Below are 143,112 nucleotides of genomic sequence, written 5' to 3'. Positions count from 1 at the left end.
CTTTCATCAGGCTCTCTATTCCTGGTTTGGATAAATTTGCCTTTTGTACACACTTCACAGTCTTGGTAATGTTTAGCTTTACCTTTTATTTTCATACCCTCGGTAATGTCCTCTAGTTTAACCAAGTCTTCATAGTTGCAATGGCCGAGGATTTTGTGCCAAGTTTCTACATCATGACAGCCATTGCATTCGTCGTTGTCAACATAATGATCAGATGTAACACTGTTCAAATAGTATAGGCGTTCATATTCACTTATCTTAAACCTTGTCCCGTCCTTATGGATAAGCTGGTTGCAGCCCTTCTTGAAGGTTACTGAGGCTCCTTTGGCCGTTGCCGCCTGAACCGAGAAGATATCTTGCGGGTAAGAGGGAATGTAAAGTGCTCCCTCCAGTGTCGCCTTCACCTTTCGTCCCTCGCTGTCTTGTAGATAGACCTCCACATCTCCCCTCTTCAGTGCGACCCCACTCGTCCTCGTTCCGTCAGCTAATTCCATGAAGTGTCTTCCAGGTGTGAATGTCTCATCAAAACTCTTAAATCTCTGAATGTCCGTAATAATGTGAGAAGTGGCCCCTGTATCAACCATTAGGCCTCTCTGTTTCAGCCCTTGATTTCCACAGTCTTTGGCTTTGAACGCGAAACTATGATCTTCTGCATCAGTTACGTGTTTAGCAGTAATCTTCTTTCGTCGGCGACAGTCGCTGTCCTTATGCGTTGAGCTTTTACAGTAACCGCACCACTGCTTCACTTTTTGTTCTTTCCTTTCGGTCTTTGTGTAACACTCACGTGCTATATGACCCTCTTTTCCACAGTTGTAACATATTATTTCTGCATTGTCTCTCTCTTTCTTCCAGTTATTTGCCTTCATCACATTGTCTTCAGAACATGTGGCCTTTTCGGTGCTCTCGTAGCTTCTTAATTTAGCTTTGAATTCACTAAATGTCATTGCTTTGTCACTGTGGGTTACATGTATGGCAAACGGCTTGAAAGATTCAGGCAACCCTTTTAGCACCATTGCAATAAGCAGTCCATCACTTAATGTCTCTTCTGCATTCCTCAGAGCTGTAATGGCAGTCTCAGCCCTTATCATATAGTCTGTGACGCTCTCACTGGGAGTTTTCTGTAGCGACGTTAGCTCCGTGTACAGGCTAATCACACGTGGTGTCCCCTTACCGGCGTAGTGCTCTCTCAGAATCTCCAACGCTTTTCGTCCGTCATCCTTGGCATCTCTCATCACGAGTGAAAGACTTCTATCATCCAATACTTGGATTAGCTCTGCATAAGCTACTTCATTCTTTTCATCCAAGTCCTTGTCTTCTTCCTCCGACTCGCCGGGCTCGTTCAGAATGGCAGCCTTTAGCCCAAGTAGCCGCAGGTATCCCAGGAACTTTGTTTCCCACAGTTCATAGTTTCTCTCGTCTCCGTCGAAGCATAGACGGTTCCACCGGCTTCCCACATCCCTTCTGGGCCCATAACCTGTTGGAGGTTCCATTTTTTAGGGCAGAAATACCGGGGTTACTCGCATATCTCACGGAGGAATAAACCATACACACGTTGTTTAGAGTTTTACATCAGAGGGACACACCTTCCTCTGCGCCATCATTTATTGCACACACACTTCCGTATTTATACCTTTCAGGTTAAGAGCACATACATATATGATAGGGCAATTTTTCTTAGCTTACCAGCGGGAGAGGCACATGGAGTGATAGGGAGAGGGGGAAACTCTTCTTCCATCCGTGAATACTGAAGCGGTTCGGAAACTGCCTCCAAATAGTCGTGCATGGAGTCGATGAGAGTATTTTTAGTGTCGGCGGCCATCTCAGTAGCGAGAGAAGACTGAGCAGCTTGGCTAACATTAGCAAGCTTGCTAACGGAGCCGCTGTTAGCATGCAACTTCTTAGAATCGGTCTTTCTCTTCTCGGGTTTGCTCATTTTTGTTCACAAATAGATACCAAAATGAGAAGTAAAGGATGACTATTGCGTAGGCGTAAATAAAGTCTCTGTTCACTGTGTGTAATATATATTTAAAAATATATATTACACACAGTGTGTAATATATATTTAAAAAAAGGCCAGGTTCGCAGAGCTCAGCGATACGTGACTGCTCAGAGCGCCATCTTGGGGGTCTCCGGTCTGCAGCCTTAAAGTACGCATTTCAAGGCCGATTACGTCACAGCGGCGCGCCGAAGGCTGTCCCAATTCAAAGGCTGCTCGAAATGCGGCCCTGAAATGCGTCCTTCATTTCCCTGAATTTTAAGGCTGTGGCAGTGTAGACTTCGTGGTCCCATATATCCCACAATTCATAGCGCGGCAGTCGGTGCCACAGACGGCAGAAGCGGAGCGGCCGAAGAGTAAACTGTGAAAAGTAAGTACTGAATATTATGTCACTTATTTATGTGCAAATGTTTAATAACGAAGAACATTAAAACATTACTGTTGGCCACATATCGGCAAAGTTATGTGACATTAGTGACGTTTGTACTAACTTGGTTTTAAAGCCTTTACTTTAAAATATACGCCGTTCAATAGCTGAGCTTAATCTTACAGAGAATGATCAAAGCTCATGTAGAAACAAACAAACAAATGAACAAAAGATTTTCTCCTTCATTTCTGTCAAACAAAGCTGTATGACATGTTTCCAGTGGTTAGTATCATGGTTGCTAGGCAACCTGGGCAGCGCAACGGAGGCTTTTTTTTTTTTTAACTTTATTGACAAACAACAGTATCAGCGCAACGGAGGCTCCCATTACACAAGCCTCGCAATTCCGGCCTTAGCGGTCTTTGAGTACGCGGCCCTTGAGGATTGTTGAGGCTGCGTACTTTAAGGCTGCAGACCCTGAATTGGGAGACTTTTTTTTTTCCAAATTATTAAACTTTATTAATAAACAGTATACAGAACATGTATACAATCAGAACAAAATTAACATATGCCAGGGGTGTAATACAAAGAATTACAAACATTCAAATAATTTGTAATTACTACAAATAGTAATAGTTTTCATAGCCTTTTTGTTAAGTGATCCACTAATCAATTTTATGTAACATAAAGCATCATTATAGTAATGTTTAAAATTAGGTTTTTTGTTACTGTATTTGCATTTGTGAAAATAAAATTTAGCTAAGATAACTAACAAGTTTATTATAAAGTAAACATCTTCTTTTTTTGCCTTTGAAAGAAACAAAATACAACATTTTCCCATTTCACAGTAAAGTTTTTATAGAGATGTCCAGCAATGAATCTACTGAAGTCTTTCCAAAATGTTCTAGCGTATGAACAGATCCAGAAGAGGTGTTGCACAGTCTCAGGATGGCTTCCACAAAATCCACAGTTCACATTTATGTCCCTTTTGAACTTCGTCATGTAATGATTAGCAGTAGGGCTGGGCGATATATCGAGTTTTTTAAAAATATCGATATATTTTCATACGAGATATAAGATGTGACAATATCGTTTATATCGATATAGTCTATGTTACGTTATAATTATACTTGTGGAGCCGCAGGTTTGCCTCTCTTTCGTCCACTTCCGTCTCTACGCAACGTTACTCGGCCTCGCCTCTCCTTCACTGAACACAACTCCCCCTCCCCCATAACTTCACCTGCAGGCAATGACAAGATGAAAGCGGAAAATCTCCGTTAGCGAGTTACCGTGCGTGGGGCTGGACGGTGTCAACGTGTTAGCGAGCTAACCGCGCTAACGACATGCAGCCAGGAGGGGCTGCACGGCCTAAAATCCTTTCATTTTCTCAAAACTCGACAGTGCGCCTTATGTATGAATTCTGGTTGTGCTTACTGACCGCGAACCGATTTTATGTGGTACACAGCGTTCAGCAATCTGTCAAAAAATGTTTTAATATGACTTTGCTAAGCTACGGAGCTGCACCGCTTGATGGATTGTCTTGGAGGATTAGGGCTACCGGGGAGGAGCCTCGCGGAGTGATACGTACTGTGCTTCAACGTAATATTACCGTACTGTGTGTGTATAAGGACCACAAACGGCACCTGTTCAGAGACGTGGTGCAGCTGTGAAATCTGTCTCTTTGTTACTATGCTCAGCGTCTATTAGTTTACATTTTGACTGCACAATTGTGAGCTTTTTGTTATGCACAAAAAAACATTTCTTTTATTTATGGACCATGATTATTTAATAAATGCTGATAATTTATTTTTGAATAATTTCTTCATGTACATCTACGCTGTATGTAAATAAAAGCGCCCACATCTGGGACACAGTGTGACTAGAACTCTCTTTTTGTTCTTAACTTATGGCTTTAAAAAAAAAAAAATCGAGATATATATCTTATATCGCCATCCAGCTATAAAATATCGAGATATGAATTCTTGGTCATATCGCCCAGCCCTAATTAGCAGGATAAAATTTATGCAGTATTTTAAATGAGACTTCCTTCACTTTATTCGTTACCAGATACTTGTTAGGAATTGTCCATACTCTTTTCCAGTTAATGTCACTGACAAAGAAATTCCAATAAGAGACCACATGTGGGATAGTTAGAGATTCTGTCTGGAACAAAGCACGGATATTCTTATTACTTTTACTGTGGTTTGTTAGACAGATTCTTCCTATGTGTGAATCTAAAGGGTTGGGGAGAGAAACAGATGATATGCAAGGTTGAATACCTTTAAAAAGCATTATTGTCACGGTCCGGGGCAGCGGCCGTGTGGAAAGTGGAAGGAGGACTCAAAACGCAGCACTTATTCAGGTGTGAGGGTGATTTATTGATAATATCAAATATAAAGTGGGGATGGTAAAACAGAACTAAGGATGAACTAACTGGGAGAAACTACACAAAGAAATAGCAAACCTGAGCATGAAGGGAGAACAGCAGGGAGAGCACGCAGGGGATTACACCAGGTATGAACACAGAGGATGAACACAGACGACGCGACGAGGAGCAGAGGAAATCACACACTATAAGTACACAAAGAGACACTGGGAAGTCACACACAGGTGGGGGAAACAGTAACACCAGGGACCAACAGAGGGAGCACAAACCCAGAACCCAGTATCTAAAATCCCAAAACACAAACCATCCCAAAACAGCCCATGAATAATGAAGAGAATAATAACAATAAGGGACACAAACACAAAGTCACTCAGTCATGGCCGCAGGACCATGACAATTATAATACCCGTAGGTATTGCATCAAATAATATGGCATATTCTTTGGGCATGGCTGTAAATTTATAGGTGTTTAAGAATTCTGAATAGGACATAAGCTGCCCATTAGGATTAAACAGCTGATTCACTAAAACAATCCGTTTCTCAACCCACCTAGAAAAAAATAATGATTTATTTTTATACACTATGTTCCTATTATTCCAAATTGAATACGTATGGGGTGTAAAGTTGTGTTTATATATAAGGGACCAAGCTAATAGAACTTGTTTGTGAAACATCGAGAGCTTTTCTGGAAGCTTATCTATATTATAATCACAACCTAAAATAAAACTTAGACCACCAAACTTAGAGAAAATGTAGTGAGGAATAAAATTCCAAATGGATACCGGATTTTTAAGAAAATGTTTAGCCCAATTAATCTTAAATGTATTGTTTAGAGTAGTAAAATCCAAAACATTGAGACCACCGTGTTCATAGTCATTCATCAATACACTTTTTCTGATGTAATGTGTCCGGTTTTTCCAAAGGAAGTTGAAGAGCATTCGGTCGATATCCTTACAAGTTTTGCCGTCCACATGCAGAGAAATTGCTGCATAAGTCAGTCGAGACAGACCTTCTGCTTTTGAGAGCAATACCCTTCCTCTTAAACTTAAATCTCTCTGCAACCATTGATTTAATTTGGTTTGAGATTTTTTAATAATTGGGGGAAAATTTAGTAAAATTCTGTCTTTTGTATCTTTGCAGATAATCAGACCTAAATATGTTGCTTCATTTTTAACTGTTATATTACAAATACTCTGAACATTACACTCTTTGACAGGTAATAACTGACATTTATTTAAGTTTAGGACCAATCCAGACCCTTTTGAGAAATCCTCTATTACACGTAAAGCAATTGGCACTTGGCTGGCATTTTTAAGAAAAATTGTGGTATCATCTGCCAATTGACTGATGACAATCTCTCTGTCTGCTATGTTTATACCCTTCACAGGGCTATTCGAAATATGAGAGGCAAGAATTTGGGTGCAAAGTAAAAAAAGATAAGGGCTAATCGGGCAACCTTGGCGTACACCTCGATTAAGACTAAAACGAGAAGTGGTGCCATTTGTCATTCTAATAGAACCATTAGCATTGGAATACAGAGTTTTGATAGCTCTGCAGAAGATATCACCAAAACCAAATTTCTGAAGTGTAAGAAATATAAATTCATGCTCAATTGAGTCAAAGGCTTTATAGAAGTCCAGGAGAAGGATAAATGAGTCATCAGATATTAATGCTGAGTAGTCCAGAATATCCAAGACGAGTCTAATATTATTGGAGATGTGTCTGTTTGTCATAAAACCAGACTGTGTCTCGTCTACAATATCGTCCAAAATATATTTAATTCTTCTAGCTAGCAATAGAGCTAATATTTTATAATCATTATTTAGGAGGCTTATTGGTCTCCAGTTGTCTATAAAAAGTAGGTCCTTCTTAGGTTTGGGAATTAAAGTAATAAGTCCTTGAGTAAGGCTGGGAGGAAGAGTGCCCCTTTCAATACTTTCATTATAAACCTGCAACAAAAAGGGTGCAAGCTGACAAGAAAATGATTTATAGAATTCAGCCACCAGCCCATCTGTGCCTGGAGATTTGTTGTTTTTAAGAAATTCAATAGATGTCAATATCTCTTTTTCAGTAATTGGACTGTCACAAAAAAGCCTATCAGCACTTTTAATCATTTCAACATTGTTTACAGAGTCAATAAATTGGGTAGCGACCTTTGCGTTATAATTGGATTCATACAACTTTGAGTAGAAATTACAACAAAATTGAGAGATAATTTTTGCATCATCACTGACCGTACCATTTATATTCAATTTATGAATAGTATTGGTTTTAGATCTATGTTTTTCTAAGCGGAAAAAATAAGCAGAATTCTGCTCTCCCTCCTCTATCCATCTTTTTCTTGAACGAACGAAAGCTCCTTCAGCTTTCTGGCGGTAAATCTCATCCAGTTTAGATTGAAAGGACCTAAGATGTAATCTATCCTCCTTCGAGACCTCGTCTGGTGGGAGTTGATATATTGCGGAAATTTGAACAATTAGATTTTCTTCTTCTGCTGCCCTTGACTTAGCTATTTTTGCCCCATACTGTCTCAACATTTTACTTGTCTCAAATTTAAAAATTTCCCAGTTTGTGCTATAGGAATTCTCAATATTAGCCTTGTGTATAAAGTGTTTTAACAGTCGTGTAATTTCAGATTTTACAATTGTATGGCTCAGAAGCGAGCTATTTAATTTCCAATAGGAGGATCTATTAATTGCAATAGTAGGAAAGAGTTGCAGATTAATATATATTGCTCTATGATCCGTAAGTGGAGTTGTAAGGATATTGACCGTGACACTGTCCTTTGATAGACTACTTGATATTAACCAGAAATCAATACGCGATTTCCTTGAACCACAACGGTTACTCCAGGTAAAAGATATATCATCAGGAAATTTGTCTCTCCAAATATCAGTTACATTAAATTTATCCATAAATGTTTCCAATCTCAAATTATTCCTAAAATGTTGTGCTGGTGGCCATCTGTCTATAGTGTCATTTAGTGAAACATTAAAATCTCCTCCAATTATTAAGTTTGAACTGGGATATTTAGAGAGCCAAAAACTAATCCTTGTATCTAAAGAGTCAATTAAATTATCATTTTCAGGTTTGGTATTATAGCCATATAAATTGACAATTATGAAAATGGAGTGATTGTATTCTACTACCAGACAAATATAATGACCCAAAGAGTCACAATCTGAATGTAGAACAATACCTTCGAAGCTACCTTTGAGAGTTGTGACCCCAGCTGACCTCTCTGTGCCGTGCGAATACCAAACATCGTTACCCCACTGAGACTTTCAGAAGTTCACATCAGCAGATACAGAATGGCTTTCTTGGAAAAAACAAAAATGACTTTTATATTTCTTAGCAAACAAAAATAAGGCTTTACGTTTACAGATCTGTCTCAACCCCCTGGCATTTAGGGAAACAATAGAAAATGACAATTAAGAAAACCAAAAATAAACAGCTAGAAATTTAAAGAACCAATATTATGTGCTTAACAAAAAAATAAACCTCACTAAGGGACCGAGCATTGCAAGGATGAAAATAACTCGGCAGAAATACACGAAATATTTTTTTGGATACAACTCAGGTGCTGAAACTTAAAGTGTCCTCACACTATAAATGAGGCATAGACTTAATGATCCAAAATGCCAGAAGGATCAATGAAAAACAGCCAACCAAGTCCAAGCAACTGTGCAACATTGTAGGGTCTTTTCTATTCCTTAGCTTCCCCCATATTCACCTCTCATTCTGAAGACGGGAAAACTTCTGTCCCATTAACAAAACCCCGGCATCCGACGTAATAGGCCTTTTTATTTTCTCTGCGAGCCTTCTCGATAATGGGCCACAACTTGCTCCGGCGCTCCCTCTCTTCTCTGGAAAGGTCCTCAGCAAACTTCAAGTCCCGGTTTTCCTTTAAGAATGGAGATGTCTTAGCTGCTTTCCACAGGCTATCTCTGGTTCTGCGGGAGATGAACTGGATGATAATAGGTCTGGGACTGGTGTTGTTTGGGCGTTTGGAGCCGACCCAATGTACGGTGTCAATGGTGTCATAAAGTTGGTTTTTACATTCAGGCAACGTAGCCTGACAAATCTCAACAGCAACTTTCCATGTATCCTCCTGTTGTTCTTCTTTGACACCAAACAGCCTGAGGTTCCACCGTCTGGAATATCGCTCGAGATCTGTGATTCTTTGCTGGTTTTTATCCATACGCTCTTCCTCTTTGGAGATTTTCTGCTCCAATGTGCCCACTCTGCATTTGACATCTTTTATCTCTTCACATGCAAAGTCCACAGTTTTTCTGATCCCGTCAATCTGTAGTGCAAGGTTATCCATTCTTTTGTTTATTAGCTTTGATAGAGTTTCAACAATATCCACGCTATCTCCCTTTGAATGCATCGCTTTCTTTGGCGCCGGAGACTGGCTGGGTGAGACGGGTAGAGGTGGAAACTCGTCCATTACGTCCTCAGTTATTGGGAGAGGTAGTGAAAGAGCCGTATAGTCATGGCAGTTGTCAAGCAGTGGGTTCACTGACCCGGTTGTTTGGCTAGCATTAGCCTTTAGCAGTAGCTTCGTCTTGGAGCTAGACGAGGGTCTTTTATTGTCACGCTGTGACATTTTATCTCTTAATTGATCAAAATCAGTCCTTTTCTGGCTTAAATACCATAAAAGCTTCTACGGTCTGAGTTGACACAGTGTTGCTACCGTATTATAAGGTTACATTTGCTAAGCTCGGCAGTAAGCGTGTACTTACTCGGCCATCTTGGAACGCCCCCCCCCCCCCCCCCTGAATTGGGAGACAGCCAGTGATTTGTCTATGCTATGATTCAGCACAGGAAGGGAGGGGGTAAGTGAGTCAGTGATTCGTTCAACTCGTTTGAGCTGTGAGCCAGGAGCATAGCTGGACTGGCCATCAGGCAATGCCCGGTATGCCTGATGGTGATTTTTTGTTTTTATGGGCCGATGGTTTTTTTTTCTTCGTTTTTTTCCGTAACGGTATAACCACTGAAAGGTGGTGTATTGGCCAGATGAAGGGAGATGTGTAAAAATAACTCAATTGTTTGGTGGTGGCTATTGCGGAGCTTCTACAGATTCAGTAACATTAGCAAGTGGTGGAGGCCAGCAGATGCAACACGCTGGCAGGTGGATGACGGAAAGGCAGGAGGAGCAGAGACCCGAGGCGGTGAACTGAACTTCAGGTAAGAAGTTATGACCTGCAGTCTCTCTGGGTCAGATATAAACCAAGTTTAGGTGGAGTTTATTTTCGTTACGCTGATTTTTTACAGTCAGTTACAATAACTCGTTTCTATACTGCTGGGCGGGTGCTTTGATATTATTGATGTTGAACTTGTTTTATCTTATTTATAAGGTTAGTTATTAGAGTTTCCAACCATCCCGTAGAAAACGGAATCGTCTCGTATACAGAGAAAATATTACGCGTTTCGTGTTGAGGTATAAAGGAACACAGTTTGTCCCGGACTTCAGCTACAATGAAAAAGACACAAAGCTGGAGTTATTCTGTGTTTACGCTGCACAGCTGCCTCTTCTTCTCTCATTCTCTCCCCTCCCTCTCCTGTTTCTACTTCAATCATGAAACTGATCAGTGATCAGCTGATCGGCTTTTCTCTCTTGTTTGTTTATTGCTCTGAATCTTACAACAAACGTTTTTATCTGATGTAAAATGTATAGAAATCCATTATTGTACATAGTATTTTTTTAGGGTCCCATCATAATTTCTTCAGAAGTAGCTAAGTACTGTTTATGATGCCAGCATTTTCCCACATTTTCTAGATTCTGTACCAGTACTGTGTGTAAAATGCCATCAAAAAGTCAATTAAGTTTTTCTTTCTCATCTGTCTTTCTGTCTCCTTTCACTTATTAAAGGTTGCCATGTTAGAAAAAATATTTTGCCCTGCCATGCTGTTTATTGATGTGGCAAATGAATGGTTTATGAAAATATATCTAAATCTGTCATCAGTAATCAGTAATGATCATGTCTCACCTCTAGTCTTCTCTGTCTTAATTTCAGGTTTTCACCATGTGTTGTAGATAGTTCAGGAGGTTAACTCGACCAACAGTCTACTTTTGGGTACTGTTTAGGATGGTGTAGGTTTAAGTTTATTAGACTGATACATATATACCAACAAGACAGTGTACATTAGGGCTGGGTATCGTCACTGATTTCTAGAATCGATTCAATTCCGATTCACAAGGTCCCGAATCGATTCGATCCACGATTCAATTTAATTCGATTTAATTAGATTCGATTCGATTTAAATCTGGGAAATTTTGACAGTCAGAAATATTATAATTCAGATCAGTACATTTACATATTTTTGTGTTTAAAAAAAGGAAGCTGACACACGCAAGACTTTATCAAAGGTGTGAGCATCACAGTAGAGGCCTTTGTGTCAAAGTAGCTGAAGATAAAACACAGAAAAACATGAAGGTGATTTTCCTGGCCTGGGATTTTATAAAAATATTCTGCAGTACATCAAAAACGAAAGAAAACCATTAATCAACACATGAACATTACCTCTGAAGTTACAGCGGTTTTATTAGAGACACGGTTAAGCGTTTTGCATTTTGAATAATTTTAAAAAGTTTACATTTGTTCAGTATTGAACAGCAGAAATGAGGTTTTCTTTTCGGAAGAATGTAAAAGGGAAAAAAACAGCGGCTGACAGCGCTGTAAACAACAGTAGACTTGTGCGTAACAAGCAAGCGAATAATGAAGAACTGTTCTTGAAGTACAGAGAGAGGGAAAGAGAGAGAGAGAGCTGTGCATCGCGGTGGAAGCAAAACAGTAAAAGTCAGAGTGAATTCATGACGATGTTTATGTGAAGCGTTTGGATCTTCTTTTGCTGCTGGTTCGGTCAATATTGTTTGGAGAGAGATCAAACTAACAGCTTTAGAATCGGCTCATAAAGGGCGTGAACACAAAGCGCGGACCCGCCGACAGATCAGAATCAGCGAGCTGTCGGCTTTCAGCCCCGACCGTGTCCGTGCGGTCGGGTGAGAAAGGCGACATCTCACTGATTCTGATCCGCGGGGCCGCGCTGTGTGTTTACGTCTTTGTGCAGAATCCGTGTACCTGCTCTCATTTACTGTCTTAACTGTTTGGTGGTTCTTGAAATTTTGTGAGATGTCACCAGAGATTCTGGCATTTCGGGCAAAATAAATTTATATTAAAAAAATCGATTCAGGATTTTAATGAATCGATTTTACGTTATCCAAGCCAGAATCGATTTTAATCGATGAATCGATTATAAAAACCCACCCCTAGTGTACATCACTGTGACAACAGCGTTTGTTTTCATTCAAAGGCTTTATGGTTTTTCCTATAATACCTGGTGGGCTGGTCTCTAGTCAAAATGCCCGGGCCGATTTTTTGTCCCAGTCCAGCCCTGGCCAGGAGGGAGGGGGTTAGTGAGTCCTGAGTGATTCGCTACGATTCAGCACAGCAAGGGCGGGGGTGAGTAACTCAAATGTGCTGTTACCATGTTAGCTGAGCGATGCTACTGTGAACTGAGGAGCTATTGTCTTGATGTGAGCTTCTACTCAGGGCTTTTTCTTCCAGTTCAGAGCAGAAATGTTTTTGTTAAGAAACTGGATGTTGTGTTTTTCTCCACAATTTTAATTATAAGCTAGATATATTTCTACTAATGGAATTAGTTTGCTAACAGCAACAGGGATGAGTCAGTGAGTCAGTTGCGCTTGTGAATCATGATTCATGGGTCAGTAAAGTGATTCTCGAGTATTGAACGATTCGTTCACGAATGGAACATCACTAGAGTGCGCTGTTGGAGAAACGGAGCCAGGCAGACAGAGGAGAACTGAAGTTCGACCAGGTAATGTAAATATGACGGTGTATCACGAAAGATTGATATCAAACTGATCACTTGACCCATATTACATTACTTGCTCTTCGAGTGAATCAACAAATGGCGAAATGAAAAGCCGAACAACAACAATGCTGTTTCTTTAGAGCAGGGGTAGGCAACTCCAGGCCTCGAGTGCCGGTGTCCTGCAGGTTTTAGATGTGTCCTTGATCAAACACAGCTGATTTAAATAGCTAAATTACCTCCTCAACATGTCTTGAAGTTCTCCAGGGGGCTGGTAATGAACTAATCATTTGATTCAGGTGTGTTGACCCAGGGTGAGATCTAAAACCTGCAGGACACCGGCACTCGAGGCCTGGAGTTGCCTACCCCTGCTTTAGAGAGTCATATTTTCAGTTGTTACCCTCCACGGCTAAATAAATCGGTTTCAGTAATGCACTGATATACAAGGATGGACATAAGGGGCTTCTTTCAAAGAAAAAACTCAGGTAGATGTTATTTTATTTATTATGCTTTGTATGTTGTTCAGTATATTTCTATGCAAAACAAGAGGAATTTCAATACACAGCAGTATATTCACAGCTGAAACCAGATATTTACATACACTTTATGGAAAACACAAGAACATTTTTTTTACTGTACAACATCAATTTAGAGTAAACTTGTTTTGTTTTGGATAAATAAATATTGAAATACCTTTTGAATTAGTTAAATGTCAGAATAAAGAGAGACAGAGCTTCTATTTTAATCACTTTCATCAAATTTAGGAGCACATGTACACTAAGTTTATTGTTAATTAATAAGAAAACTCCAGACGATTCCATTCTGAGCTGAAGAAGCTTCTGATAGGTTAGTAGAGTCCATGTAAGTAAACTGGTGGCACAGCTGTGGATGCATATAAGGCAAAACACAGAGCCTGTTTCTGTGACATGGGAAAATCAAGAGATGTCAACCATAAGTGTGGCTCAGTTTGAATACAATTTGGTGCCATTTGCAATTAAGAAATACAGATAGTTTCTCTCTTTACTCTTAAAGTTAACAAATATGTTTTTTATATTTATCAATCTAAAAAAATAAACATTTAGTCTGATTTGATGTTACAATTAAAAAAGTGTTTGTGTTTTGATCTGAAGAGTTTGTAAATATCTGGTTTCAACTGTATATTTGATGATTGTCAGCACAAAGAGGGAGAGAGAGGAGCAGAGAGGGAGAGAGAGAGGAGCAGAGAGGGAGAGAGAGGGAGAGGAACAGAGAGGGAGAGAGAGGGAGAGAGAGGACAGAACAGAGATGAACAAGAGCAGGTGAGACACACATGTTAGTCAAATGGTTGTTTACCAAAAGTATCACCGTATCATAGGTCCTCATGTATCTCGTACCTAGTGTTTCGTTTTAGGTTTGATATTTTTCAAACTCTATATTTATTAAGTTATGCAGGCTTGTTTGCACAAAAAGGCTAAATAATTATATAAACTTTTCTCAATCTAAATATTGTACTTTGGTAGAATTAAAAAATAAGTGTAGTGCAGGTCTATGATGATTTTTAGTGCTACTATCATCTAGTTCTGATTGTGGTTCTGTCTTGGTTAAGTCCTCAGTAGTCCTGATTTTAAATTGTTGTAGTCCTGTTTTAATTCCGGATCAGTTCTGGGTCTGGTTGAATTGGGGTTTAGTCCTCGTGTTTTGATACAGCCCCGACTTTGTTCTGCCTTGCTGCTTAATTAAAAACTAGTTTAAGGTGTCCTGCATATGTGATATATATTTTTCCCTATATGAAGTCATTCTATTTTTCAACAAAACTCAAAACAGGCCCAATTAATCTTTCAGTCATTTCGGCACCCCCCCCCCCCCCCCCCCCTCAAAAAAAAAAAATCCCACATGCATACTGCCCTTTAGGGCTAAGCCCTGGGTGTTTCAAATGTCTGGCTCCGCCTCTGGGCCTGGGTAGGCTCTGATTGGCCGCTGAGCTAGGTGCCCTCACGTGGAGTGAACTGAGAGGTGCATTCAATGGTCATAGGAAATATGACGCTCTGTTGATGTGGGCAGCAGGGCTGGCCCGTGGCATAGGCCGTATAGGCAAATGCTAAGGGCGCCGTCCATCAGGGGGCGCCACGCCAGTGCCACAAATGTTGAAAAAAAAAAAAGTTGGTACTATTATTTCTAAATACACTACATGTTTTTATTATTAGACTTTAATACTCACTGGTGTCACATACTCCTCTCTTCAGATGCACTGTTGAAGTTTCTAAATCCCACCCCTGGGCCATCTACCACATCTACCGCTGCTGCCTCCACTTCAGCAGCACAACCCACCAGTGATGCAGCATCAGCAGCACAACCCAGCCATGATGCAGCAGCATCAAGCGGTCTTCCTGTTGCCTTATTTATATTGTATTTTTAATTTATTTTATCCAACTTGTTGACACGTTTTATTGTGTTTATGTATGTAAAATTTATTGTATTTCATATATTCATTTTTTATTTTTTGTATTCATTTATTTTTTCATATATTTTTTTATCTTGTTAATTATTCTGATTGTGAATTTGCTTTCTTTAAGTAAAAAAAAAGGTCAAAGACAAAGCTATTCGGTTTCTTGTGAGTACATACACTGCACTGCCGATGTAGGGGGGCGCCACCTAAAATCTTGCCTAGGGCGCCAGATTGGTTAGGGCCGGGCCTGGTGGGCAGTTAAAATAAAGAGAATAAATACTCTCTTTCTTTATCATTGGTGTAAATGTGTTGTTTTTTTCATCTGGGCTACAATTTGTAATTTATTTTGTGCGTAATTTTATATTGTTGCTGATAATAAATTAAAGCAACAAAAACAACCTGAAGAGCCGCTTGGGAGCTGAAAGAGCCGGTTCCCTAAAAAGAGCTGGAATTCCCATCACTATTCTGCAGATGGCTCACTGAACTCCTTTGTGTGATAATTAAACGTGGACTTCACAGCCTATATTATCACACCCAAATCTCGCGATAATAGCGGCGCAACAAAAACTTGTTGTTTTTGACAAGATAAAATGTCTCATACACAAGATAAAACACACCCACAGAAATGTACAAGCAAGAACATTTTAACTGCTGGAACCAACTATTAACCTTCTTTATACATAAGCGCGTGTGTGTGTGTGTGTGTGTGTGTGTGTGTGCGTGTGCGTGTGCGCGCTCCTCGGGCTGCGCGCGCACACACACACACACTTCAGCAGCACAACCCACACACACACACACACACAAAAATATGAATGAAAAGGTTGAGAAATCAGTTTTACCCCGGTTCTTTTATTCGTCGAAACTTCCAGAGACGGCACCGGAACTCAGTAGTCATTTCACAAAACCTTTATTCATCTTTATTCATCTTCATTTAAGCATGCACTTCTAGAAGGGAAGACGCCTCGTCTTCCCTTCTCTCCAAATCTTCACCCCTTTGTTCGTTACAGCCAGCTTTATAGAGGCGTCCCCATCATAAAACCCCCTACGGTGTGCTGCAAATTCTGTCTGTGTCTATGTGCACGAGCACATGAATGCCTACATGTGCGTGTTCCCACGTGTCTACGTGAGTGCTCGTGTGTGACTGTGTACGCATACCTGTGTGTATGTGTGTGCACATGAGTGAGTGTGCGTGTGGATGTGTGTGCGTGACAGTTAAAACACTGTGGGTGTAGGTGACTCCCTAGGTCATAAAACCCATCTCCCTTCCAGACCACAGTTATCCAGTTACAAATGTTGAGACCCCCACCCAAACATCCTCTGGGAAATTTCACTCAGCATTAACTCCTCTCTGTTTTACTTTCACAGTTCAAGTGGGGGAGGGGTCTCCTACAATCTACTCCTAAGTTCACAACACAGTGAGGCCTTTATTATATTAAGGGCAGTATCAATGTCTCTACAATAGTTCTACATTCTATGTTAACACATTTCTAAACTCTAAAATAAGCTAAACACTCCTACAAATACGATAGAGAATTACATGCAATTCCACTTTGAAATGGGTGGTTATTTCCAGCATTCCCACTTCACGAGTGGCTTAGTAGTTGAGTTTCTGGTCTAACAGCATACCTACACTGACATGGGTTAGTTCAAGTATGCCTATTTGTTTGTTCCACCTACACTTGGCTCTTTCTCTGTTGTATTACTGTAGGGTCTACCTTACAATATGAAGCTGTCATGGGCTGTATCCCAATTCAGGGTCTGCAGCCTTAAAGGCTGCATTTTAAGGCCGATTACGTCACAGTGGCGCGCCAAAGGCTGTCCCAATTCAAAGGCTGCTCGAAATGCGGTCCTCAAATGCGTCCTTCATTTCCCTGAAGTTTAAGGCTGTGGCGGTGTAGACTTCGTGGCCCAACATATCCCACAATTCATAGCGCAGCAGTCAGTGTGGATAATTTTGCCACAGAAGGCAGAAGCGGAGCGGCCGAAGAGTAAACTGATAAAAGTAAAACAAATACAAATTGGAAAATAGAGATTTCTTTAGATATTTGCAAGTTAGGGACTACTGCGCAAAACAAATAAAATCTGACTGGCTTGGGAAACCACTGGGGGTTGTCGGAAAAGTAAAAGATTGCTATGAACATAAACAATTTAAAACTATTTCCACCTTCTATAGGTCATTAGAAGAAAATAGACAAGATTCAACACTCTATATTAAAAAGAAATGGGAAGTTGAACTGACCATAAAAATAACAGAGAAAGAATGGCTCAATATGTGTGAATTGCAACACAGTACAACTAATTCGCCGTTGTGGAGGGAATTTTGTTGGAAAAATTTGACACGTTTTTTCATTACACCCAAAATAAAAAGCAAACTGACCTCAAGTTTACAAAATTGTTGGAGATTGTGTGGAGAAATAGAAGCGGATCATTCTCATGTATTCTGGAAGTGCATTAAAATTTAAAAGTATTGGGAAGACTTGGATCAGTATTGTAGAGGATATCTCAGAGATGGAAAAAATAACACTCAACATTAGACTGATGGGAGGTAAATACGACAGACTATGGAGGAAGTGGAAAACATTCAGAAGTGACACAAATGAAATAACATAATAGGTTTTCTTTTTTTTCTGCAACGTGATAAATGGAAAAAGATATGTAAACTCCAGACTCTGTTTGTTTATATGTATGTTTGTTTGTTATTTTCTTTATTGTATGTCCACAATGTTAACATAACCTAATAAAAATCAAAGTAAAAAATAAAAAAAAAAACTGATAAAAGTAAGTTCTGAATATGACGTCACTTATTTATGTGCAAATGTTTAATAATGAGGAACATTAAAACATTACTGTTGGCCACATGTCGGCAAAGTTATGTGACATTAGCGATGTTTGTACTTTCAGCGTTAACTTGGTTTTAAAGCCTTTAAAATATAATAATACAATAGTCGACCTTAATCTTACAGAGAATGTGATGATTTTGTGGATAATTAAAGTCAGTCATATATCCACAAACACAACAAGCTGAAAGTCAGTGATGCTGCTCGGTTTGCAGTCCTGAATATCACGGCACAAGCAGGATTCACTGCACTGTTAATGTTAGCTATGTTATATTGCTGCCTCTGTTCGGTGGTGTCGAGCCAAACGGACTTTAACGTGTGTTTGAACGAGCTGACGGTTCACTCGTTAAGCTGAAAGAAAGATGCTTTAATCACAGGAGTCACACATGTGTCCACTGCACCATCTGGGAACTCTTCTTGTTTCGTAATAACACAAACACTAAATCCTCCTTCTCTGGTGCTGTTGTGTAGCAGTGTGTACACCTGAGACTGTCACCTGTCTGTCTGTCCTGCACTCTCTCTGTTTCTTTCTCTCTGATTGTGGAATAAAAGTATGAACATGTGTTTATAAGTCACACTTGTGTTTGAATCCTGCAGCTTATCACACATTTGATTTCCATGTGTGACGACTGCAAGTGTCCAGAGTGAGGACAGACTGAGGGACCTGCTGCTGCTCATCATCTGTGAGGCTTTGCACCCCTGATGATCCACCAGGACAAACTCAGCAGTGTGTGAGGAAGAGGAGGAGGAAGAGCCAGCAGCAGCTGACAGATGGAGAGCATAGACAGACTGTTCCCTGTTTGTGAAGGACTGCTAGGAAAGTTTAGAATAACTAATTGTCTGTCCTGAATCAGTCTTATTAGGTAATGTTCAAATAATTTGATCATTCCAGTGTTTTCAGTGTGGGAGAAAGTACTCAGGGCCTTCAAGTTACACACTATGAAAGGCAGCAACAAGTTTAATGTTCAGAAACCTAAAGTATGTATCAGCAGCAGAATGGAGCTAAAAATAAATGTTTGTTTCAGTTCTATGAAGCTTTGAGTATTTTGGATTAGTAGCACTGCTGTGTGTGTTGCATCATATTGCTGTAATTGTTTATATGCTTTATATATTCTGAGCTAAGTTGATCTATAGTGTTACATCATATTCTGTAAGGATGTTATGTGTTTGTAGACTTTCTGCCCAGTTTGACCCATTTAGCAGAAGCCAGCCTGTTTAAGGCTCTGATATCTATTCTGTATGACTTAAAGCAGTTATGACATGGTCTGATTTTCTCACCCAATTAAGGAATATTCAATATATCAGTCTACTCTTCATTCTATCAGACACAGTTATCACAGCTCGTACATTTCCTTTTTACACATGTATGTAAGCATTGAGCCAAATTCAGTAATGCCAGCATACTGAAGGAACGACATTTGTCTCTTATATATATAATACATCTATAGATACACTGTCAAAGATACTTGAGTGTCTTTGAAGATTTAAGATGACAGGAAATATAAATAACTGCAACTTGAATCTTTACTGAAGCTCAGTATTTGGCACAGAGTTCACTCACATGTGCTGTACCAGTGCACCTGCACATGTGATGTGACGATAGAAGTGATTTGATTTGAGAGTTCAGACTCACTGCTGTAATAACTAATAATGATTAGTATAATAACTATAATAATGGCCATCTCATATTTACACTGACTTTAGTCTCATGAACAACAATAACTAATTGTTATTTACTAGCTAATCTTAGTTCAGTACAGAAATGAAGCCCAACAATCATGTTTCACAGTCCTGTGGTCTCAGCCTCAGATACTTATTAAATCACACAAAGCTCATGTAGAAACAAACGAACAAAATGTGTTCTCGTTCATTTCTGCCAACCACACGTTTCCAGCTATCATGGTTGCTAGGCAACCTGGGCAGCGCGACGGAGGCTAGACCGTCCCATTTCACAAGCCTCGCACTTCCGGCCTCAGCGGTCTTTGAGTACGCGGCCCTTGTGGACCGTTAAGTCTGCATACTTTAAGGCTGCAGACCCTGAATTGGGATACAGCCATGGTCTCCGTGCCTGCCCAGCCGGCCCCACAGGGCTACATGTGCGGCTTCGGTTCTCTCTCTCTCTCTCTCCCTCTCTGCCTGGGCGGAGCACACTGTGGGCTCCCGCCCTTGGCCCACACACCTGACAACAATCACCTGTCATCACCGGGAGCACTATTTGAGGCTGGAACACAGATCCTCTCGTCGCTGGATGACTGTACTACTGACGTTAGTGTTTCTCACAGCTCTTGCAAACTTGTGCTTAGTATTCGTGATTAGTTTGTGATTTCCCTTCTCTTCTGCTTCAGACCTTCCTCCCCGGACCTGTGAACGTGTGTGAGTGTGGGCAAGAAGACGTGAGAGAGCTACCCTGTGATTCCCTGGAGTTTTGGATTCCCTTCACTAGGGATGGGTATTGAAAACCGGTTCTTGTTGAGAACCGGTTCCCACTGTTTCAATTCCTTGGAATTGTTTGCCATTTTTGCAAACCATTCCCTTAACGATTCCAGTCACCCCGAATGACGTCACCACGTTGCGGAGCGTCATTTACCTGGTAGGGAACACGGTGCTTAAGCAGCACAAATGCTCAAAAGTTTGATCATACTTTACGAGAACAGATGACAACAGGGCAGCTTGCAATACTTGCAAAGTAGATATTTAATTTAAGAGAGGAAACACTACGAATATCCAAAAGCATTTCCTCACAAAACACGCGATGACCTTAAATGAATGTCGTGTTTTTAATTCCGCTCCAGACTCGTGAATCTGAACCCAGCAGCAGCGGTAACATTTGCACGTCCTCTCCCGTTAATGCGGCAGGTAAATAATCAACTAACAGTGCATATTATGTTCGCGCGATCTGCCTTATTACAAAACCTGCCATTACTGTGCATTTAGGTGACCATGATGAGAGAGACAGACAGAGTCTGGCTCAGATGCTGGCAGTTGTCGCTGCAGTCTACCGGTAGCATCTCCTTTCAGGCCAGGATAGACGAATGTCACCGAGCAGTGACTAAGTTTGTGGTAAAAGGGTGCAAGCCTTTTACCACATCAGATGCCCCCGATTTTCAGTAAGTTCAGTTCAGTTCATTTTTATTTCAAACATTTCAAACATGTGCCTTCACAATCATTACAAAATGTCATTCCATTATTTGTTTGAAAAGGAGTAGGCTGAAGTATTTACTTATTTGTCCCTACCCCCTCAAGCTTTACCTCTCATTCATTTAAATTTTTTTTGTCTTAAATTAAACAAACAACATATGAAACATATGAAGTAAAACAAAACATAACATACATAAATCAAAAACAAGAAATTAGCAAGCCCCACCACAGTATAGTTTCTTTCGTATGAAAAATACAGAATGTGTATATTTGCAGATACACAAGTTATGGAAAAACAACAAACCAAAACAAAAAAACAAAAAAGAACAACAACACCATTACCAGCAACATTACCGTCCTGGGTTAACCCCGTTTTCTTCATTCTTATACTTATTTAAAATTAGGTTTTTATATTTTACTTTAAACTGTTTTATGTTTTTACTTTTATTTCTTCTGTTAGACTGTTCCATAATTTAACTCCTGCAATTGAGATTGATATAGTTCTTAAAGTTGTTCTAGCACTTTGTATTTTTAAATTCCACTTCCCTCTTAAGTTATACCCACCGTCTCTTTCTATGAACAATTTACAGATTTCTTTGGGAAGCAATTTATTTCTTACTTTATACATTATTTGCGCTGTTTTAAGCTTCACCAAGTCTTGGAATTTAATAGCTTGCATTTTGACAAAGAGTGCATTTGTATGGTCCCTGTACCCACATTATTATTAATCTAATGGCCTTTTTCTGTATTATAGTTATTGTTTGTGTGTTACTTTTGTATGTGTTTCCCCAGACCTCTACACAGTAGCTCATATATGGCAGTAGTAAAGCACAGTATAAAATGTGCAGTGCTTTCTGATCCAACATATGCTTTGCTTTTCCCAGGACGGCAATGCCCCGTGCCAATTTCCCCCGAACATAAGTAATGTGTGGCTTCCAACAGAGCTTGTGGTCAATGATCACCCCAAGAAATTTTATTTCATTTACTCTTTCTAAACATACATTGTCAACACATATTTCTACTTCGATGTTTTTCTTTTGGTTTCCAAACAACATAAATTTGGTTTTATCTAGATTCAATGATAATTTATTTATATCAAACCACTTCTTTAATATCGTTAATTCCTGTGTGATCATTTCCAAAACCTGTGGCAATTCCCTACCTGAACACAGTATATTTGTGTCATCTGCAAATATTACAAACTTTAAAATCTCCGATACTCTGCAGATATCATTTAAGTACATAATAAACATTTTTGGACCCAGTACTGAACCTTGAGGTACTCCACAAGCTATATCCATCAAATTAGATTTTTATTCATTTATTTGTACATATTGTTGCCTATTCCCTACATAACTTTTTAACCATTCCAAAACCACTCCCCTAAACCCGTACTTTTCCAGTTTTTTTAATAGAATTTCATGATTAACAGTATCAAACGCCTTCTTTAGATCTAAGAAAACGCCGAGCGCATACCTCTTATTATCCATACATTCCGTTATCTTTTCCATTAAATCTATCAGTGCCAAAGCTGTTGATCTGTTGTTTCTGAACCCATACTGACTATCTGTCATTAATTCATATTTTTCCACAAAACTGTCAAATCTTTTTATGAAGAGTTTTTCCAGTATCTTAGAGAACTGGGAGAGTATTGACACTGGTCTATAGTTTGTAAAATGATGTCTTTCACTGGTTTTGTAAATGGGAATAACTTTAGCAACTTTCATTTTTTGTGGAAAAACTCCTTTTTGAAACGACAAGTTGAATATATATTTTAATGGTTTTACGATACCATCAATAACTGTCTTTACCGTTACCATATCAATATCATTCCAGTCTGTACTGGTTTTGTTCTTAAGTCCTCTAACTATGTCATAAATCTCCTTCTCTTCCACTGCTCTTAAAAACATTGAGCTACTATTCCTTTCAATATTTTCACCAGTGTCCCTTTCTATTCCATCAACCTTTATTTCTTCTGCCAGTTTTGGCCCTATGTTTACGAAGAATTCATTAAAGCCATTTACTATCTCTTCCATGTTATTAATACTTCTTGTCCCTTCTATAAAGTACCCAGGGTAATCATTATTCCTTGATTCATTTTTGATCACTGGCGTGCACAGATAGAGACGAGGTGGTGCTGAAGCACTTGCCCTTTTGCCCTCAGTCCAAAAAAGTGCCCTTTTGAAAGACGTGATTTTTTTTTTTTTTAAAGCTGCGCGATTTAAAAAGGTGTGAAAATAATGGCTTGATTTGTGCCCCTTCTTCAAAGACACCCGAACCCTGTCGCTTTTTCACTGTCACCGTGTCACGTGAACACGCTTGCAGTTCATTTGTTGTGAGGCGTGTAGCAGCGGCATGACATAGGACTACTTGGAGTAGGCATAGTAGGCTAACTATAGCGACTGGGAGCCACGGCGGACAACACGGCAGCTCTTTCCTTTCCCAACCAGTCAGGTAACCCATGAATCGAGTGAAATTATTCTGTTTGCCCTCTAAGACCAACCTGCAATTGTTTTGTTGTGAAGTAGCCTGTCAGAAACTGCACATGACAAACTTTGCCAGCTTGCCCCCTCCATCCATCCATATGGATAAACAAAAAAACGACACATTTAAAATGTAACCTAAACCATTTAGGCAACCCCACTCTCCATCAATTCCGACCTTTTTGCATACACTATTGAAAATATCACGTTATGCTATAGGCTACATGCCGTTAGGCAGAGGGCTCTCTTGAGCCCATTTTTCGTTACAAATTTTAGGATGATCTCACGGAAATCTGTGAATAAATACAAAGTTTTCAAACTGAAGTCAGTGACGGGAAGACATCACACTTTTTAGAGATGGAACTGCAGAAAAACCTAAAACCTTGACATGATTATGAATAATAGAATTATGGACGTTTCTCCGTTTTTGTGGATTAGCCTTTCCATAACTAACGTCAACTACTGTCCTACTTTGGTAAGATTGAAATTAATGTCTTTGACTGTCTTTAGTAGGTGTCTCCTGTGAGAAAGTTAGAACACCGTCCAACTGTCTAAAGATGCAGTCTTTAGCCTAACTGGTTGTTACTGACTCAGCGATGCTCGCAGACATTTACGCACTGTGTTGTGACCTGATTGTGACAGAACAGTGACGTTGTTATTGGTAGTTTGAAGGGTACGGTGTTGGGGGTGGTGCATGTTAAAAGTTTTGAGAAGCACTGGTTAGACATGTTAATTTTTTTTGGTGTAACATATTGGCAACATTAACACATTAATTTGCTAAAGGAAAAATAGGCAGTTCCCAATTGCCTGTGAAAACGACCATTCTGCCCTGTTCTTGTAATGACCACAGTCAGTCTTATTCGTTCTCATACATTTTGGTCTATTTATTTACTAATTTCAGCAAGCATAATGCCTAGGAAAGAGAGGCTGAGAAAGGAGAAAGAAAGGGATCTACAACAGGCAGCCCAGGGAAGCAGTTCTCTGCTCTCCTGGATGAAAGCAAAGGAAAATGAAGATGAAAGGTCAGAGTCAAGGGCAGAGTCAGGTTCTATTTTAATGTTTTAATGTAACCTGCTCCTTGCAGTTAATTCTATTGGAAAATCTTAAAAGCTGTTCACACTTAGTTTTTAATGAACTTAATCAGCAGGCATTGAGCTAACTATTATTTTGTACCTATGAAAGTTATTTCTATGTTACAAGACTTGCAGCATGGGTTATTATTAAAACTATCTGTTTAAGCTTATTATTATGATAAATAATAATAATACTATTATTATTATTGTTCCATTGTAGTCAGTCACAGCAGGGAAGCAGCTCTATGCCATCTACCAGCATAGCAGAAGAGGGAGATATAGAAACAGATGAAGCCGCGACCAATGCAGCAACAGGTTCAGTTAGGCCTACAGACACTGATGTAGTGCTCTCTGAAGACCACAATGAGGAAGAACAGATCGATCACATAATGTCAAAGTTAGCAGCTTTACAATACCCAACAGATCCAACACACATCCATACATTTAAAATAAAGCGCAATGACGGATACGTTTCAATGTGCTGCAATGTGGGCCCATGTCAGCCTGATATACCTTACCCAAAAACTGAGGGGAGATCATTCCAGAAACTGTGGTTTTCTGCTAATGTGTGGCTGGTTTTCCACATATGCAAAAAGTGCCCTTTTTCCCCCCTGGAGCACTTGCCCCCCAAAATGTCTGTGCACGCCACTGTTTTTGATTATTCTGTTTAATACATTCCATATATCTCTTGTGTTATCTTTGTGTTCTAACCTTTTAATGTAATACTCTCTTTCACAGGATCTCATTATATTAGTTAATTTATTTTTGTAAGTTTTATACTTCATTGTTCTCTTTTTTATGAATTCTCGATATAGGGTATTCTTTTTTTTTGCTGGCATTTTGTAGTCCTTTTGTCATCCATGGTCTTCCTGCATAGTTGTGTTTCCTAATGATTTCAATTACTGGGCAGTTTTTATCAAGTAATGTGTTAAATGTTCTTAAAAATCCTTCGTAAGCTTTATTAACTTCTGTTTGTTCATATACAATATTCCAATCTTGCTTTAAAAGTTCATTTCTAAGACAATTTAAGGTCTTCTCTGTTCTTATTCTTTTGTAAATAATCTTATGTCCATCGTTGTTCACTTTATAATGGCAATTATAAGATGCAAAGACTGGTAAATGGTCATTTATATCATTGATTAACAGCCCACTTTTTATCTTTCCTTCTATTATATTTGTAAATATATTATCTAATAGAGTTGCACAATGAGATGTTATTCTGGTCGGTCTTGTTATCAGTGGAAATAAACCTATGCTGTACATGGAATCAATAAATTCTTCTGTACTCTTATTATGATTTGGATTCAATAAGTCAATATTAAAGTCCCCACAAATAAACATTCTTTTCTGATTTATATTTGTAAATAAGTCCTCCATATTATCCTTAAATATCTCAATCTTAGATCCTGGTGTTCTATATATACAACTGACAATTAGGTTTTTCCTTTTTTCTATAATTATTTCCACTGATAAACATTCCATCACTCCATCAATAACAGTTGTCATTCTTCCCATTCTTTTGGACTTTAGGTTTTTATCAATGTAAAGTGCCACCCCACCTCCTTTCTTGTTGATCCTGTCTACATGAAGGAATTCATATCCATTTATTTTAAAGTCTTCTTCTTTTCCAGGAGTTATCCAGGTCTCCGATATGGCTATCACCTTGAATGGCTGTTCAAACTGTGTTATGTAGTCTTTGATGGATTGAAAATTTTGCATATAAGCTTCGACTATTAAAGTGAACCATTGTTATACCCTGTTCTACCTTGAATTCCTTTTTAAGTTGCTCATTTGTATAATAATTGCATTCATTTGTCTTATTGTTAAAGAAATTACAATCAGGATCTATGTTGCTGTCATACATCAATGTCTTATTTTCAATATCTATATGAGTTGTTTGTTGAAAATTGTCAGACATCTGCGTTGGTTGTGCACTTGGACGGTCACATCATATTTAGCACTGCTTTGCATTTATCAGTTATATTTTTCTAGTTCAGTCATCTCTTTGATGACTAGAACCTTAGCCTGCTCTGGTGTTCCATTTAACTTAATGAATATTTTACAGTCTGACGTCCAAGTTGACTGTATTTTCTTCTGTTTTCTTAATATTCTTGCTTGTCTTGCAATGTCTGCATTTTTCTTGATTAGGTGTTCATTTAAATAAACATTTGTACCTTTTAGCTTTCTTCCTTGCTTGAGCAGTTCTTTTTTCTGTTTTCTATTAACAAAACGAATGATAATGGCAGGTATTTGATTTTTTCTCGGAAGAGGATGGCATCCCTCAATATTTTTACTGTCCATTTCTATACCTTTGCTCTTCCAAAGAGCGTAGCTCTTGCTCGGGTGGCTCCCCTCTCTCTGATGCTGCTACCCGTGCGTATGTCTGATGCTTGGTTTCCAGTCCTGTCACTATCACATCATTTACTCTTGAATATTGTTCCAGATCTGACACCCGTCCTTCCAGCATAGCAATCTTCTTGTCCTTTTCCTCGCTCTGCCTTCTTAAGTGTGAATGTGTTTAATTGTAGGCAGGGACATTACTGGATATTCTTGTGTGATTGCTACAGAATAATTTATGTTATACTTTGTTATTGCTACAGAAGAATATTTATTTTATTATTTTATATTTACAATTTTTTTTCTCCGGGGACCTTGTGACACCCCATGGAAGAGCCATAGGCTGGATCTCTTAAAGATCTCTTAAGATCTCACTGTTGGGTTTGTAAGGCCATGTTACTCCTAAATTTCTATCTTGTTCAAAGAGAAGATATAAAACAAAGTTCTAAGCAAATCGACCTTTTAAAATAAAAAGAATCGATAAAGAATCGAATCGTTAAACAGAATCGAAAATGGAATCGGAATCGTGAAAATCTTATCAATACCCATCCCTACCCTTCACTGTATAAACTGTGCACTGGTGCTGTAAATAAACTGTTTTTGGAGACGTCTAACCGCTCTGCGCCTGAGTCCCTACAACCAGATCGTGACAGAAGCGCTTTGACACAATTGTTGTTGTGATTTGGCGCTGTATAAATAAAAATGAATGAAAGAAAAAACGTAGCACGTTTACACTTTCCATATCGAGTGAAAAAACCTGTTTTCATTCTACACAAACAAGCTCTTCATCTACAGCGTCTCATAGTCCAAGTCCACAATTAGCAACAATCCCGCTGAAATTTCTCCAGGAGTTACAAATTTGAATTTATTCTAATATTGCACCTATCTTACCATTTGTAGTTTTATTTGCATTTGATCAACCAGTTCACCACTTTTTGTTTATTTATTCTATTTTTGATTTCTTCCCTGTTTTATCACATTCTTATCTCACTATTTTATTTACTTCACCACTGTATTTACGATTTATTTATCCACCATGCTGAGATGTCCACAGTTTCCTCTGATTTTCATGGAATACGATGAAAAGTGAAACTGACCTCAGAGTTTTTATAATCTCACATTTATGTTAGTTTGTTATTTTTGTGTTTAGCACGAAGCTCTGACAGTCAATCAGTAATCAATGTATCAGGACAGAGACAGTGATGACATCACAGATCTATCATCATCTGTAGTCTTCATTTCAGTGACTCTGTGGACAGTGACGCTGTCAGTTTCCTACATTGCAAACGTTTACTGTGTTACACTCTAATCACCGATCGATCATTTTTCATAGTCACCGCTGGAGAATATCTGAGTGAAGATGAGCTCAGATGACTTTTAGACTCTTAAACTGAGACCGTGACGTTTCAAAGCTTCTGCAGACAGTCTGATTGTAATCTGATTACATTTCGTGTTCACAGACTAAGCTTCAGTCAGGAGTTTTGGTTTTCCCTGCTCTGTGTTTTTGTGTTTTGCCTCGGGACCTTGGGTGGACTCATCGCATGACCCAACCTTGATTGCGCACACCTGGTGAGGTCCCGCCTGTTCCTGATCACCTGACTTATGAGACTTATTTAAGGTTGTGGTGCAGCTTTCTGTCTATGCTGGATTGTTGAACTGCAAACTGTTAGTGAAAAACTGGTTATTGCGTCTTCATGCTTGAGTGTTGAGATCTTGTTTGTCGTTGTAGATTACCTGATCTCCCTGTTCCCCTGTGCACAGGTTTTGAACCCTTCTTGTGGTGTGGTAAGGTAGGGTTTTTTTCACCAACTTATATCAATTATAACTGTGTGTGAATGTGTGTGTGAATGGGTGAATGACTGAATGTAGTATAAAGCGCTTTGGGGTCCATAGGGACTAAGTAAAGCACTATACAAATACAGGCCATTTACCCTAATTTAAATAACGTGATATCGATTGATTAAATGCTGAATCAATTTTTAAATATTAATGTATTTTGACAGAATCTCATCTTAAAGCTCACAGAACGATTTCAACAACCACCAAACAGGTAAAACCACAAATGAGAGCAGGTACACAGGTGTTACTACTCTCCAGCCAAAACTGACTTAACCAGCAGCAAAAGAAGATCCATACTACGTTTCAGGTTTGATAAACATTGTCATTAATCCCCTCTGACTATTACAAACAGTCTCATTTTTGTGTTGTCAGCCACTTTTTTCCCCTTTTCCCAAAAATGACCTCTGACAAGAAAGCCTCATTTCTGCTGTTTAATACAGAAGAAATTTCAACTTTTATGAATTATGCCACATTGCAAAACTGTTAGCTACACTGTAAGATCTCATTAATTCCCACAACTCAAAAAAACTGAGTAAAGCTTACTTAAGTTGACTGTTAGGACAACTTATTCATTGCAAGTATGCAGTACTAAGAATAACTTGATATTTCTGACTGTGCAATACTAATTGTTCACCCACAGACAAATATTTCAAGTTCCTGTCATGGCTGTGTGCAGGCAGGCACATATAATGAGAGAGGACCAAAAATGCAGGACTCACAAACGCAGAGACAAAAATGTGAACCTTTATATCTCTCCTGATATGGTGTCTTGAAGTATCTAATAATATTCTTCCAGCCATGTTCCCTCCAGCTCATAGAACTGGATGTGGACCACTGGCAGGACCAAACACTTTCCCACTTCTCCACAGAGATAGCAATCCCTGATTCCCTTTGCCATTTGTCTTTGGTGTATGAAGTGTTGTCTCGCTGGCACTATAGAGCTTTGTATAGAGATGGATTTAGTATGGGTCATGTTTGTTGCATTTTTCAGGATATGGAAAAAAATGCGACTCAGCATCTGTAAAGTCAGACAATTTGCACTGATGATCAATATATGATCTCAGCTGTAGGTATCTGTGAAAGTCCTATTGTGTCAGGTTGTGTTTTTCTTACAAGGTCTCAAAGCTGAGCACAATGTTTCTATGAGTAAGAGAGAGGAATGTCGTAAGGCCATAAGATATCCACGATTTAAAGTTAGAGTCGTGTCTGTTTGGAAAAAAATCTGAGTCGAAAACAAACCACCTGAAAATTCTTAACATTTTGTGTATCCCGCAAATGTCGATTACTTTCTGCCAAACTTGCAGGGTGTGGGTTAACCAAGGGTTCCCCAACTTTTCCAGCTGACACATTAGACCCATACTGGACACTGTTCTACTGAACAACAAACAATTATACTGCCATCATCTTAAAGTCTCAGATTGTATTGTTCTAAAACTAAATTTGGGCGTCCCACACATTTTTATTGCAGTTACATTACTTATATAATCAAAACAAAATGTATTCATTGTTCAGTCACAAGTGCAATCTCGAGTTTAAATAATACATTAGTTTAGCATTCAAACACAGAAGCTGGTATGTGTACCACATAACAATCACAGCAATACCAACAATCTGAGCTGAAATTTCTCCAGCTTTGCTCAACATATTCCAGATAGACCTGTTTGGGCCATGAACACGTGAACTGATCCGTGTGAGGGAGAAGGAACGCAGTGACAATATCGTTTTTTTTCTTCCGCTGAAGGGAGACTGCCTTTTGTCTGTTTATTTGCAAAATGATTTGATTATGAGATAAAAACAAAATAAAATGACAATTTCAACTATTTTTAACCACAGAAAGGCGACATTTCCAGCTTACTAAGTTTTTCTAATTTAAGACAAATCAAATAAACTGAGTTGATTAGCTTTTTGAATGAATAGTACTTGTAGTGGCAATTCCTTTTGTTTGACAAACCAAACATCCCACAATTAAAAGTCAACAAGCCCCTGCTGCACTGAGATCATATTTCGTACGCAGGCGAAAGAAGTCCACTGTCCGAACTTGAAAGTTGCGTCTTTATGGTTTATTCATCCAGTTTGGCAATAACAAGATCAATTTTGTGTTACTTCCTGCTGCTTCTCCTGCTCTGGTAAAAAAAACAAAACCCATAGGACCCCCCCCCCCCCCCGCAGTGCATGCTGGTCCTATACCAGTCTCTTTATTTATAGAAAAAATGGCCCTACAGCTCCTACTGACTGACTTAGCAAGGTAAACACCAAACAAACCGAACATTGAAACAAATATTAAAATACAAATAAAACTTGTAAATAAACCCCAAAATATAAGTAAACTAACAACAAACTTTTACAAATTTCAAAATAATAAAAATAAAGAACAAATAGCTCCAACAGTACTGGTAACTTAAGCTAGGTGTTAATAAGAAGTTGATAAAAACTGAGTTCAGTCGTCTTCATATTTTTAATTAAGCACAATATTAGGTTTTACAGTGTAGTTCTCTAATATAACCTCTGCTTCACTTCAACAGCATCAAATTTTAAATTAAATTTTAATCAAATCAGAGCTGCAGCTCTGTGTGCACTGCGAACAGCAACTGTGTGTGTGCTAATAAAGAATGCTGCAAAGCATGTTAATGTCACCGGGTCTGCTGTGGTCATTTACACTGAGCAATGCCCAACAATTAAATGACAGTAAGAATTAACAGTAAGATTAACAGGTTTACACATTACAACAAAAATTTACAGATTTAACTTAGAAATTTACGTAAGAAATTATGAATAAAAAGAAATTATAAATTATAATAAGTGTGCAAAAAAAACAGAGTGCATGTGGTGATGTGATGTGTGTGGGAGTCCAGTCCTACACCTGGTTCAGGGCCCGAATAGCCTGGGGGAAGAAGCTCCTCTTCATTCTCTCTGTTTTGGCCTTAAGGGAGCGGAAGCGCTTCCCAGACCTCAACAGTGAGAAGAGTCCATTGTTGGGATGGGAGAGGTCCATCATGGTCTTCCTGGCTTTGGTCTTGCACCGCTTGGTGTAGATGGACAGCAGGTCAGGGAGCTCTGATTGAATGATGCGTTCTGCCGAGCGCACCACCCTTTGCAGATCTTGTCTGTCCTGCTTGGTGCTGTTCCCAAACCAGGTGCAGATGTTTCCCATCAGGACACTCTCGATGGTGCAGGAGTAAAAGTTAAGCACCTTCAGTGGCAGATGGAAGTCTCTGAGTCTTCTGAGGAAGAAGAGATGCTGGCGGGCCTGCTTGACCAGGGTGTTGATGTGACAGGACCATGACAGGTCCTGAGTGATGTAGACACCCAGGAAACTGTCCACTCTCTCCACTGGTGTGCCACTGATGATTAGGGCCTCATAATTCCTCGCCAGCTTTGTAGTGAAGTCCACGATCAGCTCCTTAGTCTTGTTGATGTTTAGGAGGAGGTTGTTCTCCTGGCACCAGACTGTAGTTCTATGTAGCTACACAGTCATGAGTTCACAGTGAGTACAGCAGGGGGCCTAAAACACAGCCCTGAGGCACTCCAGTGCTGAGTGAGATGGAGGGGGAGACTTGTTTTCCCACCCTCACTGTTGGGGTCTGTCTGTGAGGAAGTTGAGGATCCACTGACACAGTGATGAGCTGAGTCCTAGATCCGTCAACTTGGTGAAAAGCTTAGAGGGAATTATTGTGTTGAATGCTGAACTGTAGTCTGGTAAGCAAACTGAAGTGAGTCGATGGTGGCAGGAAGTGAAGAAGTGATGTGATCTCTCATCAGTCTTTCAAAACACTTCATCACAGATGAAGTCAGTGCTACTGGACGGTAGTCATTGTGGCAAGCGGGCTGTTGTTTCTTTGGGACAGGGACAATGATGGACTGTTTGAAGCACGTGAGAACCACTGCTTGGGCCGTGTCTTCACCGGTGCACTCCGTGCGCTCGCAGCCGTTTGTTGTTTTAATTGCTGCAGCGTCGAAGCGAGCATAAAACGCGTTCAGCTCATCAGCCAGTGAAGTGTCGGCATTCACCATTGGAGAAGCTGGTTGTTTATAGTCCGTTATTGTCCACAGTCGCTCCCACAGGCTCCTAGAGTCGCACTGTTAAAGCTGTGACTCTAGTTTTTCCCTGTAGCTCTACTTTGCCTGTCTGACCGCGCTGCGCACGTTGAAAATGCAGCCTTGTATTGGTCCATATTACCGGAGACGAGCCCTTCACTGTAGGCAGCAGTGCGTGATCTCAGAGCGTCGCAGAAACTAATTTTTTAAAAGAGTATTTTAGCCTTGTTGTTTCTTACTGTATCTGTTATGTATGTGGGGGCTCTGAATCGGTATCTTTTCCATCTAGAAACTTGTTTTCCAATATTTTAAGGGGCTTGCATTTTTTGAAGTTTCTGAGATAAAATATGCAGCCTTTGTATTTGTTATTACAACAGTGCATTTATTGCAGCGCTCCCTAAACAGTTTGCAGTCTGAGATAGGTTTCTCCTGGCTTTGGACTAAAAAAATTGTCCTTCAGCATTCTTATGCAATAATAATTAGGGCAGACCAGGCCTGGATGTCACACTAGAGGGCGGAGTTGGGCAGTCTGTGCAGTCTGAAGAGGTCAGTCTGTGGAAAACATGCCAGACTCTATGGAGAGCCAGGAGTGACAAAAATGAATTACATATGCCCTTAAACAATTCAAATTTTCAGTGTTCAATTAAAAATATTAATTACTTATTTAACTAATTAAATGCCAGTTAATTTTGCCAGTTAAGGTGTAAGTGAAGCACTTGGTTCACAGTTTAGTCCCAGTTCAGTTTCCTGCAGTTCACTGGTTTCTTTCTTCTGTTGCAGTTTCAAGACAAACAAAGCAGTGAAGGTGAGAACGTTTGAGAAAAATTTAATAAATATTAAAATGAAGTTTTAATTAAAGGTTAACTGCTGACTATAATACTAATCATATTTAATTGTGTCTAAAATGTGTCTTTTTTGATTAAACTGCAGATGGACGTGCTGCCCTGCATGATGCTCGTCTTCCTGCTGTCAGTTGGAGCCTCTCTGGCCCAGGTGGATCTGACTCGTATCGTAAGAAAAATCAGAGGACAGTGAGTAAACACACTTATTAAGAGTTTCTATCAGAGCTTTAATCTGCAGGATGCTGAGCAGCAGCAGTTCATGGTGCTACAAACACTCTTCATTTAAACTGGGATCTGTTTTTAATGTTACACACCCAGCCAACATTTCTGTGGTCTTCTGCTCACTAAGTATGTGTTGTTGTTTTATAGTAATCTGATATGAAACCACAGAATACTGAGATGTGTGTTCTGTGCCTTTTCCTGTAACAGATACAGCATAGATGGACAGTTCTGTCTGGCTGCAGTCATCCCGGTAGATCTGAACCTAAACACTCTTAACCAGGTTTTTGAGGGTGATCCCTTTCAGGCTGTTCTGGGAAAGATTGGGGAAAGAACCTCAGACAATAACAATCGTGGAGTGTATGTAGGCCAGAGGGTGATTGTGGCCAGACCAACATCACCTGAAGGCGGACGAAGTGGACAACATGCAGAAAGTCGTGTTCTGCAAACCCTGAGAGAGCGGCTGGAAACTGAGAACCTGAACAGATTCCCAAACAGCCAGGACAACTTCCTGCTCATCTACTCTTTTGCCTCTGCATGTGATACATGCACCAGCCGCTACCATTCATCGAGCATCATTGAGGACCTTGAACTTATCGCTGAAACCTACTATTCTGTATTTGTGTTTAAAAAAATCTTTCAGCCCAACAATCAGCCTCCCATTCCTGAAAACATTTTGGCTAATTCCCTTCGTTCTCTTGGTGATGCCATCGGTGGGCTGACTAACATCTTTCGTTGTGACCCAGATTGTTACAGCTGCTTTGGAGGGGAAACAAACGCAATTTCACAATATTGTATTATTAACAATGCTTAGTGTTGGGTCTAACACTTAAACCCCGCTGACTCAGAGACCAATCACCTGTGTACAAAGGAAGATCACACAGAACTCAGTCAGTTTTTACTTGCTGCGCAAAGGGAGTCCAAGCTCTTCTCCTGATCTCAGTTAACTCTAAACTCCAGCCTCCCCTCTCAGTTCTTCTATTAACCTCAAATTCAAATTCAAATTTTATTTGTCACACACACACAACCATACACAGTATGACATGGGGGTGAAATGCTTGTAGCTGTACAATGCCAGACCATTAAATGACAGAAGAAAAGTTTTACAATATTTACAATTTACTACAAAAATTTACAAATTAACTTAGGAATTTACAGTAAAGAATGTGCAAATAGCAGAAGAGATTATAAAGATAAGGATTATAAATTATAGGAATTATAGGATTATAGGAAATGTGTGGTGACGTGTGTGAGAGTCCAGTCTTATAGTGACGTGTTTGGGAGAGTCCAGTCCTACACCTGGTTCAGGGCCCGAATAGCCTGGGGGAAGAAGCTCCTCTTCATTCTCTCTGTTTTGGCCTTAAGGGAGCGGAAGCGCTTCCCAGACCTCAACAGTGAGAAGAGTCCATTGTTGGGATGGGAGAGGTCCATCATAATCTTCCTAGCTTTGGACTTGCACCGCTTGGTGTAGATGGACAGCAGGTCAGGGAGCTCTGATTGAATGATGCGTTCTGCCGAGCGCACCACCCTTTGCAGATCTCGTCTGTCCTGCTTGGTGCTGTTCCCAAACCAGGTGCAGATGTTTGACGTCAGGACGCTCTCGATGGTGCAGGAGTAGAAGTTCTTGAGCACCTTCTGGAAGTCTCCAAGTCTTCTGAGGAAGAAGAGACGCTGACGGGCTTTCTTAACCAGGGTGTTGATGTAACAGGACCATGACAGGTCCTGAGTGATGTGGACACCCAGGTATCGGAAACTGTCCACTCTCTCCACTGGCGTGCCACTGATGATGAGGGGTTTGTAATTCCTCGCCTGCTTTGTAGTGAAGTCCACGATCAGCTCCTTAGTCTTGCTGACGTTTAGGAGGAGGTTATTCTCCTGGCACCAGGTCTCCAGGTTCCTAATCTCCTCCAGGTAGGCCGTCTCGATGTTGTCGGAGATCAGGCCCACAACAGCAGTGTCGTCAGCAAACTTGACAATGGAGGTGGTGTCGGATGTGGCTACACAGTCATAAGTGTACAGTGAGTACAGCAGGGGGCTTAAAACACAGCCCTGAGGCACTCCAGTGCTGAGTGAGATGGAGGGGGAGACTTGTTTCCCCACCCTCACTGATTGGGGTCTGTCTGTGAGGAAGTTGAGGATCCACTGACACAGTGATGAGCTGAGTCCTAGATCCGTCAACTTGGTGAAAAGCTTAGAGGGAATTATTGTGTTGAATGCTGAACTGTAGTCCACGAACAGCATCCTAACATAATTCCCTCTGCCAGTGTCCAGGTGACTCAGGGATGTGTGGAGCAGGTGAGATATGGCATCGTCTGTGGAACGATTAGTCCGGTAAGCAAACTGAAGTGAGTCGATGGTGGGAGGAAGTGAAGAAGTGATGTGATCTCTCATCAACCTCAGTAGTTACACAAACATCTCATTAATCATGTGACAGCTAAGACACTCACATGTGAAGTGTGTGAGAGCATTGTCTGCCATGAATCATGTGACTGCCTGCCTGTGAGGTGTTTGACCCCTCTGTGTTCTTTCAATAAAGCTCAGCATCCAGCCTGCTGCACGTGTCTTTTATTCTGAAGGAGAGTTTCACATGTTCAGCTTCCTCTTTATGAAGCCCAGTGACTCTGAGCTTTTATTCTCTAAATCAGTGTTACCCAACCACTGTGCTGTGGAAGATTATATGGTTCTCTAAGTGATTGGCGTGAGTAACTGGTGGAACAATTATATTCTCTTCCACTAGAGGGCAGTACCACTACATGCTCTAATTAAATGGGTTGCCAACTGCCAGGAAAACAGAAGAAGATGAAATTGCATAATAGTCATGCTGTGAGACTACGCAACACGTAATAGCAACAGATAAATATTTATAAGAAAAAGACCTGGTCCTGGAGAAAATTCTGACCCAGATGACACCCCTAACATGAGTAGTGGTCAGAAGAAAGCAAAAAAGGTAAACAGGGGACAAACCTAGCCGAGTGTACGGGGAAAAATGATCAATATAGTTTTTGTGACATTTTTGTTTTATTTTAATCTAAAGTGAAAATGTGCAGTGGCTCCAAAAGGTTGGGAAAGACGGCACTAAATCACTGAGCAGAATATGTGAGTGATGCTTTTAAAGGACCCTGGTTTATGGAAATAAATCGCTCCAACACACAAGATTATATTCAAATGTTTAAATAGATGAAACGTTTTTAGGGCTTTTTTCTTCTTCTTGTCCATTATTAAGAAAATATCAAACACTGATGACTGGAGATCTTGGACTGTTAAGATCAACACTTCACCGAGTTCTTTTGATTTCTCAGAGGCATCCGATGGAAGACAAAACACTGCTCAGTAGACCATTTAACACTTTCTCTTTCACAATACTTCTAGAAGGGAGATGCGTCCTGCATGACACATTTCTGCGAAACCCAAAATGGTGGTGTGTCCCTAACAGTTTTATTACAGAAGCTCTCTCATTCTAGTCTAAACAACAGTGTCTCAGTAACTTACAGCAGGATGATTATGTTAGTTTAAATGAATCAACACCCCCGAGTCATTGTAACTACCAGAAACCTCGAAGCACAGGCCGAGGGGGCGGTGTAGCAGCAATTTTTCACACCAGCCTATTAATCAACCAAAGACCCAGAAAGACTTTAATTCATTTGAAAGCCTGATGCTTAGCCTCGTCCACCCCAGCTGTAAAACTCAGAAACCAGTCTTACTTGTTATCATCTATCGTCCACCTGGGCCTTACACAGAGTTTCTGTCTGATTTCTCAGACTTTTTATCTGATTTAGTTCTGAGCTCAGATAAAATAATTATTGTGGGTGATTTTAACATCCATGTAGATGCTAAAAATGACAGCCTCAACATGGCATTTAATCTGTTATTAGACTCAATTGGTTTCTCTCAAAATGTAAAAGAACCCACCCACCACTTTAATCACACTCTAGCTCTTGTTTTAACATATGACATAGAAACTGAACATTTAACAGTGTTTCCTGAAAACCCTCTCCTGTCTGATCATTTCCTGATAACATTTACATTTACAATAATTGATTACACAGCAGTGGAGAGTAGACTTTATCACAGTAGATGTCTTTCTGAAAGTGCTGTAACTAAGTTTAATAATATAATCCACCCACTGTTATCATCTTCAATGCCCTGTACCAACATAGAGCAGAGCACCTATCTGAATGCTACTCCAACAGAGGTCGATCATCTTGTTAATAATTTCACCTCCTCACTCCGTACGACTCTGGATACTGTAGCTCCTGAGAAAACTAAGGTCTCTAATCAGAAGTACCTGACTCCGTGGTATAATTCTCAAACACGTAGCCTAAAGCAGATGACTCGTAATCTGGAGAGGAAATGGCGTGTCACAAATTTAGAGGATCATCATTTAGCCTGGAGAAATAGTTTGTTGCTATTAAATCTGGTTCTTGTCATTCTTTTACTGAATAGAGAGAACACGACTGAGTTGGTCAAAACATTTATAATTATTTATTTAATCATCTTCCAGAAGAGAGAGGTGTTATTTTGGTCCTTTACACGTCACACATAGTTTTGATAAAAACTTCTGTGTTACTAGTTCCACTTTTTCTGTCTGGTTTCCTGTTTTCTATTGATATGCCTCTGCAGCTCTGCACTAAACTTCCTGTTTTTTAAACTTCCACTAACTTAAGCCTCTGTTGCTAAGGCGACCTGTCCCCCTCTGACCTAGTTCTCTCTCACAGCTTGCCTTGCTTTATAAAGGCCTTTATTATTGACAGGGGATTTAGCCGCAATTACTTCGTGAAACACGTGAAATAGGTTGAGTTCGCCGAAAGGAACTACGTTTAGGCTGGGTTTAGAGGTAGCCGCAATTACTTCGTGACAAATTGGCGCGCAAATGTCTATCTGTGTGTATGTATTAGGGGTGCAACAATACTCGTATCGATATTGAACCGTTCGATACAGTGCTTTCGGTTCGGTACGCATATGTATCGAACAATACAAAAATTTTAATTTATTTTATCAACTTTTCTTCTGACGATGCTGTCTGTGTTGAGCGCTCAGTGGATCTGCGTTTGACTACTCCGCCTAGGCTGCACTGTCGAGCGCAGATCCACTGAGTAGTTTTAAACAAGTAGTTTAAAGTAGTTTAAAAAGGTTGGAAACAGAGCCCACCAAAAAGATATAAATATAAGAAGTACAAAATAAAATAAACAAAAGGCAAAATTACATTAGAACTTATCTTTAATGTATTGAAACTAATAATAGCAAGGATAACAACCTGTATACTGGTGTTAACAATGAAACATAGTTGGAATGACGACCATGTACAGAATGTATGGAATGAATGAAAGCAAATAATTCACACGAAAACCTTTTAAATAAAATAGAGAGATGCATAAGGTACATGAAGGCTGCGTCATTGTTCAGCCAAGGAAAGTGTGTGAAAAGGTAAATGTCTCCAGCTTGGGAAATGGTGAAACTGCAGATCACCCGAAGCCCTTGATGGATACAAAATAAAATATAAATAAAATATTATAATAAACTGCCTGGTTCGCCATGCAACAGAGAGAACGAATGTGACCGAAGGTTGGATCTGATATGAGGCAAACAGAAGACCGGTCTAAAAAGGTAGGCACAAACCTGTTCAGAGAAAAAGCAAATCTGTGCAGATTGGATGAATTCTAAATTATCTGTTTGCTGAGTACGATGATCCTAACTATCAAATTGGCTCAGTAATAAAGTATTGTAATATACTATTGCTGTTATATAAAAAAAAGATAATAACATTAATAATGACATAATATTAATATGAAGAGGCACCTCAGTCAGTTATGATGTGGGGTGGATAATTGTTAAGAAGTAGTCTGCATCAAGCTTAAGGTTGCTCAAACTCAGCAGAACGACATATGAGATGAAGATAACGAAGAAAATAAGTAAACTAATGAAGTGCATAGAGGCACTTGACCCGGTTGGAAACCTGTCATCCTAGATGAGACATTGCTGAGATATAGAGCAAACCTATAATAACAACCAATAAGCCAAACCCTGTAGACACCAGCTAAAGCTACGGGATTGAGAAGTTGAATTAAATATGTAGACTAACAAGTTAATGAGCAAGTTACACATTTTTATTTTTATTTTTTTAGAGCAGAGGCTGCATGATATTAAAAGCTCACACATGCAGCTGTCTGTGAACTCAGTTTTGTCCTCACACTTCTGATTTGTTTCTGGCAGCATTTTTTTCTTTTCCTTTTTGTGTCCTGACTAATGTGTGTAAAACGTTCATGCCATCAGCAATTTGTTTTTGTTTGATTATTTTGTTTGTTTGGAAACAAATTTGTGACCATACTTGTGGATCACAGTGACACATAGTGATTAGGCATATGATTTACAAATGCCTAGCTTTAGAGCTGTGAGCTATGAGCAATGCAAAGTTGTTGTTTTTTTAAAAATCCTAACTTAAAAGTTTGAAATATGTAGGATGTGTGAGATGTGTGAATTCTTTGGAAAAAATAGAAATTATCTAAAATGCCTTGAGTGAAAATGTAGTGTTGCATCTATAGAGAAGAAAAGAAGAAGAAGCATTCAGTAACTTAAAAATAGGCATTACAGACAAATACAGTTTTAGCATTGCCTGACTATGATAAGCCTTTCTACTTACATGTAGATGGAGGAGCAGGTTATATGAAAGCAGTGTTAACACAGGCATTTGGAGAAAAACAACGCCCGCTCGCATTTTACTCGTGCAAATTACACTCTGTTGCGTCAGGCCTGCCTGCATGTGCAAGCCTGTGCAGCTGCAGCAGAGGCAGTAAAAAAAATAAATAAATAAAAAAGTCAGCTGACATTGTTTTAGGGCACACTCTGATCATCAGAGTACCCCACGCAGTGACTTCAATTTTACTCCAAGCCAATCTGTCTTACCTGACGCATGCAAGACAACTATCATATGTTGGAATCTTACTATCGCAATCACACATTACCATCCAGAAGTGTGGTCAATTGAACCCAAGCACACTTTTGGCCTCACCTGAAGAAGGTCATCCACACTCCACTCAAGAGTGCAGAACTCAAAGCAGTCATACGTGCATGTGAATTGCTCGCAGGCCAAGATATAAATATATACACAGACAGCCAGTATGTTTTTTCAGCAGTTCACCACTTTGCAAAAATTTGGCAGAATAGAGGAGTGATTACATCTACTGGACACCCAGTACAACATGGAAGTCTTCTGAAAACACTATTAGATGTAATAATATTGCCAAAACAGTTAGCATTATAAAAATGTGCTTTTTATTGATCACTAAGCAATCTACATGTCTACGTGACTTTTCACCTAATAACTTTTGTGATGAACTTATTCAGCTACTAACCACTTCCTGTTTTCAGAGAACAGTTAGATGTAGAAAAGGGAAAAACCCGTTGCTCTGAATGACAGTGGTGGCCCACACAAACCAGGTCTGGGCCACCAAAGGGCCAGAACGGTTTCAGCTCTAGCCCCAGATGTCAGCCTAATGTGTACCTTAATCAAGCCATGTAATAACAACATGTGCCAGAACATGCAAAACAGTGCAAAAGTAACATGCCGAAACTCTGTTCAGACAGTGAATGGACTGATTTTTATATAGCACTTTTCTACTCTCCCAGATTACTCAAACTGCTCTATACAACATGCCACTTTCGCTTAACTGAGTGCTTCCTAACTACATTCATACACATTCACACTCTTGACATGCAGACTGGAGGAGCCAGGGATCGAACCGCTAAACTTCCGACCAGTTTGTAACCTGCTCTACCACCTGAGATATGGCACGCCATCACATAAACAGTGGCGTCATTGCCAGACCTGTCACACATCTGGTTGACATACACTCTGCCAAAACACCAGTCAGTCAGAAGTGCCAGCTTGATGCCAGATCTGGGCCAGACCTATTTTCTGTAGGCCTGGGCCACATAAGCCAAACCACAATCAAGCCAGATATGGCATGCCATCACATAGACAGTGCCATCTATGCCAGGCCTGATGACATACATCTTATCATGCCAGAAGTCGGCCAGCAGTGCCGACTTGATACCAGATCCTGGCCAGACCTGCTTGCTATGTGGGCACTAGCACACACAGCTACTTTACCAACTGACCCCTGAGCTCCTAAGTGTCCCGCAAACCTCATTCAGGGATCCACTCCTCTACTTCAATGTCACTCCCTGAAAGCTCATTGTCCTCACTTTCTGAGGACAGAAAGTGCACATTCCCTTGGTTTTCTTCCATAAAAGGTATTTACAGCCATGTCCTGTAATTATGAGTAGATTGTAAAGTATGACTATGATCATATAAATGCACACAAACACATCTCTAGTGTCACGATCTGGTACAGGGATTCAAACGCAGAGCGGTAAGGTATCTCCAAGGTGTAGTTTATTTACAGTGCCAGTGCAATATATGTACAGTGAAGGGATCCAAAACTCCGGGGGAATCACAGGGTAACTCGCTCACGTCTTCTTCGCTCACACTCACACACGTTCCCGCAGCAGGGAGGTCGCAGGTCCGGGGGGGGGAAGATCTGAGGCAGACGAGAAGGCAGGTCACCAACTAATCACAAATCACAAATATGAAGCACAAGAGCTGTGAGAACACTAACGTTAGGGGGTACAATCATCCAGCGACGAGAGGATCTGTGTTCCAGCCTCAAATAGTGCTCCCGGTGATGATGGGTGAGTGTTGTCAGGTGTGTGTGTGGGCCAAGGGCAGGAGCCCACAGTGAGCTCCGCCCAGGCAGAGAGGGAGAGAACAGAAACAGCAATTGTAGCCTTGTGGGGCCGACCGGGCAGGCACGGAGACCATGACATCTAGACTCATATGCAAATGCATTATATTGCCTGAAAAAAAATTGGGCTAACTGCACAGTGTTGCCTTGAGGCAACGAATGAAAATTAACTGTTTTACTGTATAAATAAATTTAAAAAAGTAGAACAAACAATCAAATATGCTTCTTAACATATTCATGCACATACAAGTATTTTTTAATATACATTTATTTCACTATAAACACGTAAAATAGTGATCTTTATCTTGCCTCCTAATGGAGATGTCTCTCATGTAGTGCAGCTTGCAGAAATGGGTCCTCCCCCCCCAAAATGAAAGTCACACCACCTTCAACTCATCATTTTATTGGAAAGAGATGTGTCTGGTAGCATTATTTGAAGAAAAAAAAGTTGTTGTTTTTTTGAAGGGCCAGTGTAAGGCATGAAAATGTGGTTTGTTGCCTCAGGGCAACGCTATGCTGTAGAGGGTTTTAACGACTGATTGTGGCTGAAGCTTGTAAAAAGCTGTCGCACTCACAGAGTTCATCATATTTGCTGACTGTGGCCACAGATGGAGAGGATGTGATGATGCTCTGATAAGATGCTCTTCTTCTCGTTTCTGTCTTCCTCATTTTTAGGCTGCTGTGCCCCTCTGCTCGTATAAAAACCTCCTGAACGACTGCAGATAGAACCACTCCTTACAGCTAACTGAAGGTCACAGACCTTCCACCTGAGCAGGTATGTGAAGCTCTTGGTTCAGTTTAGTCCCAGTTCAGTTTCCTGCATTTCACTGGTTTCTTTCTTCTGTTGCAGTTTCAGGACAAACAAAGCAGTGAAGGTGAGAACGTTTGAGATTTTTAAAAGACTTTTTAAAGGTAAGATATTTTTAGGAGTTTTGACTTAACAGTTTACTGTAATGGTTAACTGTTTACTGCATTAAAACTCATCATAAACGTGTTGTTTTAAACGGTGCAGATGAAGTTGCTGCCCTGCCTCATGCTGTATGTCCTGCTGGCAGCTGGAACCAGTCTGGCTGTGGATGTGAATTGGTTAACTCGTATTATAAAAGCCATAAGGACAGAGTAAGTGAACTTTATTATGTCATTCATCAGTAATCTTCCTGTTTTGTCTTTTTATTGCTTATTTGTGAGGGACTGTGCATAAAACCACTGACCTCAGATGACAAATTTCTTCTGGGGCACAACATTAAATAAGCTGGATATCAGCTGATGAGGCTTTTTCAGGGGCTCACACTGATATCAGTGATTATTAATAATAAAGAACAACAAAAACTAATATTATAAAAAAAATAGAAGAAAACAAAATTTTGAGTGAAGTATTTTATATTAAAATCATCTTTCCAAAGGAAACTGTCGCTCATTTCTAATCTGAGAGCTGTTGCAGTCTGGAGTCACATGTGTGTTTGTACATTTTTATTATTGTGTTTTTTTAAAACACTAAACTTTTGCTATTATTCTACTTTTTGTGCTCGCGTGCTTCCACGTTCATCTTCATGGTATTGTTCGATAAATAAGAACTGCAGATGAAAATCTGTGACTACATCGAGCACTTCTACACATCACAGTCTCAGAGCAGACTAGAAAATTTTGCATTTCCTGCGAAAATGCTGTGTGGATGCCTTAACGGTGAAGATGTCTGCTGAAAAAAGCTGAAAAGGTTGAAGGAAGAAAAAAAAAAACCAAAAAAAAAAAAAAAACCATTGCCCTGAGCAGGATTCAAACCTGGCCCTTCAGGTCTCAAGGTAGCTATTCATCTCACTGCACCAAACTCTTTCTCCCAAAGAAGTGGTGGAGAGACTGACAATTGTGCTGAAATGAGCAGAAGCGGCTGAGAATTGTGCTGATAAGAGGTGAAAAGGCTGAAAACTTTGCAGAAAAGAGGTGAATCAGCAGAATTTCTGCTGAAAATAGTTTTTTTCTGAAAACAGCAGAAAAAACTGAAAATTTTGCTGAAAAGGGGTGAAAAAGCTGAAATTTGTGTTGAAAAGATTTAAAAAAAAGTTTAAGTGTTAACTGAAAGAAATGTTGCCATAAGTGGGATTTGAACCCTGGCCTCCCAGTCTGAGAACGGATGCTTATCTCACTGAGCTAAAACACAGGTCAACCTGGCAAGGAAAAATCAGTGAGGCCACTGATAATATGGCAGAAATGGGCAAAAAATATTGCAAAAAAAATTCAATATCTCAAAAAGTATAGAAGTTATGAGCACCAAAAGTCATTGCACGCATTAGCAGAAAGAGCAGAATTTTTTAAGATTTGAACGGTGCAAATAGCACAAAAACTGTGGGAGTAGTTAAGCGCCAAAAAGTGTACGGAAGCAACTAGAATAAAATAGTGGAATAAAGAACTAGAAAGCGAAAATTTCAGAAGAAATTTTAAGTGTGCCTATGCCGCCGCTAATCAGTATAGTTTGCCATTCAAATGGCTACAGAGAGCAAAACTCAGCAGAGCAGCCATTCCCCACCATGAACTATGGTAAAACCAAACACCGCTCGCGCCTCACAGATGACAGCTTACAGTTTTGTGTAAAGATGAGGTGACTTCGTACAGCCCCGATTTGTAGACGCTGTGCGCAGAGGTTCATAAGCAGACCCGACAATGTTTGCATGAACACGCTTTGAAGCATTACGTTATGGACCACTTTTCACACATAGTTGCTGTACCCACACAGCCGGCTGTAGCTTTTCATCTCACAGCCCGACACATACAAAAAAAAAAAAAAAAAAAAAAGCAGAGAGAGCACAGACTTTACACCTGAGAGCCGTGATTGCAGATGCCGCTGAGGTGGGTCCACCTCCCCTGCAGCGGCACAGCAGACCACGCCCTGCCACACACATCAAACACGTAAAATAAATATTTATGCACTTTTGCATTCACTTTTTGTTTTTTGTTATTTTTACACAGTGTTCTGAATGATTAACAATGGTCTACAGCCAATCTTGTGTATTATTATACAAACTTTGGTTGTAAGATTCAGATAACTATTTAATAAAAGCTAAATAGTTTATATGAGAGTAAGAAAGAAAAGTATATCTTTGTGTCCCCCTCTCCCTGTTAATGCCCTACCTGGCCCCCTGGCAAAAGCTGTGCTAGATCCGCCCCTGCACAGTTACCAGCTGTCAGCTACACAAAAAAAAAAAGGAGCTTGGTGTTAGTTGTCTCTCAGAAACAGTTCATAACTTCCCTTCAACTCATTCATGTCACCTAAAAGGTAAACCTGTTTCTCCATCACCAGTTCAGCCCTGATGATTCAGTAAGGACATCTCCTGGTTTCGACCAGCCCTTTTTTTACAGCTGTGGCTCCAGCAAACATCAGCTGATACTAGAAATTAAAATCAAATGAATTCTAACAACAGCTGATCAAGCTTAAACTGCTGCTGTTGTTTAGCGCAATAAACAAACGAGAGAAAAGCCGATCATTGATCAGTTTCACGATTGAAGTTGCAACAGGCGAGAGAATGACAGGGGAGGCTGAGTAACGACAGAATAAATCCAGCTTTGTGTCTTCTTCCATTCTACCTGAAGTACGGGACAAACTGTGTTCCTTTTCAGCTCAATAAGAAACGCGTAATATTTTCTCTGAATGCGGGACGATTCCGTTTGCACGGGGCAGTTGGCAACCCAATAATTAACCTTATGAATACAATAAAGTTCACCATTAGTAACACAGCACCCACCCAGCTGTACGACTTATTGTAACTGATTGTAAAAAGTCAGCACAACGGAAATATATGTAACCCAACCCGTGCAGGGGCCTCCCTACACCCCGGACTCTGCGTTGTGTAAGTTTGTGTTGGATTGGGGTGCACAGTAGAGAGACCAGTCGGACACAGGCGTTCAATTTGTGGCTCGGACCGTGCCGTTTATTCAGATGCTGGGGCAAACACCACTCCAACTCTGCTGCTGGCCCTTTGCACATCACAGTAAACACTGTGTGATTATCAACGTAGTAAAATACAACAACATATATATAAAAAAACACATTAAGCAAAAATAATCATGTTTTTACAAAATTCCACGGTCTCAGGAATGAGTATGACACAAAACTAACATAGCAGGATTACCAGCAAACTGCAGCTGAAAAGCTAATGCTTCATCTTGCATTACTTTGCCCGAATGGGTGCTCTGCTAACTAGCGGGAATGTAGCCCGAAATTGCGGCAGATATTAGCAAATGAAACATGCACACAAACTGCTCATACTCTCATCAGACAATACATGAACCTCTCAATAAACAAAATATATGCTCGGCTTAAATGACAAACCGCTATTTTACACAGTGGAACACTTATTTTTAAACAAAACCAATGCAGTTCGCCACTGACAGTGCTTACCTTTGCACATCACAGTAAACACTGAACCAAGATGGAGCCCGCGCGAACGAGAAATCTGAACTACAGTGTCCTGCACAGGACAAATGGTCAAAATTGCTAAAATTTACAACATATATGCAGCTCAACAGCGACACCTTGTGACTTATTCCAGTCACTACCTTACATATACATAACGTCTTACCTGACATTCAGTTCACCGGACACTCGTACCGAATCACCAGCCCATATAAATGAAAAATAAGTCCAGCAGCCAACCAACAGTCATCACGAAAGACTAGGGGTGACACGAGAGCGTGAGCGGGCCTGGGTGTCAGCCAGCCCGGCCTGGGTGTCAGCCAAGCCGCGCTAGCCAGCTAGCTGCCATGCGGCGCTAGCAGTAACATCGTGAGAGATATGGGACTTCTTGATAAAATATGGGACTTCTTGAAAAAACAAGCAGATATTTGAAGTTTACACACCTACATTCTCGCCTGAAAATAGGGGAGGCTGTCATAAAGTTCAGGCGGAAGATGGAGAATAATAATAAGAATAAGAATAATAAATCCGAGCAATAGTAATAAGTGTGCCTTTTGGCATAGGCACACTTAATAAAGAGAAATAGGAACTCAATAGTTATGAAATAGGTGCGACCTCTGACCTATGATTGTTTCTGCACACGCATATGTACTGATTCATGTAGATGAATGAAAAACGTCCACCTGTGCAGGTTGGAGGGTGGTGGAGCACATGAGAAGCAGAAGCTGAAGCCATGCATGCTGCAGTCTTCACACATTGTTTTTATTTGTAGATGCAGTCATTTGAATGTATTAATTAAAAATTGTACTTTCATTAAAACCTGCTGGGCGAGGTTTAGTAAAAAGCTCATAGTGTCATGGTGCTGGGTCGGTGGCCCAGGGTTTTGTGTTTATCATTATGGTTATTATTATTATCTGATTTGAGTGTTTGATTTCTTCATGGTTGTCTGTATTCGTATGTAGGTTTCATTTTCAGGGTTTGCAGTTCTTAGGTTTTCGTCCTGTGTCCTCCCCCCAGTGCTCTTTTCGTGTCCCTGAGTTTGTGCTCGTGAATTTCCTGTTTTACTTTGAAGATCTGTCTCTCGTGTTTTCCTCCTGTGTGCCATTTCCTCGTTACCTTGTGTGTGTATTTATATTGTGTGCTTGCCTGTGTTCATTGTTGGTTTGTCTGTGTTACCTGGTGTGTCACTGCTCTACATTCTCCGTGCCGTCTCTCTGCATTTTATGATTTCAGGTTGTTACTAGTTTTTCCCAGTTCAGGTTATGTTTTAATTCTGTCCTTGCCATCCTCGCTTTTGTGGTTTTTCACCTCCTGTAATAAAAGCTCACTCGCATCACAGCCAGTGCCTGCATTTTGGGTCCTTATTCACAAACACCTCATGGCTTGCCCCGCAAACCGTGACACATGGTTTGGGTTGCCTCTTCCTTTTAAGCTCTGCTTTCTTAGTTTTAGCAACACAAATACACTTCCTACTGAAATACATTCCTTCCAGATTTTTGCTTACTGACACAACAAAGGACAAACGTGAACTGGAACACACAGATGCAGTGTGAAATGACCTGCGATCTTTGTTTCTTTTTCTAACAGGTACAGACTAACAGGTCAATTCTGTCTGGCTGCAACCATCCCAGATCAACAGGACCCAAACACCCTTATCAGTGAAGTCCTTCATAACGACCGCTTTAATGAGCACATGGAAGACTCAGTTAAAGGGGGTGAGGTATATGCTAGCAGCAGGCTGGTTTTAGCTGTTCCCACAGGACCTGTACATGCAGAACGCGCAGTTCTGGAAAGCTTGGACAAACTAAAGAAACAGGGAAAGAACGACTTCCTCCTCATCTACTCTTACCTCTCCCCATGTAGCAAGTGCACAGACAGTAACAAAAAATTCAACATCCTTAACATGATTAAAAATCAGGTTGACAGATGGCATGATGGGGCCTTTGTGTTTACAAAAGTTTTCAGCCATCCAAACGATGGTTCCAGTGTAACCAGAGATGTTTTAGAAACGTCACTGACTGAGCTTTCTTATTCGATGGGTGGTCTCCACTACATATTTCGCTGTGATGTACAGCAGAATCCTGAGTTAGTGTGTCACAGCTGCTCTGTAAATCACAGAGTTTCAGAGTTTTGTATTGATAACAACGCTGAGAGAGAGCGCAGCATCAGCAGGGAAAGAAGCAGGAGCTTCAGTGGAAGCAGTGGAGGGGGCAGTAGCAGGAAGAGAGAGATATACAGGAGTAGAGAAGCTGGAAAACATGCAGGTGGAGGCAGGAGCAGCAGGAAGAGAAGCAAGTACAGAAGCAGCAGCAGCAGCAGGAGCGTCAGCAGGAACAGAGGTGGAGGGCGTAGGAGCAGCAGCTAGAGGTTAGAGAAGTTCAAACAAACCAACATCGTCCCTGAAGACAAACTTTCTTTATGTCCTTAAAATTTCTTTTCAAACATGATTTCAATTCTGTTCAAACTAAAATGATAAATAAATGTTTTTCTGAGAAAGCTTCAAACCTGCTCCATGTGTCTCAGTTACAAGAACATTTCTGATTAAACTCAGTTTACTCGCGTCAGTCCCACACCTGCCTCATCTACCATCACAGCCTGAAACCTCACAAACACAGAGCGATAAAACATCCTCAACTGTGCAGATGAAATGTGGAGTATTAACCCTCTGGGAACCCTCTCGACATAGGAACAAGATGCAGCCACCCTCCGTTTGTGTTGAAAGTGTGGATTTCAAACTACAGACCGGTTTTTAGATTGTGTTGATAGGCCGCATAAAACCAGAGTCATGATCAAAAACATACGCAGTGGTTTTTCCTGAATCCTGTCGTCACGTTTACTGCGGGAAGAAACGGTGCTAGCAAGCACTCTCCGCTGGTGACCAAAAACCACCCACCACTTTCCTATTGGTGGAAAAATGCACCATGCCGACCAATCAAAAAAATCATATGGCAACATGTGACATTTGGTTGTTTGGAGGGAGACTTTTGGGGACAAGAGGGATTTGTGATGTGTAGTGTGTTTGGAGTGTGTAGTTATTGTGTAGTCGATAGTTTTGTTGTGTGTGTCAGAACAATGAGGGGACTGCTGAATGTCACAGTTGTGTCAAAAAGCCACCAGAGGCAGACTGAAGTGTAAACGCCGTTGTTATGACCCAATACTGTCCACACAATCCTCAATTCTTGGGAGAGGATGTGAGTCAGCACAGTCACAGAGTTCACCTTCCGAAAGTCTGTAATTAAATGGGGCGAGCCATCTGGCTTAGACTCCACTATACAAGGTGAGCTCCAGGGGCTTTGAATGGGCTTCGCTAAGCCATGTTGCAGCAAATAGTCAGCCTCCTGTCTCAAGAGCAAGCGTTTATGGGGGCTGGCTCGATAAGGATGCTGCTTAATAGGTTTAGCTCCCTGGACATCAATATCATGCTCTAGCACTGTAGTGCGAGTTGGCACATCCCCAAATAAACAGGTGCATTCATTAATCAAGACAGTTATGTCTTCTTGCTGCTCTGAAGACAGATGCTCAAGCAAACTCGGCAATGATTTCAGCAATTCTGAGTTAGACAGACGGGGTCTAGAACAGGTGGGATAACTTGGATTACTGGAGGCGTATCCTCATTGACCAAATCCCCTCCTCCTCCTCCTCCACCAGTAAGATGGGCCAGAACGGGGGCGCTATGGAGCCGCGGACCAAGATGGCAGCTTAAAGTGGTTGCTCCGTGTAACCTGCATTAAAAACCCAGAACAACCCAAAACTAGAAACTTAACTGCTATTGGAAAATGTCAAAAACGACTAATCTCAAGGACTGATATTTTCACCCGAAAACGCGGTTCCCAAAAACCAGATAAACCGATATTTTGGTAACGCCTGAAAACAGCGAGGGAGCTGCTAGCACTAGTAGCATGGGTGACCTTAGCACGGTGTTAGCTGTACTTCGGCCATTGCGCTCCGAGTTTAGTGTATTCGGAACTAAACTGGACAGCATAGATAACCGTATGGGCGAAACGACGAAGTCAGTTGCTGCTTTGGAGACAAACATGACGGAGGTAAAGCAAAATGTTGCTGCAAATGCTACACGACTGGAGGAAGCTGAAAATAGAATAATGTCGGCAGAGGAGCTCCTGGGAAAGAGCGTGGCCGATCTCAGCAATGCCATGACGCGTATATCCTACCTGGAGGCAAAAACCGACGACCTGGAGAACCGGGGCCGAAGGAAGAACCTGCGGCTATTTGCCCTCCGGGAGGGTGCCAAGGGTCAGCGGCCACTGCTGGAGTTTTTACGGGAGATGTTACAGCGCTGGCTTGAGACTGACGGAGGTGCTAGGGTGCGGTGAGCCCTCTCAATAAGCCCTCTAAAGCCAAACCAACACAGAGCTGTCCATATCCGATTCCTGAACTTCCAAGATCGGGAGTTTGTTTTCCGCTCTACAAAACACAGTAACATCGAGCACGACGGAAACAAACTCTTTTTTTGCCCAAGATTTCTCAGCTGAGACCGTCCGGCTTAAACAGAGTTCAACGCGATCAGAAAAGTGTTTGCCGACGAAGGAGTGTTCCGCGGTTTTCAATATAATCCATGCAAGATGAGGATCCAATTGAAATCAAAAATAGTTTTTCTTCAAGAAACACATCTGACAGACTGTGAACTAAAGTCTGTGAGGAACAGATGGCCTGACCAGGTGATCAACGCATCATACAATAACTATGTGAGAGGTGTAATTATTTTGATTCATAGAAGCATACCATCCCAAATGACGAAAATAATAAAAGACCCTGCTGGTAGGTACGTAATCACTCAGGGTACCATCCTTTCTATTACTTTAAACTTGGTGAGTCTCTATGGCCCAAATTAAAATAAGCCCAAATTTTTTGAAGATCTGTTTCTTACTGTATCTGCTTTGCAAGGACTGTATATAATTGGAGGAAACTTTAACTGTACTCTCAATCCGAGTATGGATCGCTCAACAGGTTCAGATACATATAAAGCACAAACTAGACGACTAATAAATCGATTTATATCAGATATCAACTTGGTAGAAGTGTGGAGAGAACAAATCCTGATAAAATAGAATTCTCCTGTCATTCAAGTATACATAAATCCCGCTCACGTATAGATTTTCTTGTCTCAAGAGAACTTTTATCAAGGATCAAACAGTGTCAGTATGATAGCATAGTGATCAGTGATCATGCAGCTATCTCACTGAGTATCCATCGAGGAAAGTTTATCCATAACCCCCCTCACTGGCGGCTTCAAACAAAATGGCTGCAGAATCCTGAATTTGTTAAATTTATAGAGGAGAAAATAGAAAATTACTTTGAGTTAAACACAGATCAAACTTGTGCCTCGGTGAGATGGGAAGGATTCAAAGCATATATTAGAGGTGAAATTCTTAGCTTTACGAGTACAAAGAATAAACAGCAAAGAAAGTGAATGGAAACCCTGGATAAACAGATTAAATCTTTGGAATTAGACTTAAATGTTAGCGACGACTCAACAAAACAAAGTGAGTTGCTATGTCTGAGAACTGAATATAATAAATTATCACCTGATGCAGCAGCAAAAAGCCTAATGTGGCTGAAGCAATCTTATTATGACCAAGGAGAGAAAGCAGGCAGACTTTTGGCATGGAGAATTAAGAAAATGCAGAGTGAAAGAGCAATTAATATTATAAAGACCTCTTCAGGGAATGTAACAGTAGATCCAGTGGAAATTAATGACAGCTTTAGAGAATTTTATGAAAAACTGTATAAATCAGAATGTGCTCAAACCTCAGAAGAATAGGGCGTATTCTTAGATCAACTTCAGTTTCAGACGCTAACAAAAAACACAAAGCAGGAATTAGACAGACGTCTAACTACTGAAGAGATATCACAGGCTATTAAAAGCATTAACAGTGGTAAAGCACCTGGGCCAGATGGCTTTCTGATTGAATTTTATAAAACTTTCCAAGACAAATTATTAATTCCACTTTTTAACATGTATGAAGAAGTGTATCAAAATGAAGCTCTCCCACCCACTCTGAGACAGGCAATGATTACTTTGATACTGAAACCTGGCAAACCCCCTGCCCCTGTTCATCATTTAGACCAATAAGTCTGATGGGGGTTGACACTAAAATACTTTGTAAAGTTTTAGCAAGGAGATTAGACCTCTATATATCACATTTAGTTCATAATGATCAAAATGGCTTTGTGCCAAAACGTCAAGGGTTTCACAATATAAGAACGGTTCTAAATATATTCACGAGAAATTTGATGCTAAAGATACAGCTTTATTATCACTTGACGTTCGTCAAGCTTTTGACAGGATAGAGTGGTCATATTTATTTACTGTTCTCCCAAGATATGGATTTGGAAACAATTTTCTCAAATGGGTTAAACTTTTGTATAAAAATCCCAAAGCTAGTGTTTTAACAAATAACATAGTTTCTAACCCTATTACATTGGAGCGTTCCACTCGCCAGGGGTGTCCATTATCTCCAATGCTATTTATCTTAGCTATAGAACCCCTGGCGATGACAATTAGAATGAGAACTGACATATTTGGTGTCCAGTTAGGAGATCAGGAGTAGGGATGGGTACCGGTATCTGGTGCCATGATGGCACGCAGTGCTTTAAGTGGCCCAAAAGAGGTGCCGGTACTCTATTTTTTTTTCCGCCTCCCCTGAGGTAACAACAACTATATTGAATGGGTTTTATATACAACAGTCAACAGACAACCTTATACAAAATAATAAATCATTTTATTAGTTTGTGGATTTGCTTGAGCTAGAAAGAGCTACTGAACATAAATAAAATGTGCACAAGGTTATTGAAAAAATACCCTTAGAAAGAGCTACTGAACATAAATAATCCAAGTACCGCATCAAATGCAAGCGTTTGTAGCACCGCAAAACGTTCATTCTCCGGTTCCAATACCTTCTTGTTTTTTCTTTGCCGCACAAAAAAGGAATGTACAAAACAAAAGGAGAACAATGCCGGTCCGTAAAAAGACAGACTCGACGAAAAGACAAAGAAAAGATACGAGGAAAAAATCAAAGGAGTGAAAGGGTTAGACCCTTACGAGCGCACAGAGGGACAAAAGACGTCAGCGTGCTGCCCAACTTTCACCACGCCCAGATTTATAATTATACGCTTCTTGGAGTGAGTGCATACACTCATGAAGTTTAGTAACTTCAGGTCACTGCAACAAGTCCAGGTACAGTTTACCGACGGATGGGTGCAGGACCTTGAAATGCACCGTGTAGAACGAAAGACGAACAAAGGTAAGTTTACCAGTATCACAAATCGTCGTCATAAATACACATTCGTTAACCGTTTATTAATATAACCTTTGAGCTCAACGGTAATTAATTAGTAGTGGAAATAATTTCTGGTAGCATTACAGAAATGTAGCAGTGACAATAATATTGTATGCTGTAATCGTACTGGACAATTAGTGATACAAAACAACTGTTTTACCCTGTGAATAAAAGTATATGTTTTTGTCAATGTACCATGGTAATAACAGAAGCAAAACGCAATATTGTGTCAGGACAATTCACTATTTATGCACAATAAACAAGGGAGCATAGCGCGACAATTTCTGTTCAGCGCCAGACTTGCTTGTAACCTATAACCTATAAGAAAAATGACGCATTAACTACTACAAAACTCTGACCTTTGTGGGAATGCTTGGAGCAGACTAACATGTGAGCTGGAGTGTTCTGAGACGTTATATTTGGTATATCCAGACCATCCGTCGGCTCTTACTTCGGAAACATGGCTTAAAAATTTCTCTTCAACGACGTAATCCGATTAAAAAAAGCGATCTCTCTACCCGTCGGCTTCCCGTGGCTGTCATGCGACCGGCTATTGAAGTTAATAATACAACAGCTTCTTGCCATTTTTTGGGTTTCTTTTTATCGCTGTGTAACTGAGTTCAATTGAAAGCCTGCGTGCGCTAGTACCTCTTGCCACAAGTTCCCAGAATCCTTTACGGTTTTACCCCTGAATGACATCACATTTTCAATCTTTATCCTGGTGGGCCGGTCTGTAGTCAAAATGCCCGGGCCGATTTTTTGTCCCAGTCCAGCCCTGGCCTTGTCCCTTCCAAAAGACGAGATTAAGCACCCACTCCACTCCTGCGACACTCTCTGCCCTTGCTGCATGTCCACGCGAGCACAAACTTGACTACACACACTACAACCCAACTTTTGATTTCTGCTGATCACCCACTAGTAATTTGTGGAGAAATACCGGACTTGTGCTTGGGACCAACATTCTGGCCACTCATGCTCGCTAACGCGGCTGTTGTCATCGGTAGAAATGGTGTCATTCTCGTCCTCGTCGTCGCCAAAAGTGCCGTCGTCCGCGGCTGCGGCACTAGTGCAGCGATATCATTCTGGCTTGGTGGGGTGTCAGCCAGCGAGTCCTCTGATTCTGACCTTGTTCTTTTACTACTCAGAGTCTGAAGCCAGGAGAGCATATTAAGTGTTCATTGTTTTTGTATTTTAACCGAGCAGCTGTTTGCGCGTTTTACACACGGCAAAAGCGACGCATGCGCTTTTCACTTGTAAAACACATTGGTGTATGGGTAATGTAGTCTCTGCTCTCGGTGGGACGGATTAGGAAGCATGCTTGTGAAGGGCGCTCTGAAAAGCGGCAGCGCAGCCAAGCGATTATAACAGATGTGCAAATGGGAGTACCGGTACGCTAAAAGCACGTTCTGGGCGCATGGAGAGGTGGCGGTACTCTCAAGAGCTATATTTAGAAGTGGCGGTACTGAGTACCGGCGCGTACCGGCCCACTTAAAGCACTGATGGCACGGTTCTGACATAAACGGTAGTAACCAGACCGAAAAGCAGCGCACATTTCGGTGCTTTATTTCGGTGCTTTTTTTTCCTGAGCTGTGATACACTTTAGATTCTAGCCAATCATTTTACGTTTCCGAGGATAGTAGGCGGGGCCAGGTATGTACGTTCTTTTAGAGCAGAGCTACAGATTTAAAATGCCCAAGGTGAAGCGGTCAAAAGTCTGGCTGTACTTCACAGCAAAATATGCAAACTCAGCAGCCTGCAACAAGTGCTTTAAGCTGATACTGTGATACTGTCAAAGGAGGTAACACCTCAATCCGATGAAACACCTGGCGACGCATAGCGTCGCCCAGAAATGCGCCGTATGGTAGCTTGCTGCGAGACCTCACATCTACTGCGGGTGGGTTGCCTGTTATCGGAGCCGGAGTTAGCAACATCCCCAAAAACACGAAGAGGAGAGTCCTGGCCCCTAGCCCTGCCAGTGTAGCAGAAATGATGACGGATGATGATGGCAGCAGCAGCCGTTCTTCTCTGTGTGAGTAGCGTAATGTTGTTCGTGTATAATTTACGTTGAGTAGGCTAACCACGTTATTACATTAATGCATGTAAGGTGAACTAGCAAACATCATCATAGCTACATGCGGCTGTCTTCTTGTTTGATGGCAGATACTCCCTTCACCCTGGCCAAAAAGGCTAAAATGACCAAAGAATAAGTGGAAAACAGTTAAACATGAGAGGATTTTGGACAAAGTTTGTGTTTTTTTCCATTGTTTAAGCACTGCTTCCAGCCAAGAGTAATGCCATAAATCCCCTATAGCTGCAAAAAAGGCTAACATTGTTATCTTTTTACAAAAACCCCCCCCCAAAAAACCAAAAAACAGCTGACCATGAGAGGTTTTTGGACCAATTTTGTGTTCTCCATTCTTTAAGCACCGTTTAAGCACCGGCACCGTTTCAAAAGTACCGGTTTGGCACCGGTATCGGATAAAACCTAAACGATACCCATCCCTAATCAGGAGCATAGATTGGCTCTGTATGCTGATGACCTGATAGTGTTTTTCTGACTAGGCTGTCCATTAGTATACCAAAATTAATGCAACAAATGGAGTTATTCAGACAATTCTCTGGCTATAATATAAATGATTCAAAATCCTCAATCCTATTTCTGAACAAGGATTAAAGGCTAAATCAAATCCTATTATACAAACCCCGTTTATTAATGCAAAAGAAGGATTTGTGTATCTTGAAGTTAAAATCACCCCAGACATTGATACCATTGTAGCAACAAACTATGATCCTCTGATTAGTGAAGTGGAGGAATCTCTAAATAAAGGGCCCATATCAGTGATTGGCCGTATAAACATGATTAAAATGAACATATTGCCCAGATTTTTATATCTCTTCCAGTCACTTCCTCTGCCTCTTCCAAAAGAATTCTTTGATAAACTAAACTGTATCTTTAATAGATTTATTTGGAATAATAAAAAACCTAGACTAAGACTTCGCTTGTTGTACCTATCATATGAAAGAGGGGGGTTACAACTCCCTAATCTTAGACTGTATTACTGGTCTGCACAACTGCGCTCAGCCATGTTCTACTTTTCCACTGAGACACTGGTTACAAATTGAACAAACATCAGTAACAAATCTTCAGTTAAATCTGTATTTATATTCTGCAAGTCCGAGCAATTTAAAAAAAAAAAAAGACAAATAACCCTTTTTTTAAAAACACAATAGATGTTTGGTATAGGGCCCATCAGTATATGGGAGTCTTCTATCTCTCGTTTTTCACCTATTTGGGGCAACACATGTTTTAAAGCAGGAAGAGCTGATTGGGGTTTCAAAATCTGGGCAGATAAAGATGTACAGAAGGTGGCAGATCTTTATAAGGATGGCAACCTTCTTACATTTGATCAGCTATGCCAAATATACAGCATCCCCAAAAAACATTTTTTTAAATATCTACAAGTTAAACATTTCATTATGTCAAAATATAAACAGATTGTATCTGAGCCACCATTATCACACTTGGAGAATGTCATACTTCAAAAGCCAGTGGGCAGAGGTCATATCTCTTCAGTTTATACGGCTCTGTTAACACATGATGGGGAATCTGCCACTGACAAGTTGGATGCATGGGCTGACATCCAAGAGGAGATACAGGAGGTGGACTGGGAAACTGCATGTTTAAAAGCCCAAAGACAATCAATTAATACAAGGATGAAACTCCTCCAATATAAGTGGTTGATGAGAACTTGCATAACCCCAGTCAAACTGAATCGCTGGTCGCCTGTCATCCCAGATAGCTGCAGTAAATGTTTAGACGAGAAGGGCACTCTGCTCCACTGTGTATGGAGCTGTCCAAAATTACAGCAGTACTGGAAATTAATCACGCAAACTTTATCGAAGATTGTTGGAGTAAATATACCGGTTGAAGAAAAAATGTGTGTGTTGGGTATATATCCAAAGAACTGTGACTTTAGCACCAGACAGCTAAATTAACTGACTTTGGCCTCCTGCAAGCTAGGCGCTTAATATCTTTGTATTGGAAGAAAGTGGATGTACCCTCAAGTCATATGTGGGTGAAGGAGATGGCATCATGTATTGTATTGGAACGACTTACTTATATTGTCAGAGGAAAGGGAGTAGATTTTAAAGAAATATGGTTACCTTTAACTGAGTTTCTGAGACATTATGAAGGGAATTAATTTAGAAAATGATACTTAATGAGTTGCTTGCTGAGTTTTGTTGTGGGGTTTTGTGTGTGTGTGTTGGGGAGTGGGGTTGTTTTTTTTATCCGTTTGTTTTTGTTGTTTTTATTTTTCGTTTGCATTTTGCTTTGTTGGCTTTACCCATGCTATGAATGGGTTTTGTTTTATTTTATTATTATTGTTTCTTTTAATTTATATTTGCTTATTTTGGGGGCTATGTTCTTTAATATAAATCTCATGTTAACTGTACTATTATTCTTTGCTTGTTCTGTAATATAAAACTCAAACATGCTGTTTAGAACAAAAAAAAAAAAAAAAGGATGGTCCAGAACGAAGAGCATGGTCATTTCTTCCACCAATTATGGTCTCCGGACTTCAGTTTTAACAATCTACAGGGGGGAGGACGAGAGAGGAACCAGGCAAATACAGCTGGACAGCCAAGATTTTTTTTCCTCTCCTCACCTTTGAAGAAAATGCATCTTCATTTTATTTTTTTAACATTAAAAATTGATATGAAACTACATAAAATAAAAAGTTGATATGAAAAAAAAAAGAGATGAATACCAGAGTGTTAGTGAGAAGAGGTTTTACCTTAAAATGGAATACCAGGTTGGCTAAAATGGCTGGTGCCACCAAGGCAAAGACTAGTGAGCTCCCCAGGAAACTTGCCTCAGGTATGCTTTTATCCACACCTGACTAGGTGTGGCCAATTAGCACCAGCTGAAAACATTGAGGAGATTAGGGGCGGCAGAGGGACGTAACACCTCCTCCCTCGGAAGGGTTCCTCTAGGACCCCTAAATTTATTAAAAGTCCCTCTGAAGCCTTGATCCCTCAAAAAGCACAAACTTGAGTACTTTATTACCAGCTCTCCTAACTACGAAATACTCACATTTCTTTAGTTGGCATCTTAAACAGGGATGCCCCTGCATCAGGATTTGAAGTTGCCACACTGAACACACAAAAAGTAACATGTGAGCAACACAAAGGAGCACAACAGTCACAAACCCAGAATGATTATTCAACCTGCTATGGTAAATGGCCTGTATTTATATAGCGCTTTACTAGTCCCTAAGGACCCCAAAGCGCTTTACATATCCAGTCATCCACCCATTCACACACTGGTGATGGCAAGCTACATTGTAGCCACAGCCACCCTGGGGCGCACTGACAGAGGCGAGGCTGCCGGACACTGGCGCCACCAGTAGGCAACGGGTGAAGTGTCTTGCCCAAGGACACAACAACTGAGACTGTCCAAGCCGGGGCTCGAACCGGCAACCTTCCGATTACAAGGCGAACTCCCAACTCTTGAGCTACGATCGCTATAACACAAAATGAGAGCAGCCACGAATAATCACACAAGTGATCTGTTGTCTTCACCACACAAATGGTCACATACAAGTGGCCCTATACCACAACAAGTTACTTTAATCCAAAAAGTTCAGTAAAGCAAGCACACTAGTGACCAACCACAAAATGGAGCGCTATAGCCGCACAATGATCACATCAAGGGTGGCTCTGCACCCCTCAGCGTTATTGCCATCACCTGGCCAACAACACTCACAAGTGATCCAACAAAAGTAGCCATATTCTCCACAACACTAAAGGTCACAGCACAAAACACTCACCTCACAAGGATCTCATTAGCATCCATCAACACTGACATATGCACACACACGGTGTACACACTTCGCCAACTTAAAAACGGCCTACCCGCCAACTCCCAGCCTAAAACGCTAAAAACAATAAAACTACCTGTCTAGTCTTCAGTGGTGTACCGGGCTCGAGGCAACTTTAAACGCAAACTCAAGGGTAGGCAGCAGAGCAGGGATATAATCTCCTACCAAACTCTGAAGCGTACCCCCACCCAGGATAACCACCAAACACAATAAACTAAAACAACAAACAAGTAGTGATGTGACGTTTATGGGCTCAAAATGTGGTCATAAATATTTTGTACTTGTAAAAAAGATTTGTATGTGGAAAAAGAATTTGTGTGTGCGTATAAAAGATTTGTATGTGTAAAAAAGATTTGTGTGTGGACTTAGAAAAAAACCCCTGCAAGTTACAAGTACGGATTTTGACCCTATTTTTCTTCCTTTCATCTGATTGGTCAATGTCATGTCAATCACAAATGTAACAATCCAATCAGAGAACAGATGGGTTTGGCTGTCGGAGGGGCGCTTTTTTGAACTGCAGGTCCTTGAAGGGTGATACAGTTTGAAGCTGGAGGATCTCTATATAAATATCCGATAGCAGCTAGGTCCCCTAACTTTCAGTAGCTGTTGAAAGGAAAAAGTTGTGGTATATCAGTGGTTAGAAATACCATTATTACTTTAGGATTAGTTTAACACAAAGTCAGGGCTGACCCAGGACCATTGCTGTGAGTCACAGTGTGCAGCATAAAAGTCCTTTCACATCGGACGCAGGATGTGCTGCTAATGCTAACTGCTAACTAAAAGCAAAGGATCCAGAATTTGTTACGCTGGCTGCTGAGCTCTGTGGGTTTTTTGCAGCAGCTCTACCTGCAGTGGCGTGCACAGACATTTTGGGGGGCAAGTGCTCCAGGGGGAAAAAAGGGCACTTTTTGCATATGTGGAAAACCAGCCACACATTAGCAGAAAACCACAGTTTCTGGAATGATCTCCCCTCAGTTTTTGGGTAAGGTATATCAGGCTGACATGGGCCCACATTGCAGCACATTGAAACGTATCCGTCATTGCGCTTTATTTTAAATGTATGGATGTGTGTTGGATCTGTTGGGTATTGTAAAGCTGCTAACTTTGACATTATGTGATCGATCTGTTCTTCCTCATTGTGGTCTTCAGAGAGCACTACATCAGTGTCTGTAGGCCTAACTGAACCTGTTGCTGCATTGGTCGCGGCTTCATCTGTTTCTATATCTCCCTCTTCTGCTATGCTGGTAGATGGCATAGAGCTGCTTCCCTGCTGTGACTGACTACAATGGAACAATAATAATAATAATAGTATTATTATTTATCATAATAATAAGCTTAAACAGATAGTTTTAATAATAACCCATGCTGCAAGTCTTGTAACATAGAAATAACTTTCATAGGTACAAAATAATAGTTAGCTCAATGCCTGCTGATTAAGTTCATTAAAAACTAAGTGTGAACAGCTTTTAAGATTTTCCAATAGAATTAACTGCAAGGAGCAGGTTACATTAAAACATTAAAATAGAACCTGACTCTGCCCTTGACTCTGACCTTTCATCTTCATTTTCCTTTGCTTTCATCCAGGAGAGCAGAGAACTGCTTCCCTGGGCTGCCTGTTGTAGATCCCTTTCTTTCTCCTTTCTCAGCCTCTCTTTCCTAGGCATTATGCTTGCTGAAATTAGTAAATAAATAGACCAAAATGTATGAGAACGAATAAGACTGACTGTGGTCATTACAAGAACAGGGCAGAATGGTCGTTTTCACAGGCAATTGGGAACTGCCTATTTTTCCTTTAGCAAATTAATGTGTTAATGTTGCCAATATGTTACACCAAAAAAAATTAACATGTCTAACCAGTGCTTCTCAAAACTTTTAACATGCACCACCCCCAACACCGTACCCTTCAAACTACCAATAACAACGTCACTGTTCTGTCACAATCAGGTCACAACACAGTGCGTAGATGTCTGCGAGCATCGCTGAGTCAGTAACAACCAGTTAGGCTAAAGACTGCATCTTTAGACAGTTGGACGGTGTTCTAACTTTCTCACAGGAGACACCTACTAAAGACAGTCAAAGACATTAATTTCAATCTTACCAAAGTAGGACAGTAGTTGACGTTAGTTATGGAAAGGCTAATCCACAAAAACGGAGAAACGTCCATAATTCTATTATTCATAATCATGTCAAGGTTTTAGGTTTTTCTGCAGTTCCATCTCTAAAAAGTGTGATGTCTTCCCGTCACTGACTTCAGTTTGAAAACTTTGTATTTATTCACAGATTTCCGTGAGATCATCCTAAAATTTGTAACGAAAAATGGGCTCAAGAGAGCCCTCTGCCTAACGGCATGTAGCCTATAGCATAACGTGATATTTTCAATAGTGTATGCAAAAAGGTCGGAATTGATGGAGAGTGGGGTTGCCTAAATGGTTTAGGTTACATTTTAAATGTGTCGTTTTTTTGTTTATCCATATGGATGGATGGAGGGGGCAAGCTGGCAAAGTTTGTCATGTGCAGTTTCTGACAGGCTACTTCACAACAAAACAATTGCAGGTTGGTCTTACGGTGTGTTCACACCGAACGCGATGGACGCGAATAAAACGCCCCAAACGCCCCTAATTTGACGCGTGTACATTCGCGTCTCAACGCGTGTCCAAGAAAAATCCATCGCGCGTCAAAATATGATATTTTGACGCGCGTGAACCGGAAATGTGGGAGGAATGTGGGAGGGAGTTGTGCCAGACCGGTATCTTTGCAAGATGGCAGCTATCGAGCTAGCGCTTGAAGAGAGAGTCTCCCTTCTCTATGTACTGTGGAGAGCAGAGCAGCAGCGTAAAAGACGTCCTCGCCGTACCTGGGTCCATCAGGTCCTCCAGAGGCATGAGCAGTTTGGTGAGTTTCACCACTTGCTCCAGGAGCTGCGCCTGGATGACGGCCGATTCCAGCGCTATCACCGTCGGCCAGTTTGAGGACCTGCTTTCCCTCGTCGGTCCCAGCATCGCCCGCCTAGACACCAACTACAGACGCTCAATCCCACCTGCAGAGCGCCTGTCCGTCTGCCTGAGGTTAGTAAAACTATTTAATACGGTAGTCCTTTATTGATATCTGTGCTAATATGCTAATCCATCCAGTTATACACTGCTAACATGGATGTGCTATGCTAACAGTGAATGCTGTCGGTGTTTACTGAAAGCAAACTGTGGTACAGAGACGACTCTTTATAATATTTCTAGTGATACTCAGAAGGTCTCATCAAGTCCCGATTTAATTCGATTTATGCTGTTATCAATGTTTGCATGATAGCATGGCTGTGGTGTCACATCAATGTATGCGCTCGGTGTTTGCTGATATCAAACTGTAGCATTAGGACCACTGAGTTAACCTTTGTAGTGATACTCACTCCTTTTTATTTAGACCTGGTTTAATTCTGGGATAGTTGAATATTTGTATATAATCCCTGCAGCTGTCAGACTCTATAGCAGGGGTCACAGCCTTTATTAAAACAGAGTTAGATAAAACTGTGAACAGGTTGGTTCATCTCTAGTTACATGGTTCTATCTTGATAAGCTGTCTTATCACAGATTAATTTTTCAAAAATATTAATGATTTAAGCAAGGAAAGGGCTACATGTCAACACACAACTCTTTATTTCTATTAATGTCTTACTTCATTCCTACCTGATTGACATGTTTAGGAATTATGAGTGATTGGCTCACTGTAGTTGTGAAAGTTGCTACCAATCAAATTATGATATGTTAAAGTTAAAACAAAACACAACTGTTTTAGATATTATCTAATATACATTTTGTAATTATCCTTATAATTACAAAAGGTTTTATGTAAGATTCATGTTTTGTGATTTAAATCTGACATCACAAAAGTATTTTGGAATTTGAATAATATATTTTGTAACTGCAGTACACATAATACTGATTTTGAACAATTTTGTCCAGGTTCCTTGTCACCGGGGACTCCTTCAGGACCATCGCGTTCAGTTTCAGAGTCGGTGTGTCCACGGTGAGCCAGATCACCCCCAGGCAGCGACGTCCATCTGGGACTGTCTAGTGGACGACTTCATGGCTGTGCCTTCACCTGGAGACTGGCGCTCCATCACAGAGGGATTCCAGGAGCGCTGGAACTTTCCTCTGTGCTGTGCAGCTCTGGATGGGAAGCACGTCCAGACAAAGGCACCCCATATATCATATAGGAGACACACACATTGATATACACTAAATATTCATTTCATTTCTTTTTTGTGGTGCCCAAATTGATGCACCTGCTTGATTTTGTTTAAACAATTATTGCACACTTTCTGTAAATCCAGTAAACTTCTTTTCACTTCTCAAATATCACTGTGTGTGTCTTCTGTATGATATTTAACTGACATTTTTTATTGTAACAACCAACGATTTATACAGGAAAATAATGTCTATTAACAAGGTTGCCCAAACTTCTGCATCCCACTGTGTCAGTATATTTTGTCATTAGTATAATATGAAATAAATTCTACATGTGTCAAGTCGTGTGCCAACATTTGCTGTGTAGTAGAACTGAGACATTAGTCATTATAAACATTTATTTGAAATAATATTAAAAGTCTCAAACAGAAAAACATTAAACATAAATATATAAAATATAAGAATTTACAGAGAGAGACAGGAATAAAAAGGACCAGCTGCTCTCCAGAGCAGGAACAAGGCTGAGGAGGAAATGCTCCATTGGAGACTGGTGTGGCCTCTTCAGGGACTCCAGGATGGCCAGCTCCACCGCCGATGGACCGTCCTGGGACCCGTCCCTCATCTGCCTCGGAGCCGTCCTCCTCTGTGGGCCTGTAAAACAGCACAAAACACAAAGAAATGAGAAGGCTGCTACTAGATTTTAATTTCAACATTGAAAAAAAAAAAAAACAATAACAGGATATAATCAGATTGGTTGTAGATATTTAGTAAAGGTGATCACAAGGGAATCCCACCGACTAAAAAGGTATCAGTGCTTGCTGTACATATCTGTGGGTGCAGCAGCAGGAGCTCAGGGACTGGGGATGCTCTGCTGCAGAATCAGTTGGTTCTATCAATACAGTATTAAATGTTAACAGGTTGAATATAATAATCGTAGAGTAGACAGTGGTCCCTCATTTATTGCAGCAGGGGTTCTCAGAATAACTAGCACCTGGCCACAGTTCTCACAATTGATTCTCAAAGTGCAAACCTTTGTAGATTGCAAAACGTAAAAGTATTATTATGCCGCGGTTTGTCTTCATCTGCCCGCCACTTTCGTGCGCCTTTTTCCCTCACGGTGCAGGTGTCTATTTCCGAATGAGGCTCATAGTTATGGGTGTTTTTGTGCTGTTTTTTCTATTGGACGCGATGGTTATCAAAACCAAACGTGATAAATTTGGCAAGCGCAGGAGATTTGTCAATCAGGCTGCAGAATGCAATGCTGTACTGTGCAATAAAAAATCAGCGAAAAAGCAAAGCAGTGACGGATGAACAGCGGGACCACTGTGTGCTGTTTATTAATAAACAATAAAATATATTCCTAAATGATAACATGCATAAAAGCAGAACGGTATTTGTACGTCAGTGGGAAAATAGCGGTGGCTTGCTAGCTTTTGTGCGGCTTCCCGGGTCAGTGAAAACTTTCAAAAGAGAAATGAATGAACTTACCAGGTTGCCCGATCTCTTCACATATCTTCCTCCAAGCTCGGTCCTTTTTATTCCTGTCTCGGTACTGAAAGCAGCTGGTGTTGTACAGCTCCGAGTTGTTTGCTACCGCATTGATTAGCCTTCCCCTCCATTGAAGTATGAAAGGCTTTGGCTGGATCTGCCCCTTTGACCTAGGTAACAGCCACGTCACCAGGCTCCTGATTGGTTGTCGCGGCGCGATTTGACGCTGGAGTTCAGATTTTTCCAACTCGAGCGGTAGACGCGAAACGCGCGTATGCACAAAATGCAACACAAAAACTCACGCGCGTGGTTTTATTCGCGAGTCAAACGCGCCAGACGCGCTACACTGACGCGCGTTTCACGCGTTTTGGCGTTTTCGCGACGCAAATCTATGGCAAGCCGTTAGAGCCATAAATCGCCACTTTCCTAACCCGTTTGGTTAAGAAATGGCGTAAAAAACGCCGTTTAATTATTCAAAACGCCGAAAAAAGCGGCGTTCTGTTCCGACAAACGCCGCTTTTTCCGCCACTCGGATGGTGCCCTGAACGCACCATCCGAGTGACGTAAAAAGCGGCGTTCAAAGACAGACGGAAACGCCGTTTTTTACGCTACTCGGCACAAAACGCCGTTTTTATGCATCTTTGAACGGCGTTTTTTACGGCGTTCTCTGCCAGCTGTAACGGCGTTTAAAACGGCGTTTTATTGAAATTATGCAGGGCACTCCCCATGGTTCCCTCATCCAATTACTTTCAACTCATTTCACCCAATCAAAGAAGAGGAAGTGCAGACCACACTAATGCATCACCGATTCACCTTGCTGCTAAGCGATTGCCTATTCAGTACCAGTGCTTGTCACAGTATTCACTTGTATTATAATCCCACTATGCATTTTGATGTGTTTAAGGCATGATCGAGCAAACAAACGACAGAATACTTTTTCTGAAACCTTAACTGTGTTACCTGTTATGGCAGCTAACAGGTAATGAGCAGAGCTAGCTCTGCTCATTTCTGAGCTTCTTTCTTATTTTCCTCTTTACTTCTCTTAACCTTTAACTTATGTTTTAGCAATCAGATCCTGCCATCTTGCATTACCGCTTCGTGCTAGTTATGTTGACTTTTCTCTTCTTTTGTCTCCACTTTTTTCACCCGTGTTTGGACACTCGGCGCATGGCTCCTTTGTTTACATTAGGGATCAGCTGTTAGCGCTGCGCCCTGCAGCTGCGCTACCGGCAGACAGACCCTACATCCCCAGTGAGGGAAGAAACGGGGGTGATGTCTCCCGAGGACACCTCACACACCATCTCTCCTTCCTGTAATCACTTTAAATGTGAGATCGCTCCCTGATATGATTGAGGAGCTAATGACGCTAACCCGGTGTTCCAGATCAACTGGCGTTTAGATCAACTGGCGTTGGTCGAACAGATGTGTGGCAGTCTTGCGTTTCAGGAGCTCCTACCGACAAACCAGCAAAAAAAACGCCAAATGTGTCATCTGTGACACTTGTGAGGTTATCTCAAACACACTCCGTCAGTCTTGATGCTGTTGAACAACAAAATGTTTAAAAATGTGGCGAGTTTACCTGGTGATATCCTCATGCGCGACGCGATCGCGAAAACAGCAAACAAGTAACACCACGCCGTTGTTGTTCACAGGACAGCAAGAGTAAACGATCGGGAGACCCTTGTCGTCGTTATCGTTCCACTCGCACGGTTTATTTCACCGAATTCAGCGTTTTTGCTCCACAACTAAAGCGAGCAGTTTGCTCTGTGCACTAACATGGACTCGAGTCAACCAGCGCCACCTCTGGCCAAGTGCCACAGCCTACAGCCAGATCAACCTGTGACACACATCTGCACCACGTTTGAATTCGTGTCATGCACATTTGTACCTTTCAATTGTGTGTTTGTGCGTCATGCAAACAAACCTTTGAAATGAATGAAATGATATCATGTATTTAATATCAGCCTACATTTGTACAAAATGCCAAATGACATACACATAAGAATCACCATCCTGATATCAATACTTTTGCCCATACGAAAAATGTCGTGAACACACTAATATTTCACCAGTGTTGTAACATCACATGTCGTTAGCGTAGTCTGTCTGTGTCTTCCCTCTGCAAACAAACATGTTAGAGTTGGTTGTGATATACAGTCTGCATAAGTGTGGTCAATCTAATAAACATTTGTAAGGAGATGGCAGTTACTGTGAATGTACAGCAGGTGATTAGTAATAAACAGCCAGACAATGACTCTGACAATCTCATTCAATCTTGCAGATTGCACCTTCTGTGGAAAGTGGTACCACACAGTGTGTGTGGACTTCCCCTGTGCAGAAGGCGACTACAAATGTTGTGGGTGCTAAATAAACAGAAAAAAGTGATCCCTGTTGTCTTTGCTTACTGATTGTTTTCAGTGTTGACAATCCACATTGCTGGCATTGCATCTTTCAACATGTTTGTGGGCAGATTTGGATGTACCAGGGGTAAGTGCAGCCACTCAGCCTCTACTCACTGTGATCATAGCAGCAGGTGCAGATGTGTCACAAGTTAATCTAGTAGTGGGCTATGGTCATGTGTTAGTGGTGGGAACAGTCATATCCACTCACTCTCACTGGCTGTTTATTACTAATCACTGTGTAACTGCTGTGGATTCACAGTAACTGCCGTCTCCTTACAAATCTTCATTAGATTAACCACACTTATACAGACTGTATATAACTCCAGCCATGTTGATGAATTGCCTATATTGGCTGGAAATATTCATTTTCAGGGAAAAGACACAGACAGACTATGCTAGCGACATGTGATGTTACAACACTAATGAAATATTGATGTGTCATATTTGTCCAAGGCGTATTTCATTGTTATGGAAAAAGAGAATATTAAAATCATGATGACCAATTGGAGTGGTGATTTCTATGACTTTGTGTATATAATTTGGAATTTTGTACAAATGTAGGCCAATAAGGAATATATGATATCATTTCATTCTTTTCAAAGGTTTATTTGCATGACGCACAAACACACAATTGAAAGGTACAAATGTGCATGACACGAATTCAAACGTGGTGCAGATGTGTGTCACAGGTTGATCTGGCTGTAGGCTGTGGCACTTGGCCAGAGGTGGCGCTGGTTGACTCGAGTCCATGTTGGTGCACAGAGCAAACTGCTCGCTTTAGTTGTGAAGCAAAAACGCTGAATTCGGTGAAATAAACCGTGCGAGTGGAACGATAACGACGACAAGGGTCTCCCGATCGTTTACTCTTGCTGTCCTGTGAACAACAACGGCGTGGTGTTACTTGTTTGCTGTTTTCGCGATCGCGTCGCGCATGAGGATATCACCAGGTAAACTCGCCACATTTTTAAACATTTTGTTGTTCAACAGCATCAAGACTGACGGAGTGTGTTTGAGATAACCTCACAAGTGTCACAGATGACACATTTGGTGTTTTTTTGCTGGTTTGTCGGTAGGAGCTCCTGAAACGCAAGACTGCCACACATCTGTTCGACCAACGCCAGTTGATCTAAACGCCAGTTGATCTGGAACACCGGTCACAGTGGCAGTATCCCGGTACTCCCTCTGTGAGTAGGCTGCCCGGCTTCCAGCTGCTGCGGGCGGACAAGACGAGAGACAGCGGTGAGAGGAAAGGAGGGGGGCTGGCAGTGTTTGTTAAAGACGGTTGTGGTATCTCTGGGCACATCGCTGTGAAAGAACAACTCTGCAACACAGACATTGCGCTATTAGCGGTTAGCATCCGTGGAGGTAGCCTGTGACTCTCTGTGGTCCGCAGACTGCAAACGCAATCTCCGAGAGCTCTTCTTCTAATATCAGGGGACTTTAATCATGTCTCGCTGGACTCCACACTGCCCACCTTCACCCAGTATGTGACCTGCCCCACCGTAGGCAATAAAACATTGTACTTAATGTATGCCAATGAAAAAGTGGCATACAGTTCATCACCTCCCCCTGCCCAGGGAAGATCCGATCGTAACCGAGTGCGTCTTGTCCCTGTGTGTGCAGCCCTTACTGTGCAGGGAGCCACTAATCACCCACGCAGTGCAGAGATGGTCCGCGGAGGGCATATAAATAAATAATAAAAGCAAGTAAATGACAGTATGCTCTTTCTGAAACAAACGGAGACCTTAACTTTTATCAAAATACCGTTTTACTCAGTTTAAAGTAATACCACTGTATAATAGCCTTCAAATTTAATAATGTTAACAGTATCTCATGAATATTTTTGCCCTTTCAACATGCATTAAAAAAATAGATATACAGTTTTGAATCAGACCTGTATGTACGTTTTCTCAAAAGTGACGTAAATAAGTAATCTCAAGAACCTGAAATAATAGTTTCCCATGTAAACTGGAGATGTCCTTGTCAATGTCATCAGAGTACTGTGGATGTCTTACACGAATTTGAAACATAAAACCAGAGTGGCACATGACAGTGTTGCACATAACATAACTAGTTTATATGACATGAAGTTATAAAAAAAAAAAAAGAATCCATGTAACTTGGTAATGGCTTCTTTCTGATAACTGTCGGCTGCAGTGTGCATTATCTTGACAAAAGTATAAGATACTGAACCCACTGATATGATGTGGTGGAGGAGCACAAATACCTGGACACCCACATATATACATTTGCTGAACTGGAAGATCAAAACAGAAGCTGTACACAAGCAGTGTATGGGCAGGCTATTTTTTGTGAGCAAGCTTGTGCAGCGCACTTTGATGTGTTCTTCTTGGATCAGGAGAGCAAGCTCTGTGATTGGCTGCCCTTCGGAAGCTGTGGTGGAGAGGAAGTGAGTGAACAAACTGCCATGCATCATGGATATTCCTCTCAATCCACCTCACCAGGTACTTCTCTAAAAGTGTGACTCAGGTCTGTTGCCCCAAAGGATACAGGAAATGTTAGATATTTTAGTATTTTGGGAGCATGTACTGAATACCTTTTTTGATGATATTATACAAAGGACCCTGTTTCTGCAATGCCCTTTGTTTGAACTTCATCTCCTCTTGCTGCGACCCCACGGGCAACTTCCTTTGGCCTGCTGGTCTGGAAAATCCAACAGTTCATCTATATGTAAAGAAGGCACTTAAACTGGAACAGGCATAGCTGCGTTGATCCTGCTGTGGTATAGTGGGACAGTGCATTCCTCGAGTGCACATCAAGTTTGCAGCCTGCTAAAGATCACACACCATTGATTATGTGCCTCTAGGTATATATGGTTAAACATTTCCTAATGCAAATAACTACATGCAGTATTCTACCATGTGCAAACTTATATCACTAAAGGATTCTAACTGTCTAGTGTTTAATGGACCTGTCAAAAGTATGTTGAGATTATAGAAGGCCCCTTTCAGAGCTAGGGGGAACTTCCTTATATGGTTGTAACTTGTAACTTGAAACTTATTGACACACGAACCCTTCTGCCTATAAAAACCCTGCACAGAAGAATAAACTTTGAGTTGATTTTGGGAAAGCAGTCTCTGTATCATTTTGTTCTCCCAGGCTACTCCCGGCGCTGTAACTAACCCGCTGAACGGCATACCTGAGCTTACTTTGAATAATTAATCTTATACAAAACTCTGCTTATCGCTGCCCACGTCTCGAAGGAAACTCGATCCACGGATGACCCGGAAGGAGAGATTTCTTTCAGGAAATGCACTGATTTCCATGACAGAATTCACAACAACACAGACACAGGTCGGTTCTTTGAAACGGGTGTTTATTACTTGGGCCTTCTCTCCTTGGCTTCACCATCACCAGTACGGGAGGACAGGGAGCGATCTCACATTTAAAGTGATTACAGGAAGGAGAGATGGTGTGTGAGGTGTCCTCGGGAGACATCACCCCCGTTTCTTCCCTCACTGGGGATGTAGGGTCTGTCTGCCGGTAGCGCAGCTGCAGGGCGCAGCGCTAACAGCTGATCCCTAATGTAAACAAAGGAGCCATGCGCCGAGTGTCCAAACACGGGTGAAAAAAGTGGAGACAAAAGAAGAGAAAAGTCAACATAACTAGCACGAAGCGGTAATGCAAGATGGCAGGATCTGATTGCTAAAACATAAGTTAAAGGTTAAGAGAAGTAAAGAGGAAAATAAGAAAGAAGCTCAGAAATGAGCAGAGCTAGCTCTGCTCATTACCTGTTAGCTGCCATAACAGGTAACACAGTTAAGGTTTCAGAAAAAGTATTCTGTCGTTTGTTTGCTCGATCATGCCTTAAACACATCAAAATGCATAGTGGGATTATAATACAAGTGAATACTGTGACAAGCACTGGTACTGAATAGGCAATCGCTTAGCAGCAAGGTGAATCGGTGATGCATTAGTGTGGTCTGCACTTCCTCTTCTTTGATTGGGTGAAATGAGTTGAAAGTAATTGGATGAGGGAACCATGGGGAGTGCCCTGCATAATTTCAATAAAACGCCGTTTTAAACGCCGTTACAGCTGGCAGAGAACGCCGTAAAAAACGCCGTTCAAAGATGCATAAAAACGGCGTTTTGTGCCGAGTAGCGTAAAAAACGGCGTTTCCGTCTGTCTTTGAACGCCGCTTTTTACGTCACTCGGATGGTGCGTTCAGGGCACCATCCGAGTGGCGGAAAAAGCGGCGTTTGTCGGAACAGAACGCCGCTTTTTTCGGCGTTTTGAATAATTAAACGGCGTTTTTTACGCCATTTCTTAACCAAACGGGTTAGGAAAGTGGCGATTTATGGCTCTAACGGCTTGCCATACAAATCTGCTTCCGAATTTTCGCGGGACCCGCAATCGCGCGTCATCGCGCCTTTCCATTGACTTTACATGTAAACCTGACGCTCTATTCGCGTCCATCGCGTTCGGTGTGAACACACCGTTAGAGGGCAAACAGAATAATTTCACTCGATTCATGGGTTACCTGACTGGTTGGGAAAGGAAAGAGCTGCCGTGTTGTCCGCCGTGGCTCCCAGTCGCTATAGTTAGCCTACTATGCCTACTCCAAGTAGTCCTATGTCATGCCGCTGCTACACGCCTCACAACAAATGAACTGCAAGCGTGTTCACGTGACACGGTGACAGTGAAAAAGCGACAGGGTTCGGGTGTCTTTGAAGAAGGGGCACAAATCAAGCCATTATTTTCACACCTTTTTAAATCGCGCAGCTTTAAAAAAAAAAAAAAAATCACGTCTTTCAAAAGGGCACTTTTTTGGACTGAGGGCAAAAGGGCAAGTGCTTCAGCACCACCTCGTCTCTATCTGTGCACGCCAGTGTCAATGGTTTTTATAATAATAAAGTTTGAATAAAGACAAACAGGTTTATTTTCTACTGATGATTATTTTATTCATTATTCGTGTCTTTGTGGTGAATATTCATACCAAAAAATTTTCTCTCAGGAAGAAGTGAGAAACAGGAAGTGGAATCAATTACATTCAGTACAGCTAGCCCCGCCCCCTCCTTTTGTTCTTACTCCTGGACCAATAGCAGGGGATGAGGGCGAGAAAGCTGCACTCCTATTGGTGCATTCTGGTCTTCATAAATCTATTTTGAATATTACAAATATATAAAAGCTCTACGGTGATGATACAGAGTCTTTACTTCAGCTCAGAGTCACACACACACACACACCTGCAGGCCGTCGGGTCAAAGGTCAAACAGAATCAGCTGATACAAAAACAATCACAAGTGCAGTAAAAGTCAGTCAGACAGGAAGTCTGCGCTCTCAGCCCGGCCGAGGAAGAGTCAGCAGCCAAAGTGTTTGAGCTTCACATTTCCTCCTGAGGAGCCTCACCTGGACAGGTGGGTGTGTTTACAACAAATAAAAAAAACATTAAAAACAAACGAAATGATGACAAGGCGGCGCCGACGGCGGCGAGGTCCAACACGAACACGACTCCAAGAAAAACACGACATCCCGAAACAGTCTGACGTCAGAGTGTGTTCATAAACTGATTCAGAGTCAGCGACAGGAAACAAACATCTGAGACTTTCAGAATAAAGCTGGAAAGACGTTCAGAATCTTTCCAAAATAAAGTTTTTAATGCAGCGACATCAGTGTCGATTTACACAATAAATATTCCAGCAAAACGTTTAAAAACGAGAAATGAGCAGAAGGTCAAAGGTCAAAAGTTTACGTTTGTGTCGTGAAAAAAAAAAAAAAAAAAAAAGAAAAAGGAAGAAAAAAGGATTTTAAACTCGCTGCTCCAAGCCTGCTCGCTCTCAGGTATCCAAGAATGCCTCAGTGGGGCGGGGCACAGAGCTCTGCATCTCCAAAAATGTGAGTGAACAACTCCGTCTGCACGTGACCACGAGCGAGGACAGAAACACGCCGAAATGTGAACCAATCGAGCGGCAGCGACACTACAGGCTGTGAAGCCTGCCCCCTGCTGGTACACCGAGGGGCTGCGGGGAGGAGGAGGAGCTTAATGCTGATGCTGAGATGGGTTTTTATTGGTCAGAGACTAGATTACTCATGTTCCCACTAAGATAACGGAAATAATTTGAGCTCGTTGTGACGTTACTCCGTCTCGTTAGTCGATTATGATTTTATTGTTTTTATTGTTGCTCAGCAGGACTCGTTCTGCCCTTAATAACAAACACGAACAGTTATGATCCAGTTTGATTCAAAATCTCAGATGATTTCTGTCCTGACGTCGACCCCGAGCTCCGTGTGTGTGTCTGTGCGCGTTCAGCGCAGCCAGGAGCAGGGCACCCACTGCGGCTCTGTGTCCAGCTTGTTGATGAGTCTCAGCAGCTCGGTGAAAGCTTTGTCCTGATCAGTGTTCACGATGATGGAGTCGAATAGGTGACCGCAGCCCTGCTCCATCTCACGCGCCTTCTCGATGATGTCACGCAGCTCCTCGGGCTACACACACACACACACACACACACACACACACACACACACACACACACACACACACACGTCAGTACTGAGACACACATGTATAAACACAGCTGATGGGCAAACGTAAACGGATGAGCACCTTGGGGTTCTTGTTTTCTTTAGCCAATAAAGCTCGAAGTCGTTCCTGGGAGGGCGGAGCTATGAAGATGATGTAAGGCTTCAAGTCTGAACTCCTCAGCACCTTCAGAGCCTGGAAACATAGACAGACACACACTCTATGTCATGTATAGAACAAGCAAACAGTGGAGAAAGCTCTTCAGCACAGGTGTTCCCAGGTATGAACACCTTCATGGCTTTCTGCAGGTGTACCCGGTCACTAGGGATGGGTATCGTTTAGGTTTTATCCGATACCGGTGCCAAACCGGTACTTTTTAAACGGTGCCGGTGCTTAAACGATGCTCGAACTGGTGCTTAATAAATGGAGAACACAAAATTGGTCCAAAAACCTCCCATATTCAGCTGGTTTTTTGTAAAAAGATAACAATGTTAGCCTTTTCTGCAGCTGTGGGGCATATATGGTATCACTCTTGGCTGGAAGCAGTGCTTGAACAATGGAAAAAACACAAACTTTGTCCTAAACCTCTCATGTTTAACTGTTTTCCACTTTTTCTTTGGTCATTTTAGCCTTTTTGGCCAGGGTGAAGGGAGCATCTGCCATCAAACAAGAAGACAGCCGGATGTAGCTACGACTGTGTTTGCTAGTTCACCTTACGTGCATTAATGTAATAACGTGGTTAGCCTACTCAACGTAAATTACACATGAACAACATTAAGCTACTCACGCAGAGAAGAACGGCTGCTGCTGCCGTCATCATCCGTCATCATTTCTGCTACACTGGCAGGGCTAGGGGCCAGGACTCTATTCTTCGTGTTTTTGGGGGATGTTGCTCTGGGTCCGATAACAGGCAACCCACCCGCAGTAGATGTGCTCGGTGTGAGTTCTCGCAGCAAGCTATCAAATACGGCGCATTTCTGGGCTTTTAAAAAAACGCTATGCGTCGCCAGGTGTTTCATCGGATTCGAGGTGTTACCTCCTTTGACAGTATCACAGTATCAGGTTAAATCACTTGTTGCTGCTGAGTTTGCATCTTTTGCTGTGAAGTACAGCCAGACTTTTGACCGCTTCACCTTGGGCATTTTTAATCTTTAGCTCTGCTCTAAAAGAACGTACGTACCTGGCCCCGCCTACTATCCTCGTAAACGTAAAATGATTGGCTAGAAGTGTATCACAGCTCAGGAAAAAAAAGCACCGAAATAAAGCACCGAAATGTGCGCTGCTTTTCGGTCTGGTTACTACCGTTTATGTCAGAACGCACCGGTACCCATCCCTACCGGTCACCTCCACAGAGCTCCCATTGGCTCGCTGGCTCAAAGCCGAGGACCTGCAGCATCTGAACAGCTCACATTCATACTTCAGTGTCTGTTTATCAGGATCACCTGCACCGCAGTGCAAACGAGGTCCGTTTGTGATGAGTGCAGCTTGTGTAACGTGGATCATCAGTGGACGTGATGATGAGCTGTTATTTGCATGGAGAGCCTCCGAGGCAGCTGTCTGACACTCTTCCTGTGTCTGTGCCTTTATCTCAATCAGCAGAGTCAGAAACGTAACCCTTGTCCTCTGAGTGCTGGAGCTGCTGCTGAGTCTTCAAAGCAGACGTGGTCCTGCTGGCTTCATCAGGAGGGAATCAGCACCTCCGAGTCTCAGCCCACTGTCCTCAGCAGGAAAGGGTGGAGTGGCTACTCTAGGTTAGGGACAAGCTGCTGACCCAGGTGGAGGAGAGGAAGTATGTCGGGGTCTCGTTCACGAGTGAGGGCAGATCGACAGGTGATCTGTTGTGGTGAGTACAGAGCCGAGCATGATGATTAAGTGGTCAATCCACGTCCCCACCCTCACCTATGGTCACGAGCTTTGAAAAGAACAACATCACAAATAGGGCTGCACGATTAATCGTTAGAAAATCGCGATCTCGATTCATACTTATGTGCGATCTCATTTCCAAATGACAACGATTTAAAAAAAAAAAAAAAAAAATAAAGACGACGACAATTGTACCGCATTTTGATCCGGGACGTAATCTGCATGAAAACAAGCGCTCACTCTTCCTGCTCAACAAATTCCCTATACACGTCGAACTCCCGCAGGCACAAAGAAATTATGGAGGCTATCACTTATCACCTGACCAAAGATATGGCTCCCATCAACACTGTGCAAAACGAGGGATTTAGGAAAATGATCAACACCCTAGACAAACGCTACACAGTGCTGTCCCGCAACTATTTTTCTATTGTTGCACTACCTGCTCTATACACGCAGCGTCGAGCAACGGTGGAGACGGAATTTCAAGCAGTACAACATTTTGCGGCAACAACAAAACGTGAGACATTTGTTGTTTTTATGTTCATTTATTGTTTTTATGTTCAGTCTCAACTGTTACGAAGTTGATGTGCAGTTAATAAGTGCAATAAATATTTATACTGGAAAAGAGAATCGTGATCTCAATTCTAAGCCAAAAAAATCGTGATTCTCATTTTATGCAAAATCGTGCAGATATAAAAAGGAAAAATCAGTTTTCTCTGGAGCGTTGCTGGTCTCTCTAAAGAAGCTCGGGGTAAGCTGAGCAGAGCTGCGACCAAGGCTGGGCCATATCACACCGTTCATGGTAATACCAGTATAATGTTACGCAATGATAAGAAAATAAGATAACCTTTATTAGTCCCATACGCGGGAAATATGGCGATAGAATATGAGTAAAACACGCATGCGCAGTGCCTTTGTTTACATACGCACATGGCGGAAAAAGCATGGCGGCGACGCAGAATGAGAAAGGCGAAAGCGGATCGTTGAATGAAACAGATGAACCAGAACTGGTTTGTAAAAATGCTGCAACTTCACTGGTGTGGAACTGGTTTAGCTTTCGTCCGTCAGATACACAACAAAGCACTATTTTTGGTAGAGCATGCTAGCGGGCCGTCGTTATTATCGAACTGATTTTATGTCGTACACGGCGCTCGAATGTCAAATGTTTCAGTATGACTTTGCAAAGCTACGAAGCCGCACCGCTTGATGGATTGTCATTACGGCTATCGTAGGCAGGAGCCTCGCGGAGTGATACGTACTGTGCTTCAACATAATGTTACCGTATTGTGTGTGTATAACCTCTTAAGTTTTGTGGATATTATACATGGTTATGCTGAGGATATGTCGGCCGGTTTCCACTGGAAATGCCTTTTGGTTAAACTGTCAGCGAGGAATTTGCATTTGCACTGTTACATTTTTATATAACTTTATTGCACATAAAAAACAGCTGCTTATTTAAGTGAAAAAAAACCCCAAAAACCCCAAAACAAAACAAAACACAGTTGTGGAGTTGTAAAGTATTTTGTCTCGCGTCAATTATATCGTCAGTTTTATTGTTATCGCAAATTTTCAAATGTATATCATGATAACTATTTTTGGCCATATCACCCTGCTCTAGCTTGAACTCCTCCACAATGACGAGTTGATGTCTCACTGGGAGGAGATGCTGGAGCAGATCCAGGACTCACGGGTGAGATTGTAGCTGAGTCCCAATACGTAGGCTGCATCCTTTGGAGAACAATTACGTCACAGCCAGGTGACGGAGGCTGTCCCAATTTGTCGACTCCTTAGAATTCACAGCGCGCCAATTCCAGTTTCCAACAATGGCGGCAGCTAGTTAGTTTTAATATTACTCTTATTATTCTTTCTGGGTCACAAAATAAACGTTTAACATATTTTCAGGCGAGAATGTAGCTGTGTAAACCTCAAATATCTGCTCAGTTTATCACGACATCACATATTTGCAAAAGCGCTCCGACGTTTTCGGAGACGTCTGTTACCCACTAGCCCGATAGCGAGCCGGGGGCAAGGCTAACTAGAGCCGTGAGAACACCGGACTCCCGGCAAATCGTTTTCAAACCCACCGCCGTCATTCGCTACTCAGGTTAAACATGATATATAAGTCACTTAGATAACTTAAAATGTTATTGTTTGGCTTTTTTCAGTATTTTATTTGTTCCTGAGTAAAACGGTTTGGCTGAGATTAAAGTTTTTACACAGCTGAATAAACGTCAAGCAGACAGCTGATTATCAGAAGTGTGAGATGCTCCAGAATTTACTCCGGTGTCCTGTTATATTTCAGACAGCAAGGAGCAGACAGCCGAGTTTATTAAACTCCACCGAGACAGCAGTGACGCTAATCAGAAGGCTCGACCGTCCAATTTCACAGCCTCGCACTTCCGGCCTTCTCTGTCTTCGAAGGACCCGGCCCACGTAGACCGTGAAGGCCGGGTCCTCAGGAGGATGCAGCCGACGTTTTGGGACACAGCTTGTATCTAACAGCAGCCCGGGGACGACTCTGTGACCCCAGGACGAGCTGGAGGAGGTGGGCGGGTGAGGCAGGTCTGGGCTTCGATGGTTACTGTTGTCACTGTGATTGGAACCCAGATAAGCAGAATGATCTTCATCATGGAAGCACAGAAGCTCAACTCTGAGCGGCATGGTGAGGTCCAACGGTGCATTCACAGGACTTCAGGTAAACTGATGCACTTTGTGCTAATTTATTACATTTGCAATGTTCTCAGGGCTCAGCTCCATCCAGGCTATCACAGAATCGTCCTTGTGTTTGGATGCGCAGACCTTTGGGATAGACTACTTTCTGAAAACACTGCTTCGAACTTTGACCTTCATATACAAGCTGAAAGAAAACATGACGCAGTCCTCTCTCAAAGGATTGTGGAAAGCATAAAACTGAACCTGGGCACATCCACCTCGTTCTGCCTCAGTACACACTCAGAGGACTTTAAAATCAAAGACGTGAATGATTCCAAGGTTTTAGTGACAGTGCCACATTAATCGTCTCTCATTTTCAGAGTTCCTCGTGTTTAGCTTCCTCTTTAAAAACGTGATTTATCGGAGCTGCAACCCTGTATGCATGAACTTGGTCAGGCTTCAGGTTGGGATGTTTCTCACAGCTGGAATCAGGAACTACTCGGCGTGGTTTGGAGGAAGCATTTGTGTCAGAGCTGCAGGTTAAAGATGTCAGAGTAAAGGCCTCATTCACTCAGTGTCCTCTGATGCACCATCCAACTCCAGTCCTTCTACTTTATCACCTGTAAAGTCCTCCCGAGAACAGTTGGAGACAGTTTGTTTTCATTTCCATGAAGAGGAGATAATGTTAATGTAACTCAGAAACATTTACATGTTATTTTGGACAGAGGAGCCGCTGAGACGCGTCAGCGCGCCCGTTATAAAACCCTCGAGCCGCCACACTGAGCCTCAGTCACCAAACAGCGACCCCACTCCACAGGTGAGACGCTTCGACTCCGGCTCATCGGGTGAGTCTGATTCTGTCCCTCAGCGTGGAGAAAACTTTAGCAGAGGTCACTGTGTGCTGAGCTGTAACACCAGTGTGACCTGTGCAGGTGTGCAGTTTACATCATGTCAGGTGTGCAGAGGTGTGTCCTGTCCTGGACCGTGCTGGCCCTGCTGCTGTCAGCTGGAACCAGTCTGGGTGAAGTTGATGTGCAGTGGCTGACTAAAACTGTAGAAATCATCAGGACAAGGTGAGTACACCAGCACCTCACGTCAGCATCAGTCACAGATTAAAGGCGTCGTGTAAAGCATGCTTTCCTGGGCAGGTATACAGAAAGGGGTCAGTTCTGTGCTGCTGTGAAGATCCCAGAGAAGCTGGTGAACCAGCAGAATCCAGACCTTGCAACGCTGCTTTCACAGGACACAGATGCAAACATGCAAGAGTATTTCAACGAACCTGAGAAATTTTACGCTGGTCTGTCTGTGGTGGCAGCAAAACCAGTAGAAGTGCCACACCAGGGCTGAATACCGTATTTTGAAACATATTGAGAGTAAGTGGATGAATGACCACACAAATAACTTCCTCCTTGTCTACACATATCTCTCTCCATGTGTACACAAATGTGCAAATCCAAGCAGCAGCAGAACCATTGTGGAATCAATCGGGAGATGGCGAGCTGGAAAGGGTATGCCCTGGTGTTTCAGAAACCTTACTCTCATCCAAAAGACTTAGCTCCCATTTCTGAAGCAGAATTAAAAACTGCTCTTTCTGAACTCGCTAAAACAATCGGTTACACAAACATATTACGTTGTTACAAGCCAGCGATCGGTGCGTTTCACTGTGTCACATGCTTCTCAGGTCCACAGAACACAGTTTTTGATGAGTGCATTGATCTACAGTCGGGGGCATCCAGCAGCAGTTAGGAATGATTTGTTTTCAAACTGTAAAGCTGATGGTTTCAGTTCTGTTAGAAATACTGAAACTGATTCTCTGATTGTGTGAATAAATACTATATTTCACACTGAAGCAGCTCAGCTTGTGTTTTTTGTTCTTCACACTGGCCTCATTTTAAGATGAGCTCAATAAGGTGCAGGTAAAATCAGGTGGAGAACTTCATCTAGTGTGTCCTGGGGCTGCAGGTGGAGGCAGAGTGACGGGGACCTCAGAGCTCTGATTCAGGTCCAGCAGTGTCTCAGCTAAGCATGTTTATTTAAAAAGGGATGATGCATAGGACTTAATGAACACTTAAATTGATCAGGTTAACATGCCAGAGTTAGCCACTGTTGGGATTAATATATTTGAAGTGGCTCAATTCAATGCTGTATATTACATAAAATGCCATATAGTGTAGTACCCCTCGTTTTGAAATACATTTACGATGCGTGGAGCAAAAAATATGAAAATAACTTTATACTTCTGTACACATCCCTGTCGCCACGTGCACACAGATGTGCAAACCCAGACAAACCTTTAGAAAACATTTTGGAATTGATTACACTGATGACAAACTGGCCACAGCATGCCCTCGTGTTTACACAACCATACACAACAGATAAAGAGGGCAATCTATTGTTTTCTGATGATGAGTTAGAAACTTCTTGCAGAAAAGATCGGTTATGCAAACATATTCAGGTGTTACAGACCAGGCAATACTTTTGAGTGTATCAGATGTTCCCCAGAACAGAACAAATTTGATGGTAACTGTATTTAAAGTGCAGCCAGCAAAAAGCAGCCTTCATCAGACCCAGGCATCGCTGCAAAGAAATGAGTCTCACAGTGAAAGCAGCACAGAGTTTAACATCAAGCTGTCTGACATCATCCCTGAAGCCACATCCTGAGTGACAGAACACAGGAAGCTTCTCCAACATGATTAGTTTCCAAACTGTTAAGCTGATGATTTCAATTCTGTTGAAATGCTGAAAACATTCATGTGTCTGATTTTCTGAATAAAGTCTGAAAGCTGCAAAGAACTTCATCTGATTAGACTCCGTTTATTTCATGCAAATGTGACTGTCTGCAGGCTCTGCACTAACCTCACACTCATTCATCACTCAGTTTTCAGCAGAAAACACACACCTGTGACATTTCACACTGAAGCAGCACAGCTCGTGTTCTTCAGACGCAGTTTGGGAGCTGGCCTCATCTTAAGATGAGATCAATAAGAATAACACAGCTGGAATCAGCTGCTCCTCATATTTAAACTCTGCTTCAGCCTCTCCAGTAAAATCAGTTTGAGACCCAGTGCAGATAAAAGCAGTGCTGCAGCTGTGCTACAGGTGGAGGCAGCATGACGTGGGCCTGAGAGCTCTGAAGTCAGCACGTGGATCAGCTGATCATCATCTTCAGACTGCAATTATTAAGATTCTGCTGAAGTCCCAGCCAACATAAAAACACAAGCAGCAGGTGGACCAATCGCAGCTCCCCACTCGCCCCTTCACTGCTGCTTTAGTAAGAACACACACAGGCCACACATCAGCGTTTCCTCCAATGAAAGCGCTCACACTGACCCCGCCTCCTGCCACATTAATCCAGCCTGATCGTCTGACAGCAAACACAAAGCATGCAGCTCTGCTTACAGTTTACACCCTGCAGGACCGTTCAATACAGCAGAAACATGTCTGTGTGCGCGCTCACATACACACCTGTGTGTGCAGACACAGCACGCAGATTTTCCCGGTGTTGATGACCTGTCTCACTGAGTCCGTACTCGTCCCGTACAGATTCTTCTCGAACTCTCCGGACTCGATCAGCTTCCCTGAAACACAAAAACAACTCATTTCACACCAACAGGAGGTTAAAGACCTCCAGACACCCTGAGCCTCACAGGCTGCAGTTTAAATAAAGCACTGACGCCACCTTGTGGTACAAACTGGTATTACACCAGAGCGCCATATTTCTGCCTCAGCATGTTTGGGACACGCTCGTCACCCTGCTCTCCTCTGATGCAGCTGCACTTTAGGACGTTTAAACACTTCTAACTTTAAATCGAGCACATTTGTACGACGTCCTCACGAATATTCTCAGATTTAAACGTCTCACCAGCCGCCAGCTCAGCCTCGAAGGTCTGCCGAGAAACAAAGTGATAGTCCCGACCGCTCTGCTCGCCCTCGCGACGGCTCCGCGTCGTGTCTACAACACACACACACACACAGAGTTAGTTTACACACACACACACGCGTGCGCACACACACACACGCGTGCGCACACACACACGCGTGCGCACACACACACACGCGTGCGCACACACACACACGCGTGCGCACACACACACACACACGCGCGCACACACACACACACACACACACATCCTTACGAGGCACAGCTCCAGCGAAGCGCTCTGGTTCACTGTTGAGCAGCCGCTGCCTGAGCTGCTCCTGCCCACAGCCGCTCGGACCAATCAGAGCAATTGGCCGCTTCCTATTGGCCGGCTGGTGGTACAGCGCCATCTCCTCATAGGTGAGAATTTCTTCATTATCGAGATCTGGAGCAAAAGACAAGAAAAAGAGACATCTGGAGTTTGAGTGAGGGTAGAGCAGGAGCTGAGGCTCCGCCTCCTCGCTGCCTGTCAGAGTTTAGGGACAGACTGACGCACCGTCGTTCCTGTGAGGGTTGTACAGCAGCTTCTTCCTCTTCCTCTTGTTCTTCTTCCCACACCAGAGCTTCCCTGCAAACAGACACCACTTCAGTGCACGAGTCACATGACCTCTAACCCCACACGGGTTTTTACAGCAATGAGGTCATAACATGGGCGAAGCAGGGACCGACCGGACTTCTCGGGCTCGTCTTCTTCTATGGTTTGCTTCATGGCTTCTCTCTGCTGCTGGAAACTCTTCCCTGTGGAGACAGAAGCAGAGAGCTGCTCAGCTGACACGAGAACAAACCGAGTTTTCCTCCAAATGTTGAACAGCTGACCTCAGGGAAAACACGATCACGCCAAACACGAGGAAATGTTTCAGTCCAACGTATGAAAACAAACAGAGGTGAGCCCACGCTCACCTCTGCGCGAGCGCAGCATTTCTCCCTTTGCAGGAGTTCTGAGCACGCTCAGATGGGGGAGACCCCAGGATCTGACATCATCTGGCCGGGATCATCCAGGAACAACTGGAAAAGCACATCAGCTGGAATTCTGCTGATGCCACGGGCAACTGGAAACAAAGGCGGAGCTTACTGACGCCCTCTGAGGGCAGCTGGACCTTAGGACTGAGGGGGGTAAGAAGGTGGCACTGAACATGAGGTGAAATGTCACTTCCTGTTTGGTGTGAAGTCAACACAGGGAAGCCACGAGTAACCGTCCCAACGGTCACGTGATCACAGAGGTCACGGAGGTCAAAGGTTGCTGCTAATCTGCTTTCTGTTATCCAAATCAAACGCTCTGAGCGCGCTCACACCGTGCAGCATTCTTCAAACCCTTAAGATAAAAAACCTCCGGCCGTCAGACCACCGTACCTGGCACCAGGCCGGCGAGCGGCTGGTTATCCTCGTCTCCGTCCCGGTACGCCTGCCACCAGTTGGGGTCGGACTGGCTGATGATGTGCAGGATATCTCCCTTCTGGAAGGACAAGCCGAGCTCTCTGCACGGCACGTAGGGGTCGTCCGAGGGGTCGTAGTCGAAATGAGCCTTCACGTGGACCTGAGGAGCGGAGCAGAGTCATGGGGTCAGAGGAAGGCTTCCACCCTCATCACTTCAGCGCGTCGGGAACGAGGCGTTCCTCTCATATCGCAGCACTCACCACACTCTCTTTGACGGGAGGAGGTTTGCTCTGATTGCTGGGAATCAGCACGAAGGTCAGGAGGCCGTGCATGTCGGCCTGTTTAGACACAAAGACACAAAATCATCTCCAACCACTGACGTGAAAGCGCCTGAGCTCACAGACGACGCTCAGCCGGAGTCCAACCTGCGCTCGTACGCGAAACACTCACCAGGATGTCAAACACCTGGTTGACGTCTTTGCCTCGGATCTCGATGCCGTTAATCTCCAGGATTTCGTCTCCTTCAGACAGAAGCCCGCTTCGTTCAGCGGCGCCGCCGCGAACGATCCGACTGATCACCACGCTGTCCATTTCATTCCGCACCGTCGCCCCCTGCAGAGCAAACCATGCATTTCATCACAGCCACGGAGTCCTGGCATCAAACACCAGGATGTTGTTGTCACTTTGAACAGAGCTCGACTGTTTCCCAGCCCTCAGATTTCACATGTAATTAAAATGGGTCAAATCTGGACTCAAACGTGTGTGTGTGTGTGTGTGTGTGTGCGTGTGTGTGTGTGTGTGTGTGTGTGTGTGTGTACCAGAGGGATGTCTCGGGCCTTCTCGATGCGAACAATCTTCACGGTCTCTCCTCCCCACTGCGTCAGCATCTCGCCCTCGGCGGGCAGCGGCTCCAGCTGCATCTCCATCTCTGCTATGCTGTCATGGGTCAGAAGCAACGACTGCGCGCGCGCGCACACACACACACACACACACACACACACACACACACACACACACACACACACACACACACACACAGAGAAATCTGTGTGTGACTGTAAATGTTTAGACATCTTTGTGGGGACATGGAAACGAGTGTAGGTGTGTGTGTACCTGCAGATGTGTGTCTGAGAGCAGGCTGTGCAGCTCCAGGCCTTCTTTATTGTGACACGCCTGCAGGAGGTTCCTGACCTGAAACAGCAGCAGACACCCCCGCTCTGATCACTTCCTGTCACATGTCCAACTGTATTTTTTACATTATTAGAAACTTTGGTCATGTTTAATGACAAAAACAGACATATTGGTGCTGCGGCTGCAGGGATGCGGGCGCTGCACCGGTCTGTCGTGGTGAAGAGAGAGCGGAGTGTAAAAGCTCTAAATTTACTGGTGGATCTACGTCCCTACCCTCACCTATGGTCACCAGCTGTGGGTGTGACCCAAAGGACGAGATCGTGGATACAGGCGGCAAAAATGAGCTTCCTCCGAAGGGTGGCCGGCCTCTCCCTTAGAGATAGGGTGAGAAGTTTGGCCATCCGGGAGGGGCTCAGAGTAGAGCAGCTGCTCCTCCACATTGAAAGGAGCCAGCTGAGGTGGTTCAGGCGTCTGACAAGGATGCCTCCTGGGTGAGGTGTTCCGGGCGTGTCCCACCGGATGGTGGCCCCGGGGCAGGGACATGACGCGCTGGAGAGATTACATTACTGGGCTGGCCTGGGAACGCCTTGGTGTTCTCCAGGACAAGCTGGAGGAGGTGGCTGGGGAGAGGGAGGTCTGGGCTGCTGCCCCCGCGACCCAGCCATAAGAAAATGGACGGACAGACAAAAACACACCCGTGTTTTCCTTCATAGAGGCCTTGCTGTGGTGCTGTTACACGTCTGCTCTGTGTGTGTACAGTAAGTACACACACAGAGCTGATTGATCAGCGTTGGGGTGACGTGAGGAAGAACAGAAGAAGAAGAGGAGGAAACTTTGGGTAAGTGCACGAGCAGTGAGTAAGGACTTTAACAGATCGGTTCTCACGCTCATATTTCTGTTGTATTAAAGATCAAAGGCAGATCTCTGACGTGAACAGCGGTGTGCTGCACTGAAGCCGTCCTCCTGCACTGCTGCAGCACGTTTCTGCTTCGTTCCTGATGAAGAAACAGCATGTTTGTGAGGACAGCGTGCACGCCAGCTCTTCTTTTCTCTTTGATTCTGGAAGCCAAACGCAGGGCGGGGGCGGAGACGCCAACATGGATGGTGTGCTGCTTTTAATGAGTTGCCTCTGAAACGAGGCCCGAGGAGCGCAAACCCCAGCACCGAGCTTAGCCTCGCTTTCGCAGCATGCAAGAAAACTCCCGAGTGACCGACGGTGTGATGAACCAGACCCCGCCCCTCAGGAAGACTGTGGGCTCAGTGGGAAAGGGAACCACACAAGTTTGATCCCAGGACAAATGTGGATGAGACACAGACATCAGGCAGAACATCGTGGAGCAGCTGGACGAGTCCGACATACAACATTTTTGTAGGTTTGGATTAGCTGAGTTTGGTTAAACTGGGTTGTTTCAGCTGAGTTTGTGTTAGTTTGGTCAAAGCAACACCTGATCGATTCACCTGCAGTGAATCGATCAGGTGTTGCTTTGACCAATCACCTGTGTGACTGCAAAGGAAAAGAAAGATCATGAACGATGTTGGTGAATTGAAAATGGTCCTGCAGGAAACAGTGTGTGACCTACTGCAGCTCTACAAACATACTACAGTGAACGTGTCCCCGCTGTGCTGCCCCTTCACAGCAGCTTTGGACAGACAACCACTAACTCAGTTTGATCTGCAGCACAAAGAGGTGAGAAATAACAAAGGATCGACTATTAAAGACCAGCTTTAAGTGTTTAGCTCACATCCAGACTGATGAAGCTAAACTTTCTGCTCCATTACCGCAGGTGTGTTACCTCCATGGCGAGTGGAAGCGCCTGCTGCGTGTTGGGGTACGGCGGAGACGGTCGGTGCATGCTGCTGGCCACGGCATTGTGGATCTTCAGCGCCGACTGGAAGTCCGACTGCAGAGAGAAAAACAAAGACGTCAGCGACTCCGAGCTGTCATTTATTCCCACTCGACGCTGCGCTGAGTCAAAAGCTGATTTAAATCCTCACAAACCGAGTTCACACTCAGCAAAAGCTCCAGTTTTATGACTGAAGTGCTGACCTCTGACTGTTAACCCACCGACAGGTCACTCAGGTGGACGGCGAGTCGAGGGCTCAGAGTCAGCATAAAGATGGCCGAGCTTCTGGAGGAAGACCTCGGTATCCTCAGAGCTCGCAACAGTCGATTTCCACATGAACTTTATCATAATAATGAGATTAATGCTGCATCACCACACATCAGCACTTTTTAAAGAGACGCTCGTTTATCGCCTGAGCTACAGGTGAGACATTTTGCACAGGTAACAACAGACGCTACAGTAAAGCTACAGGCTGCTCTGCATCAGGTCTGCTTCATGCTGGAAGTCAGTTTATGTCACCAGAAGAGAAAAGAATGATTCAGATAAAAACCTGTGAAGCAGAGACAGCGTGGCTCTGCTCATTAAACGCAGCTCAAACTGCTGCGTAGCTGCAGAGTGACGCTGTGAAAACAAACCCTCGGTTCAGCTCATGACTGTGAGGAAATATGAGTCCAATCAGAGCGCGAGTTTCCTCAAATGATCAGTACAGTTTATTTTAATGAGCTCACAGGAAGTCCTGCACTAATCCGTGTGGCAGAAATAAAACAAACCTTCAGCAGAGCAAAAACCACTCAGACGTCTCTATGTGGGCGAATGGCTTCAGGCAGCAGCGAGGCTCTGAAGCACGACTCAGGAGGGTCGACTTTGACTCCAAAGCATCGCAGGAATGCGCTCTTTCATGCATCTGACTGGCTGAAAACAGCCACATGTCTCCACACGGCTTTGTGACAAAGATTAACGCTCTGAGCGGATTTTAAAAACCTCACGTCTCCATGTTTCTGCAGCTTTAAGTGCAACAGAGCGGCAGGCAGACGGCGTCACGATGACCACTTTACAGGCCCACTGAAGGATGATTTTGGATTAAAGCTCTGTTAGAAACCAATCACACTGCAGGTGTCACCCTGCTGAGTGACAGCTTTCAAACGCCAGTGCAACCCGAGGCAGACGCTGCGACGGCGAGCCTTTTCCTTCTTCCGGTTTCGTGCACTGAAACGTGCGGTTTGCCAGGTCTGTGTTTGTTTGCTGCTCAGAAAAGCACACAAACACAGTCAGTGCACACCTGCACCATGTGAGAGCGTCTGCAGAGTCACCACCAGCCCGAGGGTCTCTCACCGCGCATCAGGACCGGACCCAGCAGCTAAAAGTTGCCCTGGGTCAGGAGAGAGCCCCGCCTCGAAGTGTCCGGGACCACAAAGCTGCAGCTCAGACAGCAGTGACGAGTCTTTGACCACAGAGTCTCACAAAGAAGCCACAATTACACAGCGGGCCGAGGCCTCGCTCGCTAATATTACCTTGTTCAGCAGAGCGAGGACCAACTCGATGTCATTGTGACTCTGCTGGTCCGACAGGCTGCCCCGGACCTGCTTCAGCGACAGCAGCAGCTCCTCCAACTCTGCAGAGACAGAGCACACATGTTCAAAGCAAGCACACACATAGCTGACCTCAGACGAACAGTGTGTCCTCCTGTGTGTGTCAGCGCTGCCGCCCAACAAACAAACTCTTAATTAAGTCGGGTGCTTCACTCCCTCCCTGAGGAATTCCCTCCCTGACTGGCGTCTGACATTCTTGTTCACTTTCCTCCTTTTTCAACGCTGTCAGCATCTCTTTAACTTCCACCTCCTCACCCTTTGACCCCTCAGATCTGCACAGTAATAACGGCTGTGTGTGTGTGTTACCCAGCAGCGCGTGTGTGTGCTGGCTGCTGAGCGCTGGCAGCTGCGGTGTGTCTTGCAGGAATGTGGGGTTGTCGATCCCGCTGTAGGGATTCTGGGAGAGGTTCCTGAGTCTGAGTGAGGCGTTCAGATCCAGCTGCCGACCCTCCTCTTCTCTACGACGCCGAAGGTCCTCCTGACACACAAACACAGAGCAGAGGAAGTTACACAGGAGGCCCTCCATATTCCTCATGCATCAGAGCACACATGGCGTCCTCTGTACCGACCTGTGCACGCTGAGCTGTGATTGGCTCTGTGCTAAAAGCCCACGTGAGTGTGTTATGTAAATGAAACCCACATCAGGTAAAACCTGACGATGCTCAGGACTGAAAAATCAGCCGGAGCAATCCCACGCCCACTCGAGGAAACTAAACCTCGTGTTGGCTGCAGCTCATTCTGAGCCAACACCTCCCCCACACGCTCAAATCAGCCTGAAAGTTTACCCACAATGCACTTAGTGAAGTTTCCTGCACTAAATTATCAGAGATGTGTTTGCAGGAACTAACCTGAGCCTCCGAGGGTTCGCTCAGGCGTGCTTTCATCCCACTGTCGTTACACAAAACCTGTCACAGTGAAACATGCACAGCCCCAAACGGAACACCTGACGATAAAGGCCCCACCCACGCAGGTGTCTCTGTGTCGTACCTGATGCTGTCGTATCCTCTCCAGCTGAGCGGAGCGTCGCAGAGGCAGCGTTCGGCTGCCCAGGTCTCCCGGACAGTCCACGGCCATTTCTCGGTGCTGCTGTCCTCCCCTCGCCTCTTCATCTCCTCCTCCCTCTCCAGCAACATGGCCATTCAGATGGGAGGTCGTCATCCCTCGCATGCACGCACGTCTTGTACTGTGTGCGTTTGATTCGATTCCTCAGACGGGCAGTTTCTACGATGGTTATGTTCCTGAGATGTTTAGGAGGGTAAGTCGGTGAAGAAGGCAGCCATGACACCGTCACCTGTGCAGGAAGCAGACACACAAGGTCACCTGGGTTGAAGGAGCAGATGAGGCAGATGAGTCTGCTTAGGGCTGTTCGATATAACGATATATATCGGATATAAAAACGTCTATCGTTTCCTATTACACTATCGTTTGTTTCATGGAGTCAGAAAATAAACTTTACAGCAATATTTTTTCATGGTTTTGATGGTAGCGGCTTTATTAAAGTTCTCTCTTTCGCTTATATTTAATATAACTACACTACGGACGGACAAGCGCCTGTTTTTACATGTTGTCGTTAGCAACAATGACGGTAAAACTATCACGTGGCTCCGCAGTCCGCTTGTTTTGTTTTCCACGTAAACCTTTCACAATAAAGCTCAAGATCCCGTTGAGACTTTTCAATATAAACTGAATCACGTGAAAGAGCATGCAGAGAGTTTACGGAGGAGAAGCAAAAAAAAAAAACCCTGATGTGCTAAAAAAAATAATAAAATAAAATAATCAACCTTGGACTCAAACTTTGAAAGACAACGGCGGCCGTTACAACTTATGTCTAAAAATGTATCGTTTCATGCATCGGTTAAAACACTCAAATCCAGGTAAAAGACGCACAGCTGGAAAAACTAAACGCAAGTCGAGCTGCCCGAGATTCACAGAATTTACAGAAAATGTTACATTTTTGTGATTTATATCGTTGTCAGAACGATAAATGTCTTATATTGGGATATGGCATTTTTGTCATATCGCACAGCCCTACATCTGCTGACAGTAGGGCTGCCACAATTAGTCGACTAGTCACGATTACGTTGACTATTAAAATCGTCGATGACTGATTTAACTGATGTCGTTTGAAGCTTTGTAAGATCCCAAAAGACGCAGGAATAAGTAGTAGGATTTAAGAGTGTAATAACGGACTGAGACAGAAGACGGCAGCACTGCATGTACAAGGATGCCAGCTGCCGTTAAACCCCGAATTCATAGCGCAGCCCAGCTCAGTTTCCAACAATGGCAGCAGCTAGTTAGTTTTAATATTACTCTTATTATTCTTTCTGGGTCATAAAATAAACGTTTAACATATTTTCAGGGAATGTAGCTGTGTAAACCTCAAATATCTGCTCAGTTTATCAAGACACCACATATTTGCAAAAGCGTTTTCGGAGACGTTTGTTACCCACTAGCTCGATAGCTAGCCGGGGGCAAGGCTCACCAGAGCCGTGAGAACACCGGACTCCCGGCTTCAAACCCACCGGCGTCTTTCGCTACTCAGGTTAAACATATATAAGTCACTTAGATAACTTAAAAATGTTATTGTTTGGCTTTTTTTTTTTTTTTTTTAAAGTGTTTTATTTGTTCCTGAGTAAATCGGTTTGGCTGAGATTAAAGTTATAGTTTTTACACAGCTGAATAAACGTCAAGCAGACAGCTGATTATCAGAAGTGTGAGATGCTCCAGAATTTACTCCGGTGTCCTGTTATATTTTAGCAAGGAGTTTATTAAACTTCACCGAAACAATCTGCAAATTAGGGCTGGGCCATATTATACCGTTCACGGTAATAGAGATTGAAAATGTGACGTCACTCAGGGGTAAAACCGCAAAGAATTCTGGGAACTCGTGGCAAGAGGTACTAGCGCACGTAGGCTTTCAATTGAAATCAGTTATACAGCGATAAAAAGAAACACAAAAAATGGTAAGAAGCTGTTGTATTATTAACTGCAATAGCCGGTCGCATGACAGCCATGGGAAGCCGACGGGTAAAGAGATCGGTTGTTATCGGATTACGTCGTTGAAGAGAAATTGTTCGAGCCATGTTTCCGAAGTAACAAAGAGTGGCCTGGATTGCAGCCATTCAAAGACAAAATATAACGTCCCAGAACACTCCAGCTCACAGGTTAATCTGCTCCAAGCATTTCCACACAGGTCAGTCTGCTGTAGTAGTTAATGCGTCATTTTTCTTAACATAATTGGTGATATAGGTTACAAGCAAGTCTGGCGCTGAACAGAAATTGTCGCGCTATGCTCCTTTGTTTATTGTGCATAAATAGTGAATTATCCTGACACAATATTGTGTTTCGCCTCTGTTATTACCATGGTACATTGACAAAAACATATACTTTTATTCACAGGATAAAACAGTTGTTTTGTATCACTAATTGCCCAGTACGATTACAGCATACAATATTATTGTCACTGCTACATTTCTGTGATGGGTACCAGAAATTATTTCCACTACTAATTAATTACCGTTGAGCTCAAAAGGTCCTATTAATAAACTGTTAGCGAATGTGTATTTATGACGACGATTTGTGAGACTGGTAAACTTATGATAGGTACGATGGTCTTTCTTTCTACACGGTGCATTTCAAGGTCCTGCACCCATCCGTCGGTAAACTGTACCTGGGCTTGTTGCAGTGACCTGAAGTTACTAAACTTCATGAGTGTATGCACTCACTCCAAGAAGCGTATAATTATAAATATGAGCGTGGTGAAAGTTGGGCAGCACGCTGACGTCTTTTGTCCCTTTGTGTGCTCGTAAGGGTCTGACCCTTTCACTGGTTTGATTTTTTTCCTCGTATCTTTTCTTTGACTTTTCATCAAGTCTGTCTTTGTACGGACCGGCATTGTTCTCCTTCGTTTTGTACATACCTTTTTGGGGGGCAAAGAAAAAGCAAGAATTTATTGGAACCGAAGAATGAACGTTTTGCGGTGCTGCAAATAGTGATGGGTCGTTCGCGAACGAAATGGCTCTTAGAGCCGACTCTTTGACGTGAACGACGCGAGCCGGCTCCTTATCGCGAGCCGTCACGTGGGTTGTATTTTTTTTTCTTCTCTCACCCTCTCTCTCGCACTTTTTTTCCGCTTCACTCTGCACGCCAGCCTTGTGCTTTACGCTGGGCAGAGGGGGGAGGGGCAGTAGTTACACTCAGTAGCACAGGATCAGAGCCAGAGAGAGAGAAAGAGAGCCAGGGACAACAACGTCACATTAGAAAGGTATAGTAATCATCCACAGCTATTTTCGGTTGCAGGTGATAAAGGATTCAGAAAGTTTATTCATGCAGGTCCATATGACAGAGAATGTGCATGTTCTTTTTGTTTTCATATTATAATTTATATTTAATTGTGTTATGTCTTGCAGTGTTTTGTGTTGTTTTCACTTTAAATTTGTAAAAGGAAAAAGCTGAAAATTTAAATAGTTAAAAGTTGAAATGTGAATAGTTGATTTTTGTATTATATGATTTATTTATTGCATTTTATGTGGAGTGAATAAATAAAAGTATATTTACGGTGGCCCCTAGAGACAAAGCACATACAAACTCCAAAACACGTACAAACTCCAAAACACGTACAAACTCCAAAACACGTAAAAACTCCAAAACACGTAAAAACTCCAAAACACGTAAAAACTCCAAAACACGTACAAATCACAACAGAAGTGCTCCAGGATGCTAGGCGCAGTGTTGAGCTTTTGTTATCTTGTGGCTACACAAGCCAGCAAGTACCAACGACCGGATTTGGTGTGTGGTAGTAACAGGTAAATGAACTTTTTTTTTTTTTAAATTATTTGAATATATATGAGTGCCTGTGTAATTTAAGTGATCTAGTAGCTCTGCTTTGGAAGTTCAGTTCATGCTAGAAATGTGTTTTGGAGTTTGTACGTGTTTTGTCTCTAGGGGCCACCGCATATATTTATATATAAACATATATAAATAAAACCACTTGTTTTTACGTTAGTAATTCCTTTTGTGCATAATTTTATATTATTGTTAATAATAAATTAATTAAAGCAACAAAACAACCCGAAGAGCCGGTTCGGAGCCGAAAGAGCCGGCTCTTTTTAGTGAGCCGAACCGAAAGAGCCGGATCTCTAAAAAGAGCCGGAAATCCCATCACTAGCTGCAAATGCTTGCGTTTGATGCGGTACTTGGATTGTTTTGTCACGAGTTCATGGCATGCAATGCGCGAAAGTCACGTGGTCTGTCAATCTCTATACCGGTATAATGTTAAGCAACGATAGGAAAATGAAATATCGCGATAGACTGGGAGTAAAACGCGCATGCGCAGTGCCTTTGTTTTCATACGCACATGGCCGATTTTTGAGTGAAACAGATGAACCAGAATTGGTTTGTAAAAATGGTGCAACTTCCGTGATGTGGAACTGGTTTGGTGTTTGTCCGTCAGATACACAACAAAGCACATTTTTTGCTGAACATGCAAGCGGCCGTCGTTATTGTCGTATTTGTCGGACTAAGATGGGAGTAATCTGGGTCCTAAACTCCGTATTCTTCAGGTCAAACGAACACTGCAGCATCACTGAGAGTTAAAAACTCTCTAAATTCTTTCATCTTTAATAAAACGATCAGCATTGCTGCTTTACCAGGTGTAACTATAAAGTTTAACTTCCAGGCATCCATGAAAACAAAAGTTATTACATTTAACGGAGTTAGAAGTTAGCAGGAAGCTAGCGGAAGTTAGCTCGCTAGTTTCGCTAGTTACCTAAGCATGATATTGCATGTTCTGACTGAGAGATTTCTGAAAAAAATCAAACGTACAGCTCTGCTATCACTTCCAACATAAATGAAGACAGGAAACTAAACAGCAGTGACGTTTGTAGGGTTACTGAAGTTGGGCTAGCTGGTATACAATGATGTGCTATGTGATCGCTAGCGACACAGCAATGTTAGCATAACATAAACAGTGAAGCTGGAGGACGAACACTAACACTTTTCCCACTTATAAAAGTTAACTTGAAGGTTCCTCATGGTTAGAGACAAATGCAATCGCATGGCAGGATGCTGTAAACGGACCAAACTTCAGTCAGGAGAACAACTGAGATGATCCATCCACAATACGAGGTTAGTCATTAATATACTGCAACAACATGGGAATAGAGCAGCTGCCAGAGAATTCAACATTAATGAATCAATGGTACAGAAGTGGAGGAAGCAAGAAGAATGAGTTTAATCAAGTTTGATTTATCTGACTGCTTTGTTTCGCTTAATGTGCCTTATAATCCCGTGCACCTTATGGTCCGAAAAATGCGTACTGCACACTGCAGTTTAATGTTGCAAAGCACCTCTTTTTAACTTCAGTGGATATTATACACGGTTATGCTCAGGATATGTCAGCCCATTTCTACTGGAAATGCCTTTGGGTTAAACTTTCAGCAAGGAATTTGCATTTGCACTGTTACATTTTTATAACGCTTTAATGTACATAAAAACCAGCTTCTTGTTTACGTGAAAATAAATGGAAGGTTGTCTTTTTGCGCTAGTAATGTTGTGGAGTTGTATTTTGTCTCGCATCAATTATATCGTCAGTTATATCGTTATCGCAAATTTTCAAATATATATCGTGATAAATATTTTTGGCCATATCGCCCTGCTCTAGTGCAAATTTCATTAAAATTTAATAAACTACCATCTTGTCTTTATTTTTAGTTAGTACCTTAAACACTTAAAGCTGTAAGCTAATGATAGTTCTATAAGAGCAGATGCTGCTGGTGCAATAAGCTGTACGTTTTACGTCCAATGGATGATGATCTGATTAGTCGACTATCAAAATAATCGTTTGTGGCAGCCCTAACTGACAAGTCACAGGAAACCGAATACATTTATGAAGGCGTGACGCCAACCAGGTAACACTCAGCAGCTTTTCATCAGGGTGGAGCTAAGGAAGCACAGCAGGATCACTTTAAAAAGGAAGTAAGGACACTCACATGACACACCTGTTTCACCATCACAGCATTTTAATGTCACAATGGGAACCTTCTCGCTGCCGCACATTCAGCCAGATGTGCGGGACACAAACAGCTGGTTTAGTGACAGGTGCAGCGGGTTAACAGCAGCGCCAGATGAAGCTCGGTCATTAGTTCAAAGGCAACAATACCAAGACCGCCGCCCACTCCATACACGTAACCATAACAACAATGGCTTTGTCTGCAGCCGGGTGGTCCGGGTAGGTGGGAGGGACGAGGGCCGGCGCTCAGGTCAGGAAACAGGGGAGGCAGAGAGCGAGTGAGGTAACGACGAATGGAAAACAAAAAAGAGAGAGAGAGAGATGGTAAAAATAAACAGACGGATGGAGGCCTTATCTCAGTAACACAATAACGTGTTTGTATGTTAACTGTGACACACACGGCCCATGATGCACAGTGAAGAATGCCAGGCAGCCTGGGAACAGCATTCCTGTGATGGGGGAAGGGAGCGTGTCCCAAAAACACAGAGCCGGGATTCAAACATTGATCCACACTTTCAGCTCTCGTCTCTGAGCTGTGCACAAACACACCGACCTGATGAGGGCACGTGCTCGTTTACAGGCACACACTGTTACATACACACAAAATAATCTTGAGATATGCAACCAAAGCCTGACCCCCGCTCTCAGCCCCCCCATCATCTTTAATATTCGCAGAGGTCATCTACGTTTACAGTGACAGGAGTGCAAACACAATAACCAGCAAGGCTCTGCTTACAGAATTAAATATGTGAAATCTGTCCTCAACTGTGTGTCCAGGTAAACACACCTGAGTACTAACGACCGCTGCAGTCAGACAAGTACTCGAGTATCAGTTGATACTCAAAGCTTAGGGTTTGCAGACAGTTCGCTGGATTCAGCTTCCTGGACCACAAACAGCTCTGTGCACTCATGAATCACACGGACCAACTCATTCATCGGGTTTCACACATGCACTGCAGCCCCGAGCCGCTCCATCAAGCGCCCGGCTCCATCTCTGACTGCACGGCGTCCCGACCTGAGTCTTCAGAAACCTACACGTCCGAGGAGCTGCACTGAGCGCTCACGTTGTCTAATTCAGTGAAATCACAGGTTTGACTGAATAAAAAGAGAAACAGTTTCCGCCTAACCGCCTCAGAGACACCTGACAGATTTACAAAATTCAGCAGATGAAGATGATCCTGGTCTGTGGATGCATGTGCTCCCACTCACGGTGAGCACGCACCTCTCCCACAGGCTGACACCAGCCTTTGACCGTTACTCAGAACGCACTTTGTGAGGTTTCCTGTAGCAAACGTGACTCCGGGAGCGTAAAACTGATGGCTTCATTAAAGACCGGTACGACTGCAGGTGTTTGACCTACAGCAGAAAGAAAAAGTCAGTGCTTGAAGAGAATCAGCTGAGGGGGTGAGGAAGAGTGGACGAGCCCTCCTGCTGAGTGTTTTGGTTTGCGGGGAAAGGGGTGGAGCTTGGTTTGAAACCCAGTTTGGCTGGAAAAGCCTGAAGCTGATCAGGACTTGAAGCCGTTTCCTGCTGGATTGCTGCCCTCAAACCATCAGAAAGGGCATGTTCTAACTCAACACGCCACCCGTCCTGTCGCACGCCGCCCTCTGGGCACGTTTCACTGTCATCATTCACATTTGGCCTCCAGTGGTTGTAAAAACACAGAGGTCAAGTCATCGGTGTGTTAGCAGTTTGTCTTCCTCAGAGACTGAAGAGACATTTGTCCCACCGAGACAATTACACAACTATGACAAAGACGAGCTCACACAACCAACACGAGATTGTTCCCAGAAGCAACCAGTCCAACGTTTAATCTGACAGACTGCAGCGACAGGATTAATCCAAGTTTGTTTTATGTTACTGATCATGTGACTTGATCAAGATAAACAATCAATAACAATCCTGATAATAGCCCCTCCCATCCACCTTCCTCCACCCGCTGTTCTCAGAACTTTATGAGTGTGAATGAGTTTTGTCTCTCTCACACACACACACACACACACACACACACACACACACACACACACACACACAGAGCTGTACCAGCCTGTACCAGACAGGAAAACAGAGAGGAGGGAGTGGAGGGTGGACACGCTGAAACGGAACAAAAACAGCTTCAATTATTTTATGTGAGCAACAAAAGCCCGTCAAACTGAAAGATAGTCTCATCTGAGTCATGGACACGCAAGTGGATTTAAACATGTTGAACGTGACACCGATTCCTCCCCCACCCTCCAGAAACACCACAGCCTCTAACAGCCTTTCACGTTCTCTCACAAAATCTGATCGGTTGACTGGAGAGCAACGTCCTGGCTCTTATTCTGAAAGTTCCCAGCGTCTCTTTGCTGCTTCCCTACTAAGGCTCTCATCCTGCGGACGAAGTCCTCCACCTCTGCACTGGACTGCAGCTGGTGATGTAGTCCTGGTTCTAGTCTGGAGGTCCTGCACCAGAACCAGAACCTGCAACAGGTGGAGAACTGGTTCCTAAACCACTAACTAACCAGCTCACCTGAGCAGCACAGACTGGTCAGCAAGGCCGTGTTTGTGAGAAAGGAAGCATGAGACAGGAAGGGCTGGATCTTTCAAAATAAAAGCAATCAGACTGTCCGGTGAAGTAAAAGTAGAAGGTGCTGTTCTCTGGCAGATTAAATAAGGAAATTTTGTAAAATATAAAAAAAAAAAAAACATAAGCATGGAAAGGACTAAACTCAGTCCTCATACACACCTGGACTTCAGCAACGTCCCACTGCCTGAGGACGCAAATGGACCAAATCAGACAGCAGTGACCAATCTGCCCCGGCACGAGCCCCCCAATCAGGCCGGAGAAGAAGCGAGCGAGCGAGCATTCCTGAGAACAGAGGACGTCTGTCTCTCTTTGGCCGGACGCCCTCAGCCCCGTCCTCACCTCACTGCTTCACCAGGGCTCTGCGTGGATGGTAAAGTGAGGCTCCCACCGCTCTCTGAAATTCAGCCAATGACCCTCCACATCCAGCTCGCACAACACCTGCAGCTTTCTTTCTGTGCTGCAGAAGCAAACCTACATCCGCAAACCTACATCCGCTGACGAGGAAACCAAACACAGGCACCCAACCTGACTTCCACAGCACCCTCACAGATAACACCAGCCTTATTAAGGACAACAAAGACGAGCTTCAGGGAAAGCTTTGACTTCAAAATAAATCAGAAAAATACAAAACAAGTCCAATGGTTCCTTCTCCAAAAAGATAAACACTAGTAGTTCTCAGAGAAAACTCACTTCTCCTGCAGAGCCTCACTCATCTTATCTCTTCATTTGGGTCTGAGGTCTGAGAGCCGAACACACAGCAAGGGGAGCTGCATCTTAAAGGTGGAGAGCACTCAGAGTCTGGAGCCCTGATGTGAAACTCTTACAGGTGAGAAAACTTTCCACAAACACGCCAGACACGCATGTGCAGCTGAACCGTGACCATGTGCAGGAAACTGCAGATGCAGCAATGAGTCACATCCAACCAGCCACCGACCGCGGTCACTTCACCACGCCGTGGGACTCCAAGGCAGTCCTGATGTCATCAGATGAAACATCTAGCACCCGAGAGCCGGCTGCCCTGTGAACAGCTCACACTGAAAGGTGACAAATTCTGTCTCACCTGCACAGGTGTGATCAGAGCGGCAGCAACAAGGAAGGGGAGTGTTCTGTGTCCTCGTGCCTGCTGCAACCCGTTCATGCTGCACAGGTAATGCAGCTCCTCCACACCTGCTGCGTCTGCCAGCAGCATCAGGAGGAGTAGACGCCGGGACCAGACCAGCATCCGCTCCACAGTGTGAGGAGGCACAGGAGGAGCACGGGGGACCTCCAGCGGCTCCTCGTCTGACTGAGATCTCCCAGACAGACCCTGTGATGGTGGCGTGAGGGCGTGACGCCCTTTAGTGGGACCTGCGCTCGCATCCAAACTACGCTCTTTGTAAGACTCAACATTCACAGCAACTGCATCGTAACTTTATTCACAGAAATTCAATCAGATAAATGAATTCTGGGCACCAGTTTACTCAGAGGGTGAGCTGGCGACCGTGTGATCCATGGCCAGGAAGCCGGGTATGAGTCCGACCCCCCCCCCCACTGTGCCTCCTGTCTGTCTCCATCCAATAAAGGCTATTAAAAAATAATAAATGAACAAGTAAAATTTAAAATATTGCGACTCTGCTTTGATGGAGCCACCACTCTCTCTGGAGCAATGCCCCGCCCACAGACATGTCTGATTGGAAGGCAAACGCAGGTAAACATTAAACAGGTAAACTTCTCCAAATTTTATCTGCTGAAACTGCAGAACCACGACTCTGTCCACAGCAGTGAGACAAACCAGCACAAGGTCACGCTGAAAATAGTCTAATAATAATGCAGCGACTCACAGTGAAGGGCGACAGGCTGCTGGGAGGGCGGGGTCACATCTTAACACCGCCCACATTCACAAGAAACTCAAATATTTAGGACAGAAATCCCCCAAAACAAGAGCAGAGAACTACAAATTTACAAGAAACACATACCATGAATTAATTCGTTTTTTCATAAAGGTATGACTTTTTCTAAACTCAAATATCAAAATAATAAAAAATGGAAAAAATTCAAATATTGACAAAAAACGTTACTTTAAAAAATGTAAAATAAAACACAAAAAGATCCCAAAAAATTCCCTCCAAAAATGACTAAAATGTACAAATATTTATGAGGAAAATGTAAACTTAAAAAAAAATCAATTTACCAAAAAAGAATTAATAAAATTGTGGGGCAAAAAATAAAAGCAAAGAAATTCAAAAACAGATTAGGAAAAAAGTAACTATTTACTGAATGCCCGTCACACATGTTTGTTTGTTTTAAAAAAAACAACAAATAATTGAAGAATAAAGCCCAAAAAAAGCGCACAAAACATGACTGGGAACATATATGCGGGGTAAAAACAAACAAACAAGAGAGAAAAAATAAAGAAACCCCAAACGCTGAGAGGACTGCGTGAGGAGGCCGGGCTGGGCTTGTCCCTCACACCGACTGAAGGTTTGAATCCGAGCCGCCCACTGCCACTGAGTCCTCGGTAATCTCGGACCTGATAACGCTCCATTCAAAAACACATTTCCTTCCACGGCAGTCACGGGGAGCGGCAGGGAACAGGAAATGAACGCTTTATTTCTCTGTACAAGGAAATAAGAAGCTCACTGTAAATACAGCTTCCTGTAGTTTGACAGGTTGTCCAGCACTCAGGTTAACTTCAGCAGGACTACGCGGCGGCGTTTTAGTAAAAATGGCGCTTTTAGTCGCTGCTGAGGTGGAATAACTGAAATAAAGATAAGCTGAGCGGTGTATGCAGGTACCTCTCCCCCAGCCTGGAGTTTGTCTCACTGACAGCTGGCTAACCTTAGCTCACTCTCGAGCCTCTCTGCGTTTTCCTGCTTCTCTCACCCGAGCGACAGGGCTCCGGGGCGGACCGGCTCCGTTCACGGCCTAAACTCGGACACCTGGGTCGGTTTAGCCCGTCTGCGAGCCGCCCTGCTCGGAGAAACGCACTTTATTCGAGCCTAGCGTTAGCTGCTAGCTGCTAGCGGCACCTGTTGATAACAAAGCCACTTGAGAGCGAACAGAAAGCGCTGGAAGCCTCACCTGCTTCAGCGCGACCTCGGCCTCTGTCTCACAACTCAATCCCCCGGGAAATTGCCGGGTCACAGCACCGCTCTGAGCCCTATCCGCCACTCGCTTCGCGGACTTTCTGTCGGTGATTCTCCGTTTCTCTGGCAAAGTTGCTGCTCGGACACCACCGGAGACCTCCCCTCCTCTTCCTCACTGTCATTCCCAGCTCCAGAGAGGGGGCGGGGCCAGCGAGCCACCAGCTAGATAACACGGTGACGCTGATTGGACGCGCCTATGAAAGGAATTTGGTGTCAGCCAATGAGACACGCCGCTACATGGAATGCAGCACAGCGAGGTTAGCGTTAAAAGTAAAGCAGGGGCTTCCCCAGGATTTTTAACAGGGGGCCAAGAACACCAACATGGGGGGTTCTGATCATAAATAAATAAAGAGTTATTTAAAGTCTTCAGGTGAGTACAAGTCATAGTCTTCCGTACCCTGTCTTGGATGTATGCAGCTCGTTGGACTGCTGTCTGCTTCAAACAACCACACGGGGAAAATAAAGTTATCCTCTACCTCGCTCGTTGTTTACTCTGAGTGATGTCAGTTTCATGACATCACTCATAAATGTGATCTGTTCAGTCAGCTGTGCTGTGTTTAACTTCTGCCTGCTGTGATTATCTTCGTGCATCATCAGTGACTCACTGTGAGGAATGTAATTCGATGAGAATGTGCGGACAGGTGGGATAAAAGCTGCAGATTCAGTAAATCACTTTTTGGCACCCAGTCTGGCTCAGAGAATGGTGGTCGTGCTCACTCAGAGAAATAATGACAAATACCACAGACTTCCAAAATAAAAGTCCTATTGTACATCAAATGTACCCAAATAGATTATTGGATTGTAACTGAGACAGTCATGTGTTCTACACTTGAATGGTCTCCATGGGTTTGATCATTTTGTTGTTCTAGCCTTCCCAGTGCATTTCAGATCCAGTTTAACAATCTATTATTTGTTTCTCAGAGCGTCGATGGTTTGGCACCGCCTTACCCGACAAACCGTTTGAAACCCTTCAGTTCTACCACAGCACTGAGGCACTGCTGCTCCTGGAGATTCAGAGATCCAGGTTTGAAAGCAGAGGCGATGGAGCCTTCTCAGGGGTGGCTGCTAAACTTAGCTTTTCACATTAGAGCTGCCCGAACTCTAAGTCACTATAAACAAAAAACAACTGCTCTCAGGTCTGTTAGAGCCGCACACCCCGGCTTTTATTATGCAGCCACAGTCTTTACTCGTAATTTGTAGTCTGTATTCAATGTTGATTTAGTGATTGTTTTATACAGTGTACATTTGGTATAAGTTGCAATGCAACTTGCAATAAAACTAACCTTCGACTTTAGAGTAAGGCCATCAGCGAGGGTCTGCTGCAGAAACACTTCAGTACTAAAAGCAGGTTAATCAGTAACTTTCAGGACATAACGAGCTCTCCAGCCGGAGCAGGTGAATCATGTGAAACGCTGCAGCTGGTCTGAACGTTTCTCAGGACTGTGTGATCTGCAGCAGAGCCAGACTGAGGCCGGATGCAGTAAAGCACTTCCTAACAGGGATGAAAACATCCACACATTCCTGATGTCGGATTATTTTTATTTCCAGACATGAAAAATGAGTTCAGCTCATCATCATCATCATCACCACATCGGTCGGTCGTTGTGTTCAATAAAATGACAAATGTGCACATTAAATGAATATTCTGCATGTTAATAAAGAATCTGAAACTACATCTCCCATGATGCACAGAACAGCCGACTAACCCTGCAGATAGAATCTGAGGGGGCGGAGCTTCAGGTCAGAAACTACAACAAAACGTCCTCACGCGCAGCTTCAGAGTGTTTTTTTACAGCGCCGGAGGATCTGCTGGACCGGCCTGGCCCAGGTTCAGGGTCAGCGCGGCTGTCCCAGCAGGCCAGCTTTAGCCGCCAGAGCCTCGTTCTGCTGGATGTGATACTCCTGGAAACGCATGGAGATCCTCTGAGTCATCTTCAGGTACTTCTGCAGGCACGACTCGGAGCAGCTCGACTGAAACACAAACAGCTGTGAGGATTTTATCCAGATGTTCCTTCACCTACATGTTTCCGTCATCCAATCATCTTTTTTTACCTCCTCGGGCTTCACGTCTCTTGTGGTGAAGTCTCGGACGCAGTCCATGAAGCAGTTCTCCGTCACCTTGTTGTACGTCCCCAGAAACTCCTTAAACTGAACACAGGAAACAGACACGGCTCAGAAAACGGCTGCAGAGCAGCAACTCAGCAAAACAATCTGAGAGACGACCGAGAAGGATCCGAGGTTCAGGTCTGGGAAGAAATTTCCTCAAACAGGTTTTAACCTCCGTCCTCTCGCTGCTTCAGGCACGCTCAGTTTTAAAAATAAAAAAAAATATGATTCAACTACAGGTGGAGCTCATAAGTAGAACCGTTAGTGCAATTTCTGGCATTAGATTTACATGTGTGCTGGAGAGCTGCTCCTTTTGTTCACTAAAGCACATTTGTGAAGGAATAAAAAAAAAAAAAAAAAGTCTACTGCTCTGAAAAAGTAAATGTTCAGCGAAGTGCAGCACAGAAGCTTCCGTTCATAAAACAGTATTACAAAGAATAGTGTATTTGTCATAAATAAGCCCTTCAATATTCTTTTTCAAAAACTTTTAACCATTTTGTTTTTTTATTTTCTTCTGTTTTCATTTCCTGAAGTTTCACCTTTTTCCATTCATTTACCTCCCTTTTTACAAACTTGCTTTTCATTTCAGATATTCATTTCTTAACTATAATTTTTCATAATGCCATATAATATTTTCTAGTTTCATTTGATTTATTTTTATTTAATTTATTTTCATTTATAAATGGTAAATGGCCTGTATTTGTATAGCACTTTACACTACATTCAGTCATCCATCCATTCACACACTGGTGATAACAAGCTACATTGTAGCCACAGCTGCACTGGGGCGCACTGACAGAAGCGAAATGAACAAATTCCTTGATCAGGAAGGCTAGCTCTGTGGTCGGCATGAAGCTGGACACTCTAGTGACAGTGGCAAAGAAAAGGACACTAAAAAACAAAACAAAAAACTGCTGGACATTATGGACAATGCTGGGCATCCTCTGCACACGGCCATAAACAACCAGAAGAGTCTGTTCAGTGACAGGTTGCTTCTCCCAAAGACAAGCACCAACAGACTTAAAAACTCCTTTGTCCCACACGCCATCAAACTGTTTAACTCCTCTCTGGAGGACAAAGGAGGGGGGAACAACTAAGCTGTAGTGCCTCTTCACTTCACTGTGCAATACCTTTTGTGCAATACTTTTTGTTAATAGTCAGCGGTGCAATAGACCTCAATACTTGAAATGTGCAATTCACTTGTATTTTTTATTTGTATTCCTATTGTTGCGAGATCGATCAACTTTAGACCAGACAACAAACGACGGAGACTCCGGAAAAGTGCAATCAAACGATGAGTTTTATTATCACAGGAGAACAACCAACCATCAGCATACAGAATGTGTTGCTCTGACAAAAATACAATGGGTTTTGGTTTTATAGGATAAAATATCACACCTACGTCAATACAGTTCAAAAATACCTGGTGACAGACAGACAAAAGTTCAACTCGTACAAACAAGGGTTCATCACATATACTTTTAATAACTATAAACTGACATATAACTTCTCTTTTCTACATTACTTGCCTTTTAAGGTAATAACTTCAGGTCTTAGCGTTTCTGAGAGCTAATAATGGACCCTCGTCATTAATCCCTAAGTAGAGTACTTTTGCAGCCAGTCTCAAACTGAAGTAGAAGACGCTTAGGCCTTCACTCAAACCTGCTACTAGATTAATATGTGTATTGTAAGCATGCATGCAATTAACCTGCTATGTTCTCATCTCCCCTCAGCATGTATCATCTGGACACTCTCACCAGTGAAGCTTAAAACCTTCTAGAATGGAACATCAACTCTTAACCAAGCACATTTATGCATTGTGTATAAAATGAACTCAACCTGTAAAAATAGAAAGGTCAATGTGATGACAGACATATTCAATGCAATTTTATAAACCCTGCAGGAAATATTACTGATAACTGATACTGTAAAACGTGTTATTAATATATTCTTCATAAGGCAGATTATATGGTAGCAATAAAAGAATCTCTGAATCCCAACACTATTTATACGAAGGGGATAAATAGGAATACAAATAAAAAATACAAGTGAATTGCACATTTCAAGTATTGAGGTCTATTGCATATATATATTATTCTGCTCACGCTCTGTAACTTCTGTCGGTGCTGTGCCGAGGGATTAATAAGGTTTTATCTTATCTTAAATACTTTATCTTTGAAGTTACTTTTATCATACGTTCTAATTTACGTGCTTAATTTTTTACTTTAAAAACATTTCATGATCCTATCTCTCAATTATACGGTTTCATTTATTTCTTATTTATGTGCATTGCTTTTAGCTACTCTTTAAAGGAATTTTTCATTTCTAAATTAAAACTAATTACTTTCTTGTCCCCTCATGTATTGGTCCCAATAAGCTGGCACAGTGTTCTGGCATTGACGGTATTTGAGTTTGTTTTGATTGATTCTGTTTTTATCTATTTATTTTTACCTACGGGTCTGTCGCTCTCTCCTTTTTTGTCCCTCACAGGCCTCCTTGCTGTATATCTGTGAAGGTTCTCAGTCATCCAGGTCATCGTAGTCTAAGGAGTACTCATTCGAGAAGCTAACCCAGAACTGAAGAAGCTTCTCAGACGAGAGGTGAAATGTAGTGATGGGTAGATGAGGCCTCGTGAAGCGTTTCAGCACATTCCCCAAACTGTATCGACACTGCGTCGGCACAGTTTTGCTCCATACTGACACCTGCTGGACCTTAAATATCATTACAGGCAACTTACTTGAGACTCACAACAGACACTGATTCAATGACCTAGTCATACTTGTACACTGTAAGGTATTGTACTTTCCATGGAATCATTTTATATCTTCTATATTACAAATATTGTAGACATCTTTAAAATATATTATGAATGACATGATGTGAAAATTAAAATGAAAGTATTGTGAATGTAACATTACCCATTTAAATGTATTTGACTCAGAGTTTATTATAAATTTCTATTCAGAAAAATAGGTTTATCCAATGTTTTAGCATTCAGTCTATTGCGTTTTTTTTAAAACACACCATTTCCCCAGCTTTGGAAAACTCACAGGAACAGATACAGCTGGGGTAAACAAAAACTGTAAAGCCAGGTGGAAAAGGTTCTGATAAGATGTCTTCCTATTCCCTCAGTACGTTACACTCTCTCTCCACAATACTAAGGGGTTGGCAGTCCTTTATAATAAAATTCAGGACTGCCTGGTCCAGAGCAGTCTTCCTAGATGCTTGATTTGAAAATAATAAAACACATTAATTTAAAAAAAAATGATGATAAAGATGTTTAGTGTCTATAGGCCTACCAGTGTTCATTCTCGGTGTGTTTGTCTCCTCATTTTCATGTTTGGCTCTGTAATGCCTAAACACTGAGGATGTGCTTTTGTTTGTGTAAGAAAGCTCCGCAGAACAGATGCAACATTTATCCTGCATCAAATGAAATAAATAATTTAAACTTCAAGTCACATTGCTGTTTTTCCTGTTCTGATAGATTACACTGAAACAAAGACAGACAAACTTATTTGCAGTTAAAAGATCAAAATGATCCCACACAGCAGAAACATTTCTTTTTCTTTCGGGCTCCATTTTGATGTGTTTTGTTTTTTAGTCTTTGCGAGAGTAATTTTGTGTTTTTTGGTGGCGACTCATTCCGTTGGCAAATGCGGTACCTTTTAAACACGGTTTGGCGCGTTGGCAATGAGCGATACAGCAGCTGTATCGATCACGTGACTTTTTCTTAAAGCGACGCACGCACCGATACAGGCATCGCTAGCTTGATACATGCGTCGGTGTTGCTAGACCCATCACTAGTGAAATGTCTTCCAGCAACCTAAAGAAGTCCAGACGCTTTTCTTTCCAAGCCCCTTCGACTCCTTGCTGTATAGTTCAGTGCGGGCTTTCTATGGACCCTGGAGGCCACAGTAACCGGACTTTGTGCCTCTGAATTCTGAGCCTCTTTTTTCAGAGTCGACATGAAAACTCTTGGGGTCACTTACCTGTTTGATCTGGTCGAACTCGGACACCTGGACCGCCATGATTCGGACTCTGTGGGAGGGGAAACAGGGCGACAATTAGCAGTAATGCTAACACACCAGACTCCATTCATAAATCCTCCATTTTAGCTCACTTCGTGGTCCGCCTCTTTTAAAGCTCCTCCGGCGCTCACGTGTTATTCTTTCAATGTGACTTTACAGGTGTACCGTTCAGCTTAGGTTGGCTGGTTTAGTAACGCTTCAGATAGCAGAGGTTACCCGGGCTTTAGTGACATGATGAACAAACCTACCTGATAAAACAGCACTTTAAACGGACTGCTGCTGCTAACGGCTAGCCCGGTTAGCGCCGTGTTCCCGCCCTGTGATGAGGGTCCCTCTGTTCTCCTGGGGATGTTCTTCAGCCTCCCAAGCAGCAGCGCTCAGTTTCCCTTTACAGCAGAAGGAGGACAGTTTTTATTCCACCTGAGCTCCGAGCTGCCTGAGGGGAACCTCCGAGTGACGGACTGAAGGACGCATGCGCACAGAGCAGCAGATCCTCTCCGATATTTTTGCGACTTTTCATCTAAATTAAAAAGAAAAAAACCACATGAGGCTTACATTAAGCTTAACATTCAGCTATTAATTAATAATTTTAAACTCAAAACACAAATAAAAATGTACATTTGAGAGAAAAATGTGACGAATGTTCAGGTCAGAAACCGAAACTTACCGAAGAGCAACAAAAGTTCTGTGACTGGTGTTCCGTCCTCCAAATATAATCGCATTAAACTAAATCTAAACTTCATCAGTAAGTCCTTCTATAAAGGCAAACCATCTTCAATCATAATTTCTCCTGAACCAGTCCAACTTTACAGGGTCGTTTCAAACACATTTCAAAAAAACATAGAGTTCTCGCAAGCAGTAAAATGCACTCTGACAAAGAAGCTGTTTTCACAACTGCAGCTTCCAGAACGAGTGAGACGAGTGTTTCAAGTATTTATGAATGAATTCGTTTGAATACATTTTTTCAGTCATTTTCGCACTCATTGATTTTTCTATGATAGAGGTGTACTGTCCAGTTTTCGGCTAATAAATAAAATTTTAATTTGCTGTGTTTACTTTGTTTCTCAATGCCGTTTGTTCTTCTTCGTGTTTTGATTTTGAAGCGGAGTTTTTTCAGCATCCTGTCTGGAGCGGAAGCCGGAAGTTCGGTTGTTTGTTGTCAGCAACAGTTGCTGTGTTTGAACATTTTCTTTTTTCTGTCGTACTTTTTGTGGGGGTTTTTCCTGGCGTCTCGTTGGGGTGTAAATTATTTTAACTCTCTCCTCGCCCCCCGCGACGCTGACCGCCGCCTTCCTTTACCCGGCCAGCGGCGGGTTTTAGAGCCGGAGCGGGAAGTCTGGACGAAGTTAGCTTCCATGCTAACAGTGCAGCTTTAAATAAGCTTTATTAACACTGTAGGTAAACAGCGTCATGTCTTCTCCGGCTGCACTCAGTCCGGATCAGTCCTCCTGCAGCTCAGACACCGGGGACGTTTTAATCCGCTCCACACGAGTCCTCCACCCGGACCGGACCGGTCCCGGAGGCGGACCGGGACCCGGATCCGTCCAGATAACCGTCCGAAAACTGCGGGACTTTCGTCCTCCTACTCTGACCGAACTGAGACAGAATAAGCAGCGGCGGCGGAGTCCCAGACAGAACCCGGATATCGCTGCTTCACATCGGTCAGCAGCGTACTTAAAGCCCCGTAAGATCTCCGGAGGAGGAGACGGAAAACTCGCTGAGGCGATGGACACAGGTGGGGGGGTAATATAATACCTGGCAGATGTGTTCATTATTTTAAAACGTGCCCAGACTGAAGGTGTGTCCGTGCATCAGGGTGTGGGGGAGTTTGTGAGGGTCATGGAAGAAATCCAGAAACTTTGGATAAAGTCATAGCTGCTCACGTGACTCACAGCTGCGTGGAGCTGTGCCGTTCACTTTAGCTCAGGGTGAGGTTTAAAAGCCAGCAGCACAGAGAAACACTGAGGTAGGAGTAGGGTTAGTTCACTAAAACTAGCTGTGTCGGCACATTTCAGTTCACTAAAGTAAAAATTCTTAGTTGTAGTCTTTTAAATAACAATTAAAAACTCAAACTGAAATGAACGTGGAAAATAAAATAGGATAAAAATATAGTGTAAATCTTTGTTGGTTTGAAATAATTCTGGGACATCGTGACTGACGAGATTTTAATGGACATCTTTGAGGCTGAGGATCGCTGTTCAGTGTCATAGATCGTGCCTGTGACACACACCCTCTATACAGCAATACAGGTCACAATAACGTTCAAAAACAAAACTAATAACTCTGCTACACCTAAAGCCATTAAACCAGACGGTCCTTTAAAAGCAGTGAAGATCACATTTCAGCCAACAATCAGCAGCCTCGCGTTACAGATACGTCTCTAGACGTTAGACCAGGGCCCTATTTCAGGAAGCCGGTTTAGTGCAAACTCTGAGTAAGTATACCCTGAGTTAACGAAAACTCTGGGTTTTCGGTTTCACAAAGCAAGTTTAGATTAATTCTGAGTGAGTCACTATGACGACACACTCCGTGAAGCTAACCTGCCCCCTAGCAGGTTTACTTCAACTAACCCTGACTTTCTCCGCCGGAAACCTGACTGTAGGAAGTGTCAGACATGGTAAATGGTAAATGGCCTGCATTTGTATAGCGCTTTTCTAGTCCCTAAGGACCCCAAAGCGCTTCACACTACATTCAGTCATTCACCCATTCACACACAGGCGATGGCAAGCTACATTGTAGCCACAGCTGCCCTGGAGCGCACTGACAGAGGCGAGGCTGGCGGACACTGGCGCCACCGGGCCCTCTGACCACCACCAGTAGGCAAACACGGGGTTAGCATCTTGCCCAAGGATATTTGGCTGGGATTGAACCACCGACCTTCTGATTAGTGGCTGACCTGCTCTGCCACCTGAGCTACAGCCACCCAGGATGTTATTCCTGGGTGTTATTCCTGGGTGGCGTGCCCCTTCCTTGAAGAGCCAGTAGATGTTGAAGCCCAAATTCTCCGCAGAGCTCTCCGCCCGGAGAGAGTGATTAGAGCACGTTTGGACATTTTATCATTTCCTGATGATTTTCTGTGTGAACGTTACCGTTTTTCAGCACAATCTATAATTTATTTGAATAACATCCTCCTAATATTGCTCATGTGACACATCGCGGACATCCTCTCAGTTCTGTACATATTATTTGTATTGCACTTCGGTTTTTTGCAAACGGGAGTTTTCTGTATAATATTGGAGACGCTGAGCACGTTTCCAAGGCTACCGTCTGTCGGGCAGTCAGGAATGTTACAGTTGCACTGAAACGTCTCCTGTACTCGTTTGTAGTGTTCCCCGGTCATAGACCCACAAGATTTATCAAAGAGGGATTCCACAAAATTGCAGGTATCAGGATGAACGAAACTTAATTCATGATGTGGTGATACTTGAACTACTACTTAAATTTTACATTTATGTTCACGGTTCCCAGGCGTACAGATGGCACTCACATTCCAATCATTGCTCCTTCAGTAAATGAAGGAGACTATGTGAACAGGAAGTCTTTCCACAGCATTAATGTACAGGTACATAGTTCCCTGTAGCATTTCAAACTAACAAATTATTTCATTATAGTAATGGATGCTAATTTGTGTTCTCTGCACTGTGAAGATCATATGTGATGCTGCCAACATTATCACAAATGTGGAAGCCAACTGCTCAGCCTCTGTGAGTGGTGGTGGTGGAGGACCCCCACCTGTTTTTCGGGCCTCCGCTTTTTTTCTGTTGGCTATAACGGGTCACATTTGAGCATACAGAGTAAGCAAATATGTACTTGTAATGTGCTCAGATAATTTCAATAAGTGCTTACAGAGGGGAAATTAATGTAGCCTCTAACTGCAATTGATTTACATCGGACAAACAGACCAAGCACTATGGCTCATAGTACAATTACACCTTACCTGTTTGGACTATATTTTTATATTTCATTTTTACTTGCTGCCAGGAACGTTTGGGGCCTGTTGGGTTGCACCTGCGCTCACATCACGTCACAAAATAAAATGTATAAAATAAAAAATAATAAAATAACGTGTAAAATGGGTGGAAATCCCTCGATCAATGTTTAAATTAACACTCACGCATTGACTCTGTCGGCTATGTTTTGCCATGCATGCTCCCTTTCTTTTGCAGCTGAGGCTGTGTTACTTTTTTCCCGCAAAATTGGCATGTTATCGGCATATGCTGCCATCAGAATTTCGGCCTCAAGCGATGTAAAATACATTGACCGCGCCTTCTTTCCCTCCGTCTCCATGGTGACTCGCTTAATCTGTGCTCCACTAATCAGGGCTTTATGTATCCTCGTGCGCGTGCTTAACTTGGGGTTAAAGCAACTCCGCGTTGATTGAACTAATTGTTATCAGCCTTTCTGAAACCGAATATTCCGAGTTGGACAGTTCGGGGTTACTCGACCCTGAGTATCGTTTTTCACTCTGTTTTCTAAACCGGCTTCCTGAAATAGGGCCCAGGGGTCCGTTCTTCGTACCTCGCTAAGTAAGTTAGCTGGATTTGATTGTTGACGATTTCGCTGATCTTGGATCGTTCGGTTCTCCGAAGCTCATCCGGGACTTGCTGTCATAGCAACAGATCCGTAAGCGTAAACCTGCTCGGGAGCAGGCTTACTTTATGTAAACAGGATTAGATCGCGGCCACTCAGGTATGTCCGCTTCATTTATACGAAAGCAACAGCGATATTCCACCACTGTTTCACCATAAATAAATAACATCAATGTAACTAAAGATAATGCAGTATTTGATTCTTTTATTGATTCCATACAGATACATACTAGAGATGGACCGATCCGATATTACGTATCGGTATCGGTCCGATACTGACCTAAATTACTGGATCGGATATCGGAGAAAAATAAAAAATGTAATCCGATCCATTAAATATCACGAAAGCACCTCACAAAACTTGCAACACGCCGTAACTCACCTCAGAACGTTAGCACGTCGGAGCAGTATGCATCACGTGATAGAGCAGCTGTGGCATGCCGGACCTGTCCTGGTCTGGATAGCATTTGGAGCTTCGCTAGCAACCCGGCATTTCATCTCCGACAAAGTTATCCCGAGAGAAGTAAAGCAAGTGTGTAAGTCCATCTCTGAATGTTTGTAAAGCATTCCTGCGTTAAGCTTAACAAGCGACTGCCTCTCGCTCTCCGGCTGCTACTTCAATCGTGAAACTGCTTAAATGATCAGCTGATCGGCTTTTCTGTCGGGAGTCCGTCTGTCTTGTTTGTTTTTGGCCCACTTTGCACCAGAAAGAGGAAACCAGCGGCTGAACAACAGCAGCACGTTTAAGCTTGATCAGCTGTTGTTAGAATGTATTTAATATTACTTTCTACTCCAGGATCTTTTTCTACGTAGCTGACGGCTGGTAACTGTGCAGGGGCGGATCTAGCAAAGTTTAGCCAGGGGGACCGATAGGGCATTAACAGGGAAAAGGGGGCACAAAGACATACTTTTCTTTCTTATTCTCATTTAAAATGTCTAGCTTTTAATAAATAATTATCTGACACCCAAAGTTTTAATTTGATGTAAAATGAATAGAAGTCAATTACTGTATATAGTGACTATTAAGTCTAATATATATACCCTAGTAAGCTATAGTACTTTTTCCTTTGGGAAGGTACCATCTGTGCAGTCTGCAATTTTGTTGAAGAAAGATGTTGAATCTATTTAATATTTCTTGAAAAATAATTGATTTCTGTGCATTTTTTTTCACACTGCATCAAATTAAGGTTGATTACGTCGATTAAGCATCATGAGGTGGAGCGTGAGGGGTGGTTCCCTATTTTTTATTTATTTATTTTTGTTGTTGCTGGGAGTTGGAACCCTATTAGTTAGGTTGCTTAATATTTACGCTAAGTACTCTTTAAAATACCAGAATAGGGAGGATGGTGTAGGTCTAAGTTTATTAGATTGATCAGTATTGCTGAACTATGAAATATTTTTTTGTATACAGGTATAACAGAATAGCTTTAGTGTAGTTGTTGTTTTAAACTTGAGTATGAACTTATACAAAATGCAGCAAGATATTTAAAAAACAGTTTTGTTGATTAAAAAACACTATATCGGATTCATATCGGTATTGGCAGATATCCAAATTTATGATATCGGTATCGGAGATAAAAAAAGTGGTATCGTGCCATCTCTAATACATACAGGTCATTTCCTAAAAAAAAGGGAAATGTACTATTAATCATTCTATTTCATGTATTTGATTGTTTCAGATGTAATTCATATTTCAGAGTAGTAATAGTAAATTACTTCGTGTAATCAAGCTGAGAGACCACGGCTATAAAAGCGAAGGTGGATTTGGGAAGTCTGTCGCAGCCTGTCCGTATACGCGAGCAGCCCATTGCGGAAGGTGCAAGATTGATAAGGAGAGTTTTCAGAATTCAGCGTATATTGCGGGACAGACAGGATCCTTTAGCTCAGCGCGACAGTGTGCTCATAGAGAGATATCGATTTTCCCGTGAGGGTATTATTTACTTAACCAACTTGTTGAAGAGGGGGTGCAGGACCACCACCTGTCTTTTTTTGCTCTGCCCTTTTCTTGGTTGCTGTTATAAACAAACAAACAGATTATTCCAGGGTCTCTTTCCAAGAGACTAAAAGCAATATAAGTGATAAATATTACCATTCTGTAGAATATTCTTATATTTCACTTTTACTTGTTCCCATGTTCTAGTGGGTCCTGTTGTGGCTCTAATGTGAAAGAGGATATAATGTAATATAATAAATTTACCCTACCGCCTACTGGTGTTGGCCAGAGGGGCCGATGGCGCGATATGGCAGCCTGGCTTCTGTCAGTCTGCCCCAGGGCAGCTGTGGCTACAACCGTAGCTGCCTCCACCAGTGTGTGAATGTGAGAGTGAATGAATAGTGGCATTGTAAAGCGCTTTGGGTGCCTTGAAAAGCGCTATATAAATCCACTCCATTATTATTATTATTATTGAATTACTTACGAGTTTGATTTGTCAGCAACTTTCTGCCAGCCCTCTCTCCTTGCTTTTGCAGCCTTTGCAGTGTTCCCTTGCATTTTAATTAAACTCTGAAACTCCTGAAATCCCTCAATCAAGGGTTCTTGCTCTGCTGCCGGAAAATACTGAGCGCGCTCCTTCGACATTTTCGCCGACCAATCAGAGGGTTGCCGATCAATGTTTCTACTATCGATGCGTAGCCCCTGTTAAGCCACCCAGTGATCTCACATTACTTCATCCAGCTGTACTAATCATCAACAACAGGTGTGTTCGGAGAACCGGAATAGCGAGCTCAAAGTTGGCGCGATGATTTGATCTTGGATGTGTCATTTGATCTTGGATGTAGTAAGCGAGGTACGAAGAACGGACCCCAGGGGTGGGCAATCTCAGTCCACGAGGGCCGGTGTCCCTGCAGGTTTTAGATGTGTCCTCGAACCAACACAGCTGATTTAAATGGCTAAATTAGCTCCTCAACATGTCCTGAAGTTCTCCAGAGGCCTGGTAACGAACTAATCATGTGATTCAGGTGTGTTGACCCAAGGTGAGATCTAAAACCTGCAGGGACACCGGCCCTCGTGGACTGAGATTGTCCACCCCTGCGTTAGACAGAATTTCTTCACACATGATCGTAAAAAGATCAAAATTCTTATTTTTTGTATTTTAGTTTGACTCGGTGTGAGAGTGAGCCTCCGAGACTCTCACACTTCTCACCATAATTAATCAATTCAATTTGAGTCGTAAAACGTTCTGTGTTTATCTTTAATCATCACAATACTGACTCCACCTCTGCTTGCATCATCAGGTGACGACGTCCTTACGTCACGGTTTGCATCTGGGGGTCGAGGAGTCGTGCTGGCGGCTTTGAAGCAGCGGTGAGTGAAACGTGTTTCCTCAGACTTGCTACAGGTTGCTCATAAAAACACATCTCATCTTATCTGTGATGCTCAGCTCTCACAGCGCCCCCCGCAGGAGGGAGGTCAAAGTTCACTTCTTGGACCCGATGCCGCTCCACTCTGCGGGAAACCCCCCGGACGCCCCTGCTCTGAGCTCCCGGGATGCAGCGAAGGATGCTGGGGTCCAGATGGAGACGCCGCTGTCCTCTGGTGACCTGGGAGATGCCAGTAGCACTGCCGCCGCCGCTGCCACTGCAGCTTTGGCAGCTGCTGCTCCTCTCTTCAAGGTGAGTACAGCTGATAGATCGATTCAGCCCGTACACATGTTTATTTCTGCTTTTTCCACATGTGAGTCTCTGGGACTGACTCACTGCTGCCTCTGCTGGACATCAGAGGAACTGCAGCTAATGTTTAGCACCTCTGTTTGTGTTTGTTTACAGGCTCAGTCTGATATGGAGGATCGAGTGGCTCAGCTGGCTGACGGCATCCAGAAGCTGCTGCAAGCTGACAGGTAAACTGTGTGCACCTGTTGCCTCGTTATGCTGAAAACAAAAACAATAAGAGAAAAATAATTCTGTGTTATAAAAAGTCACTTTAAATGAAGTGGAGATGTGACATCACTGTGACATCACCGTGTCATCAGGGAGGGTGGGGACAGAGGGCGGAGCATGAGCCAGCAGACACTGCAGCACCTGGAGATGCTGCAGTGCCAGCAGGTGCAGCTGCAGGTGAGTACAGGAACACCTTTAATGATGTCACCGTGCTGAACAATAGCAGCAGGGCGTGTCAGACGTGTTATCCAATCAAAGAAAATGTAAAACCTGGGAATTGTAGGAATAAAGACGCGACGCCTCCTGCGTCTCTTTCTAAACTTTCATTGGCACTTCTCTCCTCCAATCAGAGCCAGCTGCTGGAATCAGCCCTCAGGATAGCGAGCGGCCATGCTTCAGACCCGCCGACGCACCTGCAGGTCACACACCTGGATGCTGCAGGTAAGCACACAGCAGTTTGTGTTGGTCAGCATGAGGTGCGTCCTGTGAGTCCTGACATCAGCTCAGTGGGTCAGCCTGGAGCTTACACATATCGGTACAGGGAAGGTCACAGGAAGGTGGAGTTTGCAGTGTGCTACTACTCAGAAACATGGACAGGTGTACCAACAGCAGAGCAGTTTGCATGTTTGTGCTGTGTACTGTTCCGACCCACACATGACATTTTGAATTATTTAGCAAACAATAGATTATAAATATCAACCTGTTTGTCTGCCTGATAAACACCTGAAACATAATTGTTTCAAAAACCCTGTAAAAAAATAAAATCATTTTCTTTTTTCATCCAGTAACTGAAAAATCTTCCAATATTTTTTTCATTTTATGGCTGATTTAAAAACACATTGTTTGGACTTAAAGTGCAGAAATACAGAGAATTTTTTGAGGTCTTAAAATGATAAAAATGTTATTTGTTTGTGTATAACAAACAATGATAAACAAATAATAACTAAGTTTTGGACTGTCAGTCCTGAGGTGTAATGAGGAACGTGAACCAGCAGGTGGCAGCTGTGTGTGTGTGTGTGTGTGTGTGTGTGTGTGTGTGTGTGTGTGTGTGTGTGTGTGTGTGTGTGTGTGTCAGTACTGCAGGCAATCCGGTTGTTCAGTGATGACGCGACGAATCCTACTTCGGGGTCTAAAGTAGTCTGCGTTTAACCTAATTTTAAACATTACTATAATCATGTTTTATGTTACATAAAATTGATTAGTGGATCACTTAACAAAAAGGCTATGAAAACTAGTACTATTTGTAGTAATTACAAATTATTTGAATGTTTGAAATTCTTTGTATTGCACCCCCTGGCATATGTTAATTTTGTTCTGATTGTATACATGTTCTGTATACTGTTTCTTAATAAAGTTTAATATTTAAAAAAAAAAAAAAAAGTAGTCTGCGTTTAATATGGCTTTTGTGTTGTTAACATGTTTAATGTTATGTATTTTCTTCTATTTAATCTCAAAAAGCTCCTAAAACAGTCAGTAATCACCGTTGACCTCCCTCGGCTTTTATTACCGCTAATCATTTATTTAAGCTCAGTTTTTAAAACCTTAAGATGTAGCTACAGCCCAGCCCATGCAGCAGTATATGAATGACTAACCTCGTATTGTGGATGGATTATCTCAGTTGTTCTCCTGGCTGAAGTTTGGTCCTTTTACAGCATCCTGCCATGCGATTACATTTGTTCCTGACCACCGAGAACACTCACGTTAACTTTTATCGAGTGGAAAACAAGTTAGCTTGTTTATATTATGCTAACATAGCTGTGTCGCTAGCGGTCATGTAGCACATCATTATATACCAGCTAGCCCAGCAGTAACCTTACAAACGTCACTGCTGTCTAGTTTTCTGTCTTCATTTATGCTGGAAGTGATAGCAGAGCTGTACGTTTTAATTTTTTTCTAAAACCCCGCAGTCAGGACATGCTATATTGTATTTAGATAGAAGCTAGCAGGGAGTTAGCTCGTTAGCTTCTAACTCCGTTAAATGTCATAAATTCCGTTTTCATGGATGCCTGGATGTTAAACTCAATTGTTACACCTGGTAGAGCAGAACGCTGATCATTTTATTAAAGATGAAAGACTTTAGACAGTTTTTCAACTCTCAGTAATGCCATAGTGATCGTTTGATATACGGACCTGCAGCGGAGTTTAGACCCAGACACGGCTAGTGACGTCAGACTGAACAATCGGATGGAGACAGTTGTCATGGTAACCAGAGTGTTTGTAGATGCTGAATTTAGATGTGTGTGTGTGTGTGTGTGCACATCTGTTGAGGCAAATATCGCAGAATTCATGTCTGAAATTCTGAAATATGCTTTCAACATCTTCATGAGATCCACCTGGAAAATCCTTGTACACCTTTCCAGGCTTTCCAGGCCTGGAAAACATTGAAACTTCATGGATGATTAACCTCCGTCTCTGATTTGTCTTCTTCTTCACTGCAGCAGCAAACAGCCTCGGCGCCCAGCCACCGAGCTCCTTGCCAAATGTAGCTGTCCCTCCTGCCCCAGTTACCATGGAAACGCATCGCCTTGACCAATGGGCAGATCAAACCAGGTGAAGGGGGGTGGGGGGAGGATGTTTTTGTGGGTTTGATGGAGGCGGTTTTGTTAAACAGAGACTGAGAGACACAGACAGGAAACAGGCTCAGGGTTCAGGTGCACTCCTGACACACCTGGAAAAGCTTGAACCTGCTTATTAAACAGCCACCAATCAACACGCTCAGAAGGACTCTTGGTTTTTGTGGTTGTTCTCATTTATGTGATGCGTTCAGTGAGCACACATGGAGATCTGAAGGGATGCAGGGCCCGCACAAAAACAAATCTTTATTACGTTTTTCGTGTGTTTATTTAAGAAAGAAAAATAAAGATGTTTGATTATTCGCACAGATCCACGTGAACCGAATAATCAGCTGAAGCTGAAAATGGAGGCAAATAAAATCCTGTAAGTCACAAACTGACTCCAAGCTGGATTCAGATGTGCACAGAACTGGTTTGACTGCCGGGCTCTACACGGGCTTTCTCCTGGTTTAAAGAAGCCTTCAGAGGTGTCGACACACATTACTATCAGTGATCTGCATGTGGTCACCGTTTGGTCTGAGTCAGTTAAACCCACCTATGAAAAAACAAGCCAGTGATTTTCCTGCAGTGGAAGAGCAGAGTGAAGCCCTCGTGTGTTTTAGAGACAAAGGTTAGATTAGTTCCTGTGCAGTGATGCTTCAGCTAAAGCGATGAAAGGTCATGTGAGAGCATGTGGAGGTGCTGATTGGTCTGCTCGGTCAGTCGGAGTGCTGTGTGAAGACTGGAGCAGGTGGAGACATAAAGGAGCCTGGGAGCGTCTGAATGCTACAGCAGGTCTGCGTCGCTGCATTTGCATAATCATTCATAGTGTGTGTGTGGGGGGTGGGGGGGGGGGGGGTGCTACAGTTGATCCTGTATTCTGCAGCTTCTCCTCGCACGTTTCCATGGCAACGCCAGCAGTATCCATGAGAGGCACGCAGATGCTTTTGTGTGTTTATGGAGATGGCACTAAGCCAAAGCCGCCACCCACTGCTGATAACTGAAAAACCGCAATATTCCCAGAATGCACCAGTGTAGTGCATATTTTCATAACTCACCTGTGTAAACTCTGTCAAGGCAAGGTTGCATATCAGGGGCGTGGCCTTTTTGACTGACAGGTGGGTTTAGCTGCTAGCTCGTGCTAACTGGACTGTGGACGTGTTTGTGTTGCTGTGAGGTTTCTGTACGAACAGACGTCTTTTATTGTTATGAATGAGCAGGTGACTGTGACAGCCAAGGCCAAACTGCAGCCAAGTCCCTCTGTGAGTTACAGGCTGTGAGGTAACCCCATCCTGTTTGTGCACACTCTGCTTGAAACTAGTGTAGTTTTTATTTTTCCGCCTGTTTGATGAACTGCGTGCGGACAGCTCCACAGAGACTCATTGCTCAGTGATGTGATTGCTGTCTGCAGCAGAGCTGAAGCTGCTGTGTGGAGAATCGGGATATTTTCCACAGTCAGACGTGCTCTGAGCACTGAGAGGCTCGGGTCAGAGAGCTGCCCATCACGTCACATCATGTCTGACTGCACGGCACCTCGATCAGGAGACACACGAGGGGAAGGAAAGAGGCAAACAAACCTCTCCTATTGGTCAGTTCTTTGCTTTAATCTAAAGAGATTTACAGTATACCACAGTAATCCTTTGCTGATTACCGTAGTATACTGCATGTGTTACACATCACAAGACTCATTTTTACTTATCGCTTATTTATTTAACTGTGCTGCACAGCTACACTGAGGGTTCAAACAAGAGCATAAATTAACTTTGCTGAGCTCTGAAGACAGAAACCAAAGAAACATCAGAGCAGCGAGGGCGATCGAGGCTCAGTGCATACTGAGAGAGAGAGGAGGGGTGGGTTGGAGCAGAGAGGTAAAACCTGCCTAGCAACACGGATGCCTCTGCAGCCCAAACCCCCAGGGTCCACCTGTAATATTCCACCTTAAACTGCTGTGAGGTGATGAAACACCTATGCTGTTGTTTCCTCTGAGGAGGGGGGGGGTTGATCTCAGAGTTTCTTCTCATGGCAGCAGACCCCCACCCTCAAAAGCCAAAGACTGGTAAAAGGAGCAGGAGTTATTTAAAGAAACAAGCCGTGATACTTTTATGATGACTCGTGAACAGCCCCACAAACTACAGACAAAAATATGATGGGGGGGGAGGCCTCAGCCCTCCCGCTGTGTGCCCCCTCCGGACCCGTGTGTGCTGGGGTCAGACCCGTGAACCCCGGCAGTTGGAGTGCTGCAGGTGGAGCGGGCTTCTTCTTTACCTGGATGTGACAAATACAGGATGAAGAGGAGGAGGTGGGGGTGACACAGATGGGGGAAGAACGAGGGCAACAAGTGAGATCACGGAGGGGGAGGGACGGTGACGTCAGCTACTCCACCAGGTGGCATTGTGTGAGAGGGGGTAACAATCTGAATTCCTCCGCTTCCCCGGGAGTGATGCATGCAGGGAAAAAAAGGCAGAGCTCCCTCCTCCTCCCTCCTCCATCTCTGCAGCAGCACACGGAGCTACAGCAGCAGGAGGAAGAGGAGGAGGAACAATAAGCTCAGAGGAGGCTCCGCAGTCCGGCGGCGTGTCGCAGTTTTAGCGGGAGCTGGTGAAGCGGCTGCCCGGAGGAGGAGGCAGGGGGCCGGCAGAGGGAACATGTCCTCCCCGCAGGTGTCCCGCCGGCAGTCGTGCTACCTGTGCGACCTGCCGCGCATGCCTTGGGCCATGATCTGGGACTTCACGGAGCCCGTGTGCCGCGGATGCGTCAACTATGAGGGCGCGGACCGGATCGAGTTCGTCATCGAGACTGCCCGCCACCTGAAGCGCGCTCACGGCTTCCAGGAGGCCCGCGGCGCCGCGGGAGCGCCCCCGCAGCAGCAGCCCGGGGCGACGAAGAGCCAGGCGGCCATACTAAGCGGCAAAGAGCCGCCGAACCACCACCACCACCCGGCGGATGGTGCAGCCAAGCCCCAGCATCCCGGGACGGACCGCTACTCGCTGGGACGCTTCGACTACGGCGGCAGGCCGCCCACCGGGCTCGGAGGACCGAACGGCTTCAAGGACGACGGCCCGCCGGAGCTGAACCGCCAGAGCCCGAACTCCCGCGGCAGGACCCCCGCCGGACCGCCGTCTGCCGCCGTGCCACCCAGCCTGCTGCCGCAGACGGGCCGGGCCGAGCCCGGGGCGAAGCGGCCCGCCTCGGTTTCCGCCGCCGACCCGGACCGGGAGCTGAAGGAGAAGCAGCGCAACGCGGAGGTGCTGGCAGAGTTGAGCGACAGCCTGCGGAGCCGCCAGGAAGAGTGGGCGGGCCGGCCGAAGGCCGTGCGCGACACGCTGCTTGCGCTCACCGGAAGCACGCCCTTCGACGTCCGCTTCAAGAAGGACCACGCGCTGTTGGGCCGCGTGTTCGCCTTCGACGCCGCGTCGAAGCCCGGCGCGGAGCATGAGCTGAAGCTGTTCATCGAGTACCCGAGCGGCTCCGGGACGGTGTTCTCCAGCGCCTCGGGGGTGGCCAAGCAGATGTACCAGGACTGCATGAAAGACTTCGGGCGCGGGCTGTCGTCCGGCTTTAAGTACCTGGAGTACGAGAAGAAGCCGGGCTCCGGGGACTGGCGGCTGCTCGGGGACCTGCTGCCGGAGCCGCTGCGCTTCTTTCGGGAGCCGCTGTCCGTAGAGCTGCTACCGCAGCCGCACGCCGACGGCGGCTTCCCGCTGCCGCCAGGACGGGCGGGGGGCTCCCGGCCCGGGCTGAGGAAGAGGAAGGCCTCCCCGGAGCCGGACTCTGCGGACGAGCAGCAGCGGCAGCAGTGGCTCGGGGGCCCGGGCGAGGCCCTCAAGACCCCCCCGGAATCCGCCACCGCCCCGCCGCAGAACGGACAGTCCCCCATGGCCGCGCTCATGTCAGTGGCGGACGCGCTCGGTAACGCGCACTCGCCCGGCAAGGACAGAGACTCCGCCGCGCACTCCAGGCACGCGGCCGGCAGCCCGGCGTCCCCGGCCTCAGCCTCCGGCCAAAGGCGCCTCTCCTCCCGCAACGGGGACCTCGGGCTGCCCGCGCAGGACCAGGTGCACGCGCAGAGCGTGCCCGACTCCCCCGTGGCCAACAGCGGACCGCTATGTTGCACCATCTGCCACGAGCGCCTGGAGGACACTCACTTCGTGCAGTGTCCCTCCGTCCCCGGACACAAGTTCTGCTTCCCCTGCTCCCGGGAGAGCATCAAGGCCCAAGGGGCTTCCGGGGAGGTGTACTGCCCCAGTGGGGACAAGTGCCCGCTAGTCGGTTCCAACGTGCCCTGGGCATTTATGCAGGGGGAGATTTCCACCATCCTGGCTGGAGATGTGAAGGTAAAGAAGGAGAGGGACCCCTGAGGAGGAGGTGCTGGAGCCTCAAGCCCAGACTTTGTTTTTTATATTCCCCTGGATCACAGCCCAGGTTGAGGTACTTCAGCCTGCCCCCCACAGAGATTCGCTCTAACCTAAACTCAGTCAAATATTCAAACCATGAAGAACAGCAAACTGTTTCAGTCGTTTAGAGTCTGGACTGGTGATCACGTGAAAGCTTTTCTGATTTAACACTTTCCACCTTCCTTTGTCATCGTGTCTGTTTTCGATGTGACGGAGGTCAAAGGTTGAGTTTCAACCTGGCGTCAGTAAAATAAATGAGTGTTACTGATCCAAAGCAGCGCTGACACTCTTCAGTTTATACGTCGAGCTGCCTCCAGCTCCGTGTGTGTGCAGTAAGATCATGCATGCTATAGTTTCTGTCCAACACTCAGTCTTCTTTACTGTGAGGCTTAAAATAACCTCAATATTCTGTTAAAATGAGTTCATGTTATTACAGGTGTGTGTGTGTGTGTGTCAGTCATTACACCCATGAGTACAAATGTGTGACCACTGCGCCGGACCGTCAGCCCGTTTCTGCATCTGTAAAGAAAACCTGATAAAAATACGTTGAAGGCTTGAAACGGAGATTATCGTGATGCAGTTTAATAAACGTCTCGGACAAGCAGGCGATTCTTATTTTGAAACAAAGAAATATGTTAAAATTTATAAGAAAAATGTAATCGTCCAAATTATCCAAACTCCGATGTATGACATCAGAGTGATCTTTGGTACGTCTGGCGTTTAAACTTGTGCGTTTACTTTGTGAATGAGTCGTTTGTGTTTTTGTCTGTTGTTCAGGACGATGTGCTCACAGACTGAAACAGTTTGACTGAAACATGGAACATTACTGATGTTAATCTGTGCCTGTTGTGTGGGTCCAGGTGTCGCTCCCACCGTTGCTCATGTTCGTCTGGAGTTTGGTTAACATACAGTCACAGTTTGTGTCCGAGTTGCCGTCACACTTCTCACAGTGAAACTCACATCAGTTATGTTTGTTTAAAACGGTCGTAAATTCTCCCTGTTTGATAAACGAACCCGTTGACGACCGGGTGGAGAAACGCGAGGGGAGGCGTTGCTCACGTTCAGCGTTTATTACCTTTGACTCTTTCTAATTAACGTCGTGGACATCATCAAGCTCGTGATCTCAGAATGACATCATGCTGTGACTGTTGTGAAGCAAAGGTCTGTTAGCAGCGATGAGACCGGCGGGGAGTTTCAGGGCGTCTTTGTGCACGTTCCCACTGCAGGAAGCGGCCGGTAGGACGCCGTTTCAGGAGGAGAAAGCGCTCACTTACAATCCGTCGCTCCACGTTCCCACTCTGTGGAGCCGCACTCGCCGCAGCTGGAGGGGCTCTTCATGAAGGGTTATTCCAGAAATGCAGCTGAAGCTGTGGAGCACGCTCACAGCAGGTCCATACCTGTGTCAGGCGTCCTCACTGTGAGCGTGCACACACACTCGTCTTGAACGGATCGTCACAACGATCGCCACCGTCCGCTGTGAGCTCACAGAGCCTTTGTTAAGTTATTGCTCGTGGTTTTGGTGCCTTTAACGAGGCGTCGCACAAAGATCAGCTCGGTAACGTTCTCGGCGGTAGACCGTCACTCCTGTGGCACGTCGACAGAAGCGGGGGGGGGTTGAGCTTAAGATGATTAGACAATAACTGGCTGTGTGCAGACTTGAACTTTAACCTCAGGCTTGTTGGACGTGCGGATGAAACGGGCGTCATGCTGTTTACAGAGCCGCTCCTCGCCTGAAACAGCTGCAGCATCAGTTCACCTCCTCTAACCCAACATGGCTGAGAGGAGGCGCGGCCGCGTTCGCTCGTGACTCTGATCTCTGCAGCAGCTTTGAGACGAGTACAGACTCTGACTCGCTGCAGCCGTGAGCCATCACCGTTCAGCTGTGCGTGTTTGCTCCTCATAACTCGCTTATAGAAACTTTCTGGGCTTTAAAAAACAAACAAACTTCATAGTTGGATTCGTCCAGCGAATAAATGTTATGTTTCTGTTGCACCTGGATCCACAAAGCAAACGCAAAGATGGAGGTCAGACTGATGAATTCTTCATTTTCAGTCAAGTTAAAACAAGTTAACTCCCAAATGCAGAGAGTTTCTGCTGTGGACAAACTGGTTCCAGTGGTTTGAAGTGAACCAACCAAAAACGCCTCGACTTTGGCCCTGACAGTTGGAAGGTAAAGTCACCTCGAGGAACACATCTGCTGCTCGTTTGCTGGTTTTCTTCTGTTTGAACTGGACAGGAAGTGAGACCCGTGAACACGCTAGCTCTCTGACGGCTGTCGGAGAGACTAAACAGGAAGTTTGTTTCTTCTGCCCGGAAAGCCAACGGTGTCAGAGTATAATTATGCCGACGTTTCACTGCAGATGTAAACGAATAAATCAGCATAAAAACAGACGAGCAGGACGTAGAGTCATGTTTAAACGACCCTTGGAATTGTGTTTCGTTTCTACCTTGTGTCATGATCTAAATGTAAAACAGAAAAAAACCTTTTGTACTTAAACTGTGTCAGATGTTTTGGGACATCAAAGAGGAAACCGTGCACACGCCGTCTTCCCTCCGTCCAGGTTCCAGCCGAGTTTGGAGCAGACAGCTGAACTTATAAATATTCTACATGTGGATGTTTTAGAAAACGTGTTTAACAAAGAAACGAGCGTGTTGTGTTGTCGTGGAGATGAAGGCGTGGTCAGTGCCGTGGTGTTTAGGAGGTTCAGTGTGAGGCAGCCGGTAGTCACTAACACATGCTCCATTTTTACATTAGAAAGTCGTGTCTGTAAAGAAAACAACAAAAAAAGCAATTTTTTTTTTATTTTTATAGAAATAATTTATTCATATTATCATTTTGAATTTGAATTTAATTTTTCCTTTCTAATATATTTTGTACTGCAATAAGAAGCCCCTCCTCTCTGTTCCTGCCTCACATTAAGGTTCAGCTTGTTTTGTGTTTCTGTTCAGATAAAAATGAAACTAACACATTTGATCTTGTAACGTGCCTTGGAGCTGAGTCGGTTGTAATAAATTCCTTTTCTGTCAAACGTGACGTTTCTTTAATGCCACACTCGACTTTATTTTGAAATTCTGGTGCTGGAATCACTCACGTCCTGTGGCTAAAGGCTTCTTTCAGTAGAAACTGAGTCAGGCTGTGATGGAGCGGCTCACCTGTTTTTCCAGAAGTCCAGCTAAAGTAAGAACACTGGAGCGTCTCACTTATTGATCTTTACGTCTCCAGGAAGTTGTGTTCGGATCAAATCCGGGCCTCTCAGGGAAAACAGCCACATTTCCACCGTTCGCTGTGGAGCTTAAACACAGCACAGGTATTTTCTGAATTTGTCAGCTCCTGAAATCCTGCACTCAGCGTCTTCACATGGACGCTTTTATGTTCTTGTAATTCCAACATTTGTATTTGACAAAGATGCAGATTTGATTGACTTGAAGCCAAGAGCGAAACTTTCTCTGCTGTCTATGCGTTGATGAAGAAACTCGAAATGTTGAGCCTTACTTTTCATTTTACATTCACTTGAACTGTGACCTTTCCTTTGTCACCAAACGTGATCAGCATTGTAATGAAAGCTCGAGGAACTCGTCCATTTTCGGGCTGTGTTGGACTGTTTGGTGGGCCAGATGTGGCCCCCGAGCCACATGTTGGAGTCACAAATGTTAGAAATGATCATGTGAGAAGGAGCCGAGCGGCACCAAAGTGTAACCAGCAGAAACGCAGATCAGCGTGGTTAGCATTCACACAGCGAGCTGCTGCACTGAGCCAAGGGCACCTTAACCATCACTGTCCACACACACACACACACACACACACACACACACACACACACACACACACCAGGGGTGTTTTTGTTGTTCAAAGAGAAAATCTGCAATGCAGCAAGAAACTACAAGTACAGCGAGTACTGCAGTAATGGTAGTACCGGTACTGCATCAGGAGTTTGTTAACGAGACAGCAAGGACTCTGATTAAAGACACGGCGTCGTATTAAGATCCAGAAACTGCATCTGCTCAGTTCACCTCTGCTGCGCTCTGATTGGCCGCGCAGTGTCTGACAGAGTGTTTTTGTGCGTGCAGCTGCAGCAGCCGAAGCGGCTCAGACAAAGACACAATGCTGCAGGTGTGTGGATTTACAGCAAGCTGCTCTCAAACCTGCAGCTCGTTTCTCGCGCTCTGAGAGCGAGTCGGGACATCCACAACATCAGCGGCTGCTCTGACTGTTTTCACATTATGTGGCTGATCGCGGCGTGTGGGGACGACACGGTTGCCTACAGCTCGAGGGTGTCGCGCTCGCTGTTCTGATCACAGAGGAGGCAGCCTCTCTGCGAGCTATCCTTACTGGATAAAACGTAGATATTGACAAAGTTCACTTGCAGTTGAAAGGTCATAAATTGCAATAACAGGTGATATAGGTGGTTTCATGGGATGTCTGGGGCTCCCTGCCTGAGCTCATTGTTAGAAGCGTCATGTTTATCCTGAACCACAGAAGCATGACAGCATCCGCTCGAAAACTGAAAAGTCTGAAGTCTGGCACAGTGCGGTGAAGAATGCCAGCTTGGATCAGTCTCCATGTTCAGACACGGTTGAGTTAGGCGGAGTGGGCAGAGCCTCCGTCAGTGAGTCGGCGCTCACGTGGGCTGAACGTGCAGAGCTAAATAAAGACATGGAGTCGCAGCGAGGTTTGATTCATCTGTCTGCGCAGCACCGCGGTCGGTTCTCTCCCCCTCCTCTTCGTTCGCTGTAGCCGTGGAGGAGGATGCTGTTGCCATGGTTACCAGCTTCACATTTAAAGACATAATTTATTCAGGAATGTGCAGAGACAAGCGCTGCAGTGATCGGCCGCTCTTTAAACACTGACAGAATCATAATCGTAGGCGTCAATAACTTCACATTTGTGCCGATAAACAAGCCCCCACCCCTCTCTGCGTGTCACGGCGTTGACTGCATTTAAGACGATGATGTCAGCACTCTTTTTTTTTTTTAACTTTTTTTTTTTAATGTCCATCAGCACTCCCCGCCGGCCCCCCCAACCCCACACACACACCTATGACTGTTTGTGGTGTCGACCCTCCCCCACTGGCCCGCTCAGAAGCCTCCGTCTCGCTGTGTTTTTATGTTGCCCGATTGGTCCACTTCAGCTCGTGCTGCAGATTTCATGCAAACTTGATTTAGCTCCACACCTGCAGCGGATCCATCTGGAGTCGGTGGATCCGTATTTTGGAGTCCGGATGCTAAAACGCTTTATGTGGGCCAGATGTCAGCTATGTCATGATATTTGAACCACATCTGGCCCACCTGACATTTTCCACCCGCTGTGTGTCTATTCCACTTCATGTACCCCACTTAGGTTCAGTCAGCATTCAGCCAGCTGTGTGTGGCAGGTCCACATTTAGCCTGTACGGCAGCAAAGGGGGAGGGGGGTCTACGTCCACAAAGTGTCCCTTTTTGGTCCACATTTAACCATAATGGATTTTGTCTCAGGTAGTTCAGCAGTTAAGCCGGGTCTGCCTGCTGAAACTCACCCACAGGGCCTCGTGCCACACACGGGGACTCTCTTTATTTAACATGTTTAAGTATTAGACCCAGACCCCACCACACATGTGGCTCCACATCTGTCCTAGGCAGGTTAGCCTGTTCGGGTCCACATTCAGGCAGCACAGCAGTCCACCTGTGCTCAGCATTAATCATCGAAGGAATGTGGTCCACGTGGGCCTGCACCGATCCGGTTTTAGCTCGTGTGTCGAACACGCAGCGTGCTCGGAGCGCTGAAGGGAAGCACAAGGACAAAGAAAAGGGTGAAGCACAAAGACGCGGCATTAATAGTCATCCGCAGCCGTTACTACGGCGCTCATGAATTATTGCTGGCATGTAAAGGTCTACAGAGAGGAGGAAGGGGAGGCCCGGGCCCCCTCCCCCCGCCCGTTTCCTCCATCAGCATCTCTGCTCGCTGTCACCATGAGAAACCACTGGGGTGTTGCCTAGCAACAGCAGCAGCAGACAGCCTGCAGCAGCTGTTTGTGATAGTTTCTGAGCGATTAAATGACAGAGGGCAAGTTGACAGCGGCGCCCATTTTATCCCCACCCACCGCCACATTTCCAGCTTCAGCGAGCGTCACGACTTTAGCTGAGGGCGTTTGGACCTTCTGAGATGAAGGTCAGACCAGGGGCGATTCTAGGATCAGAGCTTTGGGCGTGCTGAGCACCCAGAGAACTGCCCAGCCAGGCAAGATAAACTTTACTCGTTACAATGACACGTCTTCCCCGTCTCTGTCAGTCCCTGCATCCCTACATGTCTCCAGTTGTCCCGAGTTCCCTCTGACTGTCTCCTTGGTGCATTTAAACCCCTGTTCCTCCCTGTCCTCGTCGTCTGTTGTCTTCATCTCTGTTATCAGTCATCATAATTTTACCCTCTCTGTGCAAGTCTGCAAATTTCTTTATTAAATCATAAGATTCTTGAATTCATCAAGTGTCTCTGTGCCTGGGTCCTCGTCCAAAAAAAAAACATCACTGTTTTGTACATTTTAACACAATTTAATCCCACATTTGTGAAAGAAAAGCAAAACACTTTTTTGAAAAGTCTGTAACAAAACCATCAAATCTGATCAAGGTTAGATGCTGCTAAAGAAGAATGGATTGGAATAGAAAAAATACATATCCTAACCTTAATTACTGGGGGAGGATAATGAATGATGCTCATAGTGAATAAGAAGTAAACTGACTGCATTTTTTTGACAGAGATTCACTTCACCTACCGCCTGCCTGGTGTTGGCCAGAGGGGCCGATGGTGCGATATGGCAGCCTCGCTTCTGCCCCAGGGCAGCTGTGGCTACAACCGTAGCTGCCGCCACCTGTGTGTGAATGAATAGTGGAATTGTAAAGCGCTTTGGGTGCCTTGAAAAGCGCTATAAAAAATGCAATCCATTATTATTATTATTATTATTATTATTTTTAAATAGATTGTATTCAATTAGATAAAAAATTACATTAATATGAAAAAACAAATACTATTAAGATCACTAATGAAAAATCTTCTCTCAGTGTACTTTCAACCAAAAGGCAAATAACCAAACCACATGAACATCTAATAAAAGATAAATATTGAAACACTGATCATTTGTTCTTACACTTTTACCTGAATGTGGCTCCTGGGTTTAATCTTGGCACATATGACAAAATAACCAGCTTCTCCCATTCCATTTCAAACAGGACAGTGGTAACAGCAGTAGGCTGCGGACAGTTTAAAGATTTAGATTTTAAATAGGCTGCATAAATTTCAATGGGAGCAACAGGACGGTCAAATGTCGCTGATTTTACTACAGAGCAGGACGGATTGTAGGGTAGCAAACATCGTCGGAAAACACGTTTCCAACACTACAGGTTACCTGCTGTAATGTTTTCAGCTAACAGAAACATGGTCTGACTCCTACCAACTATATAAAGAATAACTGAAGGTTAAATGCGGCTAACGTCCTGTTTTAAGCCAGGCACTTACACCTCCGCTCCGCTGCGTCTCAGCCACCATCGCTCTGGCAGCAACGGCGCTACAGCCAGAGCAGGGGAGAGGCGAGCTGGGATGCTATGATTCATTCATAAAATCGCCCTGGGTCAGACGTTTCTGAGGGACCTCAGAACGTCTCTGTTGTATCATCAGAAATAACCGAACTCTGTTCTGTCAGGCCATAGTCGCGATGTTACGGTGGGACTCGCTTGCGAGCCTCGGGGGGGCGTTCCTCTCCGAGCTCGCATCATTGCGTACATCCTCCTCAGTCTGTATATTTTAGTTTTGATATTCTGAGACCATTTTGTGATGCTTTTTTTTCACTTTATGTAGTTTGTACCTGCAAACTCCCCACGATGTGAAGGCGCCAACGCATCAATGTCCTCGCTGCATGAGTCACACTGTCCTCAGAGTGATTCCAGACGCTTCCGACGGCCCGCTGTGTGTGTGTGTGTGTGTGTGTGCGTGTGTGTGTGTGTGCGCGCGCGCGCTTTAGACTCAGCTGAATTGCCAAGAATGTGACACTGTGTGTTGTGTGTTTGATCTCATTAATTTGAATCAGTGTAACGTTCAGTGTCAGTAGTTTTCTTCCACGCTGTCGCATCATTTATTTGTTTGTTTACTTCTGTTTAATGGTTCTGATCTTGGTTTCCTGTCGGTCCTCAGTGCTGCTGTGTGATCGCAGCAGCGTGTGCTTTTCGGAGGGTGGGTAGCTTTCTCGCCCCCTGGTGGATGGCTGTAGGGTACATCATAAGTCCCGCCCCTCCACGCGAGAACACGGTTAAGAGTGTAAGCGTTGGTGATCGGGAGCAGCCTGAAGGGCGGGGCTCAGCTCAGTGTCAGCTTCATTCCACCAACCTGGCGATCGTGGCTCAAGAGTTGGGAGTTCGCCTTGTAATCGGAAGGTTGCTGGTTCGAGCCCCGGCTTGGACAGTCTCGGTCGTTGTGTCCTTGGGCAAGACACTTCACCCGTTGCCTACTGGTGGTGGTCAGAGGGCCCGGTGGCGCCAGTGTCCGGCAGCCTCGCCTCTGTCAGTGCGCCCCAGGGTGGCTGTAGTGACTGCCATCACCAGTGTGTGAATGTGTGTGTGAATGGGTGGATGACTGGATATGTAAAGCGCTTTGGGGTCCTTAGGGACTAGTAAAGCGCTATATAAATACAGGCCATTTACCATTTACCATCTTATTACTATATGCATATTTGTATTGTACAGCACTTTGGTCTACCAGGTGTGTTTTTAAAGTGCTATCTAAATGATGATGATGTGAGTCAGATTGTGTATTAGGATATGTGACGCTGCGTGGAGCGGAGCGCTGGATGGGCTGTTACTTTCACTTCTTGAGTAACAACAGCGTTGTTGAGGCGTGAGTGTTTAGTCAGATAAGACACTCAAAAACTAACAGATATTAATATTATAGCGTTACACTGGTCATTTATTCAGGCTGAGCGATCTAGGAAGTTAAATCTGTTCCCTTTGCATGTTTTTAATGCTTCAGACATGCTCACATGCCTGAAAGGTCTCAGCTCCGGTCTTTAGCCAATCACAGCTGGGAGGCAGCGAGGAGAGCCAATGACGTACTGCAGGAGATGAAGCATCTGAAGAATGAGATGAAGATGCTGCTGACGGTCAGTGTACAGTTCAGCTCAGCTCGAGTTAACGGGAGTCTGTAATACTGAAGCCTGACACACGTTCTGTCCCCCAGCAGCCAGAAGACCCTCTGAAAACCAGCAGACCTTCACCGAAGCACCAGCAATCCCAACAAACCCAGTCCCAGTCCCAGCAAACCCAGTCCCAACAAACCACCTCAAAGGAAAATCGCCCGAGGTCCCGATCTTCCCACCTCCAACAAAACTTATCCCATGAAAACAGTTTACAGTCCCAGCAAAACCAGTCCAGACTACCCCAGCCCAATAAAACCATTGATGAAGAACATAACCTCTGGTCCCAGCAGTCCCAGTCTGTGCTGGTCCAGAGGAGGTCCGCGGTCCCGTCCCTGCTGGAGGAGGCGGGTCAGGTTCTCCATCAGGTTCGAAAGCAGAAGAAAGTTCTGGAGGAGAACCTGGAGGCTCTGCTCAGAGCCCGGACCGGAGAGGTTCTGCACTGCCAGCTGGAGGCGCTAGCTGCTAACAGGTAGCTAATGGTAGTGTTGACTTCAGGTGTGCTCGCTAACACAGGACAGGTTTAAACACTTAGGATGGTTTCTCTGACCGGCAGAGACCACAGCGAGGAGGTCCGCATCAAGAAGACAGTGGACGCCTGGATCAGCAGGTTAAGCAGAGACATCCAGGTGAGCTCCAGCAGGCTGGGAACACCTTCATCTTTCTTTTTGTCTGCTTCTTCTTCTGCTTCTTCTAAACTTCACTTCTAGAACTCCGATGTGGCGCCATCTGTTCTCTCACTCATACGACAGCACAAACGCTTCTTCTTCTTTGAACTTTTCTTCTTCTGCTCCTCCCCCGGTGCTCAGAGAAAGAGCAGAAGAAGTAAAACGGGGACTGACCCTTTTCTGCCTTGCCATCAGGCTGAGATGTCCTCAGGGAACATCAGAAACCATCACTCAGCTGTGGACGCTGATAGCTCCGCCCACTCAGGGAAGGAGAGGCCAGTGGGCGCGCTCAGAGGAACAGGAAGTATGAGGACAGCGAGGAGAGGAAGCAGAGGGCAGAGAGCCGGAATCAGAGCGGTGAGGCTGGATTCTTCTGGAAGCCATTGATTAGTTTCTCATCAATAACAAACAAGCGATCACTGATTGGTTATGTGTTTATGCACCTGCAGGGGGTGGAGCCTAACCGAGGCACAGGTGGAGCAGCTGAGCGTCATCAGTTGGAAGTGGACGGAGAATCGTACCTGACCCGGCTGTATGGCCGGGCGCCGTATGAAGGTCTGAGACGGACCCTGAAGAAGAGTCCGTACCTTCGCCTCAGCTCACCTGCCTCACCACTCGGAAGGAAGCCCCGCCCCCGACTAGTGGAGAGTGTCCGAGGTCAGAAAGTCAACATCAGTAAGTGTGATGGTAAAGGTTGACCTGTGGGCGTTGTCAAACATTCTGCTCTGCGTCTCAGGTGTGAAGCTGAAGTCCTCCAAGACTCAGACCAGCCTGGCCCCACCCCTCACTCAGCCCCAACCAATCATTTCAGCCCCTCCCTTTGCTTCCTCCTCACCTGGACGATCTCACATTTTCAGCTCATCACACCTGACCTCAGGTCACTTTGATGACCTCAGCATGACCCCTGCAAACAGCTGCCCTGTCGCCATAGCGATCCCACTGGGTCAGTAACATAGTAACCTGTTTCTGTAAAGGTTAAAATAAACATAAACAACAGTTCCAGGTCAAAGGTCAAGTATAACACACACAACCTTCCCCATGCAGGTCCACCCCGGATGGACTCCAGGTGTGAGCATCCTCAGGAAGTGACATCAGCGCTCGCTGCCCCTCCAACAGCCTCTGTGGGCGATGAAGCACCTGACCAGGTGAGCAGCTTTGAGCCTCTGAGGACTTCAGTCAGTCAAGGGTGGAGGTGTGAGCTCTGACAGGTGTGTGTGTGTTCACAGCAGCTCCTGGAGGCAGAACAAGCTCCTCCCCGTGCTCCATCACACACGATTGACATCATCGAAGGGAACGAGGAAGAAGTGGAAGAAGACGACTTCTTCCCTGGAACTGACTTCCTGTCTGTTGTTGATGTTGTGCAGGTAAGCCCCTCCCCCTCCTCTGTGCTTTAGAGCAGCCACCGTCGTCTCATAGGACGGCCACTTTAGTCTTCAAGTAGTATAAAAACAAAAAAATGCCCACAAATACTTCCTGAAATGTTTTGTTCCCTCTTCACTAACTGAAGCCTTTCATTGGACGTTTGTTCTGTGCACACGTGGCAGCACTGCTGCTGTCATTGTGTTCTTAACTAAATCAGACATAAGTAAACACGTGAGTTTGTGACTCTCACTGAGCTAACAGACATCCCTCAGCATGTTTGTGCTCTCTGCTCATGACATATTCCATCATTTTAAAGAACTTATTTTAACATCGTACTCAACAAAAACAATTCCTCCTTAACAAAAAAGTCACTGCATTCGATTTCTTCACGTCAACATGCAGCCGCCAGGTTGAGACCTCTGCTGTAGACTGTCAGTGTTTTCAGTGAGGCTGCAGCGCCACCTGCTGGACGAAAACAGAACAGCAGCAACTCAGAGCGAAGAAGATGATGATGATGATTGCTATTACTATTCATGTTTTTGGACACATGGAGACTTTGATTAATTAATCCTTTGGTCTCATTTTTCGTTTTTTCTCAGTGATTTCAGTAACATCTGATTTATATCTTGATCCTTTATCCCGTCATTTCACTGATTTTCAGTTGTGATGTTTTTTTGGGTTTTTTAGACTTTTAGTAGAAATCTCAGAAAACTTTAAAAACTGAGCCGCTGTTTCAGAATTTTGGGGTTTTTACGATTTTTGGAAGGTTTTCAGTCATGAAGAAGGTGAAGATGTTGTGTAGAGTTTTAAAATAATCTATTGACTCATTAATATTAATGTCAGGCACATGTAGGTTACAGTGCCGTGCAGAAATCTTGAGCTCAGGTGTAGTGATGTCACTGAATAGTGAACCTCCTCTCAGCAGGAGGTCAGCGTGTCGGGTGAGGAGGCCGTGGAGCTGGACGGGGGTCCGTCTCCCCCTCCGGTCCTCTACCAGGGTCCCATCTTCCCTCCCCAGGCTCCCTCTGCCCTCCCAGCCCAGGATCAGGTCCCCGTCCTGGGCACGGCCCTGCAGCGGGACGTCCTGGAGACCCGGCTGGTGGAATGGTGAGAAACCAGCACGAACCCCAGACCGTGGAAACAACGCCACATTGTCACCATTTTGGTTTCTGTGTTCAGGGTGGAGCAGCAGCTGATGTCCAGGATGATCTCAGAGCTGTACTGGCCCCCGCCTTCTGACCACGCCCACAATAGCGACGTGGACCAGTCAGATCCAGAGGAGCGCAGCGTCACCTCAGACATTGGTAGGTGTACCTCCTCCTGCTCCTCCTCTTCTGCTCCCCCGCTGCTCCCTGACTGTTTGCTCCTCTGTGTGTCTGCAGTGGAGGCAGCAGGAGACGCAGGCCTGCAGCTGTTCGTGGACGCCAGCGTGCCCGTGGACTCTGAGTTAATCCGGCAGCTTGTGAACGAGGTTCTGGCTGAGACTATCGCCCTGATGCTGGGCCAGAGAGACCCGCTGGGCGCAGGACCAGACACGGCGCTGGAATCAGCTGGACCAGCAGACCCTCAGGAGGTACGGAAACTCTGTCGTAGCGTCGTAGCGTTAAGCCCCGTCTCTGAAGGCCACCGCTTCTCTTCCAGAACGAACCGCTCCCATTGGTCCCCACACCGGAACCAACCCCACCGCCCAGCCCGGCCCCGCCCAGCAGAGAGACTACGGCAGTAACCACACCCCTTCCATCAGAACCGACAAGCCCGCTGAATAAGGAGCCTCCTCAACCAATCGCACCACCAGGTCTTTTGGTGACCTCAGAGCTCGTAGCCACACCCACTCTCAGCCCAGAGCCCACCCCCTCTGCAGAAAGCCCAGCTACTGTACACCAAGCCCCGCCTCCCTTCACTTGGGAAGAAACTGAGCTTCCATTGGATGAGGAGAGACTGGTGGAAGACATAACCACACACAAACCACCTCTGTATGTCCAACACACACACACACACACACACACACACACACACACACACTTCCTGGTTCATTAACACGTTTCTTCTCCTGCAGGTTGATGTCAGTAGCGGAGGAGGAACCTCCTCTCTCTTCTCCTCACCCTCCTCCTCCTCCCTCCCTCCCCCCTGCTCACTCCCCGTCTCCTCCTCTTGAGGCAGGACCGGCGTCCCCCTCCACCTCCTCCGAGGAGTCCAGCAGCTCCAGCACGGTGACGGCCGGCACTGAAGCAGCTCTGAAACACATCTCAGAGGGAGAGCTGCTCATCAGTGCCAACCAGCCGGCAGCCATGACAGGTACCATCATCATCATGTGTGTGTTAGCAGGACATCTGTAGCCTGCAGGTGTGACTCTGTGCTCTGTTTGTCTGTCAGGGGGCGGGGCTGTGTGCAGCTTCAACAGCTCTCTGCAGGAGCTGCAGGATATGGTGAGGAACCGCTGAGCAAGGCACTGCTGGAAGCTTAGCACAAGCTGAATATTAATATAATGATGTGCCCCCTCCAGGACTTTGACCCCCCCAGTGAAGGACAGGTGAAAGGTCGCGACCTCCTGCGGGCCCTGCTGACCAAAATGGAGCAGGGAGTCACACAGAGAGGAGAGAGGCCTCAGCCCGAGGTGAGCCTGCAGGCATCAGAGTGCATGTGAGAGGCACCACACCTCAGCTTATGACCTCTGACCTCGTATGTCCTTAGGGCTCCTGGGAGAGGGCGGACGGGAAAGTAAGCTTCACCCACAGCGGTCAGTCCGGCTCACCTGGACAGATCAGTCAGGCTGCAGGTACGCCTGCCTTCAGACGACGCTCAGGGACAAAAACACAAGTTTTGTCTCGTTTAACACAACAGAGCCACTCACACTGTTCTCATTCAGACACCTCCAGGTTTTACACTCTCACCTGGCTTCAGTCAGAAACTGGCCCCGCCTCTGATTCACCTCTGACATCACTCGGTTTCCATTCTCTGCAGATGTGTCAGAGGTCAGCTTTGAAGCCACCAATCAGGGCTCGTTTACTTTGGGCGACCTGACGGGGGAGCTAATAGGTACACTGACCTCTGACCTCCACACAGAGCTGTCGCTGTCTCCTCCTCCACACCTGGAGAACACACACACTCCAGGACAGGTGAGACACACAGACACACACACGTTGGCTGTTTTCGTGTGTTTTAATTTTTATGCTGATAAGTGTGTGTGTTCAGGTGCTGCTGGTCAGGACGTCCAACAGTCACACAGGTAAGAAACACACCTGTCTGTGATTCTTGAACGATTTGTGTGTCTGCTGTTTTTTTTTTTTTTTTTTTAGCTGAGATCACGGACGCCGCGAGCTTGGAGCAGCACAGGAAACATCGTCAGCCGATAAAAAGTGAGTCACTTTTTATCGGCTGACGATGGAGGAGATGAAATGAAATGAGCGAGTTTGGAACAACATTTGAGGAACAGAAACTGACCCCAGGTCAGCTGTCCACATACTTTTGGTCACATAGAGAATAAAATGGCTGCTCTTCATCGTGTGAGCAGCAGGGGGTGTCAAGTGTCCACACAAAAACCAGCCCGAGTCTCCCAGTTGGCTGCCCTGGTTCACTGCCCAGTGAACCAGGGCAGCCCACTGAGACCTGTTTGATTCCTAAAGATGACATCAGACACAGGAAACACCTGACAGGTAGATCAGTATGAAACTGACCTGCTGAGAGCCGCAGCTGTTAACGAGATCAGGTGACTCCTCACTCTTCAGCTTTTGTTTTAAAGTTGGAAATTTGGTGATGCTGATTGTAACACGACACAAACACCGCATCACGGCGGCGAGACGCCACCGAGGCGTCCCCGCACGGCGGCACGGTGCTCAGGTCGATGTTACATGACCAGGTGTTCTCTTATTACATCTGGAATTTGATCACATGGGTCACGGACGTCGAGCTGGGGCGCTCTGAGTTGGGTGAAGTGTTTAAGGAACAGGCTTCTGTCTGACTCCGCCTCCTTCGGCGAGGTGTCAGGTGGTGAAGGCAAACTTTTTAACGGGAAGCTGAGCAGGTCAAACACTCGCTCTGAGGAAATGGGAGCATGTGGGCGTGTACTCTTAGCTTTAGATCTCAACAACGAGGCAGTTGTGACATCATACAACCAGCGCCTTACAGGAACCAGAAACTGCTGCGGTTCACTTCCTGTGAATGAAACGTGCCTGAAGACAAGGACGAAGAACATCAACCTCTCTCTTTGTGCTCTGGTTGTCATGGAAATATATCACAGCTGGTGTGCGCGCTAGAGATGGACCGATCCGATATTACGTATCGGTATCGGTCCGATACTGACCTAAATTACTGGATCGGATATCGGAGAAAAATAAAAAATGTAATCCGATCCATTAAATATCACGAAAGCACCTCACAAAACTTGCAACACGCCGTAACTCACCTCAGAACGTTAGCACATCGGAGCAGTATGCATCACGTGATAGAGCGGCTGTGGCATGCGGGACCTGTCGGTGGTCTGGATAGCATTTGGAGCTTCGCTAGCAACCCGGCATTTCATCTCCGACAAAGTTATCCCGAGAGAAGTAAAGCAAGTGTGTAAGTCCATCTCTGAATGTTTGTAAAGCATTCCTGCGTTAAGCTTAACAAACGATATATGGAGCGACTGCCTCTTCTTGCTGCTACTTCAATCATGAAACTGCTTAATGATCAGCTGATCGGCTTTTCTGTCGCGAGTCCGTGTCTCTTGTTTCTTTTTGGCCCACTTTGCACCAGAAAGAGGAAACCAACGGCTGAACAACAGCAGCACGTTTAAGCTTGATCAGCTGTTGTAAGAATTTATTTAATATTACTTTCTACTCGAGGATCTTTTTCTACGTAGCTGACGCTGGTAACTGTGCAGGGGCGGATCTAGCAAAGTTTAGCCAGGGGGGCCGATAGGGCATGAACAGGGAAAAGGGGGCACAAAGACATACTTTTCTTTCTTATTCTCATTTAAAATGTCTAGCTTTTAATAAATAATTATCCGAATCTTACACCCAAAGTTTTAATTTGATGTAAAATGAATAGAAGTCAATTACTGTATATAGTGACTATTAAGTCTAATATATATACCCTAGTAAGCTATAGTACTTTTTCCTTTGGGAAGGTACCATCTGTGCAGTCTGCAATTTTGTTGAAGAAAGATGTTGAATCTATTTAATATTTCTTGAAAAATAATTGATTTCTGTGCATTTTTTTTCACACTGCATCAAATTAAGGTTGATTACGTCGATTAAGCATCATGAGGTGGAGCGTGAGGGGTGGTTCCCTATTTTTTATTTATTTATTTTTGTTGTTGCTGGGAGTTGGAACCCTATTAGTTAGGTTGCTTAATATTTATGCTAAGTACTCTTTAAAATACCAGAATAGGGAGGATGGTGTAGGTTTAAGTTTATTAGATTGATCAGTATTGCTGAACTATGAAATATTTTTTTTTGCATACAGGTATAACAGAATAGCTTTAGTGTAGTTGTTGTTTTAAACTTGAGTATGAACTTATACAAAATGCAGCAAGATATTTAAAAAAAACAGTTTTGTTGATTAAAACACACTATATCGGATTCATATCGGTATCGGCAGATATCCAAATTTATGATATCGGTATCGGACATAAAAAAGTGGTATCGTGCCATCTCTAGTGCGCGCAGGCTTCACCGACCAATCAGAGCACGTGTTTACATACATCTGTGCGTGTGAAGGTTCGTCAGGTCCACCTTCGTCTCTTTAATTAGAAGATGCTCAGTAACCATAACAACGGAGGCATGTGTAGTAGCGATGGCTCTGTCTTGATCGCCATAGAGACGCAGACTCATGGGCCACTCGCTCTGATTGGTTTATCTCTGGACACCGTGAGAACAGCTCTGCATAACTCAGTACATAATAATCCTTCTGTGTCTCGGCTCATCTGCTGTGTGAAACAAGCGGTCTTAGCTCCGCCCCCTTTAAGGCAATTAAAAGGAGCGTTTGAACGGCGGTCGGGAGGAGCCGTTCTGTGACATCACACAGACCCCTGAGTGTTGAGAGCAGGCAGCGTCGTTACTGTCCTCACACTGAGCTCATTGTCCTGTTTGAACGCCCGTCCCAGCGGCAGGAGTCATGTGACAGGAAGTGAGGAGCAGCAGTTTCACAGAGGGTTCGATTCAGTGACTGAAACAAAAATAAATCGTTTTCAGGGACAGGAAGTGAGGCGTCCAGACCTCCATCATGGCGGCTCCTCCTCACAGTGAGCTCAGTGTCCTGCAGCTCCTCACACCGCCTCCCGTCTCCCCGTCAGAGCTCCTCTTTCATGCTCCTCCCTGCTGGAGACAGCCGCTCAGTGTGTCCCAGAAACCCACAGCTGCTTTTCCATTCCTGGTGGCAGCTCAGGGTCAGCGAGTTCCTGCTGCTCTCAGGCTTCAGACTAACCTCATGAGCCGAGCCGGCAGAAGGAAACGGACGCGTCAAAGGGTTTCTCGTCACCTCCTCTTCCTCGCCTCGAGCGCGCCATAATGCTCGGCTGTGACCTCAGCGAGCCTCTTTCTCCTTTCACAGTGCTCTGATGTCAGCGCGTTATGTAAACGCTTTACTCACTCAGCAGATATGAACACTGCAGCTCCGAGTGCTGCCCCTCTGCAGGCTTCCAGAGCTCAGCCAGTCAGAAGAAGGCTAGGTTAAAGGGGGGAGGAGCTGAGGAGTTTATTACTAATGGAGTCATGCAAAGCTGCTCTCCAGAATAAAAGATTCAGCAGGAAGAAGTTCAGCACATTCAACAGCGGGACGAATCAGAGTTCTGTTGTTTACAGTGCTCCAGTATAAACAGTAATAAAAACAGACAACACACACATATACAAAATATACAATATACATATAAGTCACTTACTAATAAATATCTGAATAAGAAAGAAGAGCGTGTGCAAAAAAGGTGTAGCTATGGCAGTAAACAGTGTGTTGGGTGGAGGAGTTGTACAGGGAGCCACAGGCAGGAATGATTTCCTGTGTCGTTCAGTGGTGCATTATGGGTAATCTCAGTCTCTCACTGAGCGTGCTCCTGTGACTGACCAGCATGTCATGGAGTGGGTGGGAGGTGTTATCCAACATTGTCTTTATCCTGGACAACAATGGCCTCTGCAGCACCACCCTAAGAGAGTCCAGCTCCATCCCCACGACATTGCTGATCAGTTTATTGAGTCTGTTGGCATCAGCAACCTTCAACCTGCTGCCCCAGCATGCAACAGCGTAGAGGAAAGCACTGACCACAACAGACTCATAGAAAATCCTGAGCGTTGTCCGACAGATGTTGAAGGACCTCAGCCGCCTCAGAAAATAGAGACGACTCTGGCCTTCCTGTAAGTCCAGTTTATTTTCAGTGTGTACTCCAAGGTATTTATAATCCTCCACAATGTCAACACTGACCCCCTGGATTGAAACAGGGGTCAAGTGTTTCCTGGTTTTCCTGAAGTCCACTATCAGTTCCTTGGTCTTTGCCACGTTGAGCTGCAGATGATTCTGCTCGCACCACGTGAGTGTAATAACGGCAAGGTGGGCGGGCCCAGCTTCCTGTGTGGACGCAGCTGAATTCATCTTATGTGTTTGTATCTGCAGCTCGACAGCAGGAGGAGGAGGGAGGAAGCAGGAAGATGGGCGTCCACCTGCCCGCCGTAAGACCTCCGGAGGAGGAGGAGGTGATGGAGGCGTCGGTCAGTGCGGTGGCAGACTCGGATTCCTCCACCAGCGATGGTTTTTAAAAAGAATATTTTTATATTTCAACTCATTTCAAATAAATAAAGTCTGATGGAAACCAAACAGATGTTATAATAACTTCATTTTTAAAATTTGCTCACAGCAATAAAAGCTTAATGCTACACTTAACCAAAGAAACAAAAACCCAAAGAGACACGTGAACATCTTAATCAAACACCATCCTCTTTGAGTTTATTCTCTGAGACTCAAATAATGTTAGATATACTTCAAATAAAGTTTCACTAACCCGGGCAAACAGCAGCTAATAGAAGCTAACAGAGATCCCAGCTAAACAGCAGCCCTTACAGACAGCTCAGCATATGTTCAACAGCTGGTCAGCAGTGAGCTTCGCTGACTCGCTGACTCGTATCGGCTCCTTTCACAAAGCGTTACAGCCCCCAGAGTAAATAAAGATGGACGCCTCTCCCCCGGCATAGACAGCTGATGTAAACGGTACGATCATATTTAATGATCATATTTAATGTTTTTGATCTCTTGAATGACTAAAACATGTTTAGCCAGGATTATGCAGTTGAATCTGGAGAGGCGGGGCCTTTGTGTGAGTCAGTCCTGTCAGCGGGCGTTCGTAGCCTTCAAAAAGTTCCCGAAACTTCTTATCGGACAGTTAGAATGTGTGCTGATAACAAGCTGATGGTTTTTAACTTCTCACCTGTAAATATAAATGTGGCACAGCTACCGTATGTTGCTAACATGTGGAACTAATGTGAGGCTCCATAAAACGCCATTGCTGTAAAAACGCTGTAAGAACGCAGATGACTCGACTCCTCCATTCAACGGCTCCAGGGGAAGGGGTAGGAAAACAGATCTACTGCCATCTAATGGTGAAAAACATTTGTACAGTTTACCTTTAAAATCAAATTACATAAATGCAGCGCCACCTGCTGGCCACG

The 143,112-nt window shown here is 43.9% G+C and overlaps 5 protein-coding genes and 6 long non-coding RNA genes across 19 annotated transcripts; 6 read left to right on the top strand and 5 right to left on the bottom strand.

Moving 5' to 3' along the window:
- The first annotated feature begins 28,525 nt into the window (after window positions 1–28,525).
- On the top strand, window positions 28,526–34,013 carry LOC113012071 (uncharacterized). Its single transcript, XR_013903793.1, has 4 exons — window positions 28,526–28,665; window positions 28,879–29,021; window positions 33,530–33,554; window positions 33,680–34,013. It is a non-coding gene; the product is annotated as an uncharacterized LOC113012071 (long non-coding RNA).
- An 8,959-nt stretch (window positions 34,014–42,972) lies between these two features.
- LOC113012073 (uncharacterized) lies at window positions 42,973–44,017 on the top strand. Its single transcript, XR_013903788.1, has 3 exons — window positions 42,973–43,326; window positions 43,402–43,463; window positions 43,564–44,017. It is a non-coding gene; the product is annotated as an uncharacterized LOC113012073 (long non-coding RNA).
- Window positions 44,018–62,668: 18,651 nt separating this feature from the next.
- Window positions 62,669–64,655, top strand: LOC145422314 (uncharacterized). Its single transcript, XM_080293530.1, has 2 exons — window positions 62,669–63,201; window positions 64,090–64,655. Exons 1-2 carry the CDS (start codon window positions 62,942–62,944, stop codon window positions 64,199–64,201), a joined length of 372 nt encoding a protein of 123 aa, XP_080149656.1. The 5' UTR covers window positions 62,669–62,941; the 3' UTR covers window positions 64,202–64,655.
- Window positions 64,656–64,698: 43 nt separating this feature from the next.
- On the bottom strand, window positions 64,699–67,139 carry LOC145422316 (uncharacterized). Its single transcript, XR_013903611.1, has 2 exons — window positions 65,803–67,139; window positions 64,699–64,965 (listed from the first exon to the last, which is right to left on the bottom strand). It is a non-coding gene; the product is annotated as an uncharacterized LOC145422316 (long non-coding RNA).
- Window positions 67,140–67,172: 33 nt separating this feature from the next.
- Window positions 67,173–68,702, bottom strand: LOC145422315 (uncharacterized). Its single transcript, XR_013903610.1, has 2 exons — window positions 67,382–68,702; window positions 67,173–67,254 (listed from the first exon to the last, which is right to left on the bottom strand). It is a non-coding gene; the product is annotated as an uncharacterized LOC145422315 (long non-coding RNA).
- Window positions 68,703–71,524: 2,822 nt separating this feature from the next.
- On the bottom strand, window positions 71,525–72,699 carry LOC113035540 (uncharacterized). Its single transcript, XR_003274357.2, has 2 exons — window positions 71,957–72,699; window positions 71,525–71,746 (listed from the first exon to the last, which is right to left on the bottom strand). It is a non-coding gene; the product is annotated as an uncharacterized LOC113035540 (long non-coding RNA).
- A 402-nt stretch (window positions 72,700–73,101) lies between these two features.
- On the bottom strand, window positions 73,102–101,907 carry LOC113012069 (protein PALS1-like). The gene is made up of 17 exons (XM_026152029.2): window positions 101,694–101,907; window positions 90,046–90,349; window positions 89,365–89,536; window positions 88,981–89,081; window positions 87,419–87,526; window positions 85,608–85,685; window positions 85,313–85,453; window positions 84,945–85,106; window positions 84,755–84,832; window positions 84,471–84,654; window positions 83,790–83,858; window positions 83,617–83,688; window positions 83,338–83,505; window positions 83,064–83,153; window positions 82,667–82,779; window positions 74,771–74,881; window positions 73,102–74,649 (listed from the first exon to the last, which is right to left on the bottom strand). Exons 2-17 carry the CDS (start codon window positions 90,223–90,225, stop codon window positions 74,473–74,475), a joined length of 2,004 nt encoding a protein of 667 aa, XP_026007814.1. The 5' UTR covers window positions 90,226–90,349; window positions 101,694–101,907; the 3' UTR covers window positions 73,102–74,472.
- LOC145422317 (uncharacterized) lies at window positions 79,911–81,994 on the top strand. Its single transcript, XR_013903612.1, has 2 exons — window positions 79,911–80,274; window positions 80,350–81,994. It is a non-coding gene; the product is annotated as an uncharacterized LOC145422317 (long non-coding RNA).
- A 1,373-nt stretch (window positions 101,908–103,280) lies between the features above and the next one.
- On the bottom strand, window positions 103,281–108,843 carry timm9 (translocase of inner mitochondrial membrane 9 homolog). 2 transcript variants are annotated; one of them, XM_026152034.2, is made up of 5 exons: window positions 108,560–108,843; window positions 108,141–108,412; window positions 107,854–107,902; window positions 103,811–103,906; window positions 103,281–103,729 (listed from the first exon to the last, which is right to left on the bottom strand). In XM_026152034.2, exons 3-5 carry the CDS (start codon window positions 107,890–107,892, stop codon window positions 103,595–103,597), a joined length of 270 nt encoding a protein of 89 aa, XP_026007819.1. In that variant the 5' UTR covers window positions 107,893–107,902; window positions 108,141–108,412; window positions 108,560–108,843; the 3' UTR covers window positions 103,281–103,594. The 2 variants fall into 2 exon arrangements, with proteins under 2 accessions (XP_026007819.1, XP_026007820.1); XM_026152035.2 differs by having other exon boundaries at window positions 107,985–108,412; window positions 108,560–108,801.
- Window positions 108,844–109,013: 170 nt separating this feature from the next.
- Window positions 109,014–142,264, top strand: kiaa0586 (KIAA0586 ortholog). Of its 8 annotated transcripts, none has more exons than XM_026152022.2 (27): window positions 109,014–109,627; window positions 115,716–115,785; window positions 115,862–116,093; window positions 116,247–116,317; window positions 116,450–116,534; window positions 116,708–116,798; window positions 118,796–118,907; window positions 132,290–132,419; window positions 132,500–132,924; window positions 133,009–133,081; window positions 133,262–133,477; window positions 133,570–133,777; window positions 133,857–134,063; window positions 134,165–134,265; window positions 134,347–134,484; window positions 135,405–135,589; window positions 135,662–135,786; window positions 135,865–136,055; window positions 136,124–136,455; window positions 136,539–136,777; window positions 136,856–136,908; window positions 136,986–137,096; window positions 137,174–137,258; window positions 137,444–137,598; window positions 137,675–137,708; window positions 137,779–137,838; window positions 142,064–142,264. In XM_026152022.2, the coding sequence occupies exons 1-27, from the start codon at window positions 109,303–109,305 to the stop codon at window positions 142,204–142,206; spliced, it is 4,197 nt and encodes a 1,398-aa protein (XP_026007807.2). In that variant the 5' UTR covers window positions 109,014–109,302; the 3' UTR covers window positions 142,207–142,264. The 8 variants fall into 8 exon arrangements, with proteins under 8 accessions (XP_026007807.2, XP_026007811.2, XP_026007810.2 ...); XM_026152026.2 differs by having other exon boundaries at window positions 132,497–132,924; window positions 133,316–133,477; XM_026152025.2 differs by having other exon boundaries at window positions 132,497–132,924; window positions 134,350–134,484.
- Window positions 121,180–126,332, top strand: irf2bpl (interferon regulatory factor 2 binding protein-like). The gene has a single exon (XM_026152031.2). The coding sequence runs from the start codon at window positions 121,354–121,356 to the stop codon at window positions 123,265–123,267; it is 1,914 nt and encodes a 637-aa protein (XP_026007816.2). The 5' UTR covers window positions 121,180–121,353; the 3' UTR covers window positions 123,268–126,332.
- Window positions 142,265–143,112: the final 848 nt, after the last annotated feature.

This window comes from Astatotilapia calliptera, chromosome 19 (assembly GCF_964374335.1).
Source record: "Astatotilapia calliptera chromosome 19, fAstCal68.1, whole genome shotgun sequence".
In the NCBI taxonomy this organism is placed as follows: domain Eukaryota; kingdom Metazoa; phylum Chordata; class Actinopteri; order Cichliformes; family Cichlidae; genus Astatotilapia; species Astatotilapia calliptera.
Note: the sequence above shows the minus strand (reverse complement) of the source record. Positions and strands in the feature narration are given on the sequence as shown.

Bases quoted from the DNA above. Each gene is read 5' to 3' on its own strand.
- timm9 (XM_026152034.2), bottom strand. From the start codon at position 107,892: ATGGCGGTCCAGGTGTCCGAGTTCGACCAGATCAAACAG. The intron at 103,907-107,853 runs GTAAGTGACCCC...TCCTGTGTTCAG, and splicing joins AGTTCGACCAGATCAAACAG to TTTAAGGAGTTTCTGGGGAC. The intron at 103,730-103,810 runs GTAAAAAAAGAT...TTTGTGTTTCAG, and splicing joins GAGACGTGAAGCCCGAGGAG to TCGAGCTGCTCCGAGTCGTG.
- LOC145422314 (XM_080293530.1), top strand. From the start codon at position 62,942: ATGTACTGTGGAGAGCAGAGCAGCAGCGTAAAAGACGTCCTCGCCGTA. The intron at 63,202-64,089 runs GTTAGTAAAACT...AATTTTGTCCAG, and splicing joins CGCCTGTCCGTCTGCCTGAG to GTTCCTTGTCACCGGGGACT.
- LOC113012069 (XM_026152029.2), bottom strand. From the start codon at position 90,225: ATGCGAGGGATGACGACCTCCCATCTGAATGGCCATGTTGCTGGAGAG. The intron at 85,686-87,418 runs GTAACACACCTG...CTGCTGTTTCAG, and splicing joins CGCTTCCACTCGCCATGGAG to GTCAGGAACCTCCTGCAGGC. The intron at 85,454-85,607 runs GTACACACACAC...GCGCGCGCGCAG, and splicing joins TCTCAGACACACATCTGCAG to TCGTTGCTTCTGACCCATGA.
- kiaa0586 (XM_026152020.2), top strand. From the start codon at position 109,303: ATGTCTTCTCCGGCTGCACTCAGTCCGGATCAGTCCTCCTGCAGCTCA. The intron at 134,064-134,164 runs GTCAGTAACATA...TTCCCCATGCAG, and splicing joins CGCCATAGCGATCCCACTGG to GTCCACCCCGGATGGACTCC. The intron at 137,599-137,674 runs GTGAGACACACA...GTGTGTGTTCAG, and splicing joins ACACACACACTCCAGGACAG to GTGCTGCTGGTCAGGACGTC.
- irf2bpl (XM_026152031.2), top strand. From the start codon at position 121,354: ATGCAGGGAAAAAAAGGCAGAGCTCCCTCCTCCTCCCTCCTCCATCTC.